Source organism: Lissotriton helveticus, chromosome 4_1 (genome assembly GCF_964261635.1).
Source record: "Lissotriton helveticus chromosome 4_1, aLisHel1.1, whole genome shotgun sequence".
Taxonomy (NCBI): Eukaryota; Metazoa; Chordata; class Amphibia; order Caudata; family Salamandridae; genus Lissotriton; species Lissotriton helveticus.
This window is the reverse complement of record NC_136063.1, coordinates 75,707,432-75,851,610: the sequence shown is the minus strand read 5'-3', so window position 1 is coordinate 75,851,610 and position 144,179 is coordinate 75,707,432. Positions and strand designations below refer to the sequence as shown.

Sequence of the window (144,179 nt, the reverse complement as noted above, 5' to 3'; positions counted from 1 at the left end):
ATATATTACCTACTGGCGATAGCCAGTAGGTATATATAGTTAGGATTTTTTTCCTATGGGATTTTTGAAAATTCTATGTCGAACAACTTTGGCGTTTGAGGACAGAATTGCCTGAAATTTTCAGGAAAATGGAACATTTTGTTTCTGAGCAGCCCCTGAAAATTTGGGGGGGTTTCGTCAAGGGGGGGCCGAGAAAAAAGGGGGGTCCCAAAACGTGTTTTTCCCATGCAATTTTCCATAGGGCGGTTGGCCTCACTTTTAGCCTGAACGGCTGAATGGATTTACACCAAACTTGGCAAAATTGTAGGGACTGGTAGCCCGATGTGCCTTTGCTATGTCTCAAGATATAGGCTCCAGTGGTTTTTACGAAAATTAACTTTGAAAAATATATATTGGGCTACATTGGGCTATATATATGTTGGAGCCCAAATGTAGCCCAATGTAGCCCAATGTAGCCCAATGTAGCCCAAAGATGGCCACCAGAGACAAAAAAAACAAATGTAGCCCAAATATCAGCCAGATGTAGCCCAACTATAGCCCAATGACAGAATGTCCCAGAGTGTTCTAAAGAACAACTAGAGTGCTAACAGTCCTACTTATTACAAAGGTATGGCACACCTGAAGCCATCTTGATTGGAATAAAGTGGTAACTCTTAAAACATTTAATTTAAAAAGGAACAAAATGAGGGGGTTCATTTTGCCATAGAAAGTATGATTAGCGAATATATGACGAAATCCCGCATGTACTATTAGGCCGCAAATTAAAATAACGAAAACTTTTAGAACGAATATGCCTTTAGCATACACTAAACAACTAAACTACCCTAAACCCTAAAACACTACCCCCAGCATGATCCTACACTACACAAACAGTACAACACTACCCTAAACCCTAAAACACTACCCCCAGCATGACCCTACACTACGCAAACACTACAACACTACCCTAAACCCTAAAACACTACCCCCAGCATGACCCTACACTACGCAAACACTACAACACTACCCAAAACCCTAAAACACTACACCCCAGCATGACCCTACACTACGCAAACACTACAACACTACCCTAAACCCTAAAACACTACCCCCAGCATGACCCTACACTACGCAAACACTACAACACAACCCTAAACCCTAAAACACTACCCCCAGCATGACCCTACACTACGCAAACACTACAACACAACCCTAAACCCTAAAACACTACCCCCAGCATGACCCTACACTACGCAAACACTACAACACTACCGTAAACCCTAAAACACTACCCCCAGCATGACCCTACACTACGCAAACACTACAACACTACCCAAAACCCTAAAACACTACACCCCAGCATGACCCTACACTACGCAAACACTACAACACTACCCTAAACCCTAAAACACTACCCCCAGCATGACCCTACACTACGCAAACACTACAACACTACCCAAAACCCTAAAACACTACACCCCAGCATGACCCTACACTACGCAAACACTACAACACTACCCTAAACCCTAAAACACTACCCCCAGCATGACCCTACACTACGCAAACACTACAACACTACCCTAAACCCTAAAACACTACCCCCAGCATGACCCTACACTACGCAAACACTACAACACTACCCTAAACCCTAAAACACTACCCCCAGCATGACCCTACACTACGCAAACACTACAACACTACCCAAAACCCTAAAACACTACCCCCAGCATGACCCTACACTACGCAAACACTACAACACTACCCAAAACCCTAAAACACTACCCCCAGCATGACCCTACACTACGCAAACACTACAACACTACCCTAAACCCTAAAACACTACACCCCAGCATGACCCTACACTACGCAAACACTACAACACTACCCAAAACCCTAAAACACTACCCCCAGCATGACCCTACACTACGCAAACACTACAACACTACCCTAAACCCTAAAACACTACGCCCAGCATGACCCTACACTACGCAAACACTACAACACTACCCTAAACCCTAAAACACTACCCCCAGCATGACCCTACACTACGCAAACACTACAACACAACCCTAAACCCTAAAACACTACCCCCAGCATGACCCTACACTACGCAAACACTACAACACTACCCTAAACCCTAAAACACTACCCCCAGCATGACCCTACACTACGCAAACACTACAACACAACCCTAAACCCTAAAACACTACCCCCAGCATGACCCTACACTAAACAACCACCACAACTCTACACTACACTAACACTACACTACACAACACTACACTACACTACACAATCACTAACCCACGAAAAAATTAACACAAACCCACTTACCTCTCTCGTCATCGTGGTTTTCACAACGCAAATGCATTTACCATACATGCCTTTAAAACGTAATTCTTTGTAAAGGCATGCGCGATAAATGCACATGCGTTTTGAAACAATGCGGGATAATGGTATGCGAGGTCAATGACCTTGCGGGATAATGGTATGCGGACTGAAAGTCTGTGGGATAAAAAATGCGGGAAAATGGCTGCAAACCATGATTAGCAGCAGACTTCCCTGGTGAGCACTAGCTTTACTACAGTGATCTAATGAGCAACTAGAGTGCTAACATTCAGAATTTATGGCAAATGTGTGACACATCTGAATGCCTTCTTGGTAGAACCAAAGTAAACAAGCATTGAAAATACAATAGATCTCGCCCTCGTTTAAGTTAAAGCCATTCTGTTTGTAATGAGGTGGCTTTTTAGCTTTGCTTTTATTAGTGTTTTTAAAACTTTCATGTAAATAACATGCATATGTATGCATATATGTATATGTATGCATGCATTTATATTTATATAGATATGCAGATTATATATGTTTATATATGTATATTACCTACTGGCGATAGCCAGTGGGTATATATAGTTAGGATTTTTTCTCTATGGGATTTCTGAAAATTCTATGTCTAATAACTTTGGCGTTTGTGGACGGAATTGGCTGAAATTTTCAGGAAAATGGCACATTTTGTTTCTGAGCAGCCCCTGAAAATTTGGGGGGGTTTCGTCAAGGGGGGCCGAGAAAAAAGGGGGGTCCCAAAACGCGTTTTTCCCATTCATTTTTCCATAGGGCGGTTGGACTCACTTTTAGCTCGAACGGCTGAATAGATTTACATGAAACTTGGCAAAATTGTAGATATGGTTTGCCCGACGTGCCTTTGCTATGTCTCAATATATGTGCTCCAGTGGATTTTGAGAAATTAACGTTTAAAAATATATATATATCTGTGACAGCGCTCCGGTTAGCGCCCCGGTTCGCGTACCTGACGCGTAACGGAACTTCGCGAAGCGAAGCTGATTGGCTCTCCGGTGTCTGTCAACATTCTAAACAGTCCGGAGCGGCCGCCATCTTGTCTCTCGGTACGATCGAGAGACAAGATGTGGTGAAAAACGAAGGGGGAAATGAAGGAAACGGGGCAAGGTAGACCACTCCTGACCCCCTAGGATTGATGAGGGGGATATTAAAGTGCCCCGCGGGGTAAAAAATAAAAAATTTTTTTTTTTTGCGATTTTACGCCGTAGAGGCGCGTCCCGGTACGCTCACCGGGCAGCTCACCGGGCAGCTCACCGGGCAGCTCACCGGGCAGCTAACCGGGCAGCTAACCGGCAGCGTAGCTGTCAACATTGTAAACAGTCCGGAGCGGCCGCCATCTTGTCTCTCGGTAGGTTCGAGAGACAAGATGTGGTCAAAAAGATGGGGGAAATGAAGGAAAGGGGGCAAGGTAAACCCCTCCTGACCCCCTAGGATTGATGAGGGGGATATTAAAGTCCCCCGCGATTTTTCGCGGTAGAGGCGCTTCCCGGTACGCGAACCGGGCAGCTAACCGGCAGCGTAACGGGAGTCCGCCATCTTGTGTTTTTGGAGCGTCCGGTTCGCGTACCGGGTAGCGTCCCGGTAAGCGTAACAAGGGGAAAACCAAGAGAAACAGTAAAAAAAAAATTAAGGGAATAGATTTCCAGCAAACTTGGCAAAATTGTAGGGACTGTTTGTTTGATGTGCCTTTGCAAGGCCTCAAGATATGTGCACGTGTGGATTTTGTCTAATTAAGGTTAAAAAATATATATATATCTGTAAGCGTGCTCCGGCACGCTTACGTTACGGGTTTTGTTTGCGCTGCAGAGCCGATACGTCACGGTTATGCGACGCGCCATGAGGCGTCTCACGTGGCTACGTGATACGTCACGTAATAAAGAATATATTTTACAGCTATAGATATTAGCTTTTAAAAAACCAACGAAATTCACTGAAAAAAACATAGGTTATAGACCATATATAGTTAGGAATTTGCATTTACAAAACCTTGAAAATTCACTGAAAAAACCATAGGTTAGAGACCATATATAGTTAGCTGGACATTTTATTGACATAAAACCAATGAAATTCCATATATAGTTAGTTGCACTAACTATATATCGCGCACCCGCAATCAACTGCTGATGATGTCACATATTACATCATTCATGACATGGTCAGTGACATCACTGATGACATCACTGATGACATCTCAAATGACATCACTGATGACATCACTGATGACATCTCAAATGACATCACTGATGACATCATGACACACCAATACCAGTTACTACATACGCACTCACTGATTCCTACGTCTACACACACATTCACTCATTCACCCATACAATCACTCATACATACAGTCACTCATTATTACAACACTATCATATGCACTCATACACCTATGCAGACACTCACACACTGCCACTCATCCATGGAGTTACTCACACACCTAGTCAGTCCTGTAAAGAATCAATCACACTTCCATTTCCTCATCAATACAGTTAAACACAGAACACCATACTTCAGTGACATCACTGATGACATCACTGATGACATCTCAAATGACATCACTGATGACATCTCAAATGACATCACTGATGACATCATGACACACCAATACCAGTTACTACATACGCACTCACTGATTCCTACGTCTACACACACATTCACTCATTCACCCATACAATCACTCATACATACAGTCACTCATTATTACAACACTATCATATGCACTCATACACATAGTCAGTCCTGTGAAGAATCAATCACACTTCGATTTCCTCATCTATACAGTTAAACACAGAACACCATACTTTTCACACATATACTAACACATACTTACTCTCTTATACAATCACTGATACAAGTACACATTGATATGCACAGAGTCACACACCTACCAGCCAGCCACACACACACTCAGTCTTCCATACATCCACTCATTCTTCAATATGTAAAACATATTTAAAGTTTACAAAAACACACAGACACTAGATGATGTCATCAGTGATGTCATTTGAGATGTCATCAGTGATGTCATCAGTGATGTCATTTGAGATGTCATCAGTGATGTCATCAGTGATGTCACTGACCATGTCATGAATGATGTAATATGTGACATCATCAGCAGTTGATTGCGGGTGCGCGATATATAGTTAGTGCAACTAACTATATATGGAATTTCATTGGTTTTATGTCAATAAAATGTCCAGCTAACTATATATGGTCTCTAACCTATGGTTTTTTCAGTGAATATATATATATATATATATATATATATATATATATATATATATATATATATATATATATATATTTCACAAAAAAAGGTTGCCCTTGTGAAGCTGCCTCCCAAATGGTTAAATAATCAAATGTTGGGATCTGTGCGCAGTCTGTAACGGACCCCCAATCCTTTCTTAATGGCTCAACGCGTTTCGGGCTCTGCCGCCCTTGTTCACAAGCCTGGAAAAACACAAGAGGCACTGTAAGCAGGTCACCTGTTTATTGAAGTTTTCAACAGTCACGCCCCCACGTGGGCGTCGTATAGTCCCAAAGTATTCTGGTATAGGTAGTCCTGCTAGTATTTCCAAAGTGGGCGTGCCATCAATGTGCTTAGATTGTCCAGAAATAAAATGCCCAGTGGCATGATTAGATGTCCGCACTGAACATGCTGCACAATATTAAACCCAACACAGTTCCATTTGCTCCTTCGAGTGACTTCCTTTCAGCAGTCAACTGGATCCGCTTTGCATGCGGCGTGCGAGCTTCGCGACCGGACCGGCCGCTCTTTACTTCACAAAAAAAGGTTGCCCTTGTGAAGCTGCCTCCCAAATGGTTAAATAATCAAATGTTGGGATCTATGCGCAGTCTGTAACGGACCCCCAATCCTTTCTTAATGGCTCGACGCGTTTCGGGCTCTGCCGCCCTTGTTCACAAGCCTGGAAAAACACAAGAGGCACTGTAAGCAGGTCACCTGTTTATTGAAGTTTTCAACAGTCATGCCCCCACGTGGGTGTCGTATAGTCCCAAAGTATTCTGGTATAGGTAGTCCTGCTAGTATTTCCAAAGTGGGCGTGCCATCAATGTGCTTAGATTGTCCAGAAATAAAATGCCCAGTGGCATGATTAGATGTCTGCACTGAACATGCTGCACAATATTAAACCCAACACAGTTCCATTTGCTCCTTCGAGTGACTTCCTTTCAGCAGTCAACTGGATCCGCTTTGCATGCGGCTTGCGAGCTTCGCGACCGGACCGGCCGCTCTTTACTTCACAAAAAAAGGTTGCCCTTGTGAAGCTGCCTCCCAAATGGTTAAATAATCAAATGTTGGGATCTGTGCGCAGTCTGTAACGGACCCCCAATCCTTTCTTAATGGCTCGACGCGTTTCGGGCTCTGCCGCCCTTGTTCACAAGCCTGGAAAAACACAAGAGGCACTGTAAGCAGGTCACCTGTTTATTGAAGTTTTCAACAGTCACGCCCCCACGTGGGCGTCGTATAGTCCCAAAGTATTCTGGTATAGGTAGTCCTGCTAGTATTTCCAAAGTGGGCGTGCCATCAATGTGCTTAGATTGTCCAGAAACACGCCCACTTTGGAAATACTAGCAGGACTACCTATACCAGAATACTTTGGGACTATACGACACCCACGTGGGGGCGTGACTGTTGAAAACTTCAATAAACAGGTGACCTGCTTACAGTGCCTCTTGTGTTTTTCCAGGCTTGTGAACAAGGGCGGCAGAGCCCGAAACGCGTCGAGCCATTAAGAAAGGATTGGGGGTCCGTTACAGACTGTGCACAGATCCCAACATTTGATTATTTAACCATTTGGGAGGCAGCTTCACAAGGGCAACCTTTTTTTGTGAAGTAAAGAGCGGCCGGTCCGGTCGCGAAGCTCGCACGCCGCATGCAAAGCGGATCCAGTTGACTGCTGAAAGGAAGTCACTCGAAGGAGCAAATGGAACTGTGTTGGGTTTAATATTGTGCAGCATGTTCTGTGCGGACATCTAATCATGCCACTGGGCATTTTATTTCTGGACAATCTAAGCACATTGATGGCACGCCCACTTTGGAAATACTAGCAGGACTACCTATACCAGAATACTTTGGGACTATACGACGCCCACGTGGGGGCGTGACTGTTGAAAACTTCAATAAACAGGTGACCTGCTTACAGTGCCTCTTGTGTTTTTCCAGGCTTGTGAACAAGGGCGGCAGAGCCCGAAACGCGTCGAGCCATTAAGAAAGGATTGGGGGTCCGTTACAGACTGCGCACAGATCCCAACATTTGATTATTTAACCATTTGGGAGGCAGCTTCACAAGGGCAACCTTTTTTTGTGAAGTAAAGAGCGGCCGGTCCGGTCGCGAAGCTCGCACGCCGCATGCAAAGCGGATCCAGTTGACTGCTGAAAGGAAGTCACTCGAAGGAGCAAATGGAACTGTGTTGGGTTTAATATTGTGCAGCATGTTCAGTGCGGACATCTAATCATGCCACTGGGCATTTTATTTCTGGACAATCTAAGCACATTGATGGCACGCCCACTTTGGAAATACTAGCAGGACTACCTATACCAGAATACTTTGGGACTATACGACGCCCACGTGGGGGCGTGACTGTTGAAAACTTCAATAAACAGGTGACCTGCTTACAGTGCCTCTTGTGTTTTTCCAGGCTTGTGAACAAGGGCGGCAGAGCCCGAAACGCGTCAAGCCATTAAGAAAGGATTGGGGGTCCGTTACAGACTGCGCACAGATCCCAACATTTGATTATTTAACCATTTGGGAGGCAGCTTCACAAGGGCAACCTTTTTTTGTGAAGTAAAGAGCGGCCGGTCCGGTCGCGAAGCTCGCACGCCGCATGCAAAGCGGATCCAGTTGACTGCTGAAAGGAAGTCACTCGAAGGAGCAAATGGAACTGTGTTGGGTTTAATATTGTGCAGCATGTTCAGTGCGGACATCTAATCATGCCACTGGGCATTTTATTTCTGGACAATCTAAGCACATTGATGGCACGCCCACTTTGGAAATACTAGCAGGACTACCTATACCAGAATACTTTGGGACTATCCGACGCCCACGTGGGGGCGTGACTGTTGAAAACTTCAATAAACAGGTGACCTGCTTACAGTGCCTCTTGTGTTTTTCCAGGCTTGTGAACAAGGGCGGCAGAGCCCGAAACGCGTCGAGCCATTAAGAAAGGATTGGGGGTCCGTTACAGACTGCGCACAGATCCCAACATTTGATTATTTAACCATTTGGGAGGCAGCTTCACAAGGGCAACCTTTTTTTGTGAAGTAAAGAGCGGCCGGTCCGGTCGCGAAGCTCGCACGCCGCATGCAAAGCGGATCCAGTTGACTGCTGAAAGGAAGTCACTCGAAGGAGCAAATGGAACTGTGTTGGGTTTAATATTGTGCAGCATGTTCAGTGCGGACATCTAATCATGCCACTGGGCATTTTATTTCTGGACAATCTAAGCACATTGATGGCACGCCCACTTTGGAAATACTAGCAGGACTACCTATACCAGAATACTTTGGGACTATCCGACGCCCACGTGGGGGCGTGACTGTTGAAAACTTCAATAAACAGGTGACCTGCTTACAGTGCCTCTTGTGTTTTTCCAGGCTTGTGAACAAGGGCGGCAGAGCCCGAAACGCGTCGAGCCATTAAGAAAGGATTGGGGGTCCGTTACAGACTGCGCACAGATCCCAACATTTGATTATTTAACCATTTGGGAGGCAGCTTCACAAGGGCAACCTTTTTTTGTGAAGTAAAGAGCGGCCGGTCCGGTCGCGAAGCTCGCACGCCGCATGCAAAGCAGATCCAGTTGACTGCTGAAAGGAAGTCACTCGAAGGAGCAAATGGAACTGTGTTGGGTTTAATATTGTGCAGCATGTTCAGTGCGGATATCTAATCATGCCACTGGGCATTTTATTTCTGGACAATCTAAGCACATTGATGGCACGCCCACTTTGGAAATACTAGCAGGACTACCTATACCAGAATACTTTGGGACTATACGACGCCCACGTGGGGGCGTGACTGTTGAAAACTTCAATAAACAGGTGACCTGCTTACAGTGCCTCTTGTGTTTTTCCAGGCTTGTGAACAAGGGCGGCAGAGCCCGAAATGCGTCGAGCCATTAAGAAAGGATTGGGGGTCCATTACAGACTGCGCACAGATCCCAACATTTGATTATTTAACCATTTGGGAGGCAGCTTCACAAGGGCAACCTTTTTTTGTGAAGTAAAGAGCGGCCGGTCCGGTCGCGAAGCTCGCCCGCCGCATGCAAAGCGGATCCAGTTGACTGCTAAAAGGAAGTCACTCGAAGGAGCAAATGGAACTGTGTTGGGTTTAATATTGTGCAGCATGTTCAGTGCGGACATCTAATCATGCCACTGGGCATTTTTTTTCTGGACAATCTAAGCACATTGATGGCACGCCCACTTTGGAAATACTAGCAGGACTACCTATACCAGAATACTTTGGGACTATACGACGCCCACGTGGGGGCGTGACTGTTGAAAACTTCAATAAACAGGTGACCTGCTTACAGTGCCTCTTGTGTTTTTCCAGGCTTGTGAACAAGGGCGGCAGAGCCCGAAACGCGTCGAGCCATTAAGAAAGGATTGGGGGTCCGTTACAGACTGCGCACAGATCCCAACATTTGATTATTTAACCATTTGGGAGGCAGCTTCACAAGGGCAACCTTTTTTTGTGAAGTAAAGAGCGGCCGGTCCGGTCGCGAAGCTCGCACGCCGCATGCAAAGCGGATCCAGTTGACTGCTGAAAGGAAGTCACTCGAAGGAGCAAATGGAACTGTGTTGGGTTTAATATTGTGCAGCATGTTCAGTGCGGACATCTAATCATGCCACTGGGCATTTTATTTTTGGACAATCTAAGCACATTGATGGCACGCCCACTTTGGAAATACTAGCAGGACTACCTATACCAGAATACTTTGGGACTATACGACGCCCACGTGGGGGCGTGACTGTTGAAAACTTCAATAAACAGGTGACCTGCTTACAGTGCCTCTTGTGTTTTTCCAGGCTTGTGAACAAGGGCGGCAGAGCCCGAAACGCGTCGAGCCATTAAGAAAGGATTGGGGGTCCGTTACAGACTGCGCACAGATCCCAACATTTGATTATTTAACCATTTGGGAGGCAGCTTCACAAGGGCAACCTTTTTTTGTGAAATATATATATATATATATCCTGCTCCTGAGTACACCTTCCAAGTGAGGCACTCTTGGGCGGGTGCCCGATTGCGGCGGTGTAGCCGTGAAAATATCCACGCTCCCAGTTCTGCCTTTTCAAACAGAGATCGGGCACTCAGAAAGTTACCGTTGAAGCTGTTTATTTGGCAAAATACACGACAGGCAACAAACGCGTTTCGGAATCAATCCTTCGTCAGTTTTAATTCAAAATACTGTGAGGCGCCATTTTATCTTTCTCACGTCACCATACTGGCAACAGTGACGATGATGTTACCACCAATACAGTGAGGCATGAAATTAGTGCGCCATCTTAGCCTAGTCAACTTGACAGTCTAACTTCATGCAGTTCTCAAAATATATAACAAAAATGCATTATAGCAGGCAACAATCACAATGATAAATTTCATTAATCATATTAGGGACAATACTGCATTGTTTCAATTAATCTTGCAGTGGATCGGCGTTTGTCCACATCATCGGTAATCGACTCGATAAAACAACTGATATCTTTAAATAAAGAATCATGGAAAATCATTGCACTATGTACATATATACATTCAAAAAATATTTTCGAGTCATTGTGGGCGTACAGCCCATCCTATGTGTGGACATATTATATCAAGCCGTATATCGGCGATTTAATCACAAATATTACCCCTACAAAATGTACAAAGCCTCCAAATTAGCATTACCATATGGCCTAGATACTCACATCAACTCATTAGTTGGACCATCCTACAAAGTAGAACTTGTAGAGTTGAAATTTAGGGGTTAAAAAAACACAAATTGTATATATGTACCTTCATTGCATCCTACTATGTACATTCTTACTGATACTATAACAACAAATCATGATGGTTAGCCCAGATGTACTGTTAGCTCTTCACTACTGTTTAGCCCCCCCGGTGTTTTTGTCTGTAAGTCGATGATGAGTCGTGACTCCAATCTGCGCAGTCTTTGTACCCTATTTCCGCCTCTAGGGCTTATTGGTACATGATCGATTGCGTAGTATTGGAGTAAATCCCTGTTACTCTGATGTTTTAATGCAAAGTACCTTGCCACCGGGTAGTTAACATCCTGATTGGCTATGGCTCGTTGATGTTCAAGGATTCTCATCTTTACACTATGAATGGTGCTCCCTATGTACCTGAGTCCACAGGGACACACCAAACAATAGACCACGAATGGGGTAAGGCATGAAATGAATTTATTGATAATTTTGGGCTTGTTTAAACCTGGGATATTGAAACTTAACCACTTGCGCGCTAGCGGTTTTCCCGCTGTGCGCTTGATTTTTCGAAAACCCGCGTTACATGACGAGCTCAGCTCGTCATCAGCACACGAGCGCCGTAGCTGATGACGACCTGAGCTCGTCATCAGCATCGAAGGGGTTAATGTTCTTTTACTGAAAGCACAGGCCTTACACTTTCCACAGGGGAAAAAGCCCCTCATGTCTTTGAGTGTAGATTAAAGATGCATTCAATAAACTCTGGTTTTCAGGTGTTGTACTTTAAACAATTATTCGACATGTTTATACAAAGCAATACACATATGTAGGTACACATCTATAGTACAAATAAATGCTTATATACAGAAGGATATGCTGTATATTTCTGTTTGCGTATGGTGCTACTGTGGTGAAGAGCCAATTCTTGAGAAGTTTCCTGAAGATAAGGTGGTTGTCGGTGGACCTTATGTTGGGGTAAAGAGTTCCATATTTTGCTGCTTGAACAGAGGAGGGTGTGCGACCCATGTTTTTTTCTTGTATCTTGGGATTTTGAGGCATGGTCCCATTCTAAAGAGGCAGTTTCTATGATGAATGTGTTGGTGATGTTATTCCTGATGAAAAGCAGTCCCATTCCATGTATTGCTTTGTTAGTGATACAAAGCAGCTTTAAAGTGGATCTTCTGGCAATCGGTAACCAATGCAGGGCTTTCAAGGCAGGGGAGATATGGTCTCATGGTTTTATATGCAAGAGTAGTCTGGCAGCCGAGTTCTGAATCCATTGTAGTGTTTTCATAGTCGTTAAAGGTGATCTGTGGTAGAGGCTATTGGCGCAACTGAGTTTGGACAGAACAAGGGAGATGGTAGCTTGGACCTTGTGTGGAAACCCCAAATGGGGGAAGATTTGTCGCAGAGTTTTTATAGTAACAAAGCTTGACCTTGCTAGTTTTTCCACTTGGGCATTCATCGATAGCTTGAAGTACATGGTCATTTCGAGGTTTCTTACTGCCTTCGATACTTTAGGACGTGATCCCAGTTCATCAGGGAAGGCGGCGAGCGGGTCATAATGTTTCCAATCGCCACACGTGAGTATTTCTGTGTTGGAGGCATTCACTTTATGATGGCTCCAAGTCATTCATTGATCCACGGCTCTGAGACAACTGAAAATTGCAGAGTTTCCAATCTCTTTGGGGCATTCCAGTTGAAGGAGTATTTGCTTGTCATCTGCATAGTTATTGCACATGAGTTGAAATTGAGTTGAAATTGATCAGTACCGGTAATGACTTCATGACGATGTTGAAAAGCATGGGCGAGATGGTAGAGCTTTAAGGAAGCTTTTGTGGAGTATGGTTTGGACGAGAAAGGTGGGGTATGAATTACATTAGTTCTGTTTCGAAGGTAGGACGTGATACAGTCTAAAGCAGTCCCCTCTATGCCGGCTTTGTAGAGTCTTTGTATCAGAATCGTTGATGATTCTTCTTACTGGAGTGGCAGAAGAGGTTGTTAGAAGAATTGTCTTGAAAGTTTGTAGTGGACATGGGTTAGAAGGGCTGGGGGCAGGCCTGCTTGCTTTGACCAGGTGTTAGACCTGGCACCATTGGCGTCGGTCTCCCTTCCATTTTTGCTGTTGCCTCATGTATTTTTGCTGGTGTTAGATGCTTTGGGCACTGTGCCACTGCTAGCCAGTGCCACAGTGCCAGTGCTCCCTATTGTAAATTGATGTATTAATCAGTGCTTCCATGTTTGGCTATTTGGTTTACTTGTCAGACCCTAGTCTAGTGCACTGAGTGTGCCCAGTGCGTGTAAATCCAAATGCTTCTGGTTGTGCCACCCACAGAAGCAGCCTTGCAAAAAGTGTCTAAGGTCTGCCATTGCAGAGCCTGCGTGTAGTCTGGTACTGTCATGCTGACTGGGCAAGTGCACCCACTTTCCAGTCCCTAAACCTTCCGTTTTCTTCATATCAGTCACCCCTATGGTAGGTCCAAGGGCAGGGTGCATTGTTAGTATAAGGTAGGACAAGCCCTGATGTGTGTGGCATGTCCTAATAGTGAATTACAGCCATTTTCGTTTTTCACTATTGCAAGGCTACCTGTTCTCCATAGGCCAGAATGGGCTGTAATTTAGGATTATAAAATGTAATAACTCTGTCTCAGAGAACATGGTAGAAATTCGAGTTTAGGATGCCTGAACTCAGAATAATAAAATACATCTTTTAGTAAAGTTTATTTTAATATTCTGAGTTTGCAAATACCATTTTTAGAAAGTAGGTATGCCTCTGCTAGGTTGTGTATTCCTTTGTCTGGTTTTGTGTGTGACAGGGCTGGGGGATTCCAAGAGAGAGGCTGAGTCACCCAGTGGTGAATATAGAGATCTGCATCTAGATGGGAGGGAGGAGTTGTACCTGAACCTTGAATAGGGCTGTGCCTTCCTTCCACAATGCTGGCTCCACCCTCTGGGGAGGGGCTGAAGTCTCTGCCCTGCACACTGAAAGAAGAGAAGGAGTCCTGTAAACAAAGGTCTCCAGGACTGTACTTGCCTTCCACAATGCTGGCCCCACCTCCTGTGGGGCGCCTGATGTGGCTGCCCTGCACTGTGAAAGGAAAGGCGAAGTCTAGTAAACAGAGTGCTTCAGAACTGGTTAGGACTGGGCAAAGGCCCCTCAGCGTACAAAGGATTTTGGGGTATAAATATTGGGACCCTGATCCCAAGAAATTAGATCACTTTCGACTACAAGAAGAAACCTTTACTGAGGAGAGGAACCTGAAGAAACTGAAGAGAGAATATTCCCAAGCTGAAGTGCTGCTTGGGGGATTGGCCTGCAGTGTTTGCCTTACTGCCAAAGGAAGGAGAAAGGAACTTTGCGCACTTTGCTTTCAACTTGTGAAGGATCTCCAAGGGCTTGGAAAAGAGCTTGCCTCACAGGAGCCACCACCCCAGAAACCTGAAAGCCAATCTGCCCTACGGGCAGCTGTTAAGAATACGCAGAAATTGAATGGAGATCGGTGATTTCGACCAACATGCAGAGGCGTTTTGCCAAGAAATGATCCAGAGGGGCTATCCCAAAAAGCTCCTAAAGCACTCGCAAAAAAGAGCACGTTACACGCCCAGCGAGTGCTTATTGCAAACAAAAGAAAAGAAAGAGCTAGACCGGCTGGTGTGCGTGACAACGTTTGGCCCTGACACGCACAGAATGAGACAAACAATCCTTAAAAATTGGCACCTTCTAGAAGGGCTGGAATGTCCCTTTCTCCGCCCGATTTTCGCGTATAGAAAAAACAAAAGTATTGGTCAACGAATTGTGAGGGCAAATTTAATACAGCCCAAACCCAAACATGACCTCCTTACTTTGTGGAATATGAAGCCAATTGATGGCCATCATAGATGCGGCAATTGTGTCGCATGTCCGAACACCATTGAAGTCACAGAGTTTGAACATCAGGGGGTCAAGTGGAAACACTGTGGCTTCTCGAATTGCAGAACAAAAAACATAGTATACGTGATTATTTGTCCATGTAAAAAAATATACATTGGAAAAACAAACCAGCAGGTGAATTCACGTATCAGCCAGCACAGGTCAAGGATCAAAAAGGCGGTATTAAATGCCCCCATGGTTGAACATTTCATTGAAAAATCACATACGGAGAATGAATTTAAATGGTCGGTACTGTTTACAATAGGTACAGCACAGCACCCCGCTGATGTCGATAGGGTGTTGTTGCAAAAGGAGGCATACCTCATCCTTAAATTTAACAGTACAATGACAGGCCTTAACAGCATGTCTGAGTTGTCAAAGATCTGAGCAGTATGATGTTCGCGATGGCCACGTGAGTTAATCGTCCATTGATTCCTCTTAAAATGTATAGGTTTTTCTAAAAAAAGTTAATAAATGTAGGTACACATGAAAACAACACCGCCATACCAAGTTAAATATTCTTCCGCCTGCCTCCGCTGACCCCCCCCCACTCCCCGCGCCCCTTTGCCCTCCCCCTTCCCATCCCCCCCCTCTTCCCCGCCTCACGACGCTGATGTGTTAATAAAGCGTACATTTAACAAACGCACATATCAATAATTGTCGGAAAAGCACGATATATTTTTCGATTTAATTTGGCTTGAACTATAATTCCCACAATACACCGGGGCGCCGAACTAGCGTTTTTTAAGTGTCCAAGATGGCCGCCGCAGTTCAGTGAGGCGAGTCATTGAGAGCGTCCACAGCGGAGTTCCAGATCAGCGTATTCAGGTAGGAGTGGTTGAGTGACCAAACCACATATCATAACCATGATCAAGATAGGTTTTAAGTCATGGGTATTTTTTCCTCAATACAGTACGCGGGGAGAGACAAATAACATATCGGACCCCCAGGGGGACTTGTTTACTTCGAAAAATATTCTGAAGATCAAGCGAAGGAGGTATTGATCGTAAGCACAGGTACGATCTGGTTTATTGCATTGAATTTTGAAATATGAGCAATGTTAACTGCCGAGCCACGAGTTATATATAATTGGCTTTTTACCTCCTAATAGGTGGCCAAACAATTATAATATTTGCCCAGGGACAGGGTCACGTCTCCCCCATCATAAACACAAACACAAGGTATGGAACTCACTAGAAATGGCCATGTTGTTGATATAGATGTCCTATGGATGTAGCAGAATATTTAGAAAAATCCTTCTTTCAAAATAGGATTTCCGAGACAAGCACCACGAACTCCTCCCTCAATAGGGGCGCCGGATGGTGCACATGGAGGTACGTAAAAATGATAATTTCACTGTGTTAGTGATAAACTCTAGCTCCATAGCCATCAACAGGCTTACAATATGCGCCTTATTTGTTGTAGAAATAGGATTTGAAGCCCCAAAAATCGTCCTCTACTTTGCAAAGAACATCATCCCAAAGGATACAGGTTGAACATGATAACTCTATATTCCTAAAGTGGTAGCTTGTAGGTGGACAGGTTGTCAATAAAACTTTATTGTTTTCTTGCATCCTCCACAGATAATTAACAAAGCCCTGATGAGGGTTCGGACATTGATTATTCGAACCCGAAACGCGTCGGCATATCCACAAGAGTGAATTGCATCATTGTTTGATATATTAAAATAACGTATATTATTGCTCCCTTGTGATTGTATCACGCTTTGGTTATTCCAAAAAGTGATTTGATTTGCAATTTATGATGCATTGTATTTTTTAATGTGTAATGTGTTGTTTTATGTGGATGTATTCTTGATTTACATCTTGTTATGAATTTCGTGTATTGTGTAACATTATGGTTTAAATGTATATTTTTTTTGCCTTTGAAAAAACAAGTTTCTAAAAAAACTCAAAAAGTAAAAACATGAGCGAAAGGTATAAATAAAAGTACCTGACCAGGTTTAATTAATTTCATTTGGTCTCATTGTGAAATAGTTACATAATTCAGATAGGAGGTTTTGTGGCATCCTTCAGTTTATTCATTCATATAACGGTCCAGCCCAACCTCAGTCCCGACAAGGACCTAACTCCTTTGTGTGTCAAGCAATGAAGAGGAAGCGTGTCGCCGTCGTTGCTGCTGCCGTCGCAACTCCGAAGGAGGGTGTCGCCGCTGTAGTTGTCGCTCTACACCGCATCAGGAGAAGAATCTCACAACGGGGTCGGAGCGTGTCGCCGTCGCTGTGCCTGCCGTCGCAACTCCGAAGGAGGGTCTCGCCGCTGGAACTGTCGCATTGCACCACATCGACCAAGAGCACCTCGCATCCCCGAGAAGCGTGCCGCCATCGGAGCTGCTGCCGTCACATCTTGGATGTCGCCGCTGTAGTCCACGTATCGAATCGAGAACGTCTTGCATCCCCGAAAAGTGTGCCGCATCTGGAAGATCTTCATGTCTTTATTTCTTTGCACCTGAACTTTACTGCATTCCCATCGCTGCGACATTGCTTGTCGTGGAAGCGCAACGCAACCTAAGGTACATAGTGCAAAGTGTCGCATCTAAGAACTGAACTGAACTAAGCTTAAATCTACCATCTTAAAGTAATCATAGTGTGTATTTTTGTTGTGTATGGTCTTGTAGTAACTCTATATAAAGTCTACTTATTTTTTATATAAAACCTGTGTGGTGTCCATTTGTAGTGTTGTCACTGGGTTACTGTATGTGGTCACAACTGCTTAACTTACAACGCATCTGAAATAAGCCTTGACTGCTCGTGCCACACTACCTAGAGGGTGAGCAGGGGTTATTTTAGGAGTGTAATCCCCTTGTCCTGACTAGAGGAGAGGGTCCCTATTTGTCACAAGTACCTACCTGTGCCAACTAGAGACCCCCAAATCTAACTCCAGGTCTATAAATTCATTGTGTGAAATGTGTTGGAAGGAACAGAGAGGCTGAGTTACAGTATTCCTGGATTGTTGTTTTGTAAAAGGGTTAGTGCTGGTGCCTTGTCTCTGTTTTAAGTAATTGTTTTTATTTGTTTTTATTTTACAGAGTTTTATATAGCGCAAACTTGACGCAAATCAGGTATCAGAGCACTTTACATAGCACCAGTTGCATTACATGACACAAGTAGGAGTCCAACATGTCTACATGTCTGCTTTGTCCATGTAATGATTTGTCAGTTTGTCTGTGAAATCTTGAGTAATGGGATGAGTTCCTTCTAGGCAATTTGGTTTACGAAATTCATAGAGTATTTTATAGAATTCTTCATTTGAAAATTTTGCATTTTGAATTCTGTCTGAATAGTACCTTTTCTTTGCTTTTTTGATAGCTGACTTGTATAGTCTGTTAATTTTCTGTAGGTGAATTTTGTCTTTGTTTTTTGTTTTGAGATAGGCATGTTGCAGCTTTCTAATTTATAGTTTTATGTCTTTTATCTCTGTATTTCTCCAAGGTGCTTATAGTGTTATCGGGATATCAAAAGCTTCCTGTAGCCACTGATATAGTTTTTGAACAAAATGTATTGTTTCCAGATCTGTACTGGATGTTAGTTACATTTCTAAGTGTTCCAAATTGAGTTTGTTCCATTCCAAAAAACTTTATTCAACAGTTGTCATAAAAGCACATACATAAAATATGACATAGCACACAAAGCAATAAATAAATAAGCAAGCACAATGTTTAAAACATTAAATATTCACATCAACTGTCATAGCAAGTATTAAAACTTTTCAGTGAGTTAAAACTCGGAGAATAAAATTAATAATATTAATACTGAGCCTAAGGGTAAATATGGCACTAATACGTATAGTTTGTTTTGGAGACCTACATTTTACCAGAGCCAGACATGAATGCAATACACGATGAGTGATAACCAGCAACATATTTACAATCGCCATGATAGCTCATTTCATTGCATACTTCTGGTTACAAGGGTTCACCGAGATCTAATGGTCCTTAACCAACTCAAAAACGTAGCCATGGCGATGGTAAGACATGGAGAAGTTTCAGTACGTAAAATTCTTAATGCATCGGCTCACCTTTTGAAGCCCAAAGACCTACAAATTGGCTTAAGCCACACTTGACAGCGAGGTTTTGAACTTAGTAAGTAAAGACCCAGATAGTTGCTGGTGTTTTAAAGTACCCTGTCAAGTTGGCAGTTCCACTTCATGTCTTTTTAGAAGATTACCCCCAGGTAAGTGAAAGCCCTTACTTGTTCTAAGGGGAGGTTATTCATACATACACTACCTTTAAAAGTTTTGTGTTGATTAAAAGACATAAACTTTGTTTTAGCTACCTTAATTTCTAGGCCCCTAAGATGACAAAACTCCTCGAATAGCAGCATGGCACGCTGAAGGCAGCTGGGAGTTTTTGAAATAATTAACATATCATCCACAAACATTAAAATGCGGATATGAATTCCCGCTAATACGGAAGCATCCGTGGGGGTTAATGATAAGTACTTAGCGATCCCATTGATAAAGAGTGAGAATAATGTGGGAGCCATTACACAGCCTTGCCACACACCTCTATCAATGGGAAATGGTTTAGTAACACTACCTTGTGACCCCCACCCTATTTATGCAAAATTTTCCTCATTTAAGCGAATGATAAGCGAAAACAGCTCAGGTGCCATCCCTAGTTCCTGTAGCACTGCCCATAACTTGCTGCGGGAAACAAACTTGAATTCTGACTTAAGCTCAACAAATACAGCATACAAGGAGCCCTTACCTAAAACCACTGTCCGCCAATATATTAAAATAAACCCAAAAACCTGATCAATAGTACTGATATAGGTCCGAAAGCCTGCCTGTAGTGGGAAAGAATGTCATACTCATCAATCCTTGTTCAGCACTAACCAGCCCATAACCTTTTACAGTGAATCTATGAGGCTTATGGGCCTATAATTACCTGGATGGGATTTATCCCATTTTTTATATACCGGGATAATCTCAGCTCCTTTCCAGGAATCAGGCACTGGGGATCCTTTGGCAATGACATTTGCCAGTAATATTATGTACCAGCACCATTTCGGTTTATCATGTAAGAAAATGTCAGCCGGGATGCCATCTATACCCGGAGCTTTACCCCCTATTACAGCTCAGAGGACACTACAGGGTCCCCCTCTCTATCACTGCAAGCGTATTGGGGTTTAAAATGATTAACCCATTCATCCTGGGCTACATGATTTTGTGGCAGGACTGGCTGTCCTCCCCTATCCCATTTTACAATATTCCAAAACTGTTTGGAATTATTACTTGCGCATGCCAGTCTCCGATCCTGTCATCTGCTTTCATCCCATTGCTTTTTGGCTTTTTCCTGGATCTTCCTGTCATTACTCCTGGCCACCCTTACTTTGCCTGGCGCCCCTGTCTTAAGTTCCTCTCCCGGTATTGTACGGGCCAGCCTACAATCTTCATTAAACCATGAGCTAGGTTTTTTCTTTTTTATATTCTTATCTGTATCCTGCTTTAAAAATTACGATCTTAGATGGGAAAAAAATTATTTGAGTTGTGGTAATTATGTTAGAGAACTCAGGGTGGTCACTGCAGACCTCCAGGTCAGCTATAGTAAAATCAATGTCCCTATTAATAGTATCTAAAAAATCTGGGTTCAGAGTGAGCTTAGCCCATTTTAATTGCAACTATCATTAGTGGGGATTAGCTCTAGTGTAAGTAGTTCAGGAACTAACTAAACTACTGTGCTCGGTAATTGAAAATCTAGGGTTGAGCATAAGCGATTATGATCACACTCTAGACGATCCCTCACAATCATATCCCCTAAGGTGTGCCATAACTTTAAATGTATTAGTAAATAATGTATACGGCCGGCATTATGGCAGTTGTCAAAGGTATTAGCCCCATGCCTATCAGAGACTGTGCGCCCATTTGCTGCCCCCAACCCTTTTTCAAGACAAAGTGCTTTAATTTGGATTGCTGCATGGTCCATTTTTGTATGGGCGCTAGTTCCAGTTTTGGGATGCCCCACCGAGTATCTTCCTCACCTGTGAGATCTTGGTCCTCCAATGCCAAGAGGCTCAAAAGTCGAGTTGAAGTCTCCAGCCACCAACACTAGGGAGTCCCAGGAATGTATATCCAGAAGATCGTCAATGGCCGTAATAACTTTAGACTTCTTCCCCCCACTAAGGCACCTTGCGTAAACATTGTAAATGTCAATGCTACAATGTGGGCTTACTCTCAACCGTATTGCAAGGACATCATTACTCTGGGTTGGAAGAGCCTGGATTTTATAGCTAATCTCCTGACGCACCCAGATTGTAAGGCCCCCTGCAGGTCGACCGTTACCTCCTTTTATGGCTGGAATATGATAATCCAGGTAGCCCACTCAGATAATGATAATGTACCACTGTCCCTCCATCCCACTACTGGTGGGCGGTGTCAGAGGTTTGCCTAGATTCAGTAGATGTTAGATTTAATGTCACTGGAGCTCCACTCTCGCTGGGGGATAGTTGTATTATGTTCTCTGAAAAGTCACCAGCGAGTGGGAGTAACCTTCAATCTACCTCTCTTAGTGGTGATGTGCTGGAAATCGGAACCATTTCTGGCGGATTATACTTTAGTCTAATATTCAAACGGGTAAGATTTTGTGTACGAATATCAAAGCTTACAAGGTTTTCCACTAGGTGTTGATGAGTTAGTGTCAGGGCAATGTAATCAAATGTGGTATTAGGGCATGAGTGTCTTTCTGCTGCAATGATGTTTGTGAGAAGTTGGCCTGATATATGATGCTCACTAATTCTTGTATCAGTCCAAACAACCCTTATGGTGATTGGTTGTAAGTCAACCTTATGGACCAGCTATCCTAGTAGCGTGGACAAAAGCAGTCTTTAGGCTAAACTCTGAATGGCATGTGAAGCCAGCTGTTTTACCACAATATAACCCCTTGAATACCAAATGAAAGGACAGCACACAGGTAGTTATGAAAATAAACAGTCTATTTATTAACAACAACACCTCTGAACTCTTTATGAGATCAGAGGGCTAAGCACATGACAATACTACAAAAGAAATACGAGTTCGCACAATATTTACACGGGTGCCTTAGGGGCACGACAAACCATATACTCAATTCAATGGAATGCGAGGAAAGAAAATACTGTTAAGAGATCCAGAGGCTGGAGGATCGCTGGGACTACGCTATGACCTAGGTAAGTACGGAGCAGGAGGCCCACGGGACTCACGTGCAGAGTGGAAACTCCCATGCGGGATGCGTACCAACGTCTATGGATGCAACAGTTTACAAAGTTACGGATTCCGGACGAACCCGGCTGGATGGAGGGAAAACAACAGTGGACCTGAATACTAGAATAGTGAACACAATCTTCAGTACCTAGGAGCTTTAGTTACCTAACCCACAGGCTGCGGGTGCATAGGGCTGAAGTAGTGTCGGGTTTGCTGCGTTGGTCCCGGTGATGCCTGAAACAAGAAGTTGCTGGCAGGCAGCCAGATGGAGGATTCCGGTGGTTCCAAGGGTGGAACTAGGAAAAAGGAAGTCCTGAAAAGGAAGGTGACAGAGTCTCGGTCACTAGCCAGTGACGGTGCTGGAACCAGGAGGGAACCAGGAGCTGTCGCCGAGTTCAGGTGAAGGAGGGGTCGCTTCTCTCTGTAGCTGCGAGGACCAGGAGCTGCTCTTCACGACCAGGCTGGAGGCACGAGCTGTCCCACGTAGTCTGCTGCTGTTGGCAGTGTCGGATCGTCGATCTGGACAACAGGCCTTGGCTAATGCAAGCCACGCGGAGAAACAAAGATTGCGTCTGGAGTGGACCATGAGGGTCCAAGGTGCTTCTCTTTTGCAAGGAAGCAAGGGCAAGTCTGGGGGACCAGACTAGCAGTGTCGAATTCTTCGGGTCGTCGTCTCAGAAGCCACAAGCCAGCCGGCAAGTGACCAGACAACAGGACAAAGCAGCAACCAGGCAAAAGGGCCCCATGCAGATCACGGGGCTGCTGGGGGGGCTGGTCTTTGGTGCAGGAGCTGCGTCGGTGTGGGGCTTCTCAGTCCCCAATGCACTCACTCGAGGAACCCTCGGGGGTCGTGCTGGAAGCGCTGTGCAGGTTTCTTCAAGATGGCCGTCTCCACATTGCTCGTCGCACCCACGGGTCCCAGCTGTGCTGTGGATGTGGGTAGAGGTCAGAGAGGTCTGGAGGTCCGGGTCTTGTCGAGCTGGGTCGTCGGATTCCGGGATGGAAGGACTTTGCAGCAAACCGCACAGAAGCTTGATGGTGCCTGCGAAGAAGGATGGTCACTCCCTGACCATAGGGGAGATTCTTCAGTCTTCTGAGGTTCAGGAGGTCGAAGGTCAAGAGTTTCTTCGTGGAAGGTTGTCAAGATTAATCTAACTTGGAATGGGACCAGCTCCTACCTTTATTCTCCTAAAGGGGGCTGCACTACGGACTAGGTCCCTCCCCTGGGTGGGACCAGGAAGGGGGGTGGTTACACCCCCTATCCTTTGTCTAGTTTCCCGCCAGAGCTGGGACTGGAGGGTCCCAGCAACTGGTTGGAACCGGTGTATGCACAGGGCACCTTGTGTGCCCCAGGCATGTCTCATTCCTTTCAGCCTGGGCCTACCCAATACACAAAATCCTGTCTGGGGTGGTGCTAGCACCTCCCAAGGCAGGAAACCCTTTGTCCAAGCCTCCCTCGCTGGAAGGACTCCCAGCAGCAGGAGGTCAGACTTGTGTCTGTGGTGGCAGCATCCATTTTGTGGAGCTGAGGCTGTGTCTGACTTTAACCGGGGTTCACAGTTACATACATGTCGTGTCCCTCTAGAAGGGTGGAATGCTAACCCCGTCGCCAGAATTGGCGAGGGGTTAGTATTCCAATTCGTATGACACCTTACTCGACATGTTTTGATAATGCTATGCCAAAGTTAGCATTTAACCGCGAGGATTATAATGCACTTAAGAGTATATGGTATAGCGTTATCATGGAACAGCTATTAGGACTTGGTTCCGCAAGCTGTAAACGGGCTCAGCTCATGCCAGAGCACCATCTCACATAATTCCAAGCACTCTGCCTTCAGGATCGATAAGGCCTGCCATAGGAGTGACTGATAGGAATATATGTGTCCATTTTAGGTTTAGATATAGGGAGCTATATCTAAAGCAAAGGGTGATTACACCACCTTTCCCCAGCTGTCGTGCAGCCAGTTGTGTCTGTTTAGATGGCCAGCCAGGGGTGGCATAATACATGCTTCAGCCCCTGGTAGGCCCTGGGTACACCTATGCCCTGTATACCTAAGGTATACTGTACAGGGACTGATAAGGTGGCCCAGTACCAATTGGTAAAATGCACCTAGGGTACATGGTTGTAATTTAGAGAGAGAACAGCTAGGCAGTGGGTCTGATTAGCAGGCCCACAGCCAGGGAAAGTCATAAATCAGTGAAGCAAAAAGCAAAAATCTGGGGTGGCCATGGGATTGCAGACCCCACTCTCCTACACAACCCCCCCCCCAAACTGAGGGACATTAAACTAACCTTGACCAGGTGAGTCTTCTTGCTCTAAGTGGAAGTACCTGGAGAGACCATCTGCATTACCATGGTCAGTCCCTGGGCGGTGCTCCACTGTAAAGTCCATCCCCTGTAGGGAAATGGACCACCTAAGAAGTTTGGGGTTTTCACCCTTCATTTGATTTAGCCATAAGAGGGGCTTATGGTCGGTCTGAATTTTGAAGTGAGTACCAAACAAGTATGGCCTCAACTTCTTCAGGGCCCAAACCACAGCAAAGGCCTCCCTCTCAATAGCTGACCAACGTTTCTCTCTAGGGGTCAGCCTTCTGCTTATAAACGCAATGGGCTGGTCATGACCATCAATATTCAGCTGAGATAGAACAGCTCCCACACCCAACTCAGAAGCATCTGTTTGGACAATGAAGATTTTGGAGTAGTCTGGACTCTTGAGAATAGGTGCAGTGCACATGGCCCGCTTTAGGTCATCGAATGCCTTTTGACAGCTAACTGTACACTGAACTTTCTTTGGCATTTTCTTACTTGTCAGGTCATTAAGTGGTGTCACAATGGACCCATAATTTCTGACAAATTTCCTATAGTAACCAGACAGGCCTAAGAAAGCTCTGACCTGTGTCTGGGTGGTTGGAGGAGCCCAGTCCTTTATGGCCTGTATCTTGCTCTCCAAAGGTTGAACTTGGCCTCCACCTACAAGGTGGCCCAAGTATACAACTTGACTCTGCCCTATCTGGCACTTAGTAGCCTTGATAGTGAGGCCTGCCTTTTGCAGGGCCTCTAAAACTTTCCTCAGGTGGATCAGGTGATCCTCCCAGGTGGAGCTAAAGACAGCAATATCATCAAGATATGCTGCACAAAAGTCATCCAACCCAGTGAGGACTTGGTTCACCAACCTTTGAAAAGTGGCAGGTGCATTTTTCAAACCAAAGGGCATCACCACAAATTGGTAATGACCTCCGGGTAGAAAATGCTGTCTTGGCCTTGGCATCCTCAGCTAACCTGATTTGCCAATAACCAGCTGTCAGGTCAAATGTACTTAAGAAAGTTGCAGAAGCCAACTTGTCTATCAGTTCATCTGCCCTAGGTATTGGATGGGCATCTGTCTTAGTGACAGCATTGAGACCCCTGTAGTCTACGCAAAACCTCATCTCTTTCTTACCATCTTGGGTGTGAGGCTTAGGCACTAGAACTACAGGACTACCCCAAGAGCTCTCTGAGGGTTCAATGACTCCCAATTCCAACATCTTTTGTACTTCAGTTTTTATGCAGTCCCTGACGTGGTCAGGTTGCCTGTAGATTTTACTCTTTATAGGCAGACTATGTCCAGTGTCCACCTCATGTGTGCACCAGTTTGTCTGACTGGGGGTCAGAGAAAACATTTGTCTGAAGGATTGAAGGACTTGCCTACAATCCTTTTGTTGATGCTCAGAGAGGCTGTCAGAAAAGACTACACCATCTACTGACCCATCATCAGGGTTCTGAGTGAGCAGGTCTGGGAGAGGGTCACTCTCTTCCTCCTGTCCCTCATCTGTGGCCATGGGCAAGCCCATGTCCTCCCTGTCAACAAATGCTTTGAGCCTATTCACATGAAGTACTCTGTGAGGGCTCCTGGGAGTTCCCATGTCCACCAAATAGGTGACTTCTCCCTTTTGTTCAATGATGATGTGGGGTCCAGACCATTTGTCTTGGAGAGCTGCTGGGGCCACTGGCTCCAACACCCACACCTTCTGTCCTGCATGGTAAACAGTTAGGACAGCCTTTTGGTCATGCCAAGCTTTTTGAAGTTCCTGGCTGGCCTCAAGGTTTTAGATGCCTTCTCCATGTACTCTGCCATCCTGGAGCAGAGACCAAGTACATAGTCCACTATGTCAAGTTTAGGCTTTTTGAGAGGTAACTCCCATCCTTCCTTTACAAGACATAGGGGTCCTCTTACAGGATGTCCAAACAAAAGCTCAAAAGGGCTGTAACCAACCCCCTTCTGTGGGACCTCTCTGTAAGCAAACAGAAGGCAGGGTAAAAGGATGTCCCATCTTCGCCTAAGCTTTTCAGGTAACCCTTTTATCATCCCTTTGAGGGTCTTGTTGAATCTCTCAACAAGCCCATTGCATTGGCGGTGATAGGGTGTGGTGAATTTGTAATTGACACCGCATTCCTTCCACAAAGCAGTCAAGTATCCTGACATGAAGTTTGCACCTCTGTCAGAGATCACCTCCTTAGGGAACCCCACTCTGGAGAAAACTGCAACCAGGGCCCTTGCCACAACAGGAGCTGTAGTGGTCCTAAGGGGAATAGCTTCTGGATACCTGGTGGCATGATCCACTACCACCAGTATAAATCTGTGCCCAGATGCTGTTGGGGGGTCCATTGGTCCAACAATGTCAATCCCCACCGTTTCAAAGGGCACCCCCACCACAGGCAGTGGTATAAGGGGGGCCTTTGTTGTGCCACCTGATTTGCCACTGGCTTGGCAGGTGATACATGAACGACAAAAGTTCTTAGTGTCCTCAGACATATGAGGCCAGTGAAAGTGTGGGGCAAGCCTGTCCCAAGTCTTGTTCTGGCCTAAGTGACCTGCAAGGGGAATTTCATGGGCCAAGGTGAGAAGGAAACCTCTCAGAGACAAGGGGATGACCAGCCTCCTGGTAGCACCAGGCTTGGGGTCTCTTGCCTCAGAGTAAAGGAGTCCATCATCCCAGTACACTTTATGGGTACCTGTGGCATTCCCTGCAGCCTCAGCAGCAGCCTGCTGTCTGAGGGGTTCAAGAGAGGAACAGTCTAACTGTGCCTGCCTCAAGTCTGCCCTGGAAGGGCCCCCTGTCCCAAGAAACTCAACCTGTTCAGGCTCAAGTTCTTCTAGGACAGTTCCTTCTGGGGTCTTGGGGTCAGTCTCCTGAGAGAGCTGATCCCGTTCCTGAGGCAGGGGGGAAGGGTCAACCTTACCCCTTCTGCTCTTTCTCTTGGGTAGTGTCTGGTCCATTGTTCCAGGATCCAGCACTAGTTCAGCTGGGCATTTCTTGGCCTGTGACCTAGTCACAGCAAGGACATGTGCTGATAAACCTAACATTTCCACATGAGTCCTATACTCCACATCTGACCATAAGGAGGATTCCAAATCATTGCCCAAAAGACAGTCCACTGGGAGGTCTGAACTAACAACAACCCTTTTGAGGCCATTTACCCCTCCCCAGGAGAAGTTAACAAGTGCCATACTATGGGAGGTAGTGGCATTGCTAGCATTGGTCACCAGGTAGTCTGATCCCAGTATTACCTGGTCAGGATCCACAAAGTTTGGTGTCACCATGGTGACACTGGCACAAGTGTCCCTGTAGGCCTGAGCCATTTTTCCATTAATCAAAGGCGTCTGCCTGTACTTGCCCAGAGTACTGGGACTTATTGTAGGGGTCATATCCATGTCCCCAGTACAAACAAGAACAGCCTGAGTAGGTGTTCTGACTAAGTCAGAGCCCGCCTCAGTTCCCAGGGTTAACCCCACTATAGCCTTAGGAGGATTACTACCACTACTAACTGTACTAGGGGGTGCAGGTGCCTTAGGGGCAGTAGTGGTAGGAGTTGGGCCTTTCTTGGTGCACTCACTAAGCCAGTGAGTATTACTTTTACAGTACTGGCACCATGGTTTCTTCTGACCATTATTCTTCTTCTTTTGGGAATTCTGGGAATTCTGGGACCCACCCTCTTTGGATTGTTGGGGCCCTGTTGAAGACTTCTGGTCATTTTCAATTCAATTTTTAAAGCTTTATTCGACTTCAGTCATAAAAGCATTACCACCTAACACTATACAATAAATACTAAATCTAATACACAGAATTTATAAAATAAGTATTAAACAAAAAAAGATCCGTCGAATACATTCACTATTAATTACATTTTTAAGAACCACTCTATCTCATTCTCTCCTGAAAAGGTAGTATAAACATAATAACCAGGATACCTCATGTCGTTTTTCCTAGTAGGGTGCGTGTTCGAATCACCCAGGCCCAGGCTAAGAACTTTGCAACAGCAATTGCATACTGTGGGGAACAGTCAGTTTCCAGAATTCTAAGTGCTGTGGCTTGATTTCTAGTCCCCAAGTTAAGGCAAACAGGCCTAATCCATTTGTAGCGCGGCTTGGAATATAAGGGACAGCAAAACAATACGTGGGGGACATGCTCAACTTTGTCCTTACAATGGTAGCAATGTTCATCCCAGGCTATAGAGAAATTTACCTTCTATACTCCCTCCAGATCGTTGAGATCTAGTGAGAATTTTCTGCTGACTGTACCTCGTGTAAAAAAAACTAGACATGGAGGGAAAGCCCTATCTGTTGCGGGGCCCACACTGTGGAACAAACTGCCCCTGACCCTTAGGCTCTGCACAGATCATTTAAAGTTTAGGAAGCAACTCAAAACTCTGCTATTCACCGATAAAATCTAGACCCATTCTCTCATCTGCATAGTGTTGGACTCTATCTGGTATCACAGCGCAGAGATACTCCGGTTGGAGTCGATTCCAGCGCTATAGAAACCCATAAATAAATAAATAAATAAATAAATAAATAGACCATTTCTTTTTAAACACATTTACTGGGAGGGTTCCGACTCTGAATTGGAAGTACAGCTTCCTGTCGTGGGGCTTCTCAATCAAATCCCAATACGGTTCATACGAGGGAGCCAGTTTTAAGTCCAGGAAGCACCTTGTCAATGAAGTAATAGATCCATTAGAAAAAGTTCTTAGGTTCACCATCTCCCAGTACATTTGTTTCAGTCTTGCCTTTGGGGGGAATCTAGAAACATCAGTATTACACCATAAATGATCTAGGTTTAGTTGTTGCAATACCCCCCTTAGATCTTTCAACCAGGAAATTTTATGAAAACAATCAAGTGATACAATGTCAGAGAATGCTAGAGCATAGTGTGCTAGCTCTGGGGTCACCATTAAGCGTCTCCAATACAGTAATGGACGCAACCTCGCTATATCTGCAATATTTTTACGACCAAGATCATGTTTTAGAGGGATGGTTGGCGTACTTTGTGGTACCCCCACCAGCCCACGAAGAAATGTATTCTCTGCGATCGTCAGGTTTGCCAGGTCACTAAAGCCCCATAGCTCTGAACCATAGAGGCTAGCACTTAAGACTTTCATATTGTAGATCTCCAGGGCACACTTTGCTGGCTTGGTGAGGGAAGCTCTGTGTTTTAATGATAGTGCTCCCGCTAATTGTCTGAACTTCAATACAGCTGTGTCTATGTGTGACTTCCATTTCAAATTTCCCTGTAATGTTAGTCCAAGGTAGGTGAAAGCCTCTACCTGTTCAAGGGGGATGCCTTTGAAAGTAATAACACCTTTAAACACTGTGTGGTGATTCGTACACATAAACTTTGTCTTGCTAGTATTCAGTTCTAGACCACGAGTATCACAGAACTCACCAAACAGATTTACCGCTTTTTGGAGGCCACTTGGAGTACGCGATAGTATAAGCGTATCGTCCGCAAACATTAGTACGGGAACGTGTGCTCCAGCAATTTTTGGGGCGTCAGAGGGGGACCTCATTAGGAATTCAACTATGCCATTTATGTATATCGAGAACAATGTAGGAGCTAGTACGCACCCTTGCCTCACCCCACGCTCAACGGGGAAAGGCTCGGTTACTTCTCCTTGTTGGCCCCATCTAATTTTGGCGTAATTGTTCTCGTGCGGACGTATCAGAAGAGTAAGGAGTTCTTGACTTATCCCTACATCAATTAAGACCCTCCACACCTTGTCTCTGGGGACCAAGTCAAAAGCTGAATTTAAGTCCACGAAGACAGCATGTAGGGGGCCATTACATAAAGCGACGTTTCTCCAATACAGGGCTAGGAAGTAAAAAACCTGGTCAATGGAACTTGTCAGGGGGCGGAACCCCGCTTGGTATGGTGACAAGATGTTATTTTCCTCAATCCATGCTTGGAGCTTGTTTTGAACCATACGTCCCATCAGTTTCTGAGCTGAATCAATGAGACTGATGGGTCTATAGTTGCTGGGGAGGGATTTGTCACCTTTTTTATAGACTGGGATAATTTCCGCCCCTTTCCAGGATGAAGGTACTTCACCACCCATCACCACTGCATTAGCAAGCCATGCAAAATATACACACCACGTGTTCCGATCACTTAGGTATACGTCTGCTGGTATTCCGTCCATGCCTGGCGCTCTGCCCCTAGTTACACAGTCAAGGGCTGCATTTACATCTTTTTCATTAAACACGCTCCCTGGTAGAAAACAGCCGGCGGGAGAGTAGCGCAAGCTTGGGTCTGGTTTTGAGCATATTGCGGTTTAAAAAATTCTACCCAGTTATTAATGGGAACTTTGTTTTGGGGGGGGTTTAGCTATCCCTCCCCGCTCCCACTTCAATGTGGCCCAAAATAGCTTTGAATTTTTATCTGCACATGCATTTTTCAGCTCAGCCCATAGCTCCTCGTCCCAAAGCCTCTTTGCCTGTTTTTGGGTGTGTCTGTACATGTCCCTTGCTTTCCTAACTGTGTCAGCGTTTCCTAATTTAAGCTCTGTACTAAGTTTCTGGCGTGCCAGCCTACAACTTTTTCCATACCATCCCTGCTTGCTTTGTTGTTTTTTCCCTTTGTTTTGACCTTTTGGTTTTAGGAAAAATGTTTGTAGTCTAGAAAAGAATTTTTTGTGAGACTCCATTAAGATTTCTCGGAAGTTAGATTTTTTTGTGAGTAGTTTCATGTTGTTTACTTCCTCTTTTGCTACTCTCTTGAGTTTGTCTAATGTCCCCTCATCCTCAATAAGTTTCCCCCATCTTAGTTGCCGCTGGTTGTTTGTACATACGAGGTCCAGGGTCACCCTTTCTTCCTCAGTACATATCGCCCTATGCTCTAGGTAAGACTTGAAGACCATACTCAATGGGTTGTGATCACTTTCCATTCTCTTTATCACAATCATATCGATCAGTTTATTACAAATCCTGGTATCTATCAGAAAATATTCAATTCTGCTAGATGCCCGGCCATTATCAAATGTGCAGTTCCCCTCACGGTCTGAAAGTGTGCGACCGTTTGCGGCTCTAAGGCCTCTAGCTAAGCAAAGGCTCTTCACTTGGATGGCCACCGCACTCCATTTTTTGACTACAGCTACCTCAAGTTGGGGAATTCCCCATTTGCTGTCTTCTTCTTCGGCTAAGAATGTATCCTCTTGCCCTAGGGGTTCAAAGGTTGTGTTTAAATCTCCCCCTACAATAATAAATTGTTCAAGGGGCAATAGTTCTAGCTCATGCTCAAGGACCGTTATTACATCTGAGGTTTTACCCCCACTGACTCCCCTAGCATATATGTTATAGAGGGCTAGATCTTCACCATTATCCCATCTTAAGTTAACTGATAATATATCCCTAGTTGGGAGTGGTCTTTGCTGGATTTTACACTTTAGCGCTTGGCGAATCCAAATTAACAGCCCTCCAGATGGGCGGCCTTTGCCATGTGATACTGCAGGGATAAAAAAAGTAAGATACCCTACCCGATACACAGGGCTTTGCGACCAAGTCTCTTGGAATAATATAATATCATAGAGATCGATGAAAGTACACCAGTCAGGAGATACTATCTTGTTTGCTATCCCGGCCAGGTTCCAAGAAATAAGGGATAGCAATGGATTAGATACGGCATGCCCTGTCTGACCTGGACCTAGAAGGCCATTTATATTTATATTCTGCTGTATAGGTTGTACTATTAAGAATTCCGAGGACGTCCCAATAGAATCAGGCAAATAGGACTCCATTAATGTCTCAGTGTCATTGCTCTGAGCTAAGCTATTATGCCATTCTAGGGTTTCAAGCCCCTCCTCGCTATTTTTCCTACTTGTTACTACCTTATGATCGACTCTCTGGGGCGACTTTCGCTGCATTAGTCAGTCGCAATCATTTAAATTAGATAGTGCTGCGAACCTGTTTTCTAAGTTAACGCCCCACTCTCCGCTATGAGTGCCTCCACCTGCACCTCCACCCCTTCTGTTTGTCACTGTGGTCCATTTGGTTCTCAAGACACTTGGTTTGGCAATGAGGCCTCTTCTGCTATAGAAGAAGTCAAGTGTAAGTGGAACAATTTCTGCTGTTCTACGTTGTGGGGGCAGAAGGTTTGGTAAGATATCGGGTAATACTTCTGGCCCCTTGAAATTAAGCACCACACAATCACCGTCAAATTTTTTAGCGCTACTGCCTATCCATTTAACTCTTCTGGCAGATGATATTTCCTCTGTGAGTTTGTGTTTTCCCCAGTGGGTGATGTGCATATTGTTGGTTAGCCAGTAAAGAGCTTTACTTAAAAGTGATTGGGAGGACTCTGTCTGGCCAGGTTTTAAGATCGGAACATTTGCCAAAACCAGGATCATTGGGGATGCTTCAACAATTAACTCCACTTGGCCTGATTCTGGCAGAGAATCTTCCCCAGGCCTACAAAACACTAGAGGATCTGGTAAGCACTGGGCATTTACCGTTGGGCATGGGGTGGGGATAGGTGGATGAGTCGGTACCCTCGACTCCCCACCTTCTACTCCGTTTCCAGTCCCATCGTCCCTGCATTTGGTAAGCTCCAGTTTGTCTAACACCTGAATGGGTATTTTTTCCATGTTTTCATTTGTGTTTGACAGAAGGCCCTCCAGTTTGTGCACTTTATCAGTTAGTTGGTCAATCTTGGATAGCAATGGTTTTATTATACCCCTCATTTTTTGGTCAAACATTCCCATGAGTTTATTAATGTTAGCTTCATCCCATTGCATATTACCCTCGACCTCTAATCCTATGTTCTCTACATTGCTTTTCCTAGGTGGGGTCGCTGGTCTTTTTCTGCTGGAGCGTAATCCAGTATGTCTGGGTTGTCCCTTTGATGCCCCTCTAGTCACTCTAGGTGCTGGAACAGGTGCGGTATTGGGTGAGCTACCTTCCATAATTTCTAAATCCACTATTGTGTCATCATGGTCAACCTCGGATATTTTAGTCAATATAGCTGAATATGATACATTAAGTACAGGGTTAGCTATGTTAGTCAGAGAAGAAACCCCTGCCTCACTATCCTTTTCTACTTCCTGCAAGTTAACTAGGGAGTTACTAAATATAAGGGGTGTCGATGTATTAAGAGTGGGGCTATCACTACTGCTCTGGGTGAATACCCCTAGTTCATTGAGGTTATCTGTAACCTGTGAAAAACCTTGGGAGGGATCAGTTGTGAATATATCAGGGGTTAGGCTCAATCCCAGGGATGACCTTCTGTCATTATTAATCTTGGCGACCACTTGGACTAAATAATTGTCCATGGTATTTGAAGGAACAGTATATTGTTTTGTCTTAGACATACCTTTAAAAGTAGAACAAACCACAGTTATAGTCACTCAAAAGGAAAAAAGGGCAGTATACCTGGCCCAGTCCAGTCGCCGTCAGTCGCGGACTATCTCGCCCTTGTCCCGGGCTTCTCCCGGCGCACTCCCGCGCGCTACAGCGCAGCGGGACAAGTCTAATGAGTTTATAGGTTGTGTATGAGAGGGGAGGAGCCTGTAGGGAGAGCGACTCAGCTGCTGGCAATGGAGACGGGCGGGCGCTCCTGGGACTTGTAGTCCTGTGCCCACCCTCGCTCGCAGCCCTGCACCAGCAGGCACCCCAAGATGGAAACCGGGCGCCTGGTAGGTTCCTCCTCAGTCCAACAAATACAAATGTAGCAGTGACACGGCCCAGCACGAAGCGGGACCCGCGAAGCGGGTTCCGCAAGCAGTAACAGGAAGAGCAATCAGGAACAAGCAGCTCGCAGTCCCAATCCTTTGGCAGGCAGAAGAAAAGCAATCCGACGAAGCCCCAGGTACAGGGGGTTTTACTGCAGTGAATGCGGGGGAGGAGCCTGCAGGGAGAGCGACTCAGCTGCTGGCAATGGAGACGGGCGGGCGCTCCTGGGACTTGTAGTCCTGCGCCCACCCTCGCTCGCAGCCCTGCACCAGCAGGCGCCCCAAGATGGAAACCGGGCGCCTGGTAGGTTCCTCCTCAGTCCAACATATACAAATGTAGCAGTGACACGGCCCAGCACGAAGGGGGACCCACGAAGCGGGTTCCGCAAGCAGTAACGGGAAGAGCAATCAGGAACAATCAGCTCGCAGTCCCAATCCTTTGGCAGGCAGAAGAAAAGCAATCCGCTAGTCATTTTGCTTATTCTCATTACCCTTGGGATCTGCTTTCTTTTGGCCACCACCCTGGTTCTGGTTCTGCTGCTTGACCCTTGTCCTGACCCATCTGTCTGCCTTCTTTCCCAATTCTTGGGGAGAGGTCAGATCTGAGTCAATAAGGTGCTGATGCAACAACTGATTTTGACAATTACTTAAGATTTGTTCTCTCATAATTAGATTATACAATCCTGTGTAATCAGTAACTTTACTTCCCAGTAACCAGCCTTCAAAAGCCTTAGTGGCACAATCAACAAAGTCAGCCCAATCCTGAGACTGAATTTTCTGGGTGTCTCTGAACAGCAACCTGTACTGCTCAGTTGTTAAGCCAAACCCATCAATCAGTGTATTCTTCGGGACTTGGTAATTGTTAGCATCCTCAGCTCTAGTAGTGAGGAGCTTATCTCTACCTTTGCCTTCAAAGGAGAGCCACAATATAGCTGCCCACTGACTCTGGGGGATGCACTGGACAGCGCAGGCCCTCTCCAAAGCAGTCATCCACTTGTGGATGTCATCCCCTTGTTTAAAGGGGGCACTATTTTATTCAGGTGTCTAGTATCAAAACTCCTGTCTTTATCCTTAGGGATAATGCTGCCACCAGTGGGGACTGCCCCACTCAACTGTTGCTCTCTAGCAAAGGCAAGCTTTTCTTTGGCAAGGACAAGTTCTTCCCTTTGGATCCTCAGATTAGCCTGTTTCATCCTTGCTTCATGTTCTCTCCTCTGAGGGGAAGTCATTCTCCTCTGGGGAGAAGTCTTTCTCCTCTGAGAAGAGGCATGAGAGTGCACAGATCTATTGGAGTCCCTAGAATGAGACCTATCTCTTCTAACTCCAAAGTTAGGCCTGCTTAGGGTCAGTACTGGGGTCCCCCAGATCCTTGCCCAAGTAGGTCTAAGTTGGCCCTAGTAAGTCTGCTGACTAGCTCAGGACCTTTGTCTGCCTCATCCCCAGAGACTTCCTCTTCTTCCTCCTCCTCTTCTACATCTTCTGTTTCAGGGAGATCTGGATCACCAGGGGCACCTTCTAAGGGGGGCATGCTCTCATCTGTATGAGAAGCCTTTCTAGCATCATAAGTCTCTAAGAGACCTAGCAGGAAAGGAGTGGTAGGGTTAGAACCCTGTTTCAATTTCCTGGAGGTACACAATTGTCTCATCTCCTGGAAACTGAGAGCTGCATATCTGGAAAGGACCTGTGGAGGGTCACTAGCCACAAGGGGAGTCTCTGAAGACTCTCCATGGGTAGACATGCTTCTAGTGTGGTGTAAGTGATGCACCTACCTACGCTATGGGTTTACCTACTGATCCCTTGCTAGAGTTGTAGTTAGGGTGTGCTAAGCCCTGTTACACTACAACAGCTGGTTCAGTAGAACTCAGAGTATTTCTAAGCTTGTTATATGTACCTAGAGTACCTGATGTGATCTTTCAAATGATATTTTCAAGATTATACGTGGTAAAAACAACAGCAAGCTCAAATCCCAACCGCTGCACACCAATGTGAGAAGTTGGCCTGATATATGATGCTCACTAATTCTAGTGATCACCTTGTATCAGTCCAAACAACCCTTATGGTGATTGGTTGTAAGTCAACCTTATGGACCAGCTATCCTAGTAGCGTGGACAAAAGCAGTCTTTAGGCTAAACTCTGAATGGCATGTGAAGCCAGCTGTTTTACCACAATATAACCCCTTGAATACCAAATGAAAGGACACCACACAGGTAGTTATGAAAATAAACAGTCTATTTATTAACAACAACACCTCTGAACTCTTTATGAGATCAGAGGGCTAAGCACATGACAATACTACAAAAGAAATACAAGTTCGCACAATATTTACACGGGTGCCTTAGGGGCACGACAAACCATATACTCAATTCAATGGAATGCGAGGAAAGAAAATACTGTTAAGAGATCCAGAGGCTGGAGGATCGCTGGGACTACGCTACGAACTAGGTAAGTACGGAGCAGGAGGCCCACGGGACTCACGTGCAGAGTGGAAACTCTCACGCGGGATGCGTACCAACGTCTATGGATGCAACAGTTTACAAAGTTACGGATTCCGGACGAACCCGGCTGGATGGAGGGAAAACAACAGTGGACCTGAACACTAGAATAGTGAACACAATCTTCAGTACCTAGGAGCTTTAGTTACGTAACCCACAGGCTGCGGGTGCATAGGGCTGAAGTAGTGTCGGGTTTGCTGCGTTGGTCCCGGTGATGCCTGAAAGAAGAAGTTGCTGGCAGGCAGCCAGATGGAGGAGTCCGGTGGTTCCAAGGGTGGAACTAGGAAAAAGGAAGTCCTGAAAAGGAAGGGGACAGAGTCTCGGTCACTAGCCAGTGACGGTGCTGGAACCAGGAGGGAACCAGGAGCTGTCGCCGAGTTCAGGTGAAGGAGGGGTCGCTTCTCTCTGTAGCTGCGAGGACCAGGAGCTGCTCTTCACGACCAGGCTGGAGGCACGAGCTGTCCCACGTAGTCTGCTGCTGTTGGCGGTGTCAGATCGTCGATCTGGACAACAGGCCTTGGCTAATGCAAGCCACGCGGTGAAACAAAGATGGCGTCTGGAGTGGACCAGGAGGGTCCAAGGTGCTTCTCTTTTGCAAGGAAGCAAGGGCCAGTCTGGGGGACCAGACTAGCAGTGTTGAATTCTTCGGGTCGTCGTCTCAGAGGGCACAAGCCAGCCGGCAAGTGACCAGACAACAGGACAAAGCAGCAACCAGGCAAAAGGGCCCCACGCAGATCACGGGGATGCTGGGGGGGCTGGTCTTTGGTGCAGGAGCTGCGTCGGTGTGGGGCTTCTCAGTCCCCAATGCACTCACTCGAGGAACCCTCGGGGGTCGTGCAGGTTTCTCCAAGATGGCCGTCTCCACGTCGCTCGTCCCACCCACGGGTCCCAGCTGTGCTGTGGATGTGGGTAGAGGTCAGAGAGGTCTGGAGGTCCGGGTCTTGTCGAGCTGGGTCGTCGGATTCCGGGATGGAAGGACTTTGCAGCAAACCGCACAGAAGCTTGATGGTGCCTGCGAAGCAGGATGGTCACTCCCTGACCATAGGGGAGATTCTTCAGTCTTCTGAGGTTCAGGAGGTCGAAGGTCAAGAGTTTCTTCGTGGAAGGTTGTCAAGATTAATCTAACTTGGAATGGGACCAGCTCCTACCTTTATTCTCCTAAAGGGGGCTGCACTACGGACTAGGTCCCTCCCCTGGGTGGGACCAGGAAGGGGGGTGGTTACACCCCCTATCCTTTGTCTAGTTTCCCGCCAGAGCTGGGACTGGAGGGTCCCAGCAACTGGTTGGAACCGGTGTATGCACAAGGCACCTTGTGTGCCCCAGGCATGTCTCATTCCTTTCAGCCTGGGCCTACCCAATACACAAAATCCTGTCTGGGGTGGTGCTAGCACCTCCCAAGGCAGGAAACCCTTTGTCCAAGCCTCCCTCGCTGGAAGGACTCCCAGCAGCAGGAGGTCAGACTTGTGTCTGTGGTGGCAGCATCCATTTTGTGGAGTTGAGGCTGTGTCTGACTTTAACCGGGGTTCACAGTTACATACATGTCGTGTCCCTCTAGGAGGGTGGAATGCTAACCCCGTCGCCAGAATTGGCGAGGGGTTAGTATTCCAATTCGTATGACACCTTACTCGACATGTTTTGATAATGCTATGCCAAAGTTAGCATTTAACCGCGAGGATTATAATGAACTTAAGAGTATATGGTATAGCGTTATCATGGAACAGCTATTAGGACTTGGTTCCGCAAGCTGCAAACGGGCTCAGCTCATGCCAGAGCACCATCTCACATAATTCCAAGCACTCTGCCTTCAGGATCGATAAGGCCTGCCATAGGAGTGACTGATAGGAATATATGTGTCCATTTTAGGTTTAGATATAGGGAGCTATATCTAAAGCAAAGGGTGATTACACCACCTTGCCCCAGCTGTCGTGCAGCCAGTTGTGTCTGTTTAGATGGCCAGCCAGGGGTGGCATAATACATGCTTCAGCCCCTGGTAGGCCCTGGGAACACCTATGCCCTGGATACCTAAGGTATACTGTACAGGGACTGATAAGGTGGCCCAGTACCAATTGGAAAAATGCACCTAGGGTACATGGTTGTAATTTAGAGAGAGAACAGCTAGGCTGTGGGTCTGATTAGCAGGCCCACAGCCAGGGAAAGTCGTAAATCAGTGAAGCAAAAAGCAAAAATCTGGGGTGGCCATGGGATTGCAGACCCCACTCTCCTACAATGTTATCCCTTATTATTGACCGACAGCCCCTATCATAACAAATCCACTCAGTGCACTTATTCTTGACTGATCCCTCATTTTCTCTATAGGATACGCCTGAAAGTCTGGGGACATTATTCATGTACACCTTATTTGCTGTGCTTGGTATGCTACTCCCTGATCCTACCACACTCTGTCCATCATATCTGTTAACATTTATGTTAGAGGTTGGAACAACAACCTTAGCAGGGGGCAACAGGGGTCTGAGGACAGGCGTCAAATTGTCCTTCCTTCCAGGTTGCCCATAGCTTTTACTCATAGTATCCGTTTTTAGGGGCCTAGATAATCCACTTATAACTGACCTCTGGGATGTCTTAACCACACTTTGTACCACTTGATAATTACTAGCACCCATAACGGAATGTGAGGGTGATTTATGACTCAGATGGGTGCCCCTTGATGATTTAATCAAATCCACTGCTACTTGCAGCTTACTTATAGTGTCACTACGTATGTTAATTGACAATTTGAGGGCCCTGATTTCATCCATCAATGTTACCAGCTTATTAGACATTGTTTGATAGACAGTGTCATCTATAGGTCTTTACTGTTGTATGTTGCTAGCGACGGATGCACTATTATCTGTGACGGTTACACTTCGATCACCCATACACCTATGATTATTGGGGCTGCTACTTACTGCATTATCGAGGCCCATAGTATATCTCTCATTTCCATTGTGTGGGATATTTGCCAACAGGTCAATTAAGTCAGCCAGAATTGAAAAACTATTACTACATGCTAAAGTGGTGAAAGCTTCTTCGGTGTCTGGTTGGCACTGAGAGGGTTCCTCTACTGATGTATTTAATTCTGGTACATTCTGGGGGTCTCGTGTTGTTGGCTTTTTGACAAGTTTTTTAAACATGTCGGGTATACGCCCTTTAGATTGTTTGCTACTTGGAACTACAGACCGATAAGTCTGATAGATGGGGCGCAGAAAGTCTTTTCTCGTGCCCTGCTTGCAAAAATTACCAATTGGATGGAAGGGAATGATATATTATCTCCCTTCCAAGCAGGGTTCAGGAAAAAGGTCAGTACAATCGACCAGGTTTTTCGATTTACCCTCTTGGCCTGGAAGTCTGTGACATTAGAACAGGGTAGTCTTTATACTGCTTTTATTGACCTGAGGTCCGCTTTTGATCTTATTCCAAGGGCTACACTTTGGCAAGTACTTTATGATCAGGGGCTCCCCCACGACATCTTGGCACTTTTAATTCGCCTTCATGAAGGCAATTATGCGAAGGTACGCTGGGGAGATCAAATACAATTGACAGACCCAATAAAGGTTGTAAGAGGGGTGAGGCAGGGCTGTGTTTTAGCCCCCACCTTATTTTCACTTTTTGTAAATGGAGTGGTGAATTACTTAGCGGAAGCCCATGCAGATGCCCCTTCATTGGGGAGTGTAAAAATAAGCACATTGCTCTTTGCGGACGATACGCTCTTAGTTTCTAAATCCCAAGTGGCCTTCAACTCCTACTAGATCGCTTCATGTCTTTCTGTGTGAGGAGCGGTCTAGAGGTAAACACCTCAAAGACCAAACTCTTGTTAATGAACCCCCACAAATAATTTAAAGGGAAACTTTTACTGGGGGGGGGACTCCGCTAAAAAGTGTTGACTCCGTTGTATATCTTGGTATAACCCTCATCGAAAAAATAGAATGGATACATCATATCTCAAAGCAAATTCTACAACAAAGGAAGACTTCTGTGGCTATAATTTTAGAACATAGGTCATCACAAGCTAGACCGATTGCAGCACCACTACAGATATATGATCAGAAGGTGGTTGGTTCGGCTCTTTACAGGGCCGAAATCTGGGGATTTGACAATATGGAGGGCCTGCTTCTTGCAGAGAATACATTCTTAAGATCACTTTGCTCACTTCTCCAGAGTACCCTGCTTACTCCCCTATGACTAGATCTGGGCCGAACTACAATTATTGATAAGGCGAGGCTTCGACCTCTTCTATTTTGGCTTCGCATTAAAAAAAACACCTGAGCTGGTCCATTATGCCATTGCCATGAGGAGATTTTTAAGCTGGATCGCTTTAAAAAGATTGCTTGGTTCCGTAATTTCAAAACACTGCTGTTTGAAATAGGCTTGGGTAACATTTGGGAAGAAAAAGATCTTAGCTTACTACCTAGTAGAGAGTGGGTTAAGTCTTATTATAGGAAATGGGTGGCAGAGAGAACAGTCACACAAGTGAAAAGAAGTCGACTTATGATAGAATTCATGGAGTTTAAGATGTTTGGTGTGTACGAGCCCTATATGGACTTTATCACTGTCCCGCAAGAGAGGAAGCTGTTTATTCAATTTAGATTTGGATGGCTCCCCTTAAATTCCTTTACTGCATTATGGATTAGGGGCTCCCAATTGAAAGCAATTAGTTGCCTATGTTGCCTTGAAATAGAGGAGACAACTAAGCCTATTCTCTTTGCATGCCCTCCATATAAAAACCCACGATCTATACGGCTAGCCCCTGTCTGCAGACAACTTGGAACTCGTAGTCACCTAGAGGCACCACGTATCCTCGGGACAGATACAAGGCAACTAATAGCATGTGCAATGGCCAGATTCCTGGGTAGGTTTTGGTTCATTAGGAGGCAGAAGCTAAAATGAATTGAGCATATCATCTGATTAAGTATTACTTTTCATAAAGTGTTTAGTTTGTACTTGATGTCTTATGATCATGGTATTTTATGACTCATGTACAAGCTACAGAGAACTGAGCTACTCTGCACTTCCAACAATTATGCACCAGCACTTTTTGTATTTTCTATGTGTTTTTATCTTGTATGGTTTTAATACCTTGGAAGCCAGTTCTTTTAATTTGTTTATATTTCTTAATGGCTCGGGTTTTAATATGCTTGTTGTTGTATGAATAACATCATCTGCATAGGCTTACAATATTATCATGTAAAATGTTGTTTTATTTACCATACTTTTGTACGCCTAGGCACTTTGATGGTCTGAACGACCGAATAAAGTTACTGATGATGATGATGGCTACTTGGAATCTGTTGGACAGAGTGTGTGGAATCCAATATCATGTCCATAACACCACCCTCAGCACCATTGTCGCTAGGACTTTTTCTTCTTCCCTTTTTTACTTTCCTTTTCTTTAAATCACCTGTACCACCTTCACAACATTTCCTTTTCCCCATTCTGGATAGCCCAGGCAAGTGTAAAATACAATTTTATACAATTAGGAGCTCTTTTAGACCAAGATGAATTTAGTTCGATGTCTGTACCCCGCTGTTCGTGAAGACTTCCAGTGCTCCAAGACCCTCTTGGCTTTGATCACAATACAGGGTGATAACCTTATCTAAGAATGATTACTAGTCATTGTATGTCACCTGCTTAAATGTCCTGATCATCAGATGTCAGAGGGGTTGCTCTGTGGGAGCCCGCGTCCCATTTCAAAGCGCCTCCAGGCGCTGTTTGCTGATGCTGTTGGTGGGCACCAGAAAGAGCAGGGCAGGGACGGGTGGTCATATTACACAGTGCGGGGACGGGTGGCGCTATTACACAATGCAGAGACGGGTGGCTCTATTACACAGTGCAGGGACGGGTGGCCCTATTACACAGTGCAGAGACGGGTTGCTCTATTACACAGTGCAGGGACGGGTGGGTCCCTATTACCAAGTGCAGGGACAGGTGGTTCCTATTACAAATTGCTGGGACGGGTGGCTCCCTATTACAAAGTGCTGGGACGGGTGGCTCCCTATTACAAAGTGCAGGGATGGGTGGTCCCTATTACAAAGTGCTGGGACGGGTGGCTCCCTATTACAAAGTACAGGGACAGGTGGCTCCCTATACAAAGTGCAGGGACGGGTGGTCCCTATTACACAGTGCAGGGGCGGGTGGCCCCCTATTACACAGTGCAGGGACGGGTGGCCCCCTCTTACACAGGGCAGGGATGGGTGGACCCTATTACACAGTGCAGGGATGGGTGGCCCTATTACACAGTGCAGGGATGGGTGGCTCCCTATTACACAGTGCAGGGACAGGTGGCCCTATTACACAGTGCAGGGACGGGTGACCCTATTACACAGTGCAGGGACGGGTGGCCATATTACATACTGCAGCGACGGGTGGCCCTATTACACAGTGCAGGGACGGGAGGCCCCCTATTACATACTGCGGGACGGTTGGCTCTATTACACGGTGCAGAGACGGGTGGCCCTATTACACAGTGCAGGGACGAGTGGCTCCTTATTACACAGTGCAGGGACTAGTGGCTCCCTATTACATACTACAGGGACGGGTGGCTCTATTACACAGTGCAAGGACGGGTAGCCTTATTACACAGTGCAGGGACTAGTGGCTCCCTATTACATACTGCAGGGACGGGTGGCCCCTATTACACAATGCAGGGATGAGTGGCCCTATTACATACTGCAGGGACGGCTGGCCCCCTGTTACACAGGGCAGGGACGGGTGGCCCCTATTACACAGTGCAGGGACAGGTGGCTCTCTATTACACAGTGCAGGGACAGGTGGCCCTATTACACAGAGCAGGGATGGGTGACTCCCTATTACACAGTGCAGGGACGGGTGGCCCCCTATTACACAGTGCAAAGACGGGTGGCTCCCTAGTACACAGTGCAGGGACGGGTAGCCCTATTACACAGTGCAGGGACGGGTGACCCCTATTACACAGTGCAGGGACGGGTGGCCCACTATTACACAGTGCAGGGACGGTTGGCTCCATATTACACAGTGCAGGGACGGGTGGCCCCTATTACACAGTGCAGGGACGGGTGGCTCCCTAGTACACAGTGCAGGGACGGGTAGTCCTATTACACAGTGCAGGGACGGGTTGCCCCCTATTACACAGTGCAGGGACGGGTGCCCCTATTACACAGTGCAGGGACGGGTGGCCCCCTATTACACAGTGCAGGGACGGGTGGCTCCCTAGTACACAGTGCAGGGACGGGTAGTCCTATTACACAGTGCAGGGACGGGTTGCCCCCTATTACACAGTGCAGGGACGGGTGGCTCCCTATTACACAGTGCAGGGACGGGTAGTCCTATTACACAGTGCAGGGACGGGTTGCCCCCTATTACACAGTGCAGGGACAGGTGGCCCTATTACACAGTGCATGGACGGGTGAACCTATTACACAGTGCAGGGATGGGTGGCCCTATTACACAGTGCAGGGACGGGTGGCCCTATTACACAGTGCAGTGACGGATGGCCCTATTACACAGTGCAGGGCGGGTGGGTGGGTGACACGGGTGAAAGCAGGGCCGTGTGGGACGCGGGTTCCCTGAGTCTAATGATGTATTTCCTGAGTGAAGGTGAGGAATACCGCCCTGACCTCAGGTGGCGCCAAGAAACCCCTGGCCAGAGGTGTGAGGTTGGACTTTGCAGCTGTGTGTGGGAGAAAGACCGTTCTGGTGCAGTGGATTAAAACAACACAAGATACACTGGCTGGATGACCCAAGCACCACCACACAGCACACTCCCCGCTGCCACCGCGCGGCACACCTCACTGCTGCCACCACACAGCACACCGCCACTGCTGCCCCCACACACCCCACTGCCATTGCTGCAACCACACTGCCACCACACGCCACACTGCTCGCTGCCACCTCGCGGCGCACAGCCCTGCTGCCACCACACACCTCACTGCTGCCACCACACAGCACTCTGTCCCACTGCCACCACACAGCACCCTGCCCTGCTGCCAACACAGGACACAATGCCCCACTGCCACCTCATGGCACACTGTCATGATGCCACCACATGGCACACTGTCCCTCTGCAGCCACACTGCCCTGCAGCAGACATACGGCACACTGCCCTGCTGCCACAATACGGCACACTGTCCTGTTGCCACCATAGTGCACACTGCCCCGCTGCCACCTCATGGCTCACTGCCCTTCTGCCACCTTGCAGCACACTACCCCTGCTGCCACAACACTTACACTGTCCTGCTACCACCTGATGGCACACTTCGCCGCTGCCACCACGCAGGACACTGCGAAGCTGCCACCTCACGGCACATTGCTCTGCTGCCACCACACAGCAGACCACATGACACACTACTATGCTGCCCCTTCATGGTCCCTTGCCCCAGTGCTCCCTCAAGGCACACTGCCCTGCTGCCACCACAAGGCACACTGCCCTGGTGCTACCACACTGCACATTGCTACGCTGCCACCACATGGCACACTGCCCTGGTGCCACTACATGCACACTGCCCTGCTCCTACCTTGCAGTATGCAGCCCTGCTGCTACCACAGGGCACACTGTCACAGGGGTATGAGAGGCAATATTATAAGAAATTATTTAGTTTATACATCATGTGCGAAAAATGAATGAGTCCACGTCGTTGCTTGTATTTCTTTGTTTTTATTCTTGATCTGCTCAAGGTGTAATACAGCCAACGCGTTTTGCCCAGGCATGGGCTTCTTCAGGGCAAGGTAAGTAAAAGTAGCTGTGAATGTTATTACGAGTTATGGTCATATGGCAGCTGGCCATTTGAGGAGGGCAATATCTTACCACTTTTTTTAGGGCTCGGACTCCTCCCCACTGAAAGTGGGAGGAGTTTCGAGATCCTAATGTTAAAGAAGAGAAAAAAGAAGTATCTCCTAGGGCTTTGGCGAGACAAATTCCACACATTCCTTAGCGTGTTCTGTCATCTGGCCAGTGATTCGTCTTCGTTGTGTTGTCGTTTTAATAGGCTTGAAGTGATAGGGTAAATGTAGTTTTGTTCCGCCATTTTGGGCATTTTTCGTTCGTGCTCGCGCAAAGAAGTACATTAATTATAATTAGGAGCTGTCAGGGTGGCCGTGTAATGCATTCCAGATGGTGTGCGCGCGTTCACCATCTAGCAGTGTGTTTGTCTGGCGCGCGTCCTCCTCACGTGCACACAGGCATAGACGCCGTACGGATTACACCGGGGCCTTCCGGGAGCTTTGGTTTCACTTCAGAGGACGTAGGAGGAGGCCTGGGAGCGGCGACGGAACCTGGAGCGGCGGAGCTCCGTGCTGAAAGGTAAGGGGCCCCCCACGTCACAGAGGCGAAGACACCCGTCTCTCCAGCTAACGTCGTAGTGCCTCCTCCTCTGTGAGAGGTCTGTGACTCTGCCTGGCGCCCCCTTCGGACAGTTAATGGGACTGGGAAGGTCCCAGGAGGGGTCGGGGGTGGGAGGCAGATTCTCCTGTTAATTTGGGGACGGGGTGAGAGTGGAACAAGGTCAGTTCAGCTCCCCGCTCACCCATAGACAATCGGCGCGGTCTGCATTGCGCAATCGCTACCCGCCCCAGGCGGCCAGTGTCACCCCTCTTGGCCCTCCGCAGTGGTCTGTGTTTGGAAGGGATCTGGTCTCCGGCTATGACAGTGCCGGGGAGTGATTGTGCCTGTGTATTCCTTTGACGCGAGGGGCCGTGAAGTATTGTTTAAGGAAGGGGGTCTAGACTCTACCACCCCTTTACAGCTGTGCAACCCCAGTCAGTGACAGTTCTCCTCGCGGGGTGCTGACAGCTCCCCTAAACCCTCCTGGAAAGGTCTGGCCTGATAAGCAGCCTGGGCAGCGCCGGCCGCATCCTCCGCGGTAGGGCGGGGCCTGAGTCGCTGGCTGCCGGGATGGGCCACCGGGGCGTCCTGTATTCTCCCACCCCCTTCTAGGAAGGGCTAGGGCCCATACATCCACCGCCATTTTGTAGAGAAGAGGCGGAGCCGGGAGGGGTCACCGGTCAGAGAGTTGCCTCATTTCCACATTGTGGCCGGCAGTGACTGTGCTGGGCCTTGCGTTTTATAGACAGCCCTGTGTGTGGTCTGCTTAATGTATCTTCAACTGCCTGCGAAAGCCTGTGTGTTCCAAGTAGTTTACTGCATGTGGGGACTAGTGTTTTCCGTAGGAACGTATGTACTGTTTATGGTTATAGTGTTATTGTCTATTAGAATATGCTTTACATCAGCGTGGCTGCCTTTGTTGCCTTTACATACGCGCGTGCTTTAAGTGCTGACTTGCGCTGCTTATGTGTTGTATGTACTTGAATCCTTTGTGCTGACCGGAACTGCTTATGCATTTAATGCCAATGTGGACTTCGTAAGCTGTCATGGATACTGAGATCTCTTTATGGCGAATCTCAGGTTTGATCAGAATTTGGCAAAACTATCCAACGTGCATGTCTTCTTGTGTTAGTTCGTGTAACCAGGAGAGTTTGGATAAAGCGGGAGCTGGTCTGCCGCTCTCTGGCTCACCCCCCGTCTTTCTTTTCGCCTCGGAAACCCGCCCGAGTTGGGGACGAGCGTCGGCGCCCGCGAAGGAACCAGGACGAGCAGCAATGGAGGCGGCGGAAGCGCTGGAGGAAGGGGTAATGCGTGTTACTTTATGCCGCTGAGTGTTTCACTGATTTGTGTCGGAAATGCTTGAAAATAGTATTAGGACAAGTTGTGCACGCCACACCCCCTCCCCAGCGGCCCCCCAATGCACCCCAGAATTGCGAACTTCGCCAGCGTTCTTTTGATAGAAGCCTGGGAGCTTCGAACCTAGAGGAGCCCCCCACACACACACTCTCACACACACTGTTCAGTTTCAGTTTATAACTTTATTCGAATGTTTAAGAAAAACATCATAAAAGTATACAGTTTAAAAACATTACATGTACATAATACATAAAAAGATGAACGGGGATAACCTTGTCACATGGTGTGCGGGTTGCTGTACATAAATTTACGCGAAAACCATACTAAGCCTAGCTCTAATAGATTTCAAGATAAAAGTGGCAGTAAAAAAGCATATATCAGGGCTTGAAAGTGAGAAAAGAAGTCTCATGGCGTTACCTGTAGTATACATAGAGTATTTAAGGAACATAGGCTTGAGGTAGCAAATACGCTGTGCTTTATACAAAGGACATAGTAATAGAAAGTGCGATGTGCTTTGTTTAGTAAAACCGTCACATGGACAAGGGGTAACTGGATGGAGTTTCATTGTTGGAAAGGCAACCAGGTTATGTACTATACCTAATCTCAATCTTGAGAGGACAAACTGATGAGCCTGTCTGTGAATAACATTTAGGTACATAGGAATACCACAACTATCATCCCTCAATGAAAAGTGGAAAATATGTGTGGAATATTCTCTGGTAGCATAACTTCGCACATCCGATTTCGCCATAAGATAATCATTTTTTACTTCCTGTTTGCTTAGTGAATTCAAACAGGTGGGGTCATTACGTAAGTCCATATCAAACAAATCCTTAGCAGTCGTAACTACATATTTTAACCATGGGATACTTAAAACTTTATCCAAGAGTAAACAGTCCTTGATAATGTCTTTGGTAAAGGCAGTTTCCGTCTTGGTAAAAATGGATTTCCATACCAGCAATGGCCTTAGACCGGTAAGATCGGACAGGTAATCCAAATCTAGTTCCAAATGAGATAAAACAGTAGATGCCGAGTAGGGAAGACAAAGCAGCTGTTTGATGAACTTGTTTTCTTCGGTTTGCAGGGCCCTGACATTGCAGTGTCCCCACACCCCTGAACCATACAATGCTACCGAGATACATCTGTGGTTGAATATTGTCAGCATATCAACAATACGGCGGCTTCCTACTTTAGAGGCAAAGCGGAAGACGCCTGAAGATGCTTTCCCCATTCTGGCTTTAACATTAATCTCCTCTGGGGCCCACGATCCTCTATCATTAAAAGTAACACCCAAATAGCAAAAATTGGTAACAATTTCAATATGGTTTTCCTTAAAACAAAAGAGTTTAAAAAGTTTCAGCTTTTTCCCACACACCATGACAAACGTTTTAGAATTATTGATTTTAAGTTTCCTTCTTTGTATAAAATCATAGAACCCGTCCATCAATTTTTGAAGGCCTATGGGGGTCCTGGACAGTAGAACAGTATCGTCGGCATAGAGTAATACCGGTATGGGGGTGCCACCTGCTTGGGGGGCATCAGCATGGATTTGCTTTAATTCTTGCTCAACCGAGTTAATGAAGAGCGAGAAAAGCAACGGGGCCAATACACATCCCTGCCGGATGCCAGATCTTACTCTAAACTTTCGAGTGCACTCCCCCTCAGGTCCATAGCGGATTTGGGCAGATAAATTTGAGTAGAGCCTTGCTAAAAAATGAATAATATCAGGGGGGGCTCCAATACCCAGTAAAGTTGACCATAACAGGGCATGATCGACCAGATCGAAGGCGCTTGAAAGATCTGCAAAACACAAGAATAGTGATCCCGGCTTGGCCTTGGTATACTTCCCTATTAAAAGGTTCAAGTTGATACATTGTTCAATCGTACCAAGGCCCTTTCTGAAGCCATATTGGGATGGGGCAAGAATATTATTGTCTAAGGCCCAATCTTCCAAACGTGCTAACAGGACCCTACTCAAGATTTTTAGTGAGGAATCCAGGAGGGAGATAGGGCGGTAGTTTTTTGCCTCTCCTCTATCCCCCTTCTTAAAGATTGGGATTACAATGGATTCACCCCAGGTAGAGGGAGTCCTGTTATCCATAGCAGCATTAAAAGCTATGGTCAATAATGGGCTCCAGAGAGCAGGATCAAATTTGTATAGGTCGATTGGTACCCCATCTGGGCCTGGAGCCTTTCCCCCTTTACTATTCATTATTGCCATATCCACCTCATGGGTGGTAATTCTTGGAGTTTCAACTCGGGTAATGCAGATGGAATTAAAATTGTCATCGGGCTCTCCAGTAGGATCAAAGATCCCTGAGAAGTGGGACACCCAACCATCTTCACTGACTTGGGCAGTGAGAACAGGGAATTCCTCTTTTTGCAGGAAAGGGCTGTTGATGGTACTCCAAAATAGTTTACTGTCCCGGAGGGCTGCAGCTTTGCTCAGATCTTCCCAGGCTATTTCTCTTAGTTCTTGTTTCCTGATTTTAAGCTCATTTTTGTAATTGGCCCTCAGAGATGTAACCGCTTCCCTGTCTCTCGGAGTTGTGGAGAGGGCAAGTTTGAGGGCTTTTAATGCCCTTGTACAAGCTTGGTTAAACCAACCCTGTGTATCCCGTCTAGTTTTAGCCTTCTTAGTAGTGAGGGTTTGTTTAATTATGGCACCCAGCTTCTCAAAGTTATTTACAGATTGATCCGGGGGGGCTTCCATATCAAGGCAACTAAGTATCGTATTTAGGCCAGCTTTCACCACCCTACAATGTAAATTCTCTGCTTTTTCCCCACACCACTTGATGCGAGGCCCATTTGGTCTGCAAGGGATAATGTCGTCAACAACCCTGCCGGAGAATACATCCCTGCGATGCTCATAGTATATGGTCATAGTAAGAGCATTGTGGTCACTCAGACCAAGATCTAGGATCTGTGGGACCGAACAATGGGGAGCTACCCGGTTGGAAATGATCAAAAAATCAATAATGGAGGTAGTGTTTCTCCCCGTAAAGGTTGGCGGCAGGTTATCCTCGTTGTCAGGGGCATGTTGCTGGATGATTACATCAGATTTTAACATTAGGTTGTTAAGAGAAGTGCCATATGGGGAGTGTAAAAAGTGTAGTAAATTCTCCCCATTTTCCCCATCGTATCCACATGTAGTTGAATATGAGAGGGGGCAAGTTCTGATGTTAAAATCTCCCCCCCAGACAATATCATACGATACAGCCGAATTGCAAAGAATAGAGTCCAGAACAGATTCAAGTTCGTCGACTACAGTGGTACTGGAAGGGTCAAAGGTGTTATTGTAATGATTTATCAGCAATAAATTTCTATCCCTGCCTACTAACATTTCCAAAATTTGCGAGTGGGCCCCCACTGTGTGGCTTTTCCTTACATGAATAGGGAGGTGAACAGACAATAAAACTAGTAATCCCCCTTTGGCCCTCCCCATTGCAGATTCTACCGCATTACAATTGTATGAGACAAAACCATCATAAAAAATATCTTCCACTGACCACGTTTCTTGCAGACATAAAATGTCGAAGTCCACAATGTGTTCCCTCCAACCCAAAGCTGTAACTTTTTGCCGCCACCCAGCAATATTCCAGCTCGCCAATAAATATCCCTTTAACTTTTGGTCCTGTACTGTATTTATGGGGATAGTTGGAATAGAAGGTGTAGTATGGGTCGTACCTGGAGGGATCAGGTCCGGTTCAATGGGGGTAACTGGGGTAGGATCAATAGGAATGGTTTTCGAGCATTGTATAATAGGGATTATAACAGGTGGAATCTGGACCAAATTGGTCGGGATAGCTGGGATATAATTTGGTGAATGAACCGTATGTAAGACATTAGAATTAACTGGGACATAGGTCTGCTCCAAGGAGGGGGGGACAAAGGAGGGAGAGACGAGGTGTAGTCAGTCGACTCCCTCTAGGCCATCCAGGCAACCAAAGCGGTTTTGATCCGTGAAGGGGTGGAATTGGGGTGTGTATTGGGGTTGTCTGGGCGGACCAGCATCATACGCTCGTTGCCTACGCCTCCGTTCCACCACGGTCCAATCCCCTCTTCTCGGCTGGTAACGGGTATCAGAAGGTGGAAAGAAATAGGAAACAGGAAGTGTCTGGATGGTTGAATCAAAAGATCTGTTAAAACCTGCACATATGTGAGATACTGTGCGGGGGTCTCTGAAACTAATGATTAGGCAGTCCCCATTGATGTTTTTAGGGGTCTTGCCTATCCAAGAAACCCTCCTGACCATGATAATTTCGTTGTGTAAGTGGCCCGGGAGAGGTCTGTTCCAATTAAGCCATTTTATTACTTTATTTTTCAGGGAGTAAAAGGTTTCTGATTCCCCTGTTTCTAGTAACGGTACTCCGGCTAGAATGACAGTAAGCCGATTAGCCTCCGGTGGCAGATCAGGCCATCTAGGTCTAGGGGTATTGTGTACCTCACTCGATGCTCCCTGGTTTCCCTCAGCCATATGGGCTGGTGGATTAGGTAGGCTTGATAGTTGACTCGCCACCTTATCGACTGTAGGATTATTGGACTGGGGGAGGATATGGGTTGGTATACAAGTATTAATGGGGGGAATATTTACTTGGTTCTGGTGCGGATTGGGAGGAGCAGCGATCAGAGGAGTTATAATGGTCGGAGGGATTTGTTGGCTCTTGAGGTTACCAAGGGTGGCTAAAATGGAGGCAGATGTTTTCTCTACATTAGAAATTCTGGAGCATAGCCTATCCAGTTTAGCCTCTAATGGGGATATAATTGATTTAAATATGGCCACTGCCCATTCCATAGATATTTCTCTGTTCGGGGGGTGGGCGTCAGGGGGATTAGTAGTGGTCTTTGGTGGCACCTCCCGCACTTTAGCAGATTTTGCAGCTCTTCCCATTTTAGTTTCTTTCTTATTATACACTCTTTTCCGTTTCCTCACAGCTCCCTGTCTTTCCCCTTGACTCTTATTCTCAGTAGTACTCACATCAAGGTAGGGTGAGAGGGAAACATTATTGCTTATGGGTACACAGTTAAGGTCAGCCACAATATCAGTTGTGGTAACCGGGGTAGCCAAGGGTCCGGGATCTTCTCTAGGCGGGGATATTGTCTCCGTAATAGCAGACTGATCGCTATTTCTATTGGGCGTTTTAGCGTTAGCAAGGGGTCCTAGGGACGAGCGTTTGAGGGTGATGAGTTCGGTTGACAAACGCTTTTCCAGTATGACTATCTCTTTGTCTATAATGTTATTAGCCCTTATGAGGAATTTCTCCATACCTCCGGCAGTTGACAGGCTACCGGTAAAGGAGGATTTGATCCTATTGTCTCTGCCAGCCATAGACCTTATAGAAGGATACTCACACAAGTTAGGGGGGGGGCCCGGTCCGGTCACTCCGGGTCACGAACGGCCACAAACGGTCCCGCCCTTGTCCCGGGCTTCTCCCGGCGCCCTCCTGCGCAGCGGGGAAGACGCTTCCCTTTTGTTGCTGTCTAATTGGTCTGATTGAACTCTAGGGGTGGAGCCGGCAGGGAGAGCAGCCCAGGTGGAGACGGGCGCGCGGGGACTCCTGGAGCTTGGAGTCCACCGCTACACACTCGCAGCCCTGCCGGTTTGGAATTGCGCTAACAAGCCCCTTCCAGGTGCCAGAGGTCCGCTCCTAGCCGCGAAGCGGGACCCGCGAAGCGGGTCCGGCGAGCAGGGGCGGCAGAAGCAGGTAGGCGACAGCAGGCTCCCTCGGCTCCCTCAATCTCCAAACGCTGTTAGTCTCAGGCAAGGAATCCCACACACACTGATTTATTTAACCCTCCACAGTACACGCGCCACAATGTACCGAGACCTAGCGGTGACAAAGCACACTTGGATCTGCGTTATTGTGTTATATATAGCGCTAGGTGCGGATGAAAGGCACTTCAGAGAGCTGGACATGTTGTGCAGGGATTGCATTAGGGTACGGAGCTCCCAAGGGCCAGAGAAAGGGCTCTGAGTCAGCTAGGACAGTGCGTTTTCTGACCGGTGCATTCACATAGACCCAATGCTGCTCTCGGCGAATCCAGCGCTTCCTTATGCAGGTGGCTGGCCTCTGTTCTGGTGTTTAGAGCATTAATTCAATTGGTAGACCGAAAGCCCCGTGTACCTCCTGGATATTGAGGTGCCTCGCCTTCAAGGATGGGGTGATATGTATTGACAGGTTGGATGATGTTTCTTTTATGATATGTGTCAGCCTTTCCAACACATGGGCGCAAACACCTGTCTCCCACGCGCACGCACACAGGCACACAAGGTGTACATCGCTAACAGCAAAGATGTGACGCTAGGAGTTTCCTTTACTCTTCCAACTTAAAGTACCCCAGCTGTCCGCTGACCCCCCACGGGGTCAGGAGGGAGCAGAGATGTCCGCCGCTTCACCACTCATGCACCACGGCCCTAATGTGCACGGATCAACAGCCACTCAAGACACACGCGGGCACAGACGCACGAATACACACACAAATACACATACACGCCCCCACACACACAAACAGGCAAAAACACTCCCCATGCCTCGTCCGCAACGGTCCCCTCTGGCTATGGCCTCGCCCCCCCATCCCTCCTGCCACTAGACCCCTCGCTACCTCCTCCCCAGCTGTCCAATTTACTGCCCCTCCCCACCCCCCACCGCCTGGCGCGCCTCCATCCCAATCTGTCTCTTCCATCCTGACCACGAAATTCCTCACACTCACAAGGAGATCACTGGCAGTACACACCACATGAACACACTCCACAACACATAGCAACAATACATTGGCATTTATAATGCCATTAGCTCAAACTCAAATAAATCCGAGCCCGATTGCATTTCTAATGCTTGTTTTTACTTGTCTTAGCAGTGCAGTCATCTACAACCGAGCTGCTTGTTTCTTTTCTCAGTACACATGGCACACTGCCCTGTTGCCACCACATGGCACACTGCCCTGCTGCAGCCTCCGCCCCGTCGGTTCCTCTCACTGTCTTAAAGCTCCAGCCTGAGGGTGGTGAATGAATCCGCTCATCGTCATCACACGGGCGACTAGAGCTGTCATAGCCCGAAGATTATTGGGGGGGGGGGCTCTGCCTCCTGCCTGAAGATACGGCCCTGTGTGTAGCTCGCCCCCCCCCCCCCCCGCTCTCTGATTGGCCGGTCCAGGGACAGCAGCTGCCCGGGCCCCTTATTGGCTGAGCCCAGAGCTCCTCCTCTCTTTTCCATGATCAGTCCCTCCCTGGAGCCTCCTGAGTGAGCAGGGAGTGCGCACTCCCTCCTGCACTCCAGCCTCCACCCTGCGTGTCCAGGCGCTCTCACTCTAGCGCCGAGAAGCTGCTGCTCGAGCTGCACCGAGGGGGGCACAGAGGGCACCCCCTGGAGAGGGGACACTGAGCATCCAGCAGAGGGCACCCCCTGGAGAGGGGGACACTGAGCATCCAGCAGAGGGCGCCTTTCAACGCAGAACACAGGTGAGTGACCGAAGGACTTCAACTTCTGTGCAGCGCTTTATCTCATGCCGGCGGCCTCGAAGCGCTAGTTTCTTGGTCGGTCGCCCCCGTGCCTTCCTGATGGAACCTGCTCTTGTAGAATCAGGTCTCGGGCTTCAGAGTCCGGCGCTGCTGGACGCACGGAGGAAAGACAGACAGACAGACAGACAGCCGGTGCACAAGGACAGAGCACCAGGGATCACACGCAGCAGCTGCTGAAGATGGGGGCGGGGGGGGGGGGGGCGGCGAGTGGCGCTGGGAGCGGGCCAGGGTGTGACCCCCGCAGGAAGAACACGAGGGGTTTGTTTGTAAACTGCCCACCTTTTGGGGAAGGGATTAGTTTTATGGAGGTCAAATATAACACCAAGGTACAACTTTCAGGACTATAGGGCATACATCCTCGGGGAGGGGGGGGGGATTTAAATCGTGGTGGGAAGGCACAGCATCTCATCCTTCAGAGGATCAACAAATACCACTGGGCATTATAAACACATTACAAACACCTGCTGTCAGCACCTAGAAGAAATTACGCATATATACAAGGCGCTATATTAATGCAGCATTAATCTCTATGATTAACTCTATATCAGCATCTCAGCATGAGCCCCGCCGTTTATTAGTGCACTAATAACCTTTTACAGTTATTGTTGTGGAATTGCGAGCGGGGGCGGGAGTCGGGAGGGGGGGGGAGGTGTTAAAGCCACTTTAATTACGTATCATATCACTCACTGAAGAAGCACAGGGGATTGATTAGAGCACCCTTTGTGTAGGCCTAGAATCATGGGCAATAAAGTGTGTCATTATTAGACCAACCCGGGTACCATAACCGGCCTTGCTGAGCTCATGAACGGTTCCGGGCACGCAAGGCTACTGGGGTGTAGAGGTGGGCTAGCCAACGGGCAGGATTGGTTTGGTCTGTGTACGAGCCGAGACGAGTACTGAACATTTTTTTGGGGCAGGTAAATCTTGTAAACGTAATATAAAAAAATGGTAACGTCTCCCAAAATGTAATTTAAAAAAGTGTATTTGTTTAACAAACTGAAGCGTTTTACCATAGTTCATCAGATTATATCACCAGGGCTTGAAGTGGGCCTGGTCCTGCCGGTGCTGAGCCCGCAGTTCTAACAAGCAGGGGCTGAGAAGGGTCCCTATCGGGTTGTCCATTTTTGCCCTCACCCTCAGGGTAAAAATATGTAAATCTTAGCTCTCCAACAGTGCCACCCTTCACTGCCACTGATGTAACTGCAAAGAGACTCGTTATATTTCTTTCACAGTCTCATTTCAGAACCGAAGCATTTTCAATATACGATACTACAAAGCCATACTTGTTGCTTATTTATGTATCTTATGCGACAAACAGCCATTGACAAAGCCAATAGTACTGGCTTGTTGGAAGTGTGATTTTACTTGTATTATATATCTATTTGTTAAGATTTAAAGTGGTCACACATTATCCCCAGCATTGAGATCGGAGGGCGGCGGGAGGCTGGCAGAGTGAGACTTGAAAGCAAATCCCTTCTTTCTAATGCCACGCATGCACAGTAATACCCTACCCCAGTGTTTCCCAAACTGTGGTCCGCGGACCCCCAGGGGTCCGTGACACATTCCCAGGGGGTCCGCAGGCAACAGTTTTAAAAGCACAGAAAAGTTTCTCGTAAAATTAGCAGCTTTCCAGCAGCAATAAAAGTGTCAAGATAAAGCCAGTGATTAATGTACCTGCTGGAGCGTGAGGAGAGTTTTGTTTAGTGGCAGCTTTGACTTAACTAATGTAGCACAGAGGGTTAATGTGCCTACTGCAAAGAACGTGTAACATGCATTTTAAAAAGCAGCATTTTATGTGCATAGGTTTGTGGTTAGTGCTTTTGTCACAGATTCTTTTGTTACTGTGCACTTCATAAGTGACAATCGTAATGTAGCAGAGGGACCTATAAACTGTCATCAAAGAGCTGCTTGCAAACTGCATGATACCAGTTAGTAACTTTTGATTTTTCCCAGTTATTCATTATCCTGATGCTGCTAAAAAGATTTATTTGGGTGGAAATACATTTTTAATGTTAAAGTCAGTGCTAGCCACTGTGTTATGTTCTGAATCCTGAGTTTGTGCTTTTTCATACCAAGCACTCTTTAAACATTTTATATACACACTGATATACATGTACGATTCAATGTCACTATATGTGTGTGATGTAAAGTGCTCTGACATCCTACAATGGTATGAGAGATGCTATAAAACAAATGAAATACACGTGACAGAGGGGATATTACTTCAATATAAAATACTACGGGCCAGATGTACGATCCGTTTTTATATGCGTGAACGGGTTCGTGAACCCGCTTTCACATGCAAAAACGTATTGGGCCATGTACATTGCCTATTTCGCAAGTCGCAATTTGTTTGCGACTCGCTAAATAGGTTTTGCAACTTGCTATTTGGAAGGGGCATTCCTTTCCAAATAGCGAGTCTTAAAACCATGTACAAATGTTTTGCGGTCGCAAAACACTCGCAATTACCACTTACTTCAAGTAGATGGTAATGCATTTGCAAATGGGAAGGGGTCCCCAGGGGACCCCTTCCCATTTGGGTCCCCTTTGCAAATGCATGCAAAATTATTTTTTAAGGGCAGGCAGTGGTCCCAGGGACCTCTGCCTGCCCTTAGAAAATGAAACGAAAACGTTTCATTTTCTTTTTTTTTTAAATGCATGGTAAATGGGCTGCATTTTTTTAAAGTGCTTTATTTAAAAGCAGTCCCAGAAATGGTGGCCTGCAGAGCCCAGCAGGCACCATACCTAGGAGGGCTGGCATTCCCAATAGGCTCGCAAATTGCGAGAGGCTCATTAATATTAATGAACCTCGCAATTTGGGACCCCATTGGGAATCCGAAACAGTGTTAAACACACTGTTGTACATTTCATTTAGCGACTCGCAATTTGCCACTCGCAATGTGTCGCCAATTGCGAGGCGCTAAATGAAATGGTCGTACATCTAGCCCCAAAATCCTTAGGGGCAGATTTACAAGCCCCTTGCACCTCTTTTACGCCACCGTTGCGTCACTTTCGTGATGCAGCGACGACGCAAAAGATGTGCCATGGTGCAGGGTATTTACAGCGTGACGCATGGGAGATGCGCCACGTTGTAAAGCCCTGCGCCAGAAGGAGGCGTTCCGGCGCAGGAACCCCTCCTAAAAGTGGCTGAGTGAAATCTACAAGATTTCACTCAGTCACTTTGGGGCCCATGCTGCGTCAAAACCCTGCGCCTGCTTGAAGCAGGCGTAAGGATTGACGCAGCATTAACAAGATTCGGCCCCCCAGAGCATTGCTGGAGCAGTGTCGCGCTTGCGACGCAACTCCAGCAATGCGCCACCTTTACGGCACAGATGCGTCATGCATCTGTGCTTTTTTGCCCCATGAGGCGCAGCATTGTAAATGCGGCGCATCAATGGTGGCAAAGGCATGGCGCACAATAAGTGGCGCATCCCTGCTGATATGCATGGATACGTCACTTATTGTAAATCTGCCCCTAAGTACTTTGAGTATTTGTTTTGTGTGCACATGTGTGTATTAATTTTTTAATTACTGTTTTAATATTTGAAATTTAACTCATACAAATTGCTTGGGGGTCCCCGGCTTCCAGTGGTGACTCAATGGGGGTCCTCAGGAGTCAAAAGTTTGGGAACCACTGCCCTACCCTGTTTGAAGTACGTAGTGTAAACACCCGGTGTGCTGTTGTAAATATCCGGTAAAATGATCAGACTTCTTCCAACAGTGACGCTGACTGACGTTATGGAAAAGATGCGTCAAATCTACTTTTAAAACAGGCTCCGACGGGCTACTCGAGTCCGTCCGATGGAAAGGACCACCATCGCACCATGTAAATGCGCCAACAGAGAGAACCAGAACGCGCTCCTTTTGATTAAGGCTGTTCCCACAGAACGGCCATGCCAACAAAATCACTCTGCGTGCATACCAAATATGGAAAGCCGAATGCTACTCTAAGTTTCCATAGCCTCCACAGGCTTCAGACACAAGCCTCACCACCAAACCTTGCTTCTGCAGACTATTATAAGGTCCCGAGAGTGCAAGTTCTTCAGAGACCAGAGAACAATGTAGATGGCAGTGTCTAGCGTGGAGGGCTAAACACTGTCACACATCCTTCCACAGAGGTCTCCATGAAGCGCCATTGTTCATTTATTGGGAAAAGTTTGACTTATTTTTTTTTTATTGGAAGTGGAGACTACTTCTAGGGGCCTGCAGATATAAAGGTGCTCTTTCACCGCCACAATACTTTCCACCTGTAGAGTGGTGACCAAACACTTCATATGCCATCCAATACTGGGGACGTGTTGGTCAGTAGCATACTAAGTGATGCCTGGGGTATCACTTCTAGAATGTGTCTCTCTATGCTGCCAGGGAAACATCCCCAGGCCTGCAGTCCATTGGGGAAATGCCCTTTTAGTAGTATGGTCAATCTGGGCTTGGTGTCAGTCATCAGTAAATTTCCTTCAAAGTTCTGAAACACATAATTTCTAGCCATTATATTATACCCGCTGTACATTGGCTAGAAAAAAAGAGAGCATGTGATTGGTATAAATCCACATTAAACACCGTGAGGTGTCCACTTAGTGAATGGTTTCCTTCGGGTTGGGGAGGGGTGGGGGCGAACATATTTCTTCTTCTGTGCCAATTCTACTGAAGAGCCATTCTCACAGAAATGCCGCTTATCAACCAATAACCTCCTCAAAGGAGTCCAGAAAAATAACTCAACTGCAGTCTTTCACCACAGCACAGTGAAGCCGAGTCTATCTTTCCTCAGAAGACGCTGTCCAGAGAGGGACTGTCTATTAATAGGGGAAGAGCCATCCATGAACAGGGTGGTGACGTAGTTATTCGTCTCAATGGGGGCACCACAGCCAGAAGAGCAATTAGGAACAATCGTTGTTCAGAAGTTATAGAACCTGATAATTGGACTGAAATGTACTTCTTTTTAAAGTTTGCACCTTCTTTGTCTTCTTTTACGGTGAAATAACATTTAACAAGAGACAAACGCACAGCTACCCAATATAATGTGCCTGCTGTTAATGCCGCATGCTATTAAGCTACGTGCTGCTAACGGGACGGACGTTCACTTCCACACATTATTCTACAGGTGCTATAATGCCCCGACTCTGAGACTGTAACCAATCCACACCCTTCCATCAAAACATCACTTGTATGTCTCTCCCCTTTCTGTTTCTTTTCATCAATAGTGTAATCATTAGTCTGACATTCTTACACTCTCGAAGATCGCTACATTGGGGAGAAAGTGTTCACTACAGCAACAACCAACAACCCTCAACTCTCAAAGTTCCTGACACTCCTGTTCTCCTGCCACTGGGAGCTCTCCTTCTTGTTGCTAGACACATGACACGTCTTTCCCTTATGCTTTTTCTCCATCCGGCTTAGTAGCCCCTCCCCTCATCTGCTCTCCTACCCTAATGGTGTAATACCTCCACAATTCCCTCCTCCTCTCCTGTAGAAGTGAATTATTTTTTTTTGTTTTACAGAGGATTCATTTTTTTAAACTTTATTGTGTATGTGCTATTTCCGACACCCCAAGAATATGAAGCTGAGTTTGAATGTGAGCAAACAGAATAATTATCAATCTTTGCATGATAGTGTCATATCCATAGCACTTTGCAAGTTCATCCTTGTATTCTTAGGGATGAAGAAAAAAATATATGAACTCTACATGGACAGTAAGCTATCTGTTGAAAGTAGAAATGCAAAGACAGTAGGTCTTCTTGTAATGTTCTATTGCATGGAAGGATCTTTTATACATGCTTATATTTTCATCAAACTCAAAAGGTAATGGGACGAATGCTTACAATTTGTTTTACCACTGGCAATTGGTCAGAGGAGCATTTCACACCATCATTCTTCTGAACTTCATTTCGCCTTAGTTTGGACTCAGCCATATGCAAATCAGTCTTGACTCTGCTCCAATAGGAACAATCCAGCGGGGTCCTCCCTGAACCAGAACATAAGCAACCCAAGACTGATTTCAAGCTGATTCTGGCTCCTCAGTCGGGTGTAGTATGGTTCCAGTGGCACAGTGAGGGACCGAGCCATGATGAGATCTGATTGGCTGCCACCACTTCAACCAGGAAGTAGTGGCATCCATCTTGGGACTCAAGACTCACCCGAATACAATGATAATTTGTTTCACTAGCAGCTTAAAATGTTTCCACAACAAAACAGTGCTATCAGTACACTTGAGGGTTTGATTTTAAAGTTAAAAGAAAACAAATCTATCAGGTGGAAGTCTCAGATATACGTTGTTTAAACTCAAGCCAACTGTAGCAAAGGTCCTGGGTCTTTTTGCCCACATCCACCCCAGAAACATAGTGACAGTGAATGCATACGCTAATCTTGGGTTTCATCTGAGGATTCTAAGAGCAGTACAACTGATTCGAGTCGTCATTTGCCTGCAGAATGAGGGATCCATTTCTGCTGGGGACTAACATATCCCGGGCAGTGAAACAGGACATGACCAATAATTTTTCCACAGCTATTACTGGTGGAGCACTGAGCACAGTACATCATCGTTTAGAGACCATTTATTGGTAAATGTTTTCAAGGGCAATGTAGCAACCTGGAATTGGAAATATAGTTTCTCATCCAGTGGCACAGTAACAGCATCACAATATGGTTCCAGAAAGCACCAGTCCAAAAGTCTAAGAATCTCCCCATCAATGAGGAGTTAGCAATAGGTTCAACCTCATTTTGTCCAACCAATACCCAATAGTGTTTTTTAAATGCCGCTTCCAACCACACACCCTATGCATATTGTAGGCAAGCGCTTCAGAGCTCCACATAGGGGTAGTAGGCCCTCTATACATATAACAATACAATACATTCAAGACCGCTCCATCCCCTGTCTTCTTTGCTCTGTCCTTTAGCTCCTGCCGCCCGCCTACTGCCTCCTGCCGCCTTGCAGCCGCCCAGGTTTCAAATTAAAATATGCTAGATTTTTGGGTGGTAGGGCAAAGTGGTACATGGTGGGCCGTGCCGCCGGGGGGGCCCCCTCCATGGGCTTTGCAGGGGGGCCCCCTCAAGTTTCGTTACGCCACTGCCTCTGCGTCTCTTTCTCTCTCTCACTTCTCTTTGTCTCTCACGCGCCCTTTCTGTCTCGTTCCTTTCTGAATTATTCTATTGATTCAACCTGCTCCAGTTCGTGCTGTTTCTTTGTGTAGCGCCCACCACCGTGCCTCCAGTGCCGCATCGCAGCGCTGTCCGTAGCGCTGTCCGTAGCGCAGGACTGTCCAGACAGGCGCAAGGCCCCCATTGGCTGCTTGGGTTCGAATGCTGCTGTCAGTAAATGTAAATGTAAATTGGTACTTGTATAGCGCACTACTCACCCGCAAGGGTCTCAAGGCGCTTGTACGAATACCTCTGTGGAACCCATCCTGGCTTTCCCTGTGAGGTGTCCACTCCTGGGCACCCCCAAGGTGGAGACCAGGCATCCTTAGCGTTGTGGGGGCCGTTGTGGAGATTAAGCAAGCTATTGCCCAGAGTTGCAGAGTGGGACTCCATGATTGTAATAGGCACCGAGGCGAGAATTATCAGGTCCGTGGAATTTGGAGCCCAAGACCCGCCGAGGCGGGGAATTGAACCCTGGTCCCGGGCTAGCCCTCTGCATCATGGTCTGCCACTCTAACCATTGAGCCACACTTCTCCAGTCACGTCACGTGTGAGTTTGTATTAATTAATATTCCTGTCAGTGTGTTAACTTCGGAGAGGTGTGAACGTGTGGGTGGTTTACGGCTGACAGCAGGGGGAGGGGGGGGGGGGTCTGCACTGACTCACCTCAGCAAGTTCCAGGGCAGGAGGCGGGGTCATTCACTCCCCTGTGGAAATGCAGTTCGTGGCCTCGGGGTGAGTGCCTGTCTGTGCTGAGATGGGTGCCCCGTGCGCTGTTCTGTCTATACTGTGCTGCTTGTTGTTGTTTGTGTGACGTCACTACGCTCCTATACTGCACATTTCTCCTGTGCTGGTGCATGTGCAACATTCCTGTGCAAGGTTACCTGCTAAGAGCGCACGTGTGTTGTCCATACCTCGAATGGGCCTAGCCAGGCTTTAAGTGGGCCGGGTCCTAAAAAAGCAGGTGCTGAGACGGGTCCCTATCGGGGTCTCCGTTTTTGCCCTCAGCATAAAAAAAAAATCTTGAGTGCAGCAGTATCACCCTTCACTGATTTGATGTAACTTCAAAGAGACTCGTTACAGTATTTTCAGTCAATCAATTCAAATAAGTCTTTATTGCGATTTTCATCTTAAAAGACATACATAAAATAAGGGTACATATTTCATAAAATACACCTTAAACTTTATATAAAACCATCTCATAATAAATATATAAATAACAAGAAAGACATATTAAAATATTCCATGAGACAGAATTAAATTTATCGCATCATAGACTTTCCCATTTAGATATTTATAATAAAAACCATCAACAATTCATACGATTCATACAATTCATACAATCCCGATAATTAAAGTAATTCTACCCTGCTGTGAGACTCCCTCTATTTTTCTCCCATATAGCCCAAGACCAACTCAGGAATTTAGCAACCCCTACAACTAAAATGTCATTAGAACCACTTTTCAGCAACCTTTTTGCAAGCAAGGCTGAACTGGTTCCCAGTGACCTACAAAGGGGTTTAAGCCATTTTTTTACGTGGTTCCTGGTAGGCAGGACATGCGTATAGGAAGTGCCCAATATTTCCGATGTGTTTAGGACAAAACGGGCATTTGTTGCCTGTACCAGTTGCCCATTTGCATGTAAACCTCTTCAAGGGGAGTGACTCAACTCGAAACTGATGATACAGTTTACGATCCCTCGGTTTTGTTATACGGTCCCAGTAGCTTTCCATGCTAGGTTCATCTTTAAATTCACTAGTCAATGAGGAGCTGACCAGGGCGGAATATCTCCTGCTTTTGATAAGGTTCCAGTAAGCTGCTCTATATGTTTCTTTAGTTGGAAATTTAACAATCTTTGGGCAGTCCCACAGGTCCCTCATCCCCATATCTGTAAGGAGGGTTTTTAGGTCTCGCCTGTCGATGCGCATGCGCATCGAGCAAGCGAGACTATAGGGGCTCATCTACTCTTTATCTAACTTGCAAGGAATCGTGGCGATTCCTTGCAGTGCCCGTGACTTTTAAGCTCAATGCGCATGTGCATTGAGCTTAAAAGCGCGTGCACAGCCGCCCGCATTCCTCCGACACCTTTGAAGTGAAGCTTAGCTTCACTTCAAAGGCCCGGCTTCTTCACACCCACATGCCGCTCTGCCCCGCTCCGCCCCCTCCCCTGAGTCATCCTGCCTGCCCCTTCCCGCCGTGTCGCATTTCTCCTCCCCCCTCCCCTCTCCCCTCTCTTCCCTCCGTCTTGTTTTCTTTGATGCTGGTATTTCCATATCTGGCAGCTTCCTGCCCTCACCCCACGCACGCTGTTTATTTATTTATATTTAATATGCAGGAGATCTCAGTTTATTTAATTTATAATTAATGATGCCGCCCACGCTGAGGCTCGAACCCTGTTCTCCTCCTCCAAAGTCGGCATCGTTATATGTTGAGCCACCTCTTCGCACCGTTTGTTTGTGCTGACTTTCTTGCTCTGCCGCTGCTGGCAGCGGCATTGCGCTTGGAGGGAACATGTAATTGACCCGTCTCGCTTCTTTTCATTTGAATTTTTTTTACATTGTCTCCTTCCTTCCGCCCCTCGCAGTTTGTTTTCCTTGCACCGTCCCTTCTTACAGTCCCTTTAACCATTTTGGTGTTGCTCAGCCCCAACTAGCATGTTATTGTCAAGCCTCCAAATATGCAGCACAAACACGACGTACAAAGAGATTAACGTGTTGCCTGGAGCACATTTCGGGAATAACATTAAATGAAAGCCCAAACCCGCTTTACCGCAACTTGCTTTCACTTGTTGTCTTTGTTTCCAGTGCTATTTTAGAGCTTTGTGCAAACTACACTCTCGTTATTTTGCTGGTAATAACTTTGAGGGAATAGCGTATTTTTGTTTTTTAAATAGCTGGCAGCTTCCTGCCCTCACCCCACGCACGCTGTTTATTTATTTATATTTAATATGCAGGAGATCTCAGTTTATTTAATTTATAATTAATGATGCCGCCCACGCTGAGGCTCGAACCCTGTTCTCCTTCTCCAAAGTCGGCATCGTTATATGTTGAGCCACCTCTTCGCACCGTTTGTTTGTGCTGACTTTCTTGCTCTGCCGCTGCTGGCAGCGGCATTGCGCTTGGAGGGAACATGTAATTGACCCGTCTCGCTTCTTTTCATTTGAATTTTTTTTACATTGTCTCCTTCCTTCCGCCCCTCGCAGTTTGTTTTCCTTGCACCGTCCCTTCTTACAGTCCCTTTAACCATTTTGGTGTTGCTCAGCCCCAACTAGCATGTTATTGTCAAGCCTCCAAATATGCAGCACAAACACGACGTATAAAGAGATTAACGTGTTGCCTGGAGCACATTTCGGGAATAACATTAAATGAAAGCCCAAACCCGCTTTACCGCAACTTGCTTTCACTTGTTGTCTTTGTTTCCAGTGCTATTTTAGAGCTTTGTGCAAACTACACTCTCGTTATTTTGCTGGTAATAACTTTGAGGGAATAGCGTATTTTTGTTTTTTAAATAGCATGCACGAAAACAGTATAATTTCAATTTGCACCACTTATTTCCCATGTTTGTGTCAATGTAAAAATCGACCCTGCACACCCAGCACCAGGGCCGTGTGCCTCAATGATGCAGTACACGCACCAGTAACTGAAATATGACGAAAGACTGAAAGGAGTAGCTACAAGCTGTGCTCTAGTTCTGCTCTCCAAAAAATCAGCAAAGAAACAAGCAATTAAGAACATTTCATTGAAGAAACCATTGAGCAGGAAACAGAAGGAAATCCTACAGAAAGAATCCTAGAGAAAGAAGCTTGAGGTATGTAAACACTTTTATTATGCAAAGGACGTCAATTTCAGGATGCTCAGATGCTCTCATTGGAGTGAAGCGATGGCTTACGTTGAATGAAGAAGCAGCTCTGAGCACTTCAAGAACAGCTGTAGTTTACCACAAGGCACAGAGGCTCTGGCAAGCTTGCATAATGTGGCGGTAGTCCACATCTCGTCATCTAGTGCCCCTCCCTCTGACCACATTATAACACGTTTGTGCCGAGTTGGCTCTATGGTTTATGCAGGAATGAAAAGAAACAAGTAAAATGCATCAGAGATGAGAAAATAAAAAACAGCGAATCTTTCGTACTAAAAAGATGTATGTGAAATAGTTACGAATCTGTTAAAATATGAGCGACAATCCTCAAGTCATCCACAACTTACACTGGTGCTGTTCACTGAAGGGTTCACACTCTGCTTATTCAATTGTTGGCCTCTTGCTGAGATGGTGAATAAAAAGCTATTTAGTGTTCATTTGTATTAGAGCATGAATTACAAGATCAGCGAGTAGTAGTGAGACCACCCAACAATTCTCCATCAGTTGGCAAGTAAGGGGCCATTCTAAAATGGCAACACCCAGATCCTGGACTGCCTAACTCTCGGCCCACCCATAGTATAGTCTGGTAAAGATGATGCTCACGAGTGCCTGTGCAGCAACAAAAAATATCAAAAATGCATAATCTCGCCGGCGCTGAACTATGGATCGATAATTATTTGTCAAATACATTTTTAAAACATAAATGTTCCTCTAAGGCACATGGCAGATGCTATCTGTAGCCTTGAAAGTCCATAGGCCCTGAGAAGTGAAAGGTGATTGGTGAGGGCAAGTTGTGCTAAGACATACTCCTAAGCTTGTGTGCTCACCCTCACCCTCAAACCTTCACCCTCAACCCCTCACTCACCCTCACTCTCACTCACCCTCACTCAGCCTCAACTACTCTCACTCACCCTCAACCCCTCACCCTAACTCACCCTCACCCTCACTCACCCTCAACACCTCACTCACCCTCACCCTCACTCACCCTCACCCTCACTCACCCTCAACACCTCACCCTCAACCTCAACCCCTCACCCTCACTCACCCTCACTCTCACTCACCCTCAACCCCTCACCCTCACTCACCCTCACTCACCCTCACTCACCCTCACTCTCACTCACCCTCAACCCCTCACCCTCACTCACCCTCAACCCCTCACCCTCACTCACCCTCACCCACTCTCACCCTCACCCTCACTCATCCTCAACCCCTCACCCTCACACAGTGCAATAGGTCTCAGACCATTTCAGTTAGAGCTTTAAGAAATGTTTATGGCTTTTTTTATTTGTAATTCTTTAGCATTGGCTACAGGAAACAAAAATGCTAAACATTTACAAAAAAAACCCATAAACAATTCTAAAAGCACTAACTCTAATGGTGCGAGACCTATTGCATTTCCAATGCTTGTTATACTAATGAACCAAGCAATCTTGTTTGAGCCACCCAGTCCCCTAACTTCAATCAAACCCTTTGCAAATAAAGATATTTCCGGTGTTGTCCAGAGCCTTCTCCAAAAGGACAACATCCTATATCGTGCATTGTCCTCTATAGCATGACATCCCAGGTCTAACAAAAGTGGAATTCGTGGGGTAGATTTTGGAAGACCCACAATTGATCTTAAACATTTACTCTGGGCTAGAGCTAAAGAAGACAGATTACTTGCTCCCCTAATTTCTGCCCCATAAAGGGTTGCTGGGATTATTTTTGAGGAGTATACTTTAACAACCGGGCCTATGGGCTTAGTAAGTGACTGCCTGTGTTCCTTGATCAGAGCGCCTGCTAGTTGTAAGTGTTTAAGCGCCATGAGCTTCAGTTGTGGCGACCAGCTTAATCTGTCGCCGAAGGTAACGCCCAGGTACGTAAAGACATTTGTCTGCTCCAAGAGCCTCCCGCTCATGAAGACTCTTGAGGATACGGGCCTAGCCCCGTGCAGAACCATACATTTCGTCTTCTCTACGTTTACCACCAGATCATGGTCGCAGCAAAATTCCTCAAAACGAGACAGGGCCAATTGAAGCCCCTGCCTCGTCTTAGCTAAAATCAGCGTATCGTCTGTGAACATTAGCAGGGGTACCCTGTGGCCAGCTAGGGTGGGCGCATCCGTAGGGTAATTTTCTAAATAGTGCACAACCCCGTTAATAAAAAGCAAAAACAATGTAGGGGCCAGCACACACCCTTGACGGACTCCCTTCCCTACTGCAAATTTTTCCGTAACCTCCCCTGGTTTACCCCAGCGGACCTGGGCAAAATGTAAGGTGTGAAGCCTTATCAACAAGGAAACCAATTCCTTAGACACCCCCAGCCCTAACAATACATTCCACAGCTTAGATCTAGGGACGAGATCAAACGCGGATTTTAAATCCACGAAAGCGGCGAAGATCAGGCCTTTTCCCAACAAGACCTCTTTCCAATAAATCATAACAAATCTAAAGGCTTGGTCTAAGGTCCCCATATGGGCCCAAAACCCTGCCTGCAGCGGGGTAAGGATGTTCTCATCAGACATCCATGATTGAATCCTACCCAGTATAACCCTTGATATAATCTTCTGAACAGTGAGTTTATTATTGCTCACGATCTCGACTTTCTCTTTGCCACCGAAACTTGGGGAGATGCGGGCTCGGGACCAGATTTCTGTCAGGCTACTCCTGATGGCTATAGTATAGTGAGACATGACAGACAAACAGGAAGGGGGGGAGGACTCGCTATTATTTACAAAAATCTGTATCGTACCACGCTTGAGCCTATTCCATCCACTAAATGTGAAGCGGCAACATTTGCCATCAACATCAACTGCAAACAAACCTTTAAAGGTATCCTGCTATACCGACCTCCTGGATCTCGGAGCTGCTTTCTGGATTCCCTCTCGGAGCTAAATGACTATATCATTGGCTCGACTAATTATACAATACTCGGAGATTTCAACTTCCCGCTGGAAGAGCAGGGAAACCATGATACCATGCAACTTACCGCTGATTTCCTAAGCTTAGGACTTCAACAACTGGTAAAGGGAATCACCCATCAGGCGGGACACACATTGGATGGTGTATTTACCAATAACTCCCTTATTTCTATTTTAGATATTCTACCTCTCACGTGGACTGACCACAGAGCCATTATTTTTGGCATCCACACTCGGCCAGTTACTCTTCCCCCTTCCAGACCACCTAGCAGGGTAGGAATTCGTGCCTGGGGGAACGCTGACATCCCCAAGATGGCAGACATTTTGACATTATCCTCCCTCACCAGAGGATCTAACTCTGTCCCTTCAGCTTCCGATTTTCACGATTGGATTAGGAATGCTGCTGATCAGGTAGCCCCGGAACAATCCATTCGACCCAACAGAGCATCTCCGTCGGCGCCATGGTTTACAGAAGAGCTTAGACTTCACCGACAACATTGTAGGAACTTAGAAAGACATTGGAGGAAATATTATTGCCCCATAGCTAAGCAATCCTACAAAGATGCTTTAACCATATATAAAAAGGCTATCACTGCTCGGAAAATGGTCTTTTTTTCAACGCAAATAGAGAATGCTAAGAACTCGGCCAGAGAATTGTTCTCAGTGGTCACCTCTCTATCTACCCCTCCCTCTGGCCCTGGAGTTGAACCTTCTCAGCTTTTCTGCAATGCCCTGTCCACTTTTTTTATCACTAAAGTGGCAGATATTTATGCATCTTTTGGTGGGGATGCAGGGATTGGACCTTTTGTTAGCAGCAAGGAAATATCTCACATGGACCATGACTCCCTTTTGTCCTTTGGCTCTACCACACAAGATCAAATCTGCAAACTTATCTCCATCACTAAGTCTGGATCCCCTCTGGACCCCTGTCCCCCTTCAGTGATGGCTAATTTAAGCAAGATAATATCTTACCCGCTTATGGAAATCTGCAATACCGCCTTTCAAACTGGCGACTATCCAGCTCCGTGGAAGAAGGCTGTTATTAAGCCTCTTTTAAAGAAGCCCTCCCTGGACCCTACTGCGTCGGCCAGTTATAGACCCATTGCCTGTCTTCCCTTTCCTGCCAAAATTTGCGAAGCTCTGATGAATAAACAACTCTCAGAGTTCGTCGATACCCACCACCTTTTGGACGAAACGCAGTTTGGCTTCAGGAAAGGGCATGGGACAGAGACCGCTTTAATAAAAGCTTCCGACGAGATCAGAGCCATTATGGACCAGGGCGGTGCGGCCATTCTGATTTTACTGGATCTATCCGCAGCATTTGACACGGTCGACCACGCTATCTTGGTCGACCGTGTCACAGCTCTGGGGATAAACGGTTCGGCCAGAGACCTTATTTCATCTTTCCTGGCCGACCGCACCCAGACAGTTAAGTTGGGTAATTTCTATTCTCCTGTCTCTGCAATACCTTGTGGAGTACCACAGGGCTCCTCGCTAAGTCCCACGTTATTTAACATCTACGTAGCGGACTTAGCGAGGGTAATAAAGGCCCATGGGGTCAGATTAACATCATACGCAGATGACACCCAACTGGTGCTTGCGATCCATAAGAATGGCTCAGCGGTGGCAGCTAATTTCCAGGAGGCTATGCTTGATGTTAGTTCGTGGATGTCTTCTAATTGCCTGAGGCTTAACTCGGATAAAACCGAGGTTATGACCTTTGGTAATCTTTCCCCAGAATGGTCCTCCACATGGTGGCCTAACCAGCTGGGCTCTCCACCAGTACCAGTGGAAAAGGCGAGGAATCTTGGAGTCATCTTTGACAGCAAGCTGACATTTAACCTTCATGTCAACAAGGTTGTCTCCTCTGCTTTCTTTATTTTAAAGAAAATTAAGAAACTGCTGCCTTACCTCCCTATCTCAGCCGGGAAGACCCTAGTTACCACTCTGGTATTTTCCAAAACGGATTATGGAAATGCCCTTTTTCTAAATTCTCAGAAACGTGGGCTGTCTAAGCTACAATCAGTACAGAACGCGGCTGCCAGAATTCTTCTACACATTCCTCGCCGCCAGCCCACCACTCTCGCCATTCGCCAGCTTCATTGGCTTAGAGTGGAGAGCCGAATTAAATTTAAGGCTCTCTGCATTGCCTATAAAGCAGTACATGGCGTCGGACCTAAGTTTCTGACTGAGGCTTTTCAGCTCTACATTCCTAAAAGGTCACTGAGATCCGCCAACACTTGCCTCCTACCAGTACCGCGCACAAGGACGGTAAATTGGGGAGACAGACGCTTTCTGGTCGCCGCACCAAAACTCTGGAACCTTCTACCACTGGGTATTAAAAACGCCCCCAACTTGTTGAGTTTCCGGAGGCTCTTAAAGACATGGCTGTTTAACCAGTGAATTTCTGTTGTACGGTTCTGTTAGCTCTCACCTGCGCCGAGACACCTTCGGGTATTTGTTTGCGCAATAAAAATCTCATAAATAAATAAACTGCATCAATAAGGCTTATAGGCCTATAATTTGCCGGCGCGGAGCGATCCCCTTTCTTCTAAATGGGGATTATTTCTGCACAACGCCATGACGCTGGGATTGGTGCTCCACCTGCAATCGCGTTGATTGAATTTGTAATATACGGGGTCCAGAGGTCAGGATCCTGCTTAAACAAATCGGCTGGAATGTCATGCGGCCCAGGAGCCTTACCATTTGGGAGGGCCTTTAATACTGACTCAACCTCTTTGGTGTTGAATTGCAGGGCTATATCTTGGGGTATGGGTTGGAGTGGGATCTCACCACTTGTCCCCTTCTTAAATTGTAATTCAAAATAAGCAACCCACTGCTGCCGCTCCACATTATTAGTGGGTATTTTAGACCTTTGCCCATTCCCCCCACTTTATCAGTTCCCAAAACTGGGTCATATTTCTGCCTTTACAAGCTACCAGCAGTTCCTGCCAACGCTCCTCGTCCCATAATTTCTTTGCCATATGGAGGGTAGAATTATAGTCAATCCTGGCCTGTTTTACGGTGCTATATTCCTTCTTTTTAATTGCTTCCACTAGGGTTTTATGTGTGGCCCTACAGTCATCATTATACCAGGTGATGGGTTTATGGGTAGAATTCTTCCTGCCAGGCTTACTATTAATGGAAAACTTCTTTAATTCAATTAATAAAGTATTATGAATCTTTGATAGGTTAGCATTGAGGGCCCCTTGGTTGCTACATGCGTTTAGCTCCACTAATGACCCTGAGACTAGAGCCCTAATCTCTTGGACTTTGCTTTCATCAAGGGCTACCTTCGCCCACCGAACCCTTCGAAAGTCATTGGCCACAATTACTTGGGGAGGGCTTATATTGTCTTCCATGGGGGGATTACTAGCAAAGCTTTTGTTGTTCCATGTGAGAACCAGTGGATTGTGGTCACTTTCGGGCCGACTTTGGACTGCCATATCTACAACTAGTGACCAGCACTCAACACTTACTAGTATATAATCAATGCGACTTTTGAATCGGCCATTATCAAAAGTCGGCGCCCCCTGTGCATCGGACGTAGTCCTTCCATTAACTGCCCTGAAACCCCATTCTAGGCACAACCCTTTGAGTTGTAAAGCTGCCTCAGACCATTTCTTAATAGTAGGAATGACCAGTTGGGGGGACACCCCCGTGCTCGTCCACCTCATTACTTAAACTGTTGTCTACTATTCCCAGGGGCTCAAAACAGGTATTGAAATCTCCTGCTATCATAATGTTAGCATCATGTAAGCCCTCTGCTAGAAGAGCCTCCAAGGCAGCAATTACCGGTGAGTTCCTACCACCTGGTTGCCCTCTAGCATAAACGTTAAATAACAGTAAGTCGAGACCTTTATGTGATTTAACTCGAATGACCTGGATGTCTGGGCTATCAAAGTGAACTTCCTCTACCGTTACCCCCTCACACTGCCTTACCCAATATATTTAACCACCCACAGACCTTCCCCTTTGGTTCTTAGTTGCAGGTTTTGTAAAACATAAGTATCCAGTATGGAACACTTGCTCTAGTGACCATGTTTCTTGAAACGCCCAAACGTCGCTTCCTTCTATGTAGAGCAACCAGTCAGATAGGGCAACCTTGGATTCCAACCCTGCTATGTTTCATGATGGGATAATCCTAGTGGTTTTTCTAGGGGCGGAGTCGGGTGGGTCACGTTCGTAAGCTTCTACCACATGGTGTTTATTAGCCAACAATACCACAGGGGGGGTGGTGCGGCTAAACTGTTGCTGTCTACATAATTATTGCCTCTGTAATCTTGTTTCTGTGCATCCCCGTGAATTTCAACCCTGTCTCTGGTCACTAATCCATCCTGTTCAAGCAACCCCAGTCAATCTAGTTCTTCAATTGTAGAGAGGGCATCATATCGATTGCTAAGCTGGATGGTATGGTCAGGCCTCAGGGAAGCTTCCTGTGTTCCCCGAGTTTCCCTTGGTCTAAACAGGGAATGTTGTTTATAAAAGTAACCAAGGGGTAAGATGCCAATAGCAGTTTTATCAAAGTGGGCATAGCTGGCCATGTCAAGAATATGACCAACCAGACCTGGAGACCTAAAGCTCACAACCACGCAGTCCCCTGGGATGGTCTTAATGCTGTGGCCCACCCACTCTATGCGCCTAACCATTTTAAACTCTTGGAAAAGAACATCCCCAGCCCAGTTTTCTTATTCAGATAGTTCATGGCTTTGTTTTTGAGGGTTGACCAATGTTCGAAGGTCCCATCAGTTAGCGGAGGCACAATGACAATATTTACTGTGTGCTGAGTAGCTTCAGGGGGTAGGTGGAGGTAGGGATATTTACCATTTTGCTCTTCAATACCCTTATCTACCCTCCTCTTGCTCCCCTCCTGTTCTAACGCCCTTTTTAAATTCAAGAATCTATCCTCACTAACCACTGTCGAAGTAGAACTCCTCAGCCTCCCAGCTTGGTGATTACCTCCCTCCACTATCGGGACATATGTATTAGCACCACCATGATCCCTGTGTATATCCCCTACACTAACAGGGATAGTTTTGCAGGATGCAACCTGCATACCTATGATTGAATGTGTTAATTGTGGTGGGTTTTTAAGAACCTCTTCTATTTTTGTAAGTCTATTGTCCACTGAGTCGATCCTTTTAAGGATCGGCTCGAGTAGGGCTGTCAATTGCTCTTTTAATAGGGAGCTAATGTCACGTAATATCTGCTGAGGGATAACAGTGGCTGCAGGTGGGTTAGCGGGGATATTAGTATTGACAGTGGGGTTATACAAAATGAATACCCCACTCGACGAACCCTTAGTAGCTGGGGGGTCTTTAACGTTTTGGTGCCTCTACCCTTCGTTTTTTTAGATGGAGGTTCCTTAAAAGTAGGACCCATAGCCTTCATCCCTCTTGTGGTCACCATTACGGGGCTATTACCTTTGCTCGAGGGCCGGGGAGTGCAGTATTCTGGGCTAGATGGGGGTAGCCTAGATGAATTAAACAATGGATAGTTACTGGGTGGGGCACTATCGAGAGCTATCAGAATTGGTGGAAGCTGGGCACATGGTAGTGACCCTCTCCGTGACAGGGAGGGGTCAAGGGATAATCTACGTTCTGTAGCCTCAATTTCATTAGTCAATACTATTTCTGCTCTATCAAGGAGGTCATCAAGCGATCCCACCACCCTGTCGCCCGCAGTCCTTTTATCCATTCAACAGTGAAGTAATACTTGTAGGATTGAAGCCCCCAGAGCCTAGTGCGATAGTCCAAAAGAAATAGTGTCCTTACTGTTCGTAGTTAAAATGTCAGGGGGGGTGGCCCAGCCCAGTCTCGTCTGGCTTCGGACGGTCTGGCCTCGGTCGGCCTCCGACGGTCCCGCCCTTGTCCCGGGCTTAACCCGCGTGTGAACCCGCGACGTGGGGGATGTCCGTTAATTTATGCGCCTCCTGGCGCTGGTGTTGGCGGCTTCCGGCCGCAGAGGCTTCTGGATGTTGTAGTCCCCTCGGTCTCCCCCCCACTGCGGCCACGCTCTGATGGTATCGAGCTGCGGCGGCAGGAGGAGACCGTATGCGGGCTCCAGGGTATGCCCCAGAAGTATGTGGACGTCTGTGAACAGTGTGGCGGCAACAACAAGAAAGGTAGGACCCCCGCTCCACCGGGGATGTCCGTTAATGTATGCGCCTCCTGGCGCGGGTGTTGGCGGCTTCCGGCCGCAGAGGCTTCTGGATGTTGTAGTCCCCTTGGTCTCCCCCCCCCTCCCACTGCGGCCGCGCTCTGATGGTATGGAGCTGCGGCGGCAGGAGGAGACCGTATGCGGCAGTGTGTAGTGTAGTTCCTATATCCCTAATAGGCTCTGCACATTGGAATAACATACACTATAGATTTGACATAGGATTGAGGTCAGTATGTCTCTATCGAGTATATTATACTTAATTGTGTGTGCCAGCTAACTCAGAGGTCACTAGAAACTTTCTCGAATAAACAAGAAGGGATTAGTCTCTGACAACCGCATAAACATGACAACTTTGTTTCCCCTAGAATCGGAACAATATCTTCAGAGTCGTGGAAAAAATAGATAACTATGTCACTCAGTCAATCGTGCATGCTTCGTTTCTACAGAGTTGCAATGAAATAGATAGACGGGGCGTTTCAATAAAAGGGATTTATTGAACAGTCTTATTTCTCATGCAAGAGTTATGAACTGCTACAATTGTAAAAACAAAGTGGTACAAAAGGGGGTGGTGATGGACGGAGCATCTGAACCAATCAAACACTCACACCCAGTCAACAGATCTGGGTTTAATCCATCACCGTTCTTTAGCCCACTCGGCCACCCCAGTTCAGACATGGCCAAATGCAAATCAGTCCGACCCTGTGCCTCATGGAAACAGTCCAGCCCGAACAGCCAAGCCATGCCTTCCCTGGACCGGAAACAAGCTTCCGAGGACCGGTTTCTGGCATTTCAGCCGTCTTTAGCCCGGCTTGCTTGAATCCAGTGGCAAAGTGAGCAAGGGACTCACATCTGAGCATACCCTGCCAACTTATGGTGAACAAAGTGGTACAAAAGGGGGTGGTGATGGACAGAGCATCTGAAGCAATCAAACACTCACACCCAGTCAACAGAACTGGGTTTAACCCATTACCGTTCTTTAGCCCACTCTGCCACCCCAGTTCCGACATGGCCAAATGCAAATTAGTCCGACCCTGTGCCTCATGGGAACAGTCCAGCCCGAACTGCCAAGACATGCCTTCCCTGGACCAGAAACAAGCTTCCTAGGACCGGTTTCTGGCATTTCAGCCGTCTTCAGCCCGGCTTGCTTGAATCCAGTGGCAAAGTGAGCAAGGGACTCACGTCTGAGCATAACCTGCCAACTTATGGCGAACAAAGTGGTACAAAAGGGGGTGATGATGGACGGAGCATCTGAACCAATCAAACACTCACACCCAGTCAACAGAACTGGGTTTAATCCATCACCGTTCTTTTGCCCACTCTGCCACCCCAGTTCAGACATGGCCAAATGCAAATCAGTCCGACCCTGTGCCTCATGGGAACAGTCCAGCCCGAACTGCCAAGACATGCCTTCCCTGGACCGGAAACAAGCTTCCTAGGACCGGTTTCTGGCATTTCAGCCGTCTTCAGCCCGGCTTGCTTGAATACAGTGGCAAAGTGAGCAAGGGACTCACGTCTGAGCATACCCTGCCAACTTATGGCGAACACAGTGGTACAAAAGGGGGTGGTGACTTGAGTCCCTTGCTCCCTTTGCCACTGCGTCAGGACCCCTGGCCCCTGCGAACATGACAACACCTGACTCCGCTACGACGCCAGCACCCTCCATGCACTCAACACTGGACAAGAACACACCTGCTACCGGGCCACCCCGAAGCGCACCCAAGGACCCTTCACCTGCCCGAACTGCAGCTTCACCAGCACCCGGCCCGCCAAACCACCCTCCAAAGAACCCAACTACCTCAGTTGTATCCTCCTCAACACCCGCTCCGCCCGCAAACACGCCGTTGAAGTCTGGGACCTCCTCGACTCAACCTCCCCTAACGTCGCCTTCCTGCCGGAGACCTGGCTGAACCCCCCTCAGCTCCTGACATCGCCATAGCCATCCCGGAAGGCTACAAGATCACCTGCAGGGACCTCACCAACGGCGTAGGAGGAGGACTCTCCATCATCCACAGGAACACCCTCAGAGCCTCAACCAACACTGACGACACCCTCAGCACCGCCAAATACCTGCACTTCCAGATCCACACCGGCCCCAACATCACCCTCAGAGGAACCCTCATCTACAGACCCCCCCGGACCCCGACCACAGTTCAGCGACTCCATCTCCGACTTCATCAGCACACACGCCCTCGCCTCCATGGACTACATCCTCCTCGGGGACCTGAACTTCCACCTCGAACAACGACACCAACTCCACCACCCTGATCGATAACCTCACCAACCTTGGACTCAGACAGCTTGTGACAACACCCACCCAAGACGCTGGCCACACGCTCGACTCCATCTTTACCACAAGCCCCCACGTTTCCTTCAACCACACCACCGAACTCCACTGGACCGACCACCACTGCATCCACTTTACCTTTAAGAAGCCCACCACGCACCACCGCACCCAACAGATGCCTCGACGCTACTGGAGCAAAGTCACCGAAGACCAGCTTACCACCACTCTCGCCCAGATCCCACCCCCTGATTCCACCGACCCCCGACACCGCCGCCCGCAACCTCACACAATGGATCGACAACTACACCAACACCCTCTCCCCACTCAAGACACCCTCCAACAGCCACACCAGCAAGAAAGCCACCCGGTTTACTGAAAACCTCCAGGCCTCCAAACGGACATGCCGGAAACTGGAGAAGAACTGGCTCCACGAACGAACACCGGACAGCTACGCAGTCAATAAGAACGCCACCTGCAGACATCATCAACTCATCAGAGCCGCCAAGAGGGCCTCATTCAAAGACCGCCTAGATAACAATGCACACAACAGCAAAGAGCTCTTCAACATCGTGATGGAACTCTCCAACCCCAGCTCTAACACCAACGACATCCCTCCCTCGCAAGATCTGTGTGACTCGCTGGCCACCTTGTGCCACCGCAAGATCACCGACCTTCCCGACAACTTCAACGCCACGACCACCCCGACAACCACCGCCCCCATGACCACCACCTGCACCAACCACCTACTCTCCTGGACCAACACCAATGACTAGGACACCAGCGAGATCATGAACACCATCCACTCCGGATCTCCGTTAGACCCATGCCCTCACCACATCTTCAACAAAGCCTGCACAGCCATCGCACCCCATCTCTGGAAAGTAATCAACATCTCCTTCAAGACAGCAACCTTCCCGGAAAGCTGGAAGCACGCCGAGATCAACGCCTTAATCAAGAATCCCAAGGCAGACCCCAAGGACCTCAAGAACTTCCGACCCACCTCCCTGCTCCAGTTCCCGGCGAAGGTCACCAAGAAAATCGTCAACAAACAACTGACCCGCTACCTCGGGGAAAACAGCACCCTGGACCCGTCCCAGTCCGAGTTCCGCAGCAACCACAGCACCGAAACCGCCCTCATTGCCACCACCGATGACATCAGGACCCTGCTTGACAACGGAGAAACAGCGGCCCTCATCCGCCTGGACCTGTCAGCCGCCTTCGACAGTCTACCACCGCACACTACAAAAACACACCTAAACAATGCCGGGATCCAAGAGAAGTCCCTGGACTGGACTACATCCTTCCCTTCTGGCAGAACTCAGAGCGCCCGCCTCCCCTCCTTCCGCTCTGAAACCACCAAGATCATCTGCGGTGTACCCCAGGGCTCCTCCCTCAGCCTGACACTTTTCAACATCTACATGGCACACCTCGCCCACGTCGCCCGACAGAACGACCTCAACATCATCTCCGACGCCGACAACACCCAGCTGATCCTCTCCCTCACCAAAGACCGTCACACCATCAAAGCCAACCTCCACAAAGGAATGAAGGCCATCGCCTAATGGATGAGGAACTGCCGACTGAAGCCGAACTTGGACAAGACGGAGGTCCTCATCCTCGTCTCCAACCCCTCAGCCTGGGATGACTCCTGGTGGCTGACAACACTAGGAACAGCCCGACACCCATGACCACGCATGCAACCTAGGAGTCATCCTCGACTCCACCCTCTCCATGACTAAGCAGGTCAACGCAGTCTCCTCATCCAAATCGGACGGCTGTTTGAGATTTTGTGTAGATTTGCGCAGTTTAAATCAGAATATCATCACTGACTGTTTTCCTCTTCCTAATGTTAAGCAGCTACTCATGTTGCTGAAGGGTGGTAAGTATTTTCAAAGTTGGATTTGAAAAGTGCTTACCATCAGATTAAAGCGGTACAAAAGGGGGTGGTGATGGACGGAGCATCTGAACCAATCAAACACTCACACCCAGTCAACAGATCTGGGTTTAATCCATCACTGTTCTTTAGCCCAGGCTGATGAGGGCTGAAAGCCCGAAACCGGTCCTTGGATGCTTGTTTCCAGTCCAAGAAGGACCTGGCTTGGCAGTTCGGGCTGGACTGTTCCCCTGGGGCACAGGGTCAAGACTGATTTGCATATGGCTGGGTTCAAACTGGAATGGCATGGTGAGCAAAAAAACGATGGATTTAGGCCCATATCTTTGTACTGGGGTGAATGTATGACATTGTTCTGCATTCTGTCCATCACCTGTTGTTTTTACCATCAGATTAGGCTGTATGATTCTTCCAAAGATGTCACTGCATTTATAACAATGGATGGTACGTTTTAATTCACTAGGATGCCGTTTGGGTTATCTTTGGCTGCAAGCGTTTCCCAAAGGGTCACGTCTCTGGTGTTTGAAGGTTTCAATAAAATTATTTTGTTTCAGGATGTGTTTTATGGAGCAACCATCGAACAGCACAACATGGTTCTAAAAAAGTTTTGAAGAGAGTGATGAAAGTAGGCCTAACCTTGGGAAGGAAACATTTATTTTCATATGTGAGGAAATTGAGTATTTGGGCATACCATTTCGGGAGGTGGGGTGAAATGCAAGAAAGTCTTACTATCTGCTCTCAGATTGGCCCCTCAACCTAAGGACAAAGATCAATTATGGTCCTTCAGGGTGCTCATCAAGTATTATGCTAAGTTTGTGGAACATTTTGCATCTAAGACAGAAGATTTGAAGGTTTGGTTAAAAAAAAAAAGTGGTGTACATTCAAATGGGGGGTGTCCAAAGTAAATGTTTTGATATGATTAAAAAAAGAGGTGTGTGAGGAAGGTATTCTGGTACGCTTCGATACGTCCTTGAGATCAGTCCTCACTGTTAACGCAAATGCGTCAGGGGTGAGAGCTGTCTTGGCTCAGGTTCATGGTAAGGTGGAGCAAACGGTAGCTTTTGCCTCACGGTCTTTGACTGAAACAACAAAAAAATGATGTCATCAAGCATGAGGCATTGGCAGCCGCCTGGGCCACAAGCTACTTCAGGACTTATTTGTGGGGTATAAACTTCCTCATGAGGACAGATCACAAACCGTTATTGAAGGTGTTGACTCCTGGTGGGTCTGGAAAGGGGTCGGCCAGATTAGCACAGTTGGCGGCTCGTCTCCAAGAGTTCTTGTAAACTATTGAGTACATCCCTGGTTGGCGAAATGCTCAAGCTGATGCCTTGTCTCGTTTGTTGCTTCACTGGGACCTGGTTGAGGGTGATGCTGTCCGCGTTATGGAAAAAGAGGGTGCTGTGGCTTGGTTGGAGGACTTTGCTTGTTATGGTGTGGGTGTGTTTTCTAAGGAGGAATGGGTGCAGGAAATGGACAGTGATGAAATGTTACAAGAGGTGTCCAAGATGGTGGTGAATGGGAGCAGGAGGGAGAGTACAGTTGTGCTGACCTTAAGACCCTTTATTAAACTTTTGGATGCATTTTCCATTTGTGATGGCACAGTGTTGATAAGAGGGGACAGATTTGTGCCTCCGGAGAATCTAAGAAGGAAGATCATACAGTTGGCTCATCAAGGGCATTTGAGGCAGTCAATGACTCGGACAAGAGTGGAAGAAAATTGTTGGTGACCTGTGGTAGATGTTCAAGTCACAAAATGGGTGGAAAGGTGTTCTGTGTGTAGAGAAAGTGAAAAGCGACTTTGGGGAGGTGAGCAGGCTCTTATGGGCCATATTCAGGATCCGGGAGAAACCTGGCATACAGTTGGTATGGATTTTATTGGACCTCTAGCTGGTGTGAGTCAGGATCTTAGATTTGCCTTGGCGCTGGTGGATGTTTATTCGAAGTGGTTGGAGGTCATATTTTTGAGTGATATTTCTACTAGGAATGCCATTTCCAAATTGAGGGACTTTGGAGAGTTGGGTTTCCTCATATTTTGTTGATGGATAATAGCACATAGTTATCATGCTGTCCATGGAATTAAACCCCACAGCACCACTTTCTACAATCCACATGGTAATGATATCACAGAGAGAATGAACTGCATGGTGAAGGGTACTGTACAGTTGGCTTTGCAAGGCGATTTGGATATCTATGTTGCAGTTCAAGAGGCTGTTTGGGCACATGGCATCACCCTCAATGTGAATCTCAACAAAACTCCCTTTGAGATCATGAGGGGGCGTAAAGCTAAGACAAAGTTGATTCCTGGATGGTTGGGACGCACTGTGGGGCCTTCTGTACCCGTCAATGGGTCTTTTATTTATTTATTTTATTTATTTATAACGTTTTATATAGCACGGACATGACCCACGGGGGTATTGGAGCGCTTTACAGTACCTGATTATCACAAGTTATAGGTACAATCGTGAATCGCATATAATACAATACAAATGAGGTAGACATTGCTGTTTGATTAAAAGCAGAGGCAAAGCGCAGACAAAGCCCATGGGGTTGTCATGGCGCTTTACAGGACATAATTATCACAAGTTGTACATACAATCGGGAATCGCATATAATAAAATATAGGTGAGGTAGATATTGCTGTTTGAATACCAGCAAAGGCCAGTAGGCTTCTAGGAGTTAAAGGTTTAGGATGACAATTTGTTCATCAGAAAAATTTTCGCTTCCTTTTTGAAGGTGGTAAAGGAAGGGATTCTGCGTAAATCTGGGGGAAGGTTGTTCCAGATCTTCGGTACGATACCCGAGAAAGTTCTGCACCCAGTTCTCTTTTTGTGGAAGGATTGAGGTTTTAGGAGAAGTGAGCTTGCGCTTCGCAGTTGTCTGCCACCTCCCGACCGTTCTAGCTTTTGTGCTAAATAGCTGGGAGTGTTGCTGTGTAAGGCTTTATGTGTCATGCAGGCGATCTTTAGTTGTATCCTCGACTCTTAAGGTAGCCAGTTCAAAGCCTTAAGGGCCGGGGTGATGTCGTTATTTCTTTTTATTCCGGAGACCAGCCTGGCCGCCGCATTAAGTGATGCCCTGAGCGGTGCTAGTTTGTATTTAGGAAGACCGCAAAGAGTGGTGCTTCGTAGTCCAGTCTTGGTAGTACTAGTGCTTGGACCGCCATTTTTAGATCAGACTGTGGGAGGAAGGGTTTGTTTCCTTAAGATACTCAGCAGAAAGTTGGCTCCTTTGGTAGTATTGTAGATTTGTTCCTGCATATTTAAATGTTTGTCGATGGTGACTCCCAGGGATTTTGCGGAGTCAATGATGTGAGGGGCGCAATCAAAGAAAGTAAGATGCTTCAGCCATGAGTCTATCTTGGGTGCATGATTGGGAGGGGAGATGAGGAGATACTCAGTTTTTTTGTATTAAGCATGAGGTGGTTGCTGTTGAGCCAACTTTGGGTATTATGAAGAATGGCGTTGAGGGAGATGAAGTCATCTGGTGAAGAGATTTTCAAATAAAGTTGAGTGTCGTCCGCGTATAGATGAGATAAAATGTTTGCAGAGCTAAGTGCATTAGCAAGGGGTTCCATGAGAAGATTAAAGAGGATAGGTGATAACGCTGATCCCTGTGGGACTCCTAGTGTGACCAAGGAAGGTTGAGAGAATGATTGCTTCAACTTGATTCTTTGGGTTCTGTTGCTTAGGAAGGAGATAAACCAATGTAACACTGGACCGGTTAGGCCCATCCTTTGTTCCAGTAAAGACAGTAGATTGTCGTGTTTAACCGTGTCGAAGCGGAGGATAGGTCAAGAAGTATCAATAGGCACGATTCATTGTGATCCAGCATTTTTAAGATGTCATCCATAATGTGGATGAGGGCTAATTCGGTACTGTGACCTTGACGGAAACCGGATTGGTGATTATCTAGGAGGTTGAAGTTCTCGATGTGTGGTGGCAGAGTTGAATTTGTACACATTTTTCCATTAACTTTGCAGCGTGGTGATGCTGGATATAGGACGATAGTTGTTGAGGTCTGTGGGGAGGGAGTTGGCTTTCTTTAGTATAGGTGTGACCTGCCCTATTTTCAGACAGTCCGGTATGGAACCTTGCCTAAGAGAGGCGTTGACAATTTTTGCCCATAGAGGTAGAATGGAGGACTTTATCATTTTGAATACAGATGGGGGTAGGGGATCGGAGAAATGATTGGCAGGGTTGACTGCTAGCAGGGTGCTATAGATTTCTTGTTCACTGATGGGCGAGAATGAGTGCCAGTTGGCATTGTTCTTTGGTACTCCGGTCGGCAGGTAGAAAAGGTCCTTGATCTGTGAGTAAAGAATTTTTTCTTGGTCAGTAGATAGTTGTGGTTCTTTCTTGAATTGAATGTCGTTTTCAATGGTTCTAGTCTTTTCTAGGAAGAATTTGGCCAGCTCGTCGCAGTTGGGGGTAGCCGGGTTGCTGAGCTCCACTGCATTTGCAGAGTTGTATGATTGTTGTTTTACGATTTCAAATAGCTTTTTAGGACGGTTTATGGCTTGGTTCAGCTGAGTTTTGAAGAAGTCTGCTTTAGCTTCTGTGATTTTTCTGTTGTACGTGTTTCTCAGTGCCCTAAGTTGGTGTAGATGATCAGCGGAAGGTGTTGCTTTCCATGCTCGCTCAGCTAGTCTTAATTTGCGTCGGTCTGAGTTAAGGTTCTCATTGAACCATGGTTTGGAGATTTTGGTGGAGACATTTTTTTCCTGAAGGGGCGCTGTGGTACCCAGGATTTCAAGCATAGTGGCGTTGTAGAAATCCGTGAGATCTTGGACGTCGGCCATATCTGCTGATGGTGTCAGGGCGGAATTGCATTGGGACATCAGGGCAGTAGCATCGATATTCCTTATATTCCTTTTCCATTGTTTAGTTTTTGTAGGTTGGTTTAGTTTTGGAGTTACCTCACTGTTGATGGAGAAGAGGATACTGTAATGATCAGTCCAGTCACATGGGGAGATCCTAGCGATATGATGTTTCTTTTAGCTATGATGAGGTCTAAAGTCTCCCCCTTGTTATGGGTTGGGCTGTCACAGAATTGCGATAGTTCCTGGTCTGCCAAAAAGGATTTGAGGCCGCTTACATCGTGATCGCCGGTATTGCTCCAATGGAGATTGAAATCTCCCAGAAAGATCTGCGGCACTTGTGAGTTGGCATTGACTGTAATGACTTCCATTAGCTCATCGATGAACTTCGGATTGTCACCTGGGGGTTTGTATATTATGTGAAGTTGGCAGATGATGCCCTTGTCATCCAAGATGTTGGTGCAAAGATATTCACAAGAGGATAGGGAGATGGTGTCTGCTTGTTTAACTGTGATGGTGTTTCGATGGATGCAGGCAATCCCCCCTTCGGGTTTCCCTATTCTGTCCCTGCGAAATATATCGTGACTAGGGGGGACCAGTAGGTCCAGGATGGGAGCCGAGGAACTCTTTAGCCATGTCTCTGTGAGGATGATGATGTCCAGGTCATTCCCAAGAATTAAGTCCTAAATGACCGTAGCATGTTTGTTAGCCGATCTGCAATTGATTAGAGCACACTTTAATTTGCTAATCGGGTGAGTGACGGTTGATTGAGTTAAATTGACCTTTGTGAGGATTTCCCTATTTATGGATCTGTGGTTGTGAGTGGGTTCTCTATGTGGGTTGGGTCGGATGGCTTGGATTTTGCAGTCTAGGGACTTGCTATTGCCAGTATGACTTGTGTATGAGGCGAGAAGGTCGTGTGAGTCATTGTCAGATAGACCATCCATAGATCTCATTGAACAATCCGGGTCATAGTGGGAAGGTATTTTACTCTGTGTTATAATGACTGGATGTGGAGTCGTGAATAGGTATCTGCTGGTGTGCTGTCTAGTTTGGTTCGCTGTGGCGCTAGTGGCTTTATTAAAGTTTAGGAGTTCATTAGTGATTGAGGATAGATTTTTCATCTCATCCTTGAGCTGGGATAGGCCTACGGTTAGCTCTTTGAATCGAGCGGTCCAGTCATGGTTAGGGCACCCAATTAGGTTTGTGGGCGAGTGCTCCCTCGTACTGGTAGTTCCTCCATTGTAGTCTGATAGCGTGGGGAGCTGAGTATCAGATTGGGTGGGGATATTTTTGTTAGTTTTTGATGGGGTTGGATGAGCAGGGAGGGTAGAAGGCGGGTCGGAGTGGGGGATGATCTTGAGAGGAGCTGCCATGGGAGGGGGTGCTGCATGTGGAGGGGGTATAGGCACTGTATGTAGAGTTTGGGAGAGCGGGTAGGGCATCGGGGATGTTAGGAGTTGGCCGTGGATCAAAGTAAGTGTCGGGTCAAGGGGGGGTTTAGCAGATGGCTCATCTGCTAGTTGGGTAGTGGCAGTGTCAGGGAACTCAATATGGAGGTCGTTATCATCGCTTATGACTGTCCGAATTGAGCCGGAGGGCCCTGGAGAGGTGGAATGGGCTGAGAGGGACGTGTGGGGAGCATTGGGGGTGTGGTGCATCTTGTCAATGCCTGAGAATGTCCTAACTGTGTACGGGGGCCCTGGTGTGGTTGAGACAATAGTGGGGGACGTGTAGGTAACAGAGGGTGTGTGGTGCTCATTATCTATGTTTATGACTGTCCGAGCTATAGCTATGGTCCCTGGTGTGAAAGGGTCAGTTGGAGGGGGCGTGTGGGAATCATTGAGGAGGGTTAGGCGATGGGTAGGGTTCCTTGGAGTAGTTAGGGGATTAGGTTGTGAAGATTGTATGTCTTCTGAGAAAATGGGAGGAGCTGAGTCATGTAGGGACTTTCTCTTACTGTTTGCTGCTCTTTTAAGAATAGGAAAGATCTCGTCTATGAGAGCTAGGTTACTATCGGAGGCTTGTATGAGGATGATGCCATTGTTATATATGGATATGGTAGCATTCGCCTTGCAGGCGTCTGAGGCTATAACCGTCAATTTGATGGCATGAGGGGTTTTCCTAGTATTTGAGATTCGAAGCAAGGAGTAGAGGGTATTCCTCCACTGTGCACTTTTTTTGTGTGGAAGATGAGGTCATTTGAAAGTCTGCCGTTGCTTGGGAAGAAATAGGGATCTGATATCGGTGTCTCCGGATGTGATTTAAGGATTCTGTGTTTGTAATTCTTGGCGGCGTTTTTAGATAACTTGGGGGGGGGGGGGGTATGAGATGATGAAGGCATGGCAGCATGATGGCTGTAAGCTTAGAGCCATTATATTTAAAAATGATTCTTTTCCCTCTCTCTTCTTGATATCACTTATCTTCCTTGACTTCCTTGTTTTCTTTATCCTAGCACTTATATTCTTATTTCTTGATTTCACTACTTCTTCACTGTTTCCTCCGATCTGCATTCAGGTATTTGCTGGTGTCTATCAGTAGTCCTAACACCGTTCTAAGATGGCCACGGCTTTTTCACTAATATGTCCTCTTTCCATTTGTGTGATCAGTCCTCTCTTCTCCTATCTTCGGTCCTCTTTGTATGCCTATTACATGGGAGCAGCAAGGCTCCTCGAGGCAGACCTGTTTCACAATTTGGGATGGTGTGGAAGAGAGGCCCCATTTGAATAATTAGGTTCTCGAAACAGGCGCCATTTTGGGGGCAATCAAATAAGTTAGAGTGTAGAAAGCAGACCTGTTTCAGTGTCTCGAGCAGGCGCCATCCTAAAGTCAGTCATTCTGTTCCAGGCTCCTATCTATTCCAAGGACCTTCGTAATAGAATGTGCATCGTTTCCCCAAAAATAAAATCTCACCTCAGTAATTGCTCAAAGAGAACAACAGTGTAACGATACGTGGGCAGACAAGATCTGAAAAATCGATGCAGACAGTGTAAGGGGCGCTATCCTATTACCAGCTGCTCGTGCCGGTTGCGAGACTCTGGAGCCAAACTGAGGCGGTACGTAGCGGTCCGATGACCCGTGTAGATCAGGCGATTCAGAGTGGCGATTGGTTGAAGATTAAAGATGGTCGTTTTGGCAGGGGCTGGTTTACCTTCAGGGGGTCCCTTTAAGGTCAAAGAGGTATTCAAGGAGTATGTGGTGATGAAGAATGGTAGCAAATGGAATAGGCGCAGGGTCTCATTGTTTCAGAAAGTCGGTGAATGTAGAGAGTCACAAACTGAGGATATTAAAGACTGATGGGAGATGTTGATGGGAGAAGAACTTCCCAGTCTTGTGCATGATGGTGGCGTAGGTGGTACTTGTGCTGCGGGTGCCATGTGGCTAGAGAGATGTCTGAATCCAAAGGCGTGAGTTGGGTACAAAGGGAAAGGTAATTTCCTGCGTTCTTACTTGACTACGAGTTGGGCCCAGTATGAGTATTGCAAAGACAAGGTGTATGTCTATAAATCCCCATGTTTATAGTTCCATTGTCCCTAGTTTATAGTTCCTCTCACAGCGAGTGTTGCTTGCTCCCTGGTATATGTATTTTCTGTTCTCCTATCTCTGTGTTTCAGTTTATTATGGACATTTTCTCTATTTTTGTTTTTTAATAAGAAAGGGGGAAGCTGTGATGCACTTGTATTGTTAGAACAGAACCTTGATGCCTGGTTCTGTTCTGGATGTTATATTGTGAATGGGGAGGGCAGTTGGTTCAGAGGCTGGCAAGGGAAGGACACGTCTCTTGGTGGGCTGAATAAAGAAGAACTTACCTGTTCCTGGTCATATCTGTGGCTTAATTTACAACATAAAGTTTTGTATTTGAAAGTATATTCTACTTACCTGTACCATGTCCTGCTTGATTCTAGAAATAAAACATACGTAAACCTTTTTTATACTTACCTAATTGGTCTGGATTCAGTCTCTGAGTGAGTGCCATCAGTTCTTGATTGAGTGATTACAATTGAATGCTTAACACAGCCCTCTGATAATCCTGACTGCTCAACCACACTACCACAAAAGAGAGTAAGGTATTATCTACTTTAGCCTCTGCTATACCTCTGGGGAGCCACTGGACTCTGCGCACTATACCGTACTTTGGTATAGTATATACAGAGCCAGCTTCCTACAGACTGTTTTAAAAATTGTAAGTGGTCCAAAATACTGCAGCACGCTTAGTGTGCCACCTTCCAACCCTATTGCTTTCAGTACCCATTGACCCAATAAAAAGCATGCACGATGTAAACTTCTGTTTGACCCACAAATCCCTAAATGGCAATGGTCCTCATTATCTACAGAATAACCGTAACTGGAATGCCCCCACTAGGAGTCTCAGGTACAGCGGGAAACACCTGCTATAGCCCTCCACCCTCCAATATTGGAACCAGCCCCCATCACATCTCTGTGCTAAGACGGATTAGAAACCGTTCAAAAAAAGCTCTTAAAGCTTGGATGTTTTAATATGTCTTAGCTTATTTTAAATATCCTTACCTTCGCTCCTGTCTGAAGATTTGCTACAGTACCTACAGACCCTTTCAGGGTGATTTGAAGTGCTCAATAAATATCAAATAATAATAAATACCTCAGAGAGTGAGGAAACTGTCAGTGGCAGTTGTGCTCTTCATGTGATGGAAGCGGTGTTGGTTTGAGTGGTAAGTCCCGCAATAAGGAGGGTGTGGCTTGGTAAGATGTACTTCCACAGAGCTCCCGCTGGCAGAATATTAATCTGACTGTTATCCTACATAATGCTGCCCAAAACTGCTTGCCTCAGGTCAGCGTTGACACCCCCCCGATCTGCATTCCCCATTTACTGCCAGTTTTGGAATCTCGGATTCCCCAAGAAGCAGAGACCCGGAGTGCAGGGCAGAGTCGGCGTGCTCGGAGCTAGAGAAATCATTGGAGCACTGGGAGCCCTTGAAAGGAGGGCACCTGGGGCTTACTGCCGGCTGTCGCTCTGCCGACTGATCTCTGACTCACCCAGACTACCCTGGTGACGGCCCAGAGGCACAGACCCAATTGGAGCCGGCCCGTGGGGGTACCTGGGCACTGGCCGGAACATCGCTTGCTTGCATCAACGTGGTGATGCAAGGAGTGGGAACTGCTGATCCATCCTTCCCTGCCGGGTGTCGTATTGGGGCCTAAGGCCCACATCCTCCTAAATCATGGACACAGACACCATCAGTAGGGTACTACAACTGGCCCGGGCACGTGCACCCGGGCCCTTTTATTAGCCGGGGCCACGTCACTCGTGACACCCATGATGGATGGATGTGGGGGTGAAGTGTGCCCAGTCCTCGAGGGAGTGGCAGGGATTACAGCTTCCTGTGGGACACTAGAACGTGTCCCGCAGGACACTACATTCCTTCCGAACTTTATTAAAGAACAAACAAAAATGTTAGTCCGACCTGTGGGGACAAAACAGTTAACTAAAACACCACATGGTCCATCAGTCTTGTGAGACAGGTGGTAGGAAGGCGCAAGACGTGGGCTGATGACTCTGCCTGCAGCAGGACCTTCTCAGTTGTCACTTGTAGTTTAACCTGAAGGGTTCAGGACACGACCGCTGGCTTAGCGACAGTTCACTTGTGATGACATGTCTTGCATGACTTCCCTTTTGTTGACATCGGTGATGGTCTGTGATGGATTCAAACAGTTCCTTCAATGGGACGCATCATGAGCATGGATGGAGTTCATGGTGACGGTTCATGGAGGTGTTGCCTGATCACTTGTCTATGTGGACCCTTCAGGCTGCAATCAATGACCCGTTGGTGGGGCAAAGTCTCTTTTCACTCTCCTGCCTGCAGAGGCCCGTTGCTGGGGTTGCTGTGGGACTGCAAGAAGGCTACGCTGGGGCTGCTTATGTGCCGACTGGGGGCAGCGCCAGGACCACCGAGGAGCTGTTACTTGGTCGCACGCACAACCCTCTAGGGTGGAGATGTCTTGGCCGATGCTTGCTCTCGCTACCGTGGTTCTGAGGTGTGCCCGGTTCACAGGTAGCCTCTGGTCTCTTTTCTCGCCTGGTGTGGCAACAGCATGTGACTCCAGTCCATCGATACTCTGGGAGTGGTGTTTGACGCATGTACTGATGGCTGGCATGATGGCGGTTGCCAGCCATGTGGTGACTCGCTGGAAGAGTTGGATGTCAGGAGGGACTGGGCAGCCCTGTGCCTCCGCCTTGCTGAGGTTGAGTTTCAGTGATGGCGTGACACGTATAGTGTGTGGATCCTCTCTTGCCTGGCTTGGGGCCACTGCCGACTCTGTCTTGAGGAGGGGTGAGGAACGACACTCAATACCGATCTTCACTCATGGCAGCTGCAGTCAGGAGCAGGGATGTCGTTTAACTTAGACTGCTGACACTCTGGGGTGGACGGTCGCCAGGGGAAGCGTTGGGATGATACACGGTTTGCGCTTGCTGCGGCTTACTCTTGGTTCTCCCATGAGGCTGTATCGAGGGACGCCGATTGACGCTCACCTGGGGAGGAGTTGGTATGAGACTCGGTGTGCGCTTGCTGCGGCTCACAAGTGGTTCTCCCTTGGTGCTGTCGCCAGGGCCATCGGTCCGCCTTGGTGTCTGTCTGGTCTCTTTAGAGGTGTTCTTGGGTTGTGTTGCTACGAGTCCTTGTGCTTCTCCTCTTGTTGTCTTTGACGCACCTGCGGGTGTCCAGCTCTTCTGGGTAACACAATTTCCACTCTTCTTCTTCTGGGGCAGTGACATGCCACATGTTCTAACAAGGCCAACGGGCCTATTCACTTCAATGGTCTCGAGACCATTCAGGCGAACCTTCAGTCGCTCTTCGCGGTTGCATGGCAGGCAGTCACTCATCTTGGGTGCTTCTTCTTCAGGTGTTCGCTCTCCAGGGACTAGCTTCCACGGGCATTGGTGAGCTGTGGTGTCGCTGGCCACTTGTGGTGTACGACTCTCCTCTCGTCAGCCTTGGGTCACTGATGACTCCTGCTTGCGGCAGTGTGAAGGAGGACACTGTGTGGCGTTTGGTCGCTTATGGGCTCCGTAGCTGCTGTGGAGATGTATGAGATCTCCCTGCTGGTTCCAGCAGTGCTTCTTCTCTTTTGGAGATATCGCTTTTCCTCCTGGGCATTTACTCATGCTGGCGCGTTTCTGGGTACATTTGTCACGCATCTTGGACTGGCATCAAACATCTTTTCTTAAGCACTCTCTTCTGGCACCGGGTGTGCCTACTCTTCCTTCTTGCGGTGGTAGTCATTCACCGCCGGGGGTGTGTGGTGCCCACTTCTAACTTGTGGTTGCGTCGGGCCGCCGCAGGTGGCGCGCTCTCTGTACCAGTCATTCTTGCTTGCTGTGCAGTTACATTTACCTTGGCTTGTTTGAGCCTCTCCTTCCAAGCGACACATAGGGCTTTCTCTGCTTCCCCTCTGGCACATGGTAGTTCATCGTCATAGTGTACCAGGGCTCTTAGCTGCATATTTTGGCCACTGCGATGCTGTGGTCCTGCAGTAACTCCGTGAGCACTCTTTGCACTGGTGCATCTCTCCACCCTCTTACTTGTGGTGGCGTCAGACAGCCACTGGAGTTAGAGTGCTCTACTCATGTCTTTGTCCTCTACTTGATGATTGTGCTCTTTTCCTGGCGCTTCTCCTTTACAACGGGGCCTGAGAGACAGGTGGCAGGTCAGTATGTCCATGGACCGGCGTCTACACGTCTCTCCCTTTTGCTACCAGCTAGCTTTCTGGGTTGCAGGTGTGGCGGTGCACACCAGGAGACACCAGGGTGCGCAGTCTGCCCGCACTGTGGGTTGTCTTTCCTTGGGGTGATGACCATTAGGGGCCTTCCTGTTCTTGCTTTCACCTGGGATAGGGCAAGGCTGGAGACGGCGGTGCCGCGTTTTTCTCAGTGCAGGCGCACTGTATCCTCATGGCACTATGTGGCGCTGCAGACACTTTTTACATGTTGCAGGCCGGCTACAGTCTCTCACCAGCTGTGCTGTGTAAGGGAACCCTTGGGTTCCTCCTCCCAGGCCGGGCTGGGGCAGAGATGAGGGGTCTCTCCTCTCATGTGGGTAGAGCGTTGCACTTCTCTGTTGTCTTTCCTTTGTTCTGTGGTGAGGTTAGCAGCAGTATCACTAGTGGCGCCTGTGTTGCATTACAATCACTCCTTATTGAAACGGATGCGCAGGTGGCTCTGCAGGTGCTTTGACCATCTGTCTCTGGAGTCACCGGGATCGGGCATGGAGAGCGGAGCTGATCCTGCCAGTGCAGCTGGGTGCGAGCCCTTCACTTCCTTGGGCTGTGATGCGATACTGTGGGCCGCCGCTAGGGGCGCTGCAGCTGCTTCGTGCATGCCGTCAGTGGCCCTTGTGGTCGTCTCGTGTGCCTTCCTGTTGAAACCGTGGCAATTTTCATCACAACTGCGGGTCTCTTGGATGTTGAAACCGTTCCTGGGCTTCCCGCCCCCGACGGCGGCTCTTCCGCACTAGGCCCCTCTTCACTGGAGCAAGAACTGGTGGTGAGCACAGAAACTTCTTAGCGCCCAATCAGATATAAGGGCATGGGCTTATGCACTGCGCTGCTACTCCTTTTGTCTTGCCTTCCGGCCTCCCCGCATTGGGTTGATCTTACCCTTCAGGAGGGTATTTTCGGTGCGTGTGGGCGATGCTTCCTCCAGGCGTTGTTCCGCTTGCCTGCGAGCCCAGTCTGTCACCTCGCACAGAGTAGTGGATGCCCACATGGGCAGCTTGCTCATTCCATCGGGGAGGAGACATGCGCCGGGAGTGAAGCAGGGTCGCTCTCCGCTCACCTGGGCATTCAGCATTCAGTTATTCCGCGGATGGACGAAGTCTTTACACCTCCAGCGGGCGATGCTGGGGCGAGGTGAAGTCTCTCCTCCTCTGGTTGCCGCCCGCCTGCGGTCACTTCGATTCTGGTGCTGGCATGAGCCTTTCACCCCTTTTGCGGACCCCTGGCTGCTGGGCCGGTCAGTGTGGCGTGCAGCAGCCGGGTAAGTATGCAGGCGGGTGCAGGGGGGATCGCTGGAGGGTGCGTGTCCAGGCGTGTCGCAGCTCCAGCGCAGCGGTCGCTCAGCAGTGATCGTGGGAGGTGTCCTTTACTGAGGTGACACCATCCCCCACCAGGGCCTAGGACACGGCTGCTTCCTCACTGCAGTCACAGGTGGCCGTGAGCTGCACACCAGGGGAGGTGTCGCAAGTACGGCTAATTTCCTCCCTATCATAAACCATGCATTGCCGAGCAGCAGGCACGCGGGTTTAGACCCGCCTCGTCGCCCTTGTCGTATTGGGGCCTAAGGCCCACATGCTCCTAAATCATGGACACAGACACCATCAGTAGGGTACTACAACTGGCCCCGGGCACGTGCAACCAGGCCCTTTTATAAGCCGGGCCACGTCACTCGTGACACCCGTGATGGATGGATGTGGGGGTGAAGTGTGCCCAGCCCTCGAGGGAGTGGCTCGGATTACAGCTTCCTGCAGGACACTAGAACGTGCCCCACCAGACACTATATCGGGAAGGGATTGTTGACAGGCCTTGTCAATGAGCCTCGGGGGACATTATTGCCACATAGACATCTGGCAGCTGCACGGGGCTCGACAAACCTAGAAGTGCATGCTTGAAACTTCACCACACGGTCCCCGGGGACAGAGGAGCCTGAACCTTGGAAGTCCGATAGGGGATCCAGCCAAGCAGGTGAGTGCAGAGTTCCATGTTACTACTGTGCTGACCCTAGTGTTTAAAAAGACCATGGGGTCACGAGGGGCTGGTTGTGGGACTAAATGCAGTGAAGGAGAGTGGTGTAGGAAGGCAAATGCCAGTGAGCAAGTCTTAGTGGCAGGGCCCTGTCACCTGAGAGTAATGAAGCCCAGCTGAGCCTACAATGACCCCAGATTACCCTTGAACTGCAGGGCGTGTGCCTGTTAGTCCCTGTAAGAGAGACAGGAGACCGTGGTCATCCTCCATTGTCTGTAAGTGGTCTCATCTTGGCCTTCCACACTCTCGAACTGCCTGGGAAGGTATGCATTGTTGAGCCTATGCAAAACCTGTGCGGCTGCAGATAGTGAGGCTGGCATCCTTATAGCTTGTGTCCTATACTATTCCCAGATGGGGCCGTGGGCCCTGAACTGCCTCACGTAAGGAGACCTGTTGTCTGAGAACAGGTATTTTGGAGATCTGGAATGGGACCATGCCGGACAATGGGACCAGACGGAGCTGTCTTCTTTTGGGGGAGCGCAAATGGCAAATGATAAACCTGTGATGACTGTCCAGACCAACAAAAGTGGTAACTACACCTACCCACTGCCTATAAATGACCCTCTGGGGGAGAATACTAAACGAGCTTCCCCACTGGACCTGGGTTCCCCCACGATGGCGGATATCATGTCAGAGATATACACATGTGGCTTTTGAGGTGGACCTACTCCATACTGACTGCAGCAAAATCCCACAGAGGGTCGCCGAGGCAGAGGAGCAAGTCACAGTGCTCTAAAAAGAAGTGGATGCCCTGAAAAAGATGATGTCCAGGCTCCATATGCTCAGATCACGCATGGAAGACCGAATTGAAGGTGTGGAAGAGCACTCAAGGAGGAATAACCGTCACTTTTTTGGCTTCCCTTAGAGGGCGGATGGGAAGTCCGTAGAACTGTTCGTCGTGGACAGGATCATGATGGCCCTAAACCATAGATATCTTTCTAATTTTTTCACCATTGAGAGGGCCCACCATCCATTGGCGCCAGTGAGTAAGCCTGGGGTGGCACATCATGCTGTTATTGCCCACCTGTTTAACTTCAGAGACAAGGATGCGATTCTGCAACGTGTGAGGATCCGCAGGGCTCCCCAGTTCGAGAGCAGAAACATTATGATCTTATCGGTCTACACCCAGAGGTTTCAGAACCCCTGCAGGGACTTCACTGCTAACCAAGAAATGCCTACTGGAGCATGATCTCAGTTACAGATTCAGGTTTCCTGCAAAACTAAGGGTACGATATAAGGGAAAAGTACGCTTCTTTGCCACCCCAGAGGAAGCCAATGACTGACTGGACTCGTAGGTTGGGATTCCATGTTCATCATTATTGATCACATTGAGCAGAGCAGAGCAGAGGAGAGTGGTGCTAACCAGTGTTCCCTGTAACGCGCGCGCGCGCACCTTGCTTACCCCAGAGCGCGCAGAGTCCCGAGGGAAGCGCGCACACTTCCTGTGAGTGCTTTCGTGCCGCCGCTTTTAAAACGCGAGCGGCGCGAAAACAGTAATTCCGGCTGTGGCTGCGGGCTGTTTGTGGCCCTTTGTGAAAACATTTGTTAATTGCAGCCCCGTCATGCGCTGCAATTAACAAACATTTTCACAATGGCTCACAATCAGCCCCCAACCGCGCTCCCTTAAGAGAAGACATTTAGCAAGTACGTGCTTTTAGACTTGCTAAATGTCTTCTCTTAAGGGAGCGCGGTTGGGGGCTGATTGTGAGCCATTGTGAAAATGTTTGTTAATTGCAGCGCATGACGGGGCTGCAATTAACACATGTTTTCACAAAGGGCCACATGGTTTCACAGCTTCCAAGGATTCAGATTGCTTTGTGTGACATTATAATTTCAGTGCATATGAGTAGGGATAGTGCAAACATAAGCAAACCTGGAGCACACAGCATAGACAACTGTTCTACAGATGAATAGATGAACACCTTTCTAATTCATTGACTCCTGTGCAACAATGGGTCCAGTTCAAGCCTGTGATCACCAGTCTACCTTTTTAATCTTTTAGATTTAAATAGTTTTATTTATTTTCAATTTACAAAAAGAAGGGCATCCACCCCTACTTTTCCCTACTGCATACCATTTCCATTCACCACACTTTCCCATGTCAAGACCAAGTCTCTTGCTGATCTTCAGGCCTTAACCTAGTCCATCCCTAACAGCAATTTCCCCGTATCACCATTCCAGTCAAACCTTTTTTCCGTCTTGGTCAAAACTTAGTCTGCTTTTTTTCATGCAAGCATTTTTTGCACCTTCCACTATCTTGGACAAGAGAGTTCTCTGAATTCTTTCACCAGGAAACCAAGTACTTAACCTTACAGCAAATCGAAATCCTTCCCCTCATTTTCTGTTCCTTCTGTCAATTTCTCCACTTCCTTCTCTGTGTAGTTAGGCCTCTGGTGTTTGCAGTCTATCTTTTCCCCAGTGGGATACAACCATTGTTTGGCCTTCAGAAGCTGCTGCAGGACTTGCTTCCCAACACAGCTGGAATTGATCCGTAATTGGGAAATCCAGTAAGATGACTTCTGAGGTCTTTAGTAGAACAATACATTGATCTCTTCTACATTTCCTGGCCCAGTTCCCAAAATGACCCCAACTTGCAGACTCTGGCCTTTTGTTTAAGTATTACTGTTAATCGGAGCCCGTTAAGGGGCTCTGATTAACATCAATACTTAAACAAAAGGCTAGAGTGGCTCGGGAACCGAGCGGAACAGGAGGCAAAAGGGGCACGAAAACAGGGAAAAGCGAAGTGGGACAGAGGGCAGAAGGGCACCAAAACGAGTGGGAAAGAGGGCAGAAAGGCAAAAAAACTAGTGGGACAGAGGGCAAAAGGGCACCAAAAACGAGTGGGACAGAGGGCAAAAGGGCACCAAAAACGAGTGGGACAAAGGGCAGAAAGGCAAAAAAACGAGTGCGACAGAGAGCAAAAGGGCACCAAAAACGAGTGGGACAGAGGGCAGAAGGGTACCAAACCAATTGGGACAGAGGGCAGAAGGGCACCAAAAACAAGGGAAAAACAAGTGGAACACAGGACAGAAAGGGACAAAACGAGTGGGACACAGGGCAGAAGGGCACCAAAAACGAGTGGGACAGAGGGCAGAAGGGCACCAAAAATGAGTGGGACAGAGGGCAGAAAGGCAAAAAACCGAGTGGGACAGAGTGCGAAAGGGCACCAAAAACGAGTGGGACAGAGGGTAGAATGGCAAAAAAACTAGTGGGACAGAGGGCAAAAGGGCACCAAAAACGAGTGGGACAGAGGGCAGAAAGGCAAAAAAACGAGTGGGACAGAGGGCAAAAGGGCACCAAAAACGAGTGGGACAGAGGGCAGAAGGGTACCAAAACGAGTGGGACAGAGGGCAGAAAGGCAAAAAAACGAGTGGGACAGAGAGCAAAAGGGCACCAAAAACGAGTGGGACAGAAGGCAGAAGGGCACCAAAAACAAGGGAAAAACGAGTGGAACACAGGACAGAAAGGGACAAAACGAGTGGGACAGAGGGCAGAAGGGCAACAAAAATGAGTGCGACAGAGGTCAGAATGGCACTAAAAACGAGTGGGACAGAAGGCAGAAGGGCACCAAAATTGAGTTGGACAGAGGGCAGAAGGGCACCAAAAATTAGTGGGACAGAGGACAGAAGGGCACCAAAAACAAGTGACATTTGGCGCCGCAGACACGCGCGGTTTGGTTCCGGGCGCATATAGCCATGGTTGCAGCGCACAGAGACCCTCCACTGCCGCACACAGAGGAAAAAAATTAGAGGGAACATTGCTAACTGGAGAATAATATCACTTATGCACTCTGCGGATTCTGGACCGAGTTCTGGTATCGGCCAAACTGGAAAACCGTGCCGGATAGCCGTGAATAATTCTAGACCCACTGAGAAATCAGAGACTACCATAGTGACAGCACAGAGTAGTGGCTTGAGTGATGCCTTAGGACCAGCGGATGTCTGCTAATTTGGCTGAACATGTAACGTAAAGTAATCGTTTTTACCTTCCAGATATAATGCAGGTTTGGATGGACTCAGTGACGAGGACTGTCAATAGGGTGTATGTGTGAAAGAGTGTGTGTGTGAAAATATATTGTTGTGCGATAGTTGCTTCATGTTACTTTGATTTCAACACTATATATTTTCGTTATTGCAAGTGGGTGGTATGATCTTTGCTAGTGGGAGGCCTAGATGGCCTTTGGTCTCATCGTGGGTGGTGGGACCGCAGAGATGGCCTAGCTGCCAGGGGCTGCAATTGTTCAGACTCACTGTTTATGGGTGGGGGAGTTACAAGTTGTTTCTACTGGCTGATACTGTCTGTAGGGATAGTAGGAATTGGCCATACAATGCTCAACCCATATGCTTGGTACAATGTATGACTGGGGGGGTTTAGGGCAGAGAAGGAAAGCTGCGCTCTGGGACATGAGAGGGCATGCTCTTCGGTGTCTATGGCTACCACCTGGGCAGTTTTAACTGAATGTCTGAATACTGGGCCAACCTGTAAAAAGAAAGAGAGTACTCCTATGGGCTTTCTGTGGCATTCTTGCAGGAGATGCACCTTTGGGTGCATCACGTACTTGAGACGATGTTAGCAGGTACAGGTCTTCGCTACCTCTTATTTCAGTTATGCTAGGGGGGCCCTGATTTGGTTGGCACCCAGAGTCCCCTTTGTGGCCAAGGTAGTTCAACTGGATCCTGAAGGGAGATTTGTATTGTCATGACGGAGCACTGGATGCCAGAGATCTGTGTTTAGTGAATGCATATGCTCCAAATGTGGATGATAACTTCTTTGGGTCTGTGGAGAGTGCGGCTACACAACATATTGGCCTTGAGGGCATTGAAGACTGCTAATGCCCCAGGTGGAGACGGTTTGCCAGCAGAATTTTACCTTTGCAGGGTGGACTGATCAAGGTGGTGGCAGCACTTTGTGATATCGCTGGGGAAAGACGGGCAGACTGCGAGAGTTCCTCTTCTGCCCACTCGCTCTCTGCAGCACTGTCTCATTAGCGCATTTTTAAAAAATCCAGATTTTTACATTCAATTGAATAATAATTGTGATGTATGTTTTTTAATTAATTGTACCGTTTTTAACATCCTCTGTGCTGCTTCCCGGTTCCCCTGCGCCCGTTCCACCGTGGCTTGCCTGTGCCGATTGTTGTGGAGGGCCAGGTCGGGCGGCGCCATCTTTAGTGAGTCCCGGTCCCCGGCTGGTCGGGAGTTAGCGGTCCAGCTCGGGGAGGGGCTTGGGCATTAAATAATGATGCCCCATAGAGTGTGCAGCGGTCTCGCGCAGCGGGCGCGCCGTCTGCGCGCCGAAGGAGCGCCAAAGGAGGGCCCGTCTGTGCCTCGAATGGGCCCAGGGCCAGCCACTATGCCCCCCTTCACCATGGTCGCTCCAGGCCTGATAGGATCATTTACTCTCGTGAGGATCTTTTGAGGTGGGTGCGGCCCGCTGGTGGTGATCTTTGCTTGCGAGGGGGACGGAACTGCGCTTTTGTGAAGTGCCCGAGCTGTGGTTTCCTGCCTCAGCCCTCCCTACCCCCTCGCACCGCCGGTGACACGGGCCATACAATAATTGGGGCAGGGCTAGTTAATGCCAGATCTGTGGTGAAGCACGTAGCTGACATTTTTGAACTACGGTCAGCTCGAGCTCCTCTTTATCACAGAAACGTGGCTTACTGACTCGTGTGCCCCAGTTATTGAGCTCGCTGTTCCCAGAGGCTTCAAGATTGCTAGAGCGGATAGGCCCTTGGGCAGAGGGGGTGGATTAGCTGTAATTTTTAAAGAAGGATGGCACTTCACTTCCGAGCAATTAGCAGTGGGTGGGGATGGTGAAATTCTTCATTTTTCTCTCATTATTAGTCCCCATTTTACTTTCGGAGGGTCACTAATTTATAGGCCTCCGGGCCACGCTAGTCATTTTATTGATACTTTGGAGGAGTGCATAGTGCCACGGGCCTTGAGCTTTCCAAAGTTTCTCCTGGTCGGCGACTTCAACATCCATGTAGATGTCACTGACTCTACTGAAGCACGCCGACTGGGGGAAATTTTTGAACTAGCACAGCTTAAACAATAGGTGACCTCTCCAACTCATGCAAAAGGGCATCTCTTAGACCTAGTGTGCTCTAACTTCCCCATTAAAGACCTTAATGTTGAAAAGGTTACGTGGTCGGATCACGACCTCGTCAGATTTTCATGGGAGGTGGACAATGGAGGTAGACTTGTCTCTACATTGCCCGTTGCTCACCCCCAGAGAATCAACTTGGCCATGTTCAGCCAGGAGCTCTCAAAATCCTACCCCAGGCTCACCCCTGAGATTGGTAAGGCGGTTGGTGATTTTGATGGGCGGGTGTTGCGGGCGGCTAATGCGTCTACCAGGCATGCCACTGTGTCTAGATGCCGGCATACTCCGTCTCAGCCCTGGTTCTCTCCTGAGCTGAGGGAGATGAAACTGGGATGTAAAAAGCTGGAGCGCATCTGGAGGCGCGGGTATAGCTTGGAGGCAAAGGCCGACCTGCGCCTAGCCCAAAAAAACTACTATGCAGCTATTAAAATAGCCAAAGGGAACTATTTTGCAGGAAGAATAGCCAAATCGGAAAATAATAGTAGAGAAATTTTCTCTATAGTTAAAAGTTTTGTATACCCGGTTGCTACTAAATTCCCGTCCTCTGAACAATGGTGTGAAGATCTGTCGGATTTTTTTATAAATAAAATAGCAAAAATTCAGCAGGACTTGCTTTCCGCACTTCCTGAGGCCAGTTCAGGGGATAGCCTTTTCATCTGGCCAAGTCATTGTGAGACCGAACAACTCTTAAATTTCTCGATGGCTGCGGAAGACAATGTCTTGCTTCTCCTTCAATCTCTCAAATCGGGCTCTCCCTCTGATCCCTGTCCTGCTCGGGTACTTTCAGAGGTGGCGAGTATAGTTTGTAGGGATGTTGCTGAAATAGTGAATTTTTCTCTATCTTCGGCAGTGGTCCCTGCAAAGTGGAAACAGGCAAAGCTGTTGCCGCTTTTGAAGAAGCCAGGGCTGGATGTTACTGTTCCTGGGAACTATCGCCCTATATCTCTCCTGCCAGCATTGGCCAAAATATGCGAAAAAGTGGTCTTCCGCCAATTGGAGAGTTTTGTGGAGAAGTCTAATGCTTTGCATCCGGCCCAGTCCGGATTCAGGGCGGCCTATAGCACAGAGACAGCTCTGGTGGAGGTGGCGGAGTCGATTCGGGAATGTTTGGACGGGGGCGGCAGAGCGGTCCTGATTTTGTTGGACCTCTCTGCCGCGTTCGACACCGTCCCCTACGAGCTCCTCCTCGCTAGGCTATCCGTAATTGGCATTGGTGGCAAGGCCCTGGCCTGGCTGTCTTCCTTTCTTTCTGACAGGACCCAACAGGTCTGGATGCCGCCCTATGCCTCGGAGCCTAAACCGCTTCTTACTGGGGTGCCACAGGGATCTACTCTTAGTCCCCTACTGTTCAACATTTACATCACCCCTCTGGTGTATCTGGCGGAACAGTACGGGGCTAAGATCATAGGGTATGCTGATGACACACAGCTGCTCTTTACTTGGCCAGACGAACATCTGGACACCTCAAAGGTCCAGCTTTGTTTGTCTTCTGTCTTTCGGGTTAACCTCGGCTCAGTTAAAATGCAACGAGGATAAATCAGAGGTCCTTTTTTATGGCACCTTCCCCCTTAGTTTTAAAAACTCACTGTGGCCTCCGAATTTTCCTAGCCCTAAGGTGATGGGTGACCCGGCAAAAAATCTCGGTATATGGTTCGGAGAGGATCTACGCTTTGAGGATCATATAAAGAAATTATCCGGGACATGCTTCGCTACCTTGAGAATGTTGAGGCGATTCTTTCCATTACTCCCTAGAGAGGCCAAGGAGACTGTTGCCCGGGCACTCATTTTAGCAAGGTTGGACTATGCGAATGCTCTGTTTAGCGGAATTCCGGCGTATTTGGTCAAACGCCTGTCGGTGATCCAGAATGCCACTGTCCGTCTTCTCTTTAATGTTCCAAGATGGAAGAACGTTTGCTCTCATATGTTCAGTCTTAATTGGTTGCCTGTGCCACAGCGCATTCTTTTCAAAACCCTGGTGCTCTCTTTTAGAGCCACCCATGATCAAGGACCTGCCTATTTGAAGAAGAGATTTGCTCTCTATGCTCCCACAAGAGCTCTTAGGTCGTCCTCTTTGTTTAGAATGTCCCTTCCTCGCTTTAAGCGAACTAGATTAGGAGGCCAGTCCATTGCGGTAGTGGCAGCACGATCTTGGAACGCTCTTCCCTTTCACTTGCGGTCCATCCAGTGTGTTGCCCTTTTTAAAAAAAGTTTGAAAACCTATCTTTTTAGAAGTGTGTCTTAAGCTGACTCTTGTTGCTTCTCCTCTGCTCTTTCCCTCGCGCCAGGATACTCCCAAGTAACGGAGCGCGTTATAAAATGATTTATACATATACATACATGGCAGACCTATTATTGGAGATGTATATGAGGCATATGGGATGGGGTTGCTTCCGGCCTCATAGAGGGAGGCACTTCATGCTGCTTAAGCCTGATAAGGATGTTTCAGTGGTGACATCCTTTCCCCTCTGTCGATGCTAACTGTCAATGTGAACATCCTCAGTAAAATACTGGCATCTCGACTATTGGAGCTTTTGCCCCGGCTGGTCCACGAGAACCAATACAGGTTTATATCGCTCAGGAATAACCTATGCAATTTGTGAAGGCTTTCTTTGGTCATACAAGCCACCGCACTTGAGGAAGGAAATTTTGTGCTAGCACGTCTTGAAATCGAACAAGCATTTGATTCCATTTTGCGGGAGTACTTGTGGAAGGTGTTGCAGAAGGTAGGCATTGGTGAGGGTTACCTAAAATGGGTGCAATTGCAATACATTGACTCGACGGTGACGGTAAGAGTAGGGGGGATGGCTCTTCCTACACAGTGGAACCACACACGGCTGCTATCTGTCTCCCCTGCTATTCGTACTGGCAATTGAGCCACTGGCTTACTGGCTCTCGGATGTGCTAAAAGGCTGTGCAATACATATTGGGGAGAAAACACATGTGGTCTACCTTTATACAGATGCCGCCTTGCTCTATCTATTTCAGCCTTTTTACTCAGTCCTCAATATGTTAGGATTACTCGTCAAGTTTAGCGAGGTGTCCAGGTTGCACGTTAACAACTCTAAATCCAAACTGTTCCCATTAGGGGCTTTGGCTAGCAATCTGGAGGCTGACCTTCTCCAATTGGGGCGCTAGAGCTTGAAGTTGCAAAAAAAGGCCCACTGTGTTGGCAGGGTATGCCCAGACGTGGGTCCCTTGCTCATTTTGCCACTGGATTCAAGATAGCCTGGCTGATGATGGCTGATTAGCCAGAAACCGGTTCCAGGATGCTTGTTTCCGGTCCAGTGAAGACATGGCTTGGCAGTTCGGGCTGGACTGAGGAACAGGGTCAGACTGATTTGCATATGGCCATGTCTGAACTTGGGTGGCGGAGTGAGCTAAAGAACGATGATGGATTAAACCCTGATCAGTTGACTGGGGGTGAGTGTTTGCAATGTTCAACACTCCGTCCATCATCCCCTTTGGTTTTGCTTCGTTCTCATCAGGGGCAGTGCCCTTCGGTGCAGGCAGTCGTGGATGCAGAAGCGCTGTTGTCTGTAGACCTGGGGTTGTGATGTCAGACGGGGCAATGAATTGTGCTATTCGCGAGCGGTGCCCTCACCCATGGTGCAAATGCAAAAAGAACAATTAATAGACAGAATGTAAAACAATGTTATACATTTACCCCAGTACAGAGATCTGGGCCTAAATCCATTGTTTTTGTTGCTCCCCATGCCATTCCAATTTGAACCCAGCCATATGCAGATCAGTCTTGACCCTGCACCAAATGTGAACAGTCCAACCCGAACTGCCAGGCCAGGACCTGCCTGGACTGGAAACACGCATCCTAGGACCAGTTTTGGGGTTTCACCCCTCATCAGCCAGGATAGCTTGACTCCTGTGGCATGGAGAGCACGGGACCCACGTCTGGGCATACCTGTCCCACTCGGGGTGACAAATGCAAAAAGAACAATTGATGGACCAATTGCATAATAATGTCAGACATTCACACCTGTACAGAGATCTGGGCCAAAATCCATTGTCTTTTTGCTCCCCATGCCATTCCAGTTTGAACCCAGTCATATGCAAATCAGTCTTGACCATGCGCCCAATGGGAAGAGTCATCATGTGCAGTGCTCAGGGCTTCGGTGCAGGCAATGGCACGTTGTGGATGCAGCATCGCTGTCTTCTGTAGACCTGGGATTGTGATGTATGATGGGGCAATGCATATGCTATTCACGAGCGGTGCCCTCAGCCATGGTGCAGGTAGTGGCGTTGTTGGAAGAAGTTGGTGTCGATAGTGCTGTCGTCGGCAGACCAGGGGCTGAGATTTGAGTTGGGGCGATGTGTCGCCCTCTTCAAGAGTGGTGCTGCCTTCAACCACGGTGCGGGCAGCGACGTCGAGGACAGTGTGAAGCTGCATCATCTGTGAGGTCAGGGATGCGATGTTATCGTGGTAGATGTATTGTACTTCTCACGAGTGGTGACCACTACGTCTGTGCGGGCAGCGACATCTATAACAGCGTCGGGTTGCTTTTCTTGGAGTTACAGCACAACCACCAGGTTCCAAGGGCCCAGGACTGGTTTTGGCACCACTTGGCAATGCAGGACATCCTGCACAAGAGTCCCAGTGCTGGCAATAAAATGTGGATGAAGTCTTTGACCTCCCTGAGACACAAGCCCTTGGAGACCCTTGGCAAGCAGGATGTAGAAAGAAAAGTCCAGTCCTTTCACGGCCGAAGACCGAAGCAGCAAGCTGCAGGCTAACACAGCAAATAATACAACAAAGTGGTAGACCCTCCTGGCAGCTTCTCCAGCTCTTCTTCTTAGCAGAATGTCCTCTTAGTCCAGAAGTGTTCCCAAGTTATAGTGGCACAGCTTCAGTACTTATTCCAGTTTCTGCCTTTGAAGTAGGCGAATATCAAAGAAAAGACTTTGTAGTGAACATGACAAAACCCTGCCTTTCCCTTACCTGGCTCCAGGCATTTTACAGGGGTGGTGGAGACAGCTTCGTGATTGTTTTTCTGCCCTCTGTTCCCTCGTTGTGATTGTTTTTCTGGCCTCATTATGATTCTGCCCTCTGTTCCCTCATTGTGATTGTTTTTTGTTCCCTCGTTGTGATTGTTTTTCTGCCCTCTGTTCCCTCGTCGTGATGGTTTTTCTGCCCTCTGTTCCCTCGTTGTGATTGTTTTTCTGGCCTCGTTATGATTCTGCCCTCTGTTCCCTCGTTGTGATTGTTTTTCTGGCCTCTGTTCCCTCGTTGTGATTGTTTTTCTGCCCTCTTTTCTCTCATTGTGATTGTTTTTCTGCCCTCTGTTCCCTCGTTGTGATTGGGATTCTGCCCTCTGTTCCCTCGTTGGGATTCTGCCCTCTGTACCCTCGTTGGGATTCTGCCCTCTGTTCCCTCGTTGGGATTCTGCCCTCTGTTCCCTCGTTGTGATTCTGCCCTCTGTTCCCTCGTTGTGATTCTGCCCTCTGTTCCCTCGTTGAGATTCTGCCCTCTGTTCTCTCGTTGTGATTGTTTTTCTGCCCTCTGTTCCCTCGTCGTGATTGTTTTTCTGCCCTCTGTTCCCTCGTTGTGATTGTTTTTCTGGCCTCATTATGATTCTGCCCTCTGTTCCCTCGTTGTGATTGTTTTTCTGCCCTCTGTTCCCTTGTTGTGATTGTTGTTTTTCTGCCCTCTGTTCCATCGTTGTGATTGTTGTTTTTCTGCCCTGTGTTCCCTCGTTGTGATTGTTTTTCTGCCCTCTGTTCTCTCGTTGTGATTGTTTTTCTGCCCTCTGTTCCCTCGTTGTGATTGTTTTTCTGGCCTCTGTTCCCTCGTTGTGATTGTCTTTCTGCCCTCTGTTCCCTCGTTGTGATTGTTTTTCTGTCCTCTGTTCTCTCGTTGTGATTGTTTTTCTGCCCTCTGTTCCCTCGTTGTGATTCTGCCCTCTGTTCCCTCGTTGAGATTCTGCCCTCTGTTCTCTCGTTGTGATTGTTTTTCTGCCCTCTGTTCCCTCGTTGTGATTGTCTTTCTGCCCTCTGTTCCCTCGTTGTGATTGTCTTTCTGCCCTCTGTTCCCTCGTTGTGATAGTTTTTTTCTGGCCTCTGTTCCCTGTGTGTGTCTGTGTGTGGTGTGTGTGTGTGTGTCTCCGTGTGTGTGTGTGTGTGTGTGTGTGGCTGTGTGTGTGTGTTGGGCTGTGTGTGTGTGTTGGGCTGTGTGTGTGTGTTGGGCTCTGTGTGTGTGTGTGTTGGGCTCTGTGTGTGTGTGTGTTGGGCTCTGTGTGTGTGTGTTGGGCTCTGTGTGTGTGTGTTTGGCTGTGTGTCTGTGTGTGTGGCTCTGTCTGTGTGTGTGTGGCTCTGTCTGTGTGTGTGTGGCTCTGTCTGTGTGGCTCTGTGACTCTGTGTGTGTGTGTGGCTCTGTGTGTGTGTGTGGCTCTGTGTGTGTGTGTGGCTCTGTGACTCTGTGTGTGTGGCTCTGTGACTCTGTGTGTGTGGCTCTGTGACTCCGTGTGTGGCTCTGTGACTCTGTGTGTGTGGCTCTGTCTGTGTCTGTGGCTCTGTGTGGGTAGCTTTTTTGTAGGTGGCTCTATGTGTGGGTGGTTCTGTCTGAGTGAGGGTGGCTCTATGTGTGTGTGTGTAGGTGGCTCTGTGTGTGTGTGGGTCTATGTGAATGACTCTGTATGGGTGGCTCTGTATGTGTGTGTGGGTGGCTTTGTGTGTGTGGTTCTGTGTGTGGGTGCAAATGCAATAGGTATCGCATTTGCAAGCGAGTAAGCTATTGGCATTGTAAATGACAATGCCATTTATTTATATGTTTTAAAAACAAAAACAAATAAAAATAATGTCATGAGCAATGCCAATAGCTCTAACTTTAACAATGCCGAGACCATTGCATTGTAAATGCTTGTTTTGCTTGGCTGGGAGCTATCTGGAGCCTCACATCTAGAGGCAAATGGAATGGAGGGGAAACAAAGGCCACTGCTTGTTGTCACTTCACAGATCCTTAAGAGAGGCATGATTTTGGCTTTGGTCAGCCTCTGGATAAATGAGATATGCACGCACAGCAAGAATATTAGCTGTGCTGGCCTGTTCCAGTATTTACGCAAATACCAATTTAAATATCACCATAATGTTTTATTTCTTTTATAGCCAATGCAGGGTGTCAGAGAGCTTTACATCACACGTACACATTCAACATTGATGTACACACTCATGATTTATTGACAATGTACATGATGTGCTACATAGGACAGTGAGAGTTACAACGTGAAGCAGCCACATGTCCTTCGTAGCTCGCTGTGCTATATTAGAGGATTACAATTTATGAACTGCAAATAACAATAGAATCGCCATGTTGAAAGCAAAAGTCCACTTACCTATCTACAAAATATAAAAATCTGCCACCTGCATGCTTCATGATGTACTTCAGTTCAGTAAAACTTTATTTCGATGGTTAAAAACCATCATAAAAATTCATTATACAAAATCATCAATTACATTTCTGAACCATGAAATATTAAAAGCAAAATGTATACAGTTAAAACATATGATATTATGTACATCATAGCTCAACCTCTCGTGTTCTTAAGTTTACTGCAACTTTTTGAAAAACTCATAATAGAGCATAGGGTGCGCATATCAGTTGCTCTTTGCAGAAAAAGTAATGCAGTTTTGACATGGAAACTTTAACTCTTTTAAAATATCTACAAGAAATCTGCGACGAGGGATTCGATAAAAAGAACATAAAAGTACAAAATGAAGGGTGTTCTGCCGGAGACCTATTGTCGCAGCCGCAGGCACCCTTCTGCTCAATTGTTGAAGTAAAACCAGGCGGATAAGCTAAAATATTAGGTAACAAATTGAGCCTAAAACGACACCATTAGAAATCTATCTTGCTGATTATACATTACAAATAAATAGGGTTCCATACCCTCCCCGTTACTCGCTAAGCGGTGTGCAACTACTGATGTTTTTAGTAAATCAGAATTTTGTCTGCCCAGTTCATATTTTGCTAATAACAATTTTTTGATCCGATATTTACAGGAGGTGTCAATCGAGGTCGGATCCCTGAACAGTATCTGGTGATCCATGCTCCCTAGTGTGTCCTTGACATAATTTAGCCATGGGATTTGAAGGCACTTATCTTTTTGAAAACAGTCTTTGACTATTATCCTGCTTAGCTCCGCTTCTGGATTTACCCAGATTCGGAGCCAAGTCAAGATAGGTCTCACCTTTATCTGGTCGGTGATATATGGGATCCCAAGCTCAGTGTGTGCAATTGCTGCTGGGCTACTCTGTGGTGTCTTCAAAATCCTACGTAGGAATTTATCTTCCTCTACTTGTAAATGTCTTACATCCCTAAAACCCCAGACCTCTGCCCCGTACATAGCCTTGGCGGTACTTACCGCTCTATATAAATTCATTACTTGCTCTGGTGACCAGCGACCCAACCTGCGGGCAAAGTTTAATATAGCACCGTTTGCAGAAACCAATTTTCTACACCTTTCCTCAATTAAGGAATCAAACTTGATCTCCCCATCGAATAGCAGACCCATGTATGAGAAGGTGGTAACGGTTTCTAAAACGTGGGCCCCTATTTTAAATACATATTTCTTAGGGTTTTTTTTGCCCACCACCATTACAAAGGATATGCGCAAGTTCACGGAAAGATCTAAGTTGTCCATGAACTTCACAAATCCATCCACAAGATGTTGCAAACTCAGTGCTGTTCGTGCAAGCAGGACCGCGTCATCCGCGTACAACAGTACCGGTATATGACGCGATCCTGCTTTGGGGCAGTCAGTTTCCAGAGCAACCAATGTTCTTTCTAGGTCATTTATGTACAGTGAGAATAAAAAGGGAGCAAGGATACACCCCTGCCTCACTCCGCTAGTGCACAGGAAGGGATCAATGCTCCCCCCCCGCGCTATAGCGGACCTTAGCAGTGGTGTTCCAATGTAATTCTTTTAGAATGTTTATAAGTCCAGGGTCAATTCCCAAGTTACTCATCAAGGCCCATAGTTTGTTTCTATTTACGTTATCAAAGGCCGCAGCCAGGTCCATAAATCCCATGTAAACTGTTCCGGTGCTAGCTTTTGTGTATTTAGCAACTAATAGGTAGAAGTTGATCGCTGGTTGATTTACCCGATCTGAATCCATATTGGGTATCTACTAGGGTGTGGTGCTCTTCTGGCGAAGTGGTGAGGCGGTTTAAAACCTCCCTACCCTGTAGTTTGGCTGACACGTCTATCAGGGATATTGGTCTATAGCATTGAGGATTGTCCCTACTACCCTTCTTAAAGATAGGGACAATCAATGCTGTAGACCAAGATCGCGAGAGCCCAGATTTTATCGCTGCATTTAAAACCCTAGTCATAATGGGCGCCCAGAGTTCAATGTTACTTAGGTAAAGGTCTGGTGGCGTGCCATCGGGCCCTGGTGCCTTGTTTCGAGTCAGACCTTGGATGGCCACGGTGATTTCTTGTAATGAAAATTCTAGTTCCGTAGGCCGAGCCCCGTCCCAAACCTCTACCAAAACTGTGTCGCAGTGGTGATTGTAAAGGCTCTTAAAGTGAGTCACCCACTGCTCAGGGAGTATGTTAGTACTAATCACTGGGGTACTGCTGTCTTGGAAACAGGGCCTATTGATGATTTTCCAAAATTCAGTATAGTCCCTGTTTTCTCCTGCTTCCCTCAGGTCAGCCCTGACTTCCTTTTGCAGCGTGGTCTTCCTCTGTGTGAGCTGGGTTTTGTAAATACGCCTACAGAGGGCTACTTTCTGCTTGTCCCTCAGGAGAGTCTTAAGGCAGAGTTTTAGATCTCTCAGTGCCCGGGAGCAATTAGTATCAAACCATCGTGGTTGTGATATTTCTTTTGTGGGACCTTTGATTTTCAGTAGTCCATCAACCACATTGGTTAGGGACTCGAATGCTGAGACCACATCTCTACCCTCTACTGAAATTTCTAAACAGTCATGTATTTGGTTTTTTCCTCTTTCTATTAAGGTTCTATAGAATTCCTGGGCATTTATTTTTGACCATCTTAATCGCCTCCCCTGGTCCGTTGGGCGCACCTTAATGTCTGCCAGATCGCTCCTTATTGAGAGACCATTATATAGAATTTCAAGAATTAGGGGATTGTGGTCACTAAAGGGACTCCAGTCCGTTCTCACCTCTTTAACCTGATCTTTTTCAAAAGTGGATATTATCATAAAATCTATAATAGATGAGCAACCTCTGCCCTTAAATGTTGGTGTGAGAGTACCATCTTTTCTAGGGACCACCAGGTCTATTGTGTGCGTGAGAGCATAATTATCTAACAACTTCATTAGTAATTTTTCCTCCTTGTTCTGCTCAAAATGTGGTCCACTTTCTATTGGGCAAGATGACCAGTCGGGGCTTACGGGGAGAAGTTTTGGGCAAAGGTGACAATTAAAGTCACCCATGACCAGGACAATTGGTTCCGCACCCCCTTTCCTTTGCTCGGTTTCTTCATTTAATCTACTCTCTAGTTCCTGGATAACTGCATAATTCCCATCTACAGGCCCTGAGTTGTAGAAATTTAATATCAACAGCCTCAAGTATTTGTATCGTCCTTATCAGGTATTTCAGCAATGTGGATGTCGTGATATCCTCCCAAAACCAATAAGAATCGAGATAATGTACCTTATGAGGTGAGTCAAGAGTCAAGAGGGGTGGCCCAGCCCGGCCTCCTCTGGCCTCGGACGGCCACAGACGGCCCGCCCTTTGCCCGGGCTTAGCCCGGCTAGTCCCGCGCGCGTCCCGCGATGCGGAGGGAGCCTCTCCTCTTAAGTAGCGCCTCCGGGCGCGATGGTGAGGGAATCTGGAAGTGCCCGCTAAGCTGCCTGGGAGCTGTAGTCTCCGGCCGCAAGGTGGAGGGAAGCGGCGGCAGGGAGACACACAGCGTTAGCCCCCCAGACGCTGCAGACAAAGTCACCGGGCCAGCAGGTAAGTGGACGCACCAGGCTTCGTGAGGAAATGCCCCCCGCTCCACCGAGGGAGCCTCTCCTCTTAAGTAGCGCCTCCGGGCGCGATGGTGAGGGAATATGGAAGTGCCCGCTAAGCTGCCTGGGAGCTGTAGTCTCCGGCCGCAAGGTGGAGGGAAGCGGCGGCAGGGAGCCGCACAGCGTTAGCCCCCCAGATGCTGCAGACAAAGTCACCGGGCCAGCACGTAAGTGGACGCACCAGGCTTCGTGCGGAAATGCCCCCCCTCATTATGTACTTTGCAGTAGACACATTAACTTTGATTCAAAACTCTGACTAGACAAAACACAGATATCTCCAGCAAATGTGTAAACCTCCAGAATGATCTTACCATTGTTATTATTTAATGAGATTTACGGGGCACACAAAGCTCTCTGCAGCAGGTGCATTAACCCTCAGAACATATTTTAAAAGCAGACTTTGCAACCAATTAAGCAGAACATATTTGCCACGTTTCTCCTTGTGTCAATTTGTTTGTGGTAGAGATTTTAAAAAATAGATGTAGAAATTGAGACCCAGATTTTGTGTTGGGGTTGTACCACTTTTTTGGCACAACCCGATGCAAAATCTCATTTGTTAAATCTGGAAATTTGCTCAAATGTACTCCTCATATACTTACTAACGGTATGTGTGAAGTCTTGAGATCTGATGTCACTTCTTGTGATGTCACTTCCTGAGAATTTATGGGTTGTAATGCTCCTTCCTGTTATGTCACTTTCTGTAATGCCACTTATGATGTCATGCACTGTGATATCACATGTCATGATGGCACTTGCATTCTGTCTAACTTGGTTAGTCCTCCCATTTTATTTTTCTTTTTTTTTTTTTGGACTTGTACCCTGATCAAAATAAAGACATCCTTCCAACCACATACCCTGCACGGTAGCCACCTCAAATAGAGGCAGGGCTGGAGGAAAGCAGATGGTGCTATGTTATGTTAATTGGGTCTTGTTAAGCGTGAGCTCCAGCCATTTCTGGCAGTGCGTGCCCTGTGGGGGAGCAATAAATGCTTTCCACTCGACCAGAGACTCCTTATTGGAGTATGACAATTAAGTTTTCTTTGTAAGTACTGTGGCCCATTTCTATGTAAAGATTTGTGTGTTAGGCAGATGTGTTTGAAACCTGTTTGTTTACTTATTGGTAACTAGTGTAGGTTTTTGAGGGTGAGGTTGGACAGTGAACGCGGAAGAAGATGAAGTACAAAAGATGCTGCAGTGTTTTGCACCACCTGGAGCCTGGTTCTTCATTCATAGGCGCCGTTAGGGCGTTTCCATAGTCCAGCCGACTGATTATGAGTGCCTGGACTAGGGATTTCCTCGAACCCAGTGGAATCCACTGGAATATCTTTCATAGGGTGCACATGATGCCATAGCAGGTGCCTGCTATATAGTTTACGTGGCCCTTCATGGACAGTTTGTCTACTATTATTCCGAGATTCCATACTGTTGCTTTTGGGATGGTTCTTTGACCGAGACTTGTTGGCCGCCAGTCGTCCGACCAGAATTTGTGCGCTTTCCCGAATAGAACCACCTCCGTTTTACTTGTGTTAAGTTGTAGGCAGTTCATCTGCATCCAGCTGGCAATCTGATTCATGCAGTTTCTAAATCTTATTTTGGTGTCTGCAGGCATGGGTTCCATGGGTATGATCAACTGTGTGTCATCTGCATATAAGATGATCTCCAATCCATACGATTTGATGACTTTTGCCAGCGGTGCAAAGTATACATTGAAAAGGGTGGGGAGGTGCATATTGCACCGAGAGACCGACCCTCCTCAGTCCAGCAGGCAGCTGGCTACAGTGGTGCATTGTCATCTGAGGGCCATGCCACATGGACCTGAGAAGTGCCATCCCCATCCCTGGCAGCAGGCACTGCACACCATAAAAAAGCAAAACTAATGTGCCCATGAACACTAGCCAGTAAAGGTCAGTGACACTACTCTGGTGTGGTGGCACCAGTTGCCAGCAAAACAACGGGAAAGAAGCTACCCCCCAGATTCATGTAAGGGCACTGCTGCTGGGGTAATGATTCACACTGAGTTGAATGATTATCTTGTTACAGGCAGACCAATAACATGGTACGGCCTCTTAAGCTGCGGCTGGGTCTGCTCTTAAATCAATGCAGTCAGCCACACCCCAGCCCATGGCGTGCTGTGGTGAGGGTTCAGTTGCAGGCTACTGGTAGTGTCATATTTTATTTACTCATAATATAAACTCAGAGAGAGAGAGACTAAGGCCTGTATGCAGAGTGAGTCTCAGCTGTAGCAGAGAGTTCATAGCACTTGCTGCTCTGCTAAAAATACAGCTCCTTTCCTCCGTCGGTCACTGTCCTTGTCTGTTCCTTGCAGCACGCAAGTGGAGTCAAGGCACTAATAATGCATGTCTATGCATTTTAGTGCAGTGATGTGAATTACCACACTAAAATGAGTAAGTTTAACACCTCATGCGTGGAACTTGGCAGAGCTGCCTCTGAGCACCTGTGTAGCCTTTGTGCACCTCTGACCAGTCTGTGTTGCTGCCTCCGAGTGCCCTGCCCTCCGGTGCTCCTGTGAATCCCTGCAGCCTTAGTCCACCTTTGAGGTGTTACACCTTCGGTGCTTCTTGGAACCCCTACAGCCTCAGTGTTACTCTGAGCCCCCTGTTGCCTCAGTGTTACTCTGAGCCCCTTGTAGCCTCAGTGCTCTTCCGAGCTCCCCACAGCCTCAATGCTCTTCCAAGCTCACTGCAGCCTCAGTGCTCCTCCGAGCCCCCTGCAGCCTCAGTGCTCCTCCGAGCCCCCTGCAGCCTCAATCCTCTTCTGAGCTCACTGCTCCTCTGAGCTGCCGGCAGCGTCAATGCTCTTCCAAGCTCACTGCAGCCTCAGTGCTCCTCCGAGCCCCCTGCAGCCTCAGTGCTCCTCCGAGCCCCCTGCAGCCTCAATCCTCTTCTGAGCGCCCTGCAGCCTCAGTACTCCTCTGAGCGACCTGCAGCCTCAGTACTCCTCTAAGCCCCCTGCAGCCCCAGTGCTCCTCTCAGCCCCCTGCAGCCTCAGTGCTCCTCTGAGCCCCCTGCAGCCTCAGTGCTCCTCTGAGCCCCCTGCAGCCTCAGTGCTGATCTGAGCCCCCTGCAGCCTCAGTGCTGCTCTGAGCCCCCTGCAGCCTCAGTGCTGCTCTGAGCCCCCTGCAGCCTCAGTGCTGCTCTGAGCCCCCTGCAGCCTCAGTGCCCCTCTGAGCCCCCTGCAGCCTCAGTGCTCCTCTGAGCTTCTGCAGCCTCAGTGCTCCTCTGAGCTTCTGCAGCCTCAGTGCTCCTCTGAGCTTCTGCAGCCTCAGTGCTCCTCTGAGCCCCCTGCAGCCTCAGTGCTGCTCTGAGCCCCCTGCAGCCTCAGTGCTGCTCTGAGCCCCCTGCAGCCTCAGTGCTGCTCTGAGCCCCCTGCAGCCTCAGTGCTGCTCTGAGCCCCCTGCAGCCTCAGTGCTGCTCTGAGCCCCATGCAGCCTCAGTACTCCTCTAAGCCACATGCAGCCTCAGTGCTCCTCTGAGCTCCCTGCAGCCTCAGTGCTCCCCTGAGTCCTCCTGCCGCCTTACTGCTCCCCTGTCCCCCCCCCCTGCAGCCTTAGTGCTCCCCTGTCCCCCCCTGCAGCCTCAGTGCTCCTCTGAGCTTCTGCAGCTTTGGGCTCCTCTGAGCACTCCTGTAGCCTCAGTGTTCGTCTGAGATCCTTGCAGCATCATTACCCCTCTGCATTTCCCGGTGCTACTCTGAGACCCTTGCATCCCCGGTACTCCTCTGAGCCCCTTGCAGCCTCATTGGTCCTCTGAGTACTCTTCAGTCACAGTATGCCTCTGAGCTCCTTGCATCCCCAGTGCTTCTCTGAGATCCTTGCAGCCTTAGTCCATCCCACTGCACCATTTGTATGTCTCTGAGCCCTCACCCTCAGCTCCCTGCAGCCGAAGTGCTTCTGTGAGCCCTCTACATCCTCAGTGCTCCACTGAGCTCCCTGCAGCCTCATTGCTCCCCTGACCTCCCTGCAGCCTTGGGGATCCTTTGAGCTCCTGCAGCTTCAGTGCTCCTCTGATATCCCATGCAGCCTCAGTGCTCCTCTGAGCTCCATAAAGCCTCAGTGGCCCCCTGAACCCCTGGAACCTAATTGGTCCTGTGAGCCCCATGCAGCCTCTGAGCTCCCTGCAGCCTCTAAGCTCCCTGCAGCCTCAGTGCTTCACGTATCTCCATGCAGCCTTAGTGCTCCTCTGATCCCCTTGAAGCGTCTGTGCTCCTCGGATCCCCTGCAAGCCTCTGTGCTCCTCTGGGCCCCCTGAAGCCTCTGTGCTTTTCTGGGCCCCCTGAAGCCTATGTGCTTCTCTGGGCCCCCTGAAGCCTCTGTGCTCCTCTGGGCCCCCTGCAGCCTCTGTGCTCCTCTGGGCCCCCTGCAGCCTCTGTGCTCCTCTGGGCCCGCTGCAGCCTCTGTGCTCCTCTGAGCCCGCTGCAGCCTCTGTGCTCCTCTGAGCCCCCTGCATCCTCTGCTCCTCTGAGCTCCCTTCCAGTCTCTGTGTTCCTTTGAGCTCCCTGCAGCCTCTGTGCTCCTCTGAGCTGCACTCAGCTTCAATGCTCCTCTGAGCTCCCTGCAGCCCCAGTACACCTCTGAGCTCCCTGCAGCATCAGAGGAGCACTGAACAATGGAAACGTTAGGAGAGAAATTAGTCAATAGTTTCCTGGTTGAGCTGCATCAATCGAGGGTAGTTTCAAAAGAGGGATGATTTTGGAGTGTTTCCATGGGTCATGAGAGAGATGATATATTACTGATAGATGGGCCACCAACCCCACATGAGATTTCGGATGGATATTCCTTAGAAGGAAGATTAGGCATGCTGAGATTGGGCTTAGGACCCTGATTGGAATGTGGTTAGTCATTTCTGAACCTGTCATTTATACAAACCTGTTAATTGGTCACAGACCAATGCGTACACTATACTGAACTTGTATTGTACCTTTGTAATCACTGTATTTATTCAGTGTTCTTTTTTAAATCGCTTAGCCAGACCTAAAAAAAAGGCGAGTCTAATGGTGAGAAACTGTAACCGTACTAACATCAACACAGTTTGTAAACTTCTGGCAACTACAATGCCAACTGAACAGTCCCTGGTCAACCAACATGCAGAAAGTATTAAATCATGGATAGTGGCCGCAAGCAACAGTCATTCCTCCTTAAGAAAGTCATAGTGGCTAGATGCCTCGACGCTCAGAGATGGTTCTCAGAAGAACTAAAACTTTAAAAATTAGCTCTACACAGAGCGGAACATATCTGGAGACGGAACTACTCTCCAGATAAAAAAGATATCTACCAAGCGCAACTTAGACAGTATAAAAACTATCTTACAAACCAAGGCCACCTATTTCTCCAATAACATTCTGAGTTCAACAAATAAATCCAAAGACATATTTGCAATTATTGCGAAGCTATCCAATCCAGACAGTCATGGTCAAATTAGCTCGTACCCGGATACAATGTGATTCCCTAAACACCTTTTTTATTGTTAAAATCATCACCATAAAAACCAGTATCCCTGTAAACTCCCGCCACCCACTCCCTCGAAACTCAGCCAGCTGCTCTAAGGTGTAGGAGCAACAGGAGGGAACCCATAGACCACGTTGGGATGGGTGTGTAATGTAAACAAGAACAATTCCCAACAGGTATCATTAAAAGGCAATTTTAACAATGTATGCAATTCGCATTACAAAAATAAGTAACAAGGAGTCACTAGGGTTTTTTTTGAAAAAAGGCGGTATTATTCACCAATTGAAACAAGAGGAGGTCTTTCACATGGCAATACAGTTAAACAGCACTGTACAGAACAAATCATGTGACAACCCAGTGGCACTTGGTGAGTAGTGATATATACAGTTGGTGACTGTGAAGGTGCAAGTGCTAAGGTGAACAGCGTGATCGGCGCATAGTGACAAATTATAAACCAATAATGGATCCAAAAGATCAAGTTGTAGTCAATTTTAACAGGAGCACAAAACGTAATATGCGTCATATAATTATGCTGTAAAGTCGACGGCGTTTCGATCCCCGTGAGTTGGGATCGTCATCAGGACAGGGTTGTCGATGAAGACAGTGCTGTGGGGGTAGAGAAGGGCAAATGAGAAGGGGACTAGGGAGGGAAGGGTGTTTAGGGGTGACTGGGGTGTGCACCGCTAATTAGGGAGGAGGAGCGGACTGTGCTGGTGTAGCGCGAGTCACGACTATAGCAATGGGAAGCTACCAAAAGGCAGTGGGCAACTATAATTAAATTAGGCGCGAGTGACTGGGTGACTGACATAATGTCAACAATTAAGGTGGTGATCGCGTGACAGGGTAGGGGTATAGCGATAACTTTAGAAAGGTGGCAAGGGGTGGAGGGAAAGTGAAGTGAGCGCGAGATGAATTAACTGTGGTTACTTGCATAGTCACCCAAGCGAAGGCGCGTGGGTGGCTAGGTCCAAGTGGTCGCTCAAGAGTCGATGGCTGCAGGGAAGCGGATGGAAAAGACAAGAGAGGGGAGTGAGTTAAAAGTCCGGGGCACAGGGCGGGGGGGAAAAGAACCGTCTCTGTGCCGAGAAGTTACCTGATCTTTGGTTGAGTTGAATCTGGTCAGCGAGGGGGGCCGGGCGGCGCCTGTGAAGAGGGAAAGCAGCGGGGGTGAGAAACCGGCAGTGGCGCGAAAGAACAACTACCTAGATCGTAAAGAGATCGCACGGAATGTGCGTGTCTCATGCGTACCTGTATGAGTCAGGGCGGCGGAGGGCGATTAGGGCTCTTAGGATCAAGTGGTGCTCGCAATTAATGCTGGAGCTACGTGGGGTTCGGTAGCCTCAGTCTGAATAATGAAAGCCGAAGGCAAGGGGCGGGATAGGCGCGGGGCGTGATCGGGAGGGGAGGCGGGGCTGAGGGCATGTCAACGTGTTGCCAAGGCAACACTGACAAACAGGAAGTGGCGAAGTCGAAGCAGGGGTGGGCTCGGCTGCGGGCCAGAAAACAGGGTTGCTGGAGCAACAGAGACAATCAGGAAATGGGCGGGCCAATTGAAATGAAACCAATCAAGGGAGAACACAGGATGTTAAAACCAGTCTAGGTATACAATAACAATAGGTTACAGATACTTAAATTAAGAGTAATACAATACATTTATTCGGCTTCGCCACTTCCTGTTTGTCAGTGTTGCCTTGGCAACACGTTGACACGCCCTCAGCCCCGCCTCCCCTCCCGATCACGCCCCGCGCCTATCCCGCCCCTTGCCTTCGGCTTTCATTATTCAGACTGAGGCTACCGAACCCCACGTAGCGCTAGCATTAATTGTGAGCACCACTTGAACCTAAGAGCCCTAATCGCCCTCCGCCACCCTGACTCATACAGGTACGCATGAGACACGCACATTCCGTGCGATCTCTTTACGATCTAGCTAGTTCTTTCGCGCCACTGCCTGTTTCTCACCCCCACTGCTTTCCCTCTTCACAGGCGCCGACCGGCCCCCCTCGCTGACCAGATTCAACTCAACCAACGATCAGGTAACTTCTCGGCACAGAGACGGTTCTTTTCCCCCCGCCCTGTGCCCCGGACTTTTAACTCACTCCCCTCTCTTGTCTTTTCCATCCGCTTCCCTGCAGCCATCGACTCTTGAGCGACCACTTGGACCTAGCCACCCACGCGCCTTCGCTTGGGTGACTATGTAAGTAACCACAGTTAATTCATCTCGCGCTCACTTCACTTTCCCTCCACCCCTTGCCACCTTTCTAAAGTTATCGCTATACCCCTACCCTGTCACGCGATCACCACCTTAATTGTTGACATTATGTCAGTCACCCAGTCACTCGCGCCTAATTTAATTATAGTTGCCCACTGCCTTTTGGTAGCTTCCCATTGCTATAGTCGTGACTCGCGCTACACCAGCACAGTCCGCTCCTCCTCCCTAATTAGCGGTGCACACCCCAGTCACCCCTAAACACCCTTCCCTCCCTAGTCCCCTTCTCATTTGCCCTTCTCTTCCCCCACAGCACTGTCTTCATCGACAACCCTGTCCTGATGACGATCCCAACTCACGGGGATCGAAACGCCGTCGACTTTACAGCATAATTATATGACGCATATTACGCTTTGTGCTCCTGTTAAAATTGACTACAACTTGATCTTTTGGAGCCATTATTGGTTTATAATTTGTCACTATGCGCCGATCACGCTGTTCACCTTAGCACTTGCACCTTCACAGTCACCAACTGTATATATCACTACTCACCAAGTGCCACTGGGTTGTCACATGATTTGTTCTGTACAGTGCTGTTTAACTGTATTGCCATGTGAAAGACCTCCTCTTGTTTCAATTGGTGAATAATACCGCCTTTTTAAAAAAAAAAACTAGTGACTCCTTGTTACTTATTTTTGTAATGCGAATTGCATACATTGTTAAAATTGCCTTTTAATGATACCTGTTGGGAGCTGCTCTAAGGAGCACTTTCTCCCTGCACCATTTCCCCCCTATTAGCAAAGAATCCTTTCTGGACCTGTTGATGAAAGTGAAATCTGGGTCGCCGGCTGATGGTTGCCCCCGCACATTTTGGGGGAAGCTTTTCTCACTTGCTCTGACCCTGCCCTCTCATTATTGAACAACTCACTTATCGAGTGTGTGGTTCCCAAAGCTTTTAAAGAGGCTGAAATAGTTCCAATTATTTAGGAAATAGGGGCAGACCCTCTGTCCTCACAAACTGCAGGAGAGTAGGATCTGCTTCTTAAAGTTACTCGCACTGTCTCATCTTATATCTCTCCACGGCAAATGGCCGAAATTTGTACCCACCTGGGTTCAAAGATATGTTCCTAGGCCGGGAACTTAGGTTGTCCCATCTTAACCTCTTGGCTACGCCTTCTTTCAAATGCTAGAGACTAGGTGGATCAATATTCGCCGTCCTGTCTCCTCACTTTTGGAACTCTTTTCCGGCGAATATCAGATCCACTACAATTTACCCTCAATCCAAGAAACTTTTCAAAACGTGAGTGATCCACCAAGTCTCTGAATGAATTAGCTAGCGGCAGGATTCATTTGACCCCTAGCGCCAAGAAATCATTCGGTGTATGTGCGCTCTATAAGCAGTTATAACATGACAAGGTACCTCTGAAATCACTAGTACATCTAGTGTTCACTTTCAATTGTAATGAATCATAAAGCACCTCAAGGTCAGAATAGGCCTGATGTGGGTTAAATAAATAAAACCTGGAAAAACATTTCTCCACCTTCGTGGTTTGAGACGGAGTAAAGATATGAGCACTCTTGATCTGCAGTTAAAGTGACAGATGTCATCCTGGCGGCACGCTACTCCTCTAACAAGGCTGATTACTGGGCACATTGTGTTGCTTGGTGTGCTGATGACGGTGATGATTTCTGCCCCTGCCCCTAAACCTCAGGGCCCATGTCATAGCAGACCCTACGTGGTTGTAGATCTGAGCTCTCGCTGGAAAGTGCTATATTCTCTGTGGACTATCAACTTTGGAATGTCCATGTTTCTCTCTTGGCATGTGTGGAATGCATGGAGAGCTGTGAAATATATTTGTGTCTGTACAAAGAGTATGAGATTTTGTGGGACAATGGTAGTGTAGAAAATGTATGAATGAAAGGTTGTCCCGGGTTTGTCTAGGGCCAGTTTTTGTGTGTTCAGAACCAGGTCTCTATTTTGGGTCTCAAAAATCCACTTTCTACTAAGGTTACAACTTTTAGACCATGCAGGAGGGAGGTGATCAGATAATCCCCGTCATGCTAAGTCTTAGGGAGGTGACTCTTTGCCCAGCAGTCAACTCTATAGTGAGCATGCTCAGTTTTTCCTGGCAGAGGTAAGTGTCACCCTCCCAGATCCCCCTGTACCTTTATCGTACCTCTTACCCCAACCCCTATGCCCCTAGAACAGCATGGTGCTATGGTGGGGGAAATCTTCAGGAAAAGATTGCTGATGGGTGTGAGTGGGCTTCCTAAGTGGTATAACTTACTTGTCAAGGCTGGGGAGGCTCCTTTGGTCCTGCATTCTTGTCTGGTGAGAGAAGGATGTTGTCTACCGTTCCTCACAGTACCAGGCCTTGGCTGTCTTGGAACCCACATGTGCTCTGTGAGATAGGGCTGCCGGTGTTGGGATCATCAATCATTCTTGGACATGTATGCTTCCGTGATTTATGATTCACCGATGTGTCTTTTACTACTAGTGGATTAATAAATATAGAATATATTCATCCAGAGATCAGTTGTCTGTGTCTGTTCTCTGTTGGTTGATTTATGCTTCCTTACCCAGTTAGAGTCAATGAGTACAAGAAGAGAAAGTTCTTCTGGATTTTTGAAATGGCATGGCACGTCATCACATCGCTGGTTTATGGGAGATAACTCACTTGCCTTAGGGCATTGTAGGTCTGCAATGTTATGAAACAAGTCCTTAGATTTGAAATACTGCTAATTTACTCAGGGAAGGAATCCAATATTACTTACATTATGGAAGTTTACTTCACAAAGTCAGTAAAGATCCTGGAGGGGATCCAGTTGTGCTTCCAGTGATCTGGTATTTGGAGTCTGAGTCAGTGAAGGGACCGTTCACACACTCCACTAGTCCTAGAAGTTACTGGCCAATCTTGGGAGTAGTGGTACCGTAGCTGGGCTAGCAACCAGTTAAGTGTCATTTTTAAGGGGCGAAAGTTTTTTTCAAACTGCCAATCAGATCGGAGCTGATCAGACTGTTCAGAGGAGCTAACTGGATTGACCAGTTCACCAGTTTCAATCAGAAAACTGTTCTTTACATTTATACTCTAACTGTAACATTAAACCTTAATATATTGAGTGCAGACCCCGTTGCTTTTCTCTTCCCTCCTTCTGTGCCTCTCCCCTTTAAAATCAAGCTTTCCTTTTACAGTTTCTCTGTCTTTTATAGTCACTTTGATGAAAGCAGGTACCTGATTTAATTCCAACCCTCACAGAGAGTTGTTTTTTTCCCCACAGAATCAAAGAACCTAATGAAGAGACCTGCAACATCCCAGCATCAGAAAAGCTCTTGGATTATAACCAGATGATCAAATGTGTCAGTGTGTAGAGTCTGAGAAAACTCTCAGCTGGAGGTTAGACCTGGATACATACCCTACGATAAACGTTCAGGAGAGAAACAGAGGGCTAGTGTGAAAAAGCTCATGCAGGGCTCATCTTTATGGACAGTTTAAAAAGATGCACACCAGAGATCATTCTTTGAGTATACCAAGTGTGAAAACCTTTGTTCTGAATTTATACGTCTGATAAGTACCTCAGATGTTCTCTTCTAGTGAGAAAAAAACTATTGCAGATTGGGAGAAAAGCTTCGCTCAGCACTCCCACAATTGTAATTCTAATGTGAAATTAGAGCAGTTAATCTGAATATCCTGAGGATAAGCCATACCAGTATGAGAAAAGCGTGACGCTCAGAACATCTCTGTTGAAATATCATAGAATGCTTACAGGGGAGAACATCTAATTATATATGGAATGTGGATAAACCTGCACTGAGGGCATTTCGCTGCACAGGCATCAAATAGTTCCTTCTGAGGATAGCTCATACCACTGTGCGGAATGTGGGAAAAGCTCCACTGAACCAAAGAAGCTGTTGAGAGACCAGAGAGTCCATACATGTGATCAACCCTATAATTGTCAAGAATGTGGGATTAGCTTCACTGAGAATGGTACAGTAGTAAAGCAACAGATAATCTATGCTAGTGAGAAACCCTTTCAGTGTAATGAACGTGAGAAAAACTTCCCGACAAGAAACTACTGTTGTCATATAGTACATACTGGTTAGAAACCATGTGACTGTACAGAAAGTGGAAAAAGATTAACTGATAACAGCCCACTGGTGAAGCATAAGATAATGTATACTAGTGAGGAACCCTTTCAGTGTACCGAATGTGAGAAAATCTTCACTTGGAATAGCATACAGTACATTCATCAGAGTACCCATACTGGTTAGAAGACCTATCACTGTATAGAATTAAGAAAATTCTTCAGTGGGAACGGGACACTGATGATGCATCAGACAACCAATTCCGCTGATAAACCCTATCAGTGTATGGAATTTGAGAAATGCTTCGCTGAAAAGAGCACATTGTTGAAGCACAGAGAATCCATATTGGTGAGAAACCCTATCAGTGTACAGAATGCATGAAAAACCTTTACTGTGAAAAGCCCTTAGTTGAAACATCAAATAATCCACACTGGTGAGTAACCCTTTCACTTTACAGAATGCAGGAAAAGCTTTACTTCGAAGGGCACGCTGTTGAATCATTGAGAATCCACACTGGTGAGAAACCCTATCCGTGCATAGAATGTGGAAAAAGTTTCACTCAGAAGATCCAACTATTGAATCATCAGAAAATCCATACTGGTGAGGAACCCTATCGGTGTACAGAAAGCAGGAAAAGCTTTACTAAAAAGAGCACACTGTTGAAGCATCAGATAATCCACACTGGTGAGAAACCCTATCAGTGTACAGAATGCAAGAAAAGCTTTACTTTGAAGGGTACACTGTTGAGGCATCAGAGAATCCACACTGGTGAGAAACCCTATCAGTGTACAGAATGTGATAAAAGCTTTACTGTGAAAAGCAATTTGTTGATACATCACAGAATCCACACTGGTGAGAAACCCTATCAGTGTACAGAATGCAAGAAAAGCTTTACTTTGAAGGGTAAGCTGAGGAATCATCAGAGAATCCACACTGGTGAGAAACCCTATCAGTGTACAGAATGTCATAAAAGCTTTACTGAGAAAAGCAATTTGTTGCTACATCAGAGAATCCACACTGGTGAGAAACCCTATCAGTGTACAGAATGCTGGAAAAGCTTTACTCAGAAAAGCCATTTGTTGATACATCAGAGAATCCACACTGGTGAGAAACCCTATCAGTGTACAGAATGCTGGAATAGCTTTACTTCTAAGTGCACGCTGAGTCATCATCAGAGAATCCATACTGGGGAGAAACCCTATCAATGTACAGAATGCGTTAAAAGCTTTACTTTTAAGGGTACACTGTTGAGCCATCAGAGAATCCATACTGGTGAGGAACCCTATCTGTGTACAGAAAGCGGGAAAAGCTTTAGTGAAAAGAGCACACTGTTGAAGCATCAGATAATCCACAATGGTGAGAAACCCTATCAGTGTACAGAATGCAAGAAAAGCTTTACTTTGAAGGGTAAGCTGAGGAATCATCAGAGAATCCACACTGGTGAGAAACCCTATCAGTGTACAGAATGTGATAAAAGCTTTACTGAGAAAAGCCATTTGTTGGTACATCAGAGAATCCACACTGGTGAGAAACCCTATCAGTGTACAGAATGCTGGAAAAGCTTTACTCAGAAAAGCCATTTGTTGATGCATCAGAGAATCCACACTGGTGAGAAACCCTATCAGTGTACAGAATGCTGGAATAGCTTTACTTCTAAGTGCACGCTGAGTCATCATCAGAGAATCCATACTGGGGAGAAACCCTATCAATGTACAGAATGCGTTAAAAGCTTCACTTTTAAGGGTACACTGTTGAGCCATCAGAGAATCCATACTGGTGAGGAACCCTATCATTGCACAGAATGCCAGAAAAGCTTTACTGTGAAAAGCCATTTGTTGAAGCATCAGAGACTCCACACTGGTGAGACACCCTATCAGTGTACAAAATGCTGGAAAAGCTTTACTTTGAAGGGCACACTGTTGAGGCATCAGATAATCCACACTGGTGAGAAACCCTATCAGTGTACAGAATGTGGGAAAAGCTTTAATTCAACGGGTACGCTGATGAATCATCATAGAATCCATACTGGTGAGAAACCCTATCAGTGTACAGAATGCGGGAAAAGCTTTAATTCAACAGGTATGCTGATGAATCATCATAGAATCCATACTGGTGAGAAACCCTATCAGTGTACAGAATGCGGGAAAAACTTTAATGTGAAGGGTGCGCTGAGGATTCATCATAGAACACATACTGGTGAGAAACCCTTTCAGTGTACAGAATGCGGAAAAAGCTTTACTGAAAAGAGGACATTGTTGACGCATCAGAGATTCCACACTGGTGAGAAACCCCATCAGTGTACAGAATGTGGGAAAAGCTTTAATTCAAAGCAAACGTTGAGGATTCATCATAGAATCCATACTGGTGAGAAACCCTATCAGTGTACAGAATGCGAGAAAAGCTTTTATTTGAATAGCAAACTGTTGAGGCATCACAAAGTCCACACTCGTGAAAAACCCTATCAGTGTACAGAATACAGGAAAAGCTTTACTGAGAAAAGCCATTTGTTGAAACATCATAGAATCCACTCTGGTGAGAAACCCTAACAGTGTACAGAAAGCTGGAAAAGCTTTACTTCTAACGGTACGCTGAGGAATCATCAGAGGATCCATACTTGTGAGAAACCCTATCAGTGTACAGAATGCGTGAAAAGCTTTAATGATAAGGGTACACTGTTATGCCATCAAAGACTCCATACTGGTGAGAAACCCTATCATTGCACAGAATGCCTGAAAAGCTTTACTCAGAAGAGTACGTTGAGGATCATCAGAGAATCCACACCGGTGAGAAAACCTAACAGTGTACATAATGCGAGAACAGCTTTACTTTGAAGGGCACATTGTTGAAGCATCAGAGAATCCATACTGGTGAGAAGCTGCATTGGTGCACTAAATGAGGGAGAGGCTTCACAAAGAAGAAAGCTATCTTAAGACAACGAATAACCCACACTGGTGAGAAACCGTATCCAGGCAGAGACTGTGAGGAAAGCTTTATTGATAAGAAATCCCTGTCAGAGATCCATACTGATGCAAAATCTTTTCAATGTTCTGAATCTAGGAGAAACTTCACTCAGATTCCCTCATTAAAGGCAATTCATTGTGGCAAACATGAGAAAAGCTTGACAATAAAACAGACATAGTAAAATAATCAGAGAATCCGTTCTTTGTAGAAATTTCATACTCTAGAATGTGGAATTCTAGTGAAGCAAGGAGACTTAAAATATATCAGCGTTTGCGAGATAGAATGGATACAAAAGTGAACCCAGAAGTCCGATCAAAATACAATAAGACTCCTCTCTTTCACTTCACTTAATCTATTATTTGACAATTTCTTCACATTAGAAACATTGCCTTCTTGCCCTGCAGGGGGGTACGTGACTGGTAAAGATAATTGTGTGTGTAATTGTTGAAAGTATAAAGGTAAACATCATCTTCGCCATGGTGTCAGACCAAGGGCATTTTTAAAGTCAATATTAACCCATACACTCACTTTTTAATATTCCCTCGCCATGACAACTGTTTGTCCTTTTAAAGAAATGCTACCTGTATCATGAATTTAACCGCACACGTGTAGACACACACTGTGAAAATAAATGTGCAATAACATGCTATTTGGAACATCAAAACAAGATTGAAACATTTCTTACTGTGACAAAATTCCATTTTAAAGCTTCAATGCAATGTAACTGACTTGAGAAAATATTTAAAACTAATTCTCACGAGAAAACATCATGGCGTATGAAGATCTGTCACATGTAAGATGCTGTATCATTGTTTTTTTTCAAAAACTTATTATTATTTCATGACTAGGTGAAATGCCATAATGTTTGGTTGTATGTGGTAAAAAGCCAAAAGCAATGCTTAATTATGCAGATAAGTGTGAGAGAGACTCTTTTTTGCAGGCTTTCCCCATACACTTTTTGCCCTACTATTGCTGGATTTAGTGCTGTGTAATGACTCTGTAGTCCCTGTGGACCCTGCATTCCTGGCCTCAGTACATGTACTCTGACTCCTAAAAGTGTTTGTTTAATTGGCTTATCTCCAATTGAAATAAGTTTACTGATACATTGGTCCCTAATATATGACACCCGATGTACCCGGGGCCTATACGTTAAGTGTTCCTCATGGACTGCAACACTTATTGTGCCACCTCGAGTGTGACAAGGTGTAACATCTCTCTCACACTGCCATTGCAGGCTGGCAGAGCAGCTTTAAAACGGCTAAGTCTACTGTGCCATTTCAACCTGTGGCAAAGCCAAAACCTTCCTCTTTAGGTCTCGCCTATTACATCCTGAAGGGATGATAGGCGAGATTATAGTAAGCGGTCCGAAAAGTCTACCTAGCTGCGGATCGCGTACAGTTCATGTGAGCCAGGCGCGTGCACAGCAATTCGCTCCCCCTACCCCTCCCACAAAGCAAGACAAGACAAGAACAGAAAAAGCGTCCGCGGCTGCTCTGATTCTCCGCGCCCCCCGCTTCAGTCTTCAAAGGAATGCGCTCCCCCAGCCCGGCCCCGTTTGCTACCTCTTGTATTTCGTTTGCTCACAATTGTCACTTTTACTTCATGTAACTCGCCCCCGCTCCCCCGCCCCCTCGGCCACGCAATACAGAGAAATTGGTTCTTTGTTTGAGCACTCTATCGAGTGCTTGTGTTTTCAATCGCGTCGTCCTCCCACCCACCCTATTCCAACCCCAGCCACTTCACCTTCACATCCGTCCGCTGCTTTCTCTTCGTTTATATGTCCTGACTGCTCATGTTTGTGAGTGTTTCACCCTGTACACTTCTGTGAGTAAATCACACCATGGTTCTCGTGTGTGGTTAAATCACACACAGTATTTCACATACAAGGTTCATTTGTTAGCATCTCACACTAGTTTTCCATGTTAATGAGCTTATCTCACCCCACACTTCTCATCACAAACATAGGAAGCCTCGAGTAGAGAAGGCTTAGAAACAGAACACACAATACCAAGCATGACACAAAAATGTTTCATGTGTTTGTAAGTCTCCCACATATTTTGTCATGCACTATTTTGTTTTGCGACCTTCTTGTGCCGTGTATTAATTTGTAAGATTTTCTCACACACTACACTTACTGTATTTGCAAGTATCTGACTTGCCTCTCGTGTCTGTGTTCATCTCAAACACCACACTTCTGAACATCACCCACACACATCTCCTACTGTATATCTCACTATGCTCCTTGCTTGTGTGCACTTTCCACTCCACATCGTGCTTCTCTCATGTGTACCTATATCTCACACACATGCATCCTAGCATTTGGTACAGCGCAAGCTTTTTGCACATGCAAGCGTCTCCCCCCACTCAGTGTGCATCTCCTTTTGTACCTCATGTACGAGGCTTCTTTCACACGTAAAACCTCACTTCTCATGCCTGTGTGCATGTTTGCAAGCATGGGATAAAATCCCCTTCTGGTGTGCATCGCTGCACAAGTGAGACAATACCAAAACAACATTTTCTGGACTACAAACAAATCAAAATGGGCCAAAAAATCCTTGTGTATGACCAGTCGAGTTTGTGTGCCAAGGTAAAGACAGCGACACGAGGTAAACATATCTCGTTCTAATCTGAACACTCAATAAGATGTGTTAAAGCGTTCTTCTAACGCCATGTTGTGGAATCTAAGCGCTATAGCAATACACTTGTGATACATGCACAGTTTTGTCTTAGTGCATGTCTTCACATCCACACGAGGGCAGTACAGGGTCATATTATGCTGCTTCTGTTATGTATTCTCTATTTTATGGACACGTATTGCTCGCAAACGATTCTCGCTGCAGGTAATTTTCTAGTAGTGTTTGGGACAGCCTGATTTCATCTTTTCAGTGCTTCTTGCCCCCTTTATAAAGACAACTGGAGGACATTGGCGCTGCATTTCAGCAAGAAACCGTTTTATATCAACTCAAAGACTTATATGTGTAACACTCCAAAAATACTCCTTCAATGCACTTGGCATCTGTGCGTAGTCTTAAGATTAAAGGGCACAGCCATCTTTCTACATAGCGAGTAGCCGTGGAGTTTGGGAATACATATAAACACCCAGAGAAAGTTGGACTATGACTTGTCTTTACAGCTGCCTTAACACGCTTCGTACTAAATAGAAAGTAAACAAAAATAAAGAAGCTAACCCAGAAAACGAGGACAAATCACGACTTCCCAGCTTAAATTGTCTGCTCTTGGGCTACATGGCTAGAATACATTAACATTAAGAAACCCAATAGCTCTTGCATCGCTGCGACTTATTGGGTTTGCCAGTGCTTGTTTGTGGATTGCTATTGTTCATTCAATACTTGCTTCTAAAGTAGACTTTACCAAGCATCCCATTGTTTATAACCTTGTTTGGGAAGATGATATTAAAAACAAACTTTTTGTTGCTTTTTCTGGATTTCCATGCTTCATTAGTATGTGAATTTCTGTAAAAAGAGATAATCACTAAATAACAACAAGAGAGGAAGGGAGACAGAGACGCTCCTACTCCCCTCGGAAGTAAATACTCAAAAACTACAAAGGAGCGTCATGTAAAAAAGAGGAATGACTACTGATTTTGAAGCAACACAAAATGAATTTACTTTTGTTGTTTGAAGCAGTTTTGCTTCAAGTGGTCAGGTTAAAAAAGCTGTTATGTTAAAAAACCCAATTATGCAAGTTATGTACATCAGATTCCACTCCTAAGGGTATCTGATGTACATAATTGCGTTTTTTAACATAACAGTCCTCTGGTAGGGTGGGCCTTAGCATGCTCATACCACCAAGGCCACTACACACACCACTGTAAATACTGACACACTGGTCCTGATGAATGCCTGATAGAATTTGTCACATAGGCTGAAACACGTTGACCGCTCTTTTCACCGGGATAACAGTGGACCTTTAATCTGTGTCCGTTATCCTCCACACCTTTTTTAACCTGACCATTTGGCGAAACCAATAAAATCATTTTTTTCGACTTAATTGGCCATTTTATTCATCACTTCACAATCACGATACCAGCTCCGCAGTAATTCTGGCATTGCAGCACACCGGGGTGGTATTCGGCCATTCCTGGTGGACCCGATGATGAAGCATGCCACCGACCAGGGCGGTGAGTGAGGGCTTTCAATAAAACCTACTAGGGTTTTGCTTCAAACAAAAGTAAATTCATTTTGTGTTGCTTCAAAATCAGTAGTCATTCCTCTTTTTTACATGACGCTCCTTTGTTGTTTTTGAGAAAAGAGATAATCATACATTTAAGTATCTAGTGTTCAAATTTAGGGATGCCTTGTGTGGGGAATGATTTGTGTGCTCAGACACAACCCCCCCCCACACAAAACCCCACACACACCCAACCCCCCCACACACACAACGATCTATTTATCTATCTATGGCGCTCACTCTATCTATCTATCTATCGCACTCAGTCTATCTATCTATCGCCCTCTATCTATCTATCTATCGCCCTCCCTCTATCTATCGCCCTCACTCTATCTATCGGCCTCACTCTATCTATCGGCCTCCCTCTATCTATCGGCCTCCCTCTATCTATCTATCGCATCACTCAGCACCACCACAGCATCAATCTGTGCAACCATTCAACAACAACTGGTTCAAATATGTTCTCTCAATGTTTCAAGCTTTATTACAAATGTCACAAAAATATGTTTATATTTCACTTCTGTTCTTGGATTTTTGTCACAATAAAATACACTGAACATAATCTTCACAAAAGTCATTTACAAAAGTTTAAGCTATTGCCATTATAAATTACAATAACTTTCATTTAACTATTAATTATTTAAAAAAAATAAAAACCATTGTTATTTGTAAGATCAATACATCTAAGTCACCTAAATACAACACATATTGCAGTACAAATGCTATAGGTGTCACATTTGCGAAAGTGAAAACTATTGGAATTGTCAATGACAAAGCTATTAATTTCGCTATTTTCAAAACCAACACATAAATAAAAAAATTGTCATTTACAATACCAATAGATCAAATTTCCTAATCAGAGAACTTTTGCATTGCAAATGCTTGTTAATATTTGTAAGTCACACCTAAGGTAGGTCTACTGAGCCTCAAAGGCAGGGTGCATTATATTAAAGAGAAGTATACAAGTTATGTTTTACATGTCCTGACCGCAAAATCCCTTCATTGTCGTTTTCACTGTATTAAGACAAGTACCCCCATTGATTAGTATTGATTTACACTATGACGTCTCAGTATTGCTAACTTCTAAATGGTACTACTCAAGTTGAAACTTTCAGCTATCAAAATAATCATTGAATTAAATCCAACTTGATGCATACGTTGAGTTTAATGTAACTATTTTATAAATGTCCATTTTTAGAAAGGTGTCCCTTTGTTGCCCAAAACCTTCCAGTAACCGTCTTTGGTTGCAAACAACTGCTGTCCGAGAGAGAGCCTGCCATAGTTTCAAAGAGGGCAATAATCAACTTATATCAGCAGGCCAAAAAATATGTCCTGTGTTGTGACATCTGTCAACAGATTAAAACTATCTCCACCGTAGCTCGTCCACCGCAGACACACCTTTTGATCTCCAATAAGCCTTCTGGCTGTATTTAACTGGATCATTGTGGTCCACTGATTTCAGATACTGCCTTTAACTTTATTTTGGCTGCGTTGCACCGATGTAACTCTCATTGCACTGCCTTGACAGTATTTGAAATTGGATGCGCTTGCTGTAAAATGTGATTGAAGTTTGTTATAAAAAACATATTTTGGTTGCAGTTGATTCTTGCTCTAGGCTCCTTTGGGTTTGGCCACCGTGCTCGGCTGACGCACAAACTGTTATTAAAGACTTGCAAATCTTTGTCAGTTCTTATTATGCGTGCTGTGCATTCCATTGCTACCAGGGTCCAGCTTTCGCTTCTCAAAGTGTACCGTGATTCAATGAAGCCCTTGGGGGTACAGGTGCATTATTCGTCTCAATATCGGCCAGAGGTTAATTCTGTTGTGGAAAGAATGAACCGTTAATTAAAGCAGTCCTTAACGGCTAGTGCATTAGGTGCTGAGCGTGGTTGATTAAGCCATCTATATGGGGTTCAAAGTCCTCCTAATAACCTCCCTAAATAATCTCTGGGTGGAAGAAGCCCGTACAAAGTGTTTTTTGGCATCAAGATGAACATTACAGACCTTGACGGTCCAGACATTGTGGCAGCTGCCGCAACCTTTGACTTAGATAATCATTGTGCTGTCTCACATAACCTAAAAAAGTTCTGTAATGCACAATCCAGCAAATTCTTGCCTACGTCTCCGTTTCTGAGTGCAGATGTACAGGCCACAGTTTCTGGCTGGCTTCCTTAGTTGGAAATCTGGTATGCGATAAGGTGGTGATTAAAAAGGAATTTGGCTTACAGGGTACAAGAACTGTGATCTTGCTACTGCTTTCTTGTTCTAATGACAAATGCTTTGTCTCCATAGAACATGTCAAATTACACCGTGTGGATAACAGGCTAGCGACCAGATAAGATGGCCGCAGTTTAACCGAGCTCCGTGGTAGACGGGGCCTTCCCGCATAAATCCGTTCATTGATCCTGAACAAAAATCAGTGTAGCACTAAATCTAGTGCAGGAAAACTTCAGACGCCGAATGGGATAATCCGGGCCCCCGGAGCTAAAGACAGCACGAAGATCTGCTGCCGAGAAAATCGCGGCTTGTGCCCACGTTGCTGCTGGGACCTAAAGTAGAAACTCACCCCGGACGGAGGTAGGCGGCATCGGCTGTGGCGGGACTGGGCGCGGAGGCTAAAGGTGCGCTGACTCTGCCACGAGACGCCGAGCGGCGTTAGACCACTGTTCCCACGGCTGGGAGACACAGGCGACGGAACACAATAGCATCGGGGAAAGACCATTGGTACCCGTTGAGGCCCCGCACAACTGGGACTTACTGAAATAGCCAGAATGGCCTGGGCACCAACGGGCAACAGACTGTGAGACGCAGAATAACTTCAGTGTGGTCACTCACTGATCTCAGTAGAAGCAACTTCCAACGCTGGACCCCCAGAGTAAAGAGATCGCAGTGGTCTGCTGCCGGCATTGCGGCCTAAGACCACGCTGCAGCCGGGGCCTCAAGTAGGGGCTGACCCTGGACTCGGGAAGACCGGCGCAGGGCGGAGGTAGGCAGCGTAGGCCGGGACGGAGCTGGGCACTGAGATTTGTGGCACGCTGCCACCGCCGCACAACATCAAAACACGGTCGGCCACTGCATCTGCGGTGGGGGAGACCAGACAAAGGGGTGACACACAAGCAGGGAAGATCACCAGTGAGCATAGAGGTCCCATGCGACCAGGGCTCCTTGCACCAGCAGGACCAACCCAGGACCCGGTAGGCAGCAGAGAAAGGCATGAGGAGGTGATTGCCAGTACAGGCGAAGACGCACACCACTCGAGCACAGAAACAGGAGTGCCAACATTTTTCGAGGGTGCACATCAATTCCAGTCCGACTGCGGGAGCCTGGAAGAATAAACCGTAAGGCCAACTGACCCCACCATAAAAATACAGCGCCGGTGAAGAAGCGACAGCGTGGGATTACCGAAAGCAGACTTGCAACCATCGAGCTGGACACGCTTGGAGACACTGGGTGGTAGACCTACAAAAGGTGCGAATCAGCAGCAGAGATGAGTAGGAGAGGGCCCAAAGAACAACAGGCCCCCAGGCTAGACCAATATGCCTACATGAAGGATTCCTCTAGATTGCTGGCCAGTGCCCGACCTCCCGACGCATCAGAGGTCACAGAGGACGTGACCCTCCAAGATGTAATGGCGGCCCTACGAACAATGCAGTCCTCGATGGGCACGATCTCCATGGATATCTCCCTAATGCGGGCGGACTTTGCTAAAATGACGGACCGACTGGTGGAGGTTGAGAAGACAGCGGCGGGGCTCTTGACAGACACAGCAACACTGCAGCAACAAGTGCAGAGGCTAGAAGAAGACAACAAAATGATGAAGGCCAAACTGGATGACCAAGAAGGCCGCTCCCGGCGAAATAACGTGCGCCTCGTAGGTGTGCCGGAAAATGCAGGTGGACCAGCCCTAGATCTTTTTGTAGAAGATCTAATCCAGAACCAACTGCAGCCACGGGGGCTCTCTAATTATTTTTCAGTAGAAAGAGCGCACCGTGTACCAGGAAGCAAATCGCGTCCGGGAGCACCACCGGGGCCGATATTGGCGCACATTTTAAACTTTCGAGAATGTGACGCCATCCTGCAGGCCGCACGCATCGCACCGCCAATAAAGGTTGATAACTCAGTAGTCACCTTCTATCCTGATTATACAGCAGCCGTCACACAACAAAGACGTAGTTTCACGGAGGTTAAGAAAGAACTGCGTGCCATGGACCTGAAGTACTCTATGATTTTCTCAGCTTCGAGTTGAATCTGAAGGAAAGACATTGTTCTTCGAAACGCCGGGAGAGGCACAAGACTGGCTAGAGGGATGGAGGCCGGCCAGGGGGCCTAAGAACAGCTGAGAAGACTGAGGACAGAACCCAACAAGGAGATATATCACAGCGAGATTGAGACCATGGACGCCTACAGGACAAACGCAACACAGACAGCAACAGCTAATGAACTACTGTGGGGCCCCCGTATTTCGGAAGAATACTGCTGCACAAGAAGAGACATTGATCGCGAATGGACTGGGTCATGAACATTCGATTTCACGAACCTTGATCGGGGGGTCGGGTCCCCACAGGTAGGATCTAACAGATGGGGGGCAACACTGGACAGTTTGGGATGGGAGGGCTTTGTTCTGATCACGGAAGACTCATCCCCGCAAGTGATGTGGTCTGTTTGGGAATTTAAGCACTCTGCTCAGTTGGGGGGGCGGGCAGTTTATAACCACCGGGCAGGGAGGCAGGGTGGGGGGTACAGGTCAAGGGAATCAGGGGATTTGATTGGGTATGTTGTGTTTTTCTAATTAAAGTATCTCACCTAAGGAAGTTGATAACAACTGTAAAATGTGTTCATGCACACGACCTACATCTTTGCTCTGACACTACCATCAGCACAGGTACCACATATCACATAAATAATGCCACAATGTCGCGATCCGCTCTCAGCCGCCACGATCACTAGGCCCTCCCCTGTCCGTTATTTCGTGGAACGTGAATGGACTGGGGCACAAGATCAAAAGGGGGTTGGTTCATCAATATCTAAAACGGGAGGGCCCCACGGTAGCATTACTCCAGGAGACACATGTAGTGGGCACGGCCTGTAAAGCGCTGAACTGTTGGGGGTTCAAAATGGTAGCCCATGCGGAGTTCACATCTGGGTCCCGGGGGGTGGGTATCCTGGTGTATAAAAGCTCTCTCTTGGTGATAAAGGGGACTTGGACTGATGACCAGGGCAGCTTTGCCGCATTGTCATGTCAGTGGGAGGGACGGATGTACAACATGGTCTCGGTGTATGTCCCCCTGGCGCTTCATCAGACAGCCTTTCAGGATCTTGGGAGGTTCCTACTGGACCTTCCTGATGGGGATTTGATCGTTGGCGGGGATTTTAATGCAGTAATAGACGCTACTCAGGAGCGAAGTCCGCCCAGAGACACGAATAGGTCCAATCAGGCCCTGAGGGAATTCTTAGACGCAATGGGACTGACTGACATCTGGAGAGTTAAACACCCTACCGAACACCAGTACACCTTTCACTCCGGAGTACACAACAGTCTTTCCCGAATAGACTTTATACTGACTCTGGCGATAACCCCGGAAAGGGTAAGCGAAGTGGTACACTTACCAAGAGCCATCTCAGACCACTCACCAATACAATTCATATACACCGCACAGATTCCTGGCAGGAAAAGAATTTTCCCGCTCTACCCGGGGTATCTGAAGGATCCTACAATTGCCAAGGCCCTCGTGATATCCACTGAACAGTACTTTACTGAGAACACACAATCATTGGCATCGCAGGGCATTTTATGGGAGGCATACAAGTCAGTAATTAGGGGTCAAGCCACCTCAGTCATTACCAGAGACAAACAAGAACATAGGAAGAACCTAGACACCCTAGAAGAAGCAGTGCAGAGGGTGGAGGTTGCGCATGCCGCAAATCCTACTGATACCACAACGCAAACCCTGACGTTAGCAACCCAAGAATTTAGGGCTTATGCATGGGAAACAGCAAAAACCAGACACTCCGATACCCTACATAGACTGTATAAATTGGGTGATAAGACTGGGAGAATGCTTGCATGGTTGGAAAGAAGACAAAAGGCGAATAGATGGATTGCCAACTCACGTTAGACGACGGTGCTATAACGACTGATCCCCAACTCATAGTAGAGGAGCTGGCAACATATTATGAAAAGGTTTATACGCCGTGTGCCACAGCCACAATGGAGGAAAACATACAGTTCCTCCGAGATATAAAAATGCCTACACTACCACCGGAGGCCATGCAAGAGCTGGAAGCAGACTTTACGGCCGAGGAACTGGGAGTGGCACTGACAGTGCTTCACACGGGGAAGGAAATGGGGCCTAATGGTTTGCCGGTAGAACTATACATAAAAGTGGCAGGGAAGATCACGCCCTATCTCCTCAATATGTACAATGAAAGTCTATAACGGGGGACATTACACAAGGACCAAAGATTGGCCAAAATTGTGGCAATACATAAACCAGGTAAACCCGCAATGGCTAGCTCTTCCTACCGCCCAATATCCCTAATAAACGCAGAAGCCAAGATAATGGCCAAAGCATTGCCACTCTGATTGCAGCCACACCTTAAGACGCTGATTCACCCAGATCAGTCTGGATTTATGCCGGGACGTAACACCTCCCTTAATTTACGACGCCTACATGGTGTATTGGCTCGTATACCAAAGATCCGAGAAGATGCGGCCATCGTCTCATTAGACGCCACGATGGCGTTTGACCTCGTGGAATGGCCGTTTCTGTTTGCAGCACTCTGAAAGATGGGGTTCGGCCCAAAGTTCTGCGAGTGGATCAAATTATTATACACAGCACCTCTAGCGCAAGTGGTAGCAAATGGGCGTATATTGCGAGAGTTTACATTGGGGAGGAGGACGAGACAGGGTTGCCCGCTGTCTCCGCTCCTCTTTGCACTAATACTGGAACCATTTGGATAAGGCAGGATTTGTCGATCCGTGTGATGAAATGGGAGGCGGACTGGGAAGACCGGATTCCGCTTTACGCGGATGACGTGTTAATATACTTAACGTCACCGGCAAGATCCCTGGTATTCTTGCTCGACATTTTTACAGCATACGGGACAGTATCAGGATACACTATCAATTGGACAAAATCACTGCTCTATGTGCTGCATGGTCCTACTCCCAGGCTCCCCGAGGTTGTGAGTTACAAATCGCGACCAAAGGATTTAAATATTTAGGAATATATGTTACCCTGCAGGAAACTATCTTTATAGAGGAAAACCTGATGAGGCCGCGGCAAAATTCCGGGCAGATGCCAAACACTGGAGATCCCTTCCGTTGACGTTACTGGGGAGGGCGGCACTCTTCAAAATGCTGGCGTTGCCTGGGTTCCTCAACGCCCTTCAGAATACCCAATTTCCAGTCCCCCTCCTTTTACTTTAAAGCAATTGAAGCTGAAGTTTCCACATTGCTGTCGGACGGAAAACCAGCCCGCATAGCACAACACAAATTAGTGCGTCGCTGGTACGATGGGGGAATCGCATTACCAAATATTAAATTACACTATTGGGCCTCACAATTAGTGGTGATAAACCAGTGGCTGCACGTCCCGCAGGATGAACCGGCATTCAGAATAGATAGATACCTCCTGCCCGTAGATCGTCTTATGAAAGCACACTCGCGGGACTGACGGCGCACACGATTAAAATATGGCACACAGCACAAAGAGCGCTGGGCTGGGAAGGAGTACTGACACATTCCACCCCACTCTGGGAGACTTGACGTTTGGGCACCTTGGCCAATACTAAGGGATTTAGGCAAATGGACCCCATTGGTATTACTAAAATAGGTGATCTATGGGTGAAAGGGCAGGTCCTTCCCTTTGCAACACTGCGGGAAAAATACGGGCTGGCGGAGACAGAACTCTATCGATATATCCAAATTAGACACGCGCTCCAGAGCGCTATCCCCCAGATATCCAACTAGCTGAGACTTTGCCCTTAGAAGACAGACGCCTCACGGACTATATGGACAAAAAGGCCATCTCTCAGACGTATCGTAAGCTGGTAAATAAAAAACAGACCCCACGGCAACACTGAAGGAGAGGTGGCAGGCAGAATTAGGGGACATGGAGGAGTCAGACTGGATGTACGCACTAGCGCTGGCCCAAGAGGCTGCGATTCCATCTAGGCTAAAACTCATACAACTCAAACTGTTACATCGTATATATTATCCACGCACCACATTACACAAGCTTGGGCATACCCCCGATCCACTCTGCCTCAGAGGTTGTGGGCATACTGGAACATTTTATCATATAATATGGGACTGTCCGCGTATTCAATCCTACTGGGAACAGGTGATGAATGAGATCTCGGAGGTAGGGGGGGGGCAGAAGTCCCGCTAGATCCCAGATGCTACCTCCTGAATGTTTGGCAACCTACTGATTTAAATTTGGCGCTACAGAACTGGGCCACACTAGGGACAACGATCGCAAAACGAAATATAGCCAAGAACTGGGGCTCTGGGGTACTACCTACGCACCAACAATGGGAAAGAGAAATGGATGTCGCAATGGTGGCTGAAAGGGCGGTTTATACCCATAGGGGTGTCCCAAAAAATGGTCCAGAATATGGGGAAAGTTGAATGAATTCCGGGGGAATATATGTTAGCCTCCACAAACTAACTCAACCCCTGAAGCAAGCCCGTGAACGTAGGAAGGGCCGTATGGACTATGCATATGGCTAAAGGAGGGTGGCAATGGGAGGGATGTTGTGATGGTAGTCTTACCTATTGTAGTGTAAGTTTCTAAGCTGTGATGTATTTGTCATGTGTGCCGTAAGGTATGATATGTACAACCTAACTTCGGATAGAGATGTTTAGTGTTTATTGTTCATATGGATGTGAATGAAAACGCAATAACAATAAAATGTTTAAATAAATGAATGAATAAATTACACCATGTGGCTGATCCTACATAGAATGCCATGACATGTTTGTGTTCCTACACAGGACATTTCTTTGCAGCCCGTGACCACCAACAATGCTGCTCCTCCCCAGCTGGGGGAGGAGGCTGAGTCCTCTGCTCACAACATGACCAAAATAATGAATGTTTCTACTACTGTGTCTACTGCAGCTGATGTCATTTATACTGATCCCACAAGGGAGGATCCCTTTCTGTCGTTTTTTTTAATCCTACTAATGAATCGTTTGACTGGGGGGAAGATGGCGGCCGAGTAGGAAGCTCGGTCGGAGAGCTCCCGGCGCACCCGTGATTTACCGCAGCAGCGGTTGGAAAAAAGCTCAGCAGTGAAAGTAGATGCACGGATGATGTGCGGAGTACATTGCGGTGTATGATTGACGGAGCCTCCTACCTGTGAGTTGTGCCGGGTATGGTGGTTTTCCTGGGACTTCCCTCTCTCTCTCTGAACTGCGGCGAGAAGGCTGAGGCTCGTCTCACTCGTGGTACTTTGGAGGCGGGCGCCGCATTTTTTGATCGGGTTCTGGACCCGGACCTGGGGGATGTCGTCGGAGCAGACGGGAGCCGCAGAGTGAGCCGCGGAGCGCATGAGGCGGTGAAGGGCTCCGGAGATCGCTTCGTGGAGGAGACAGGTACAGAGAAGTGGAGCGCTGCAAGGGGAGCGAAGTTGCGCTGCCGCCGTGCCTCCGGAAGACTGAGATTTCAGTTCCGGGGCACGAGCGACAGAATCAGAGTCAGGCAACAGAGGCAGCAGTATAGTGACAGCAAGGGACAGAGAGACACAGTAAAAATCACGACGGGGCATAAGAGTGAATACAGAAGCACGTTAAGACTCCCAAAAGACTACAATAGGGCAGGACTGGGAAGATCAAAGCGTGAATACGAGGGGATAGAAACAAACAGTCTTTCCAGCCTTCCCAGAGCAGAGAGTGTTTGGGTAGTGGAAAACCTGCATGGTAAAGCTTATCAATTAAACACATGTTACAACACAGGTTATAACTTTAACAGTGTTAATAGTCAGCTTTGTCAGCATTTCCTGCTCTGTCAGACATACAAACATTTTCAACCTTGCCAACCTTGCCAGGTTTCAAAAATAAACATTAAAGAGAAAAATGTTACAAACAATCAGCATATGAGTAAAATCACAGAACCAATACAGGAGGAAACAGAGGAAAAAACGCCTCGAGATTCAAAAAATCTTCCAAAGAACCAAGCCAAATCCAAACTCGAACTTGAAGTAGAACCGCTGCAATCAGAAGGTCAGCCTAGCACAGCGAAATCCTTCTACAGTTTGCGGAATAGAAAGTTTTTGAGTCAGGAGCAGTTTCCGAAAGGCATTACTCCAAGAGTGAGCAGAAAAAAACAAAAAACCTCACTCAGAGGCCACCTAAAGAATAATTTAGAGAAAGAAGAAAACAACTTGGAGTTAATCCAGAAATCTAAAGTAAAAATAAAAGTTACTCCCTCTCTCAGGTCTTATTTTAAAATTCAACAGCAAGAGTTGAACTCGGATTCTTTTAGCTCCTTAGAAGCACAAAGAACATCGGAAGCTTTGGGAAAAGAGAAAGAGGATATAATAACCATACTTGCAACCAAAACATCAGACAACCATTCATCAAGAAAAGAGAAACAGCGAGCAGTCCCTATCCGAGCTGGAAAAACGAGCGCAGGCAGCGCTAAGAAAGGGAGAAAACCTCGAACTAAGAAAAAGAGCTTGGTAGAAAATATGAGTTTGGAAGAAATTTGGAAAACTAAAGAGAGCAGTTCAGAAGGGAGAAGAGAAGAGAGAACAGGAGTTCATATGGCGGAAGGAGGCCCTACTTCTTCTGCGGCAGTAACAAGTATAACTGCAAATATAACCGAAGAGGTTGAAGATAAGGAAGATGACGATTCAAGGTCTGTAGAATTCAACAAGGATATAACAAAAACTCATACAGACGAACTTCTTGAAAAAATATGGGTAGAAATGAAAGAGAAGTTCTCCATCTCCGAATCGAAACAAAATAAAATACAGGAGGTTTGCGAGAAATTGGACAGCAAGTTGAACGCACTAGGTGACAGAGTAACAGCTGTAGAAAATGAAGTTGCCAGTTTGGACAAAAGGGTGGAGAAAAACAGGAAAGAAATAAACTCTTTGAGATTGGAAAATAAAACCATAAATGAAAAGCTGGAATCTTTAGAAAACCAAGCGAGAAAAAATAACATAAGAATCTTAAATGTCCCGGAGAATCAAGAAGGCAAGGATGTTAAAGCATTTGTAGTGGCACTTTTGATGGAACATTTCCCATGGGCAGATAAAGGAACTCTAGATGAGGATATACAGAGAGTGCACAGAGATCCTTATGGAAAAGCAAAGAAAGGAAAACCCCTAGAAAGATCTTAGTCAATTTCAAAACATTTATGCTGAAGGATAGGATCTTGGGAGAGGCATTGAAAAAAGGGACGTACAACAAAGATAGTTGGAGTTTTAGAATAAGGTCAGACATGTCAAAAGCCTCTCAGACCAGACAATGGGAATTGGGAAATCTAATGTCTGAACTGCAGAAACTAGGTGCCACGGTGCAAATGAAATTTCCTCCCTCATTACGGATTATGTGGAGAAATAAAATGCGCAATTTAAGAGAGCCGGAAGAGGTGAAAAACCTGATTGAGCAAATCAGAACTCAAATGCGTGAAGAAGAACCTCTGAGTTAATTGTTCATAAACAAATCGTATAGATTACTAGATAAACCTGTAACTTATATCATCCCGTATAAATTTCTGAAATACAAAAAAAAAAAAAGATATATATATATATATATATATATATATATATATATATATATATATATATATATATATAACGAGAGTAGAGGAGAAACAGATTTAATCTACACTTAAGGACAAAACATAGAAATAACATAGAAATAATATGAAGGAGCTTTAAACCAACTAATTTCATTCTGTTAACTGTACATAGATAAAAATCACGGGGATGGGATCGGGAAGCCAAAAGGGTTATGAAGATAACCGAAGGAGAAGAAGATGGAGGCTTCCCCGGGGAGGGTGACTTTAAAGCACGACTTAGAAAGTATAAAACTACACAAAAAAGGGTGGGGAGCAAAATAGGGAAAAAAAAACAAAAAATTCCTCATCTGCGAATATTCAGAATACTAAAACAACTGCGAGTGAAACATAAACCTCAACAATTGAACAGAATAAATGGGGAGTGCATGTAGAGATGTAAAAATCCTTTCCTGGAATGTGAATGGGCTGAGAACAAAAAGCAGAAGGAATAAAATCCTAGAGTATATAAGGACTGGGAAAAGCGAGATAATAATATTACAAGAAACGCACCTGCTAAAAGAAGAATGGGATCAAATAATTAAGAACTTATGGTGGGTAGACACCTTAATATGCACAACACAACAATGTAACATTAAAGGAATAGCGATAATCTTTAAAAAGTCCTTAAAAGCTACTATAACCGGATCAGAAGTAGATAGTAAAGGAAGATGGGCCACAGCTAATGTTAGAATAGGAAATTCTCCCATTACTATTGCAGGGTATTATGGTCCGAACTTGGATGACCCTGATCCACTGCGAAAATTGTACTCACAACTATTACTAACCACCTCTCCCATAATATTGGGAGGCGATTTTAACCTAGTAATGGACCTGAAACTTGACAGATCACCACCGAGTAGACATACTAATTTAAAGAAGATGAGACAATGGATTATGACTTATAAAAAGGATCTTAATCTGGTAGACATTTGGAAAAACAAAGGAGAAAAATCACACCCGTTTACTCTATACAACAAAAAACTGGGACACAAATCAAGGATAGACTTCTTCTTGGTTAGTAATGGACTATCAAAGAAAGTGAAAAGAGTATCTCACCTACCAGCTCACCTCTCAGACCACTCAGCAGTACAACTAGAATTACAAATCATAGAAAACATAACGGAAAGGAGATTCACAGTTGAAAGAGCTTTGCTGGAAGTCGAAGAAATTATAAAGGAGCTGGAAACTGAGACAAACATCTTCTTTGAGTTAAATGCGTCAGGTACCACAGAACAAATAACCTGGGATACTTATAAAGCCGTTATAAGGGGTAAACTTTTGAGCTTAGGGGCACACAAAAACAAACAAGTGAAACGCGAGATCTTAGATCTGGAATCTGAGATTAGCTCCTTAGACATCGCTATATTTTCAGAACAAGAGGAGGAAAAGAAACAAGATCTTCTCAGTAAAAGACAGACACAAAAAGATAAAATTGATCAAATCTTGGAAGAGAGGTTACAGAAAAAATGGGACTCGAGTAAACTGGCGAAACATGAGTTTGGTGAAGGCTGCGGAAAATGGCTGGCATGGAAGCTTAAATCAGATCTAGCTAAAAATAAAGTGGAAAGTATTATCCCAGATGACCAAACAACTTCAACCTCTGATGAAAACACTATCAAGCAGGAATTCTGGAAATTTTTTAAAGATCTATACACGGAAGATATAAATCCCCCGGATGAAATGATTAATTCTTATTTGCAAGATGCAGCACTTCTAAAACTTGAAGAGAATGAAAGAGAGGCTCTGGATAAAGAAGTTCAAGAAGAAGAAGTGGCAGATGCCATCAAAAGTCTGAAAAAGGGAAAAGCCGCAGGGCCGGATGCCTTACCAAACGAACTGTATATGAAATTGAAAAACTCCTTACTCCCTCATATAACTAAACTAATTAATCGAATTTTAACACAACAGAAAACCATACCAGACTCCTGGAATGATGCCATAATCTCAATTATTTTGAAACCCGGCAAAAACCCTCTCAAATGTGAGTCATACCGTCCAATATCATTATTAAACACGGACTATAAAATATTTACCAAAATAATGGCAGCTCGACTAGGGAGAGTATTATCAAAATTACTACATCAAGATCAGAAAGGTTTCATTAAAGGAAGATATCTACATGAAGTAACACAAGAGCTCCTAACCGCAATAGATATCGCAACAAGTGAGAAAACTCCTCTTACCATACTTGCTGTTGATGCCGCAAAGGCTTTTGACAGGGTCAACTGGGCCTTCCTTGAGAAGGTTATGGTCAAGAACAATTTCGGACCTCACTTCATCAGTATGGTGAACCAGATATATAAAGATCAAAGGTCCTAATTAATGGTAGCCTAACAGAAAATATAAAGATAACCAGAGGAACGAGACAGGGTTGTCCGCTCTCGCCTTTACTATTCAATTTATATATCGAACCACTGGCAAATAAGCTAAGAAACAACAATAAAATTACCCCATTCAAACATGGCACATGGGAGAAAAAAATCGCTCTTTATGCGGACGACTTAATGATTTTTACCGAGGATTATCCAAAAGCCAAGGCAAGTATCGAGAAAACTTTA

At 46.9% G+C, this 144,179-nt stretch overlaps 1 protein-coding gene across 1 annotated transcript; it reads left to right on the top strand.

Annotated features, from left to right (window-relative positions):
• Positions 1-54,725: 54,725 nt before the first annotated feature.
• LOC144828342 (uncharacterized) lies at positions 54,726-131,510 on the top strand. Its single transcript, XM_078686463.1, has 2 exons — positions 54,726-54,956; positions 121,873-131,510. Exon 2 carries the CDS (start codon positions 123,136-123,138, stop codon positions 125,221-125,223), a length of 2,088 nt encoding a protein of 695 aa, XP_078542589.1. The 5' UTR covers positions 54,726-54,956; positions 121,873-123,135; the 3' UTR covers positions 125,224-131,510.
• Positions 131,511-144,179: the final 12,669 nt, after the last annotated feature.

Excerpts from the sequence above, each read along its gene's own strand:
- LOC144828342 (XM_078686463.1), top strand. The coding sequence starts at position 123,136 with ATGCAGGAAAAGCTTTACTTCGAAGGGCACGCTGTTGAATCATTGAGA.